Source organism: Protomyctophum parallelum, assembly GCF_964188405.1.
Source record: "Protomyctophum parallelum genome assembly, chromosome: 12".
NCBI classification, from domain to species: Eukaryota; Metazoa; Chordata; class Actinopteri; order Myctophiformes; family Myctophidae; genus Protomyctophum; species Protomyctophum parallelum.
The window spans coordinates 36666656-36810834 of NC_139712.1; the positions used below are offsets into that span (position 1 = coordinate 36666656).

Below are 144179 nucleotides of genomic sequence, written 5' to 3' on the forward strand. Positions count from 1 at the left end.
ACCCGTGAAGCTACAGGCTACGCTCTGCTGGCACTGGTCAAGGCTAAGGTGAGTTACAGACCCATAAGAGTCCATTTGGTTCCTAATTATCATTTAGCTGGGGACCCCCTGGAACTCCCTCAAGGACCCCTGGGGGTCCCACTTTGGGAACCTCTGCTCTAATGCTCCAGTGTGTCTGGCTGGCTCAGACATATTGGAAAATGTTGGAATATTTTTGAAACATTTTTAAGAACATAAATCTTGTATGAGGGAGTACCTTGCAAAAACATATTTACATAATGGCGGTCTGCGACCAAATGCATATTAATTTGGGGGTTCTTGACATGACAAAGTTTGAAAATCTGTGGTCTTTATGGCATCTTTTTGTGTAACGAAATTGGGAAAGTGGTAACTACAATCTAAGGTGTATTCACCTTGCTCTTTCTCTTTTAATGAACGAAGGCTTTTGAGGAGGCAAAGCCTATCGTCAAATGGTTGAACTTGCAGAGGCTGGTGGACCAAAGCTACGGTGCCACCCAGGTAACCTGCACTGGACTGGACACATGCACAAACACATTCTAGCATGGGTCTTGGACAGGGCGGTCTGGAGAGTCACTACTACTCTTTGTTTGTGTTATAGGATTTGTTTTTCTTTGATGGGCACTAGCCCTCACTTTTGAATACAAAAGTGAGGGCATAAAAGTGAGGACGCAAATTGTGATTGGCCCGAATGACATTTGTGATGATTTGAATGGTTGAGCCCTGAATGTGATGTATGATGATAAGAGCACCCCTCACTTCACACGGGTGTGATTTTTCTTCGACATCAACCATTTAAACCCTCGCATCCCTAGCTGGGGGGTGGAGGGGACATTTACCCAAAATAGCCTAAGGACACAAAGCGTTGCATGCCACGACACATTGTGAGTTTGTAGATCTGTTATTTTCACTATAAAAAAACATTTATAAAAAAAAATATCTTCTTCTTCTTCTCCTTCTCCTTCTCCTTCTCCTTCTCCTTCTCCTTGTTCTTCTTCTTCTTCTTCTTCTGCTAATTCTTCTTCTTCTTCTTCGTCTGCTTCTTCTTCTTATTTAATTTTTTATTTAAATATAATGTTCTAAATTTCAGTCCACATTTGCCTGCCTCCAGGTGACCATGATCGTGTACCAGGCCCTGGCAGAGTACTGGGGCAACATAGAAGAAGAGCCATTTGATATGACAGTGCAGATCAGAGTGGCCGGCAGGAAGAACATCGACAGGTGGCCCATCAACAGAGCCAATTCCTACACAACCAGATCATCCAAAGTGAGTGCACGCAGGCACGCACGCACGCATGCACACATTACTTAATGAAATCAGAAATATGTTTTCTACTCGCTCAGCTGTGTGTGTGTGTGTGTGTGTGTGTGTGTGTGTGTGTGTGTGTGTGTGTGTGTGTGTGTGTGTGTGTCTGTGTGTGCGTGCGTGCGTGCCTCTGTGCGTGCGTCTGTGCGCATGTGTGTTTTTAACAGGTGGAGGGTATAAAGGCTGTGAATGTCACCGCCACTGGATCTGGAGAAGCAACTCTCACTGTAAGCAATGTATCAGGGTGTGTGTGCGTTAGGGGGACCAGATCCAATGCATCAGGGTGCGTGCGTGTGTGCGTGTGTGCGTGTGTGCGTGCGTGCGTGCGTGCGTGCGTGCGTGCGTGCGTTCCTTAGTGTTGATTCAAATGCACTCTGTTTGGCTCACAGGTGGTGTCACTCTTTTATGCTCTACCGAAAACGAAGTCTGATGACTGCTTGAAGTACGATCTTTCCGTGACTTTCAAACTAGGTGAACCTGTCTGTCTGTCTGTCTGTCTGTCTGTCTGTCAACTTAAATCAAATACCACCAAGTGGAAAACATGGCACACCAAAATGATTGAGATTTACATTTGATTTAAATGATGTACTTACTGTAAGTAAAAGTAGCTAGCAATACTCAGACTCCTACTACAAGTAAAAGGAAGTACACTATCGTAGTCGCCTGAAGGCAGCGTGGAAGTATCTTTTTTCTTTTTTACTTATAGGTAAAAGTAGCAATAACACATTGTAAAAAATACTACTTTCAAGTAAAATGCTTGTAACCTACTCAAAATGTTTTCTTGCGTCAAAGTACAAAAGTATTGGTATAAAAATGTACTTACTGTACATTACAAACGTAAAAGTGATCAACGTTTTCAAAACGTTTTCACATCTTTAAACAGATACTGTAGCAGCAGATCTAAAAGCTCACAATGTGATGTGTTGTGAGCTTGCAGATCGGCTATTTTTGAATAGCCGGACTAGAGGGCTTCATTGTTTAACACATATATATGTTTGTAAGTTTTGTAATGTAATGAAATGTAATTTTGTAATATTGTACTGAAATAGTACAATATTCTTCCTCTTGATATGTAGCAGAGTATAAGTATAAAGTATAGAAGGAATTGACATACTGACTCAGTGATGTAAATTAGTTTTCACTGTAATGGGTCCGGGACCCAGGGGTGGTCTATTAGATGGGTCCCATGGACATTTTATAAGTCCCGCTCATATTTTGTATTTCATTTATTTTACATATTGCAGCATGTAACCCCTATTTCATCTAGTATGGTTATAAAATGGTTATATTCATGTATAAAATGTATCTGAAAGAAATAAACACAATTTTAAATCTTCTAAAGAGTTATGCAAACAACCGTATACAAAGTACATGTAAACATAAAGTAAATTAAATAGCACCAAATTACAGTACAGTGCTGAGTACAGTAGTGCATCATGGGACCCCCAGAAAGGTACAGCACTTTGGGTATTTAGAAAAGCGCTATATAAATTTGAGCTATTATTATTATTATTATTATTATTGGGTAAATGTACAGTGAGCACTGCTTTTCACCCACACAATGTTGACCTTGTTTGACTGTTTCAGCACATTCTTCTAACAGTTTGTCTCTGTTTGTCTCTGTTAGAAGAGAAAAGGGAAGTGGGTGGCGATATCTACAAGCTGGAGATTGAGATCATGTAAGTGCAGTGTGAAGGCCTTGTTTTTATCACAGGGATACTCAAATATAGCATAAAGACCCAGTGAAATGAAACTAATGTTTTTCACACTTTTAGACCACATCCGTGGTCATCATATGGGCATACCTAACAATGGATGCCAAAAAAATGGGAACATTTTCATGTTTGTGTATTTTTATATAAAAAGTCCATAAAAATCCTCACAGGTATAAGGACCATAAGGAAGATGCAAAGATGACAATTTTAGATGTCGGCTTACCAACCGGCTTCATTCCAGTCAACAGCGACCTGGATAAGGTCAGTGACTACAACTAAAGTGAACGTTTTTCTGTCAACAGTCTTGGAGTACACACTCGAGTATTCAAAATTAGACAATATTACAAAAGCACGTGTTCTTTTTTTAATATCAATGCATTGTTTCTGTATTAAAATGTAGACATTTCGGGGCGCCCGTTGGCCTTGTGCTCCAGCGCATGCCACATACAGCATAGGCTCTGGCCTGACAGCGCGTCGCATGTTCGAGTCCCGTCCATGACGACCTTTGCTGCATGTCTCTCCCCTGCTCTCTCTCACTCTTTCCTGTCAATCTTCACTTGTATTTTTCAGATTTGTCTTGTCCAAAAAATCTACAAGCTCATAACGCGCCGTCATGTTGTGAGCTTGTAGATCCCATTAGCAGAAAAGTGTTGGAGTCAAAAGTACAACATTTGTCTTTGAAACGTAGTGGAGTGAAAGTCATAAATACAAAAATACAAATACTCAAGTAAAGTAGAGATGCTGTGTGCATGTGCATGTGTGTGTGCATTTATGTGTGTGTGCGTGTGTGTGTGTGTGTGTGCGCGCGTGTGCGTGCGTGTGTGTGTGCGTTTCCCACCAAACTCAACCTTTCCCTCTGGTTTCCCTCCACCCATGCACCTCATTGCTTGCATCACACCACGGGCTTGTTACAGAAACTATGTCACACATTCTGAATGGCTGTTATGCCTATAAAGGGCTTTATATAGCACGTCACGACAGAATAGTTGATCTGCAAACGACATTAAAATTGACCACATTGGTACCTTTGAGTCATTTTAAACCTTGGTGAGCATACAAACCCCCACAATATGTAACTGTTTTTAGATAGTTTTGAAATTTGTCTTAGCTTTTTATTTGTAAACCTATGTAATTCACATTTTTCCCCTGATCTTCTATTTTATTGTGATGTTTTTTTCTCTCTATGATATTGTATTACTCGACGACACTGAAAATGAGTTTAATTACTCAGTGTCATTTTGAGAATAAATATAATAATAATATACAATAATATGAATGATTGTGTCCTTGTATTGTATCTCTTATGTTATGTGGACAATACATGATTAAAGTGTGTGTGTGTGTGTGTGTGTGTGTGTGTGTGTGTGTGTGTGTGTGTGTGTGTGTGTGTGTGTGTGTGTGTGTGTGTGTGTGTGTGTGTGTGTGTGTGTGTGTGTGTGTGTGTGTGTGTGTGTGCGCGTGCAGCTGACCAAATCGGTTGACGCTACCATCCAGAGGTATGAAATCGAGAGTCTGCTGTCAGAAACAAAGGCAGAAAAAGGTTCCATTATGATCTACCTGGATAAGGTAAGCTTTCTCTCTGGGTCTCACAATCACGCACGCACGCACGCACACACACACACACACACACACACACACACACACACACACACACACACAGTGACTGACTGTTACCTTTTGTCTGCATTTGTACAGGTGTCTCATAAGCGTCCCGACCAGATCGCCTTCCATGTCAGACAGGCGTTTAAAGTGAGTGCCCTGCAGCCTGCTGCTGTGTCTGTCTACGAGTACTACAACAGTGAGTCCTACAGGCAGTAACTGGGTCAGCTACATGTAGCTTAACTTGTCCAACACTGGTCTTAATTATTCTTTTGGTATTTTCATTTTTTTTTTCTCCAGTAAGAATTGAGGCTTGAATACCTGCACGTATAGTGGCGTAAGCAATCGGTCTAATTGATTGATGGAGTCTGAAGAGGTGGGTTTTCAGACTACGCCGGAAGGTTGGGAGTGAGGCTGATTGTAATGGGAAGTGCGTTCCATTTTGGAGCCAGAAGGAAGAATAGTTTCGGACGTGTGGAGCGCTGTCCCGGCGTTTTTAGTGACAGTACTTAAGTTCTAGCTTCCCTGCGTTGGCTGAGTGCGTGGGATGGTTTGTAGGGTTCGATCAGACTTGCAAGATATGGGGTAGCCATACCTTTGGTTACTTTGAATACCAGCATCAGAGTTTTGTATTCTGTGCGGGCAGCGACCGGTAGCCAATGGAGGGAGTGGAGAAGGGGGTTGAAGACCAAGCAAGCTGTGGCATTTTGGATCAGTTGGAGAGGCTTAAGTGTGCATGCCGGTATAGGCCAGTAAGGATGGAGTTACAATAGTCAAGTTTTGACAAGACTGTTGTCTGGATTAGGAGCTGGGCTGACTCCTGTGTGAGGAATGGTTTAATTCGTCATATGTTATAGAGTGTAAACCTTCAGGATCGATTGACAGCTGTAATGTGTGTTTTGAACGAGAGCTGACTGTCCAGGACAATACCAAGGTTCCTGGCTGTTGGGACACGCGTTACCAAGGCGGTGTCTACGGAAATTGTTAGATCACACATTTGGCAGGACTTAGCTGGGAAGAAGAGAAGCTCAGTCTTGTCTGGGTTCAGCTTGAGGGGGGGGAAGTATAGAAGCAGTTGAGTGTCATCGGTATAGCAGTGATATAGGATAGATTGTGAGCAGTGATGATAGTGCCACGAAATTTAGTGTACAGGGAGAAAAGGAGGGGACCAAGTACAGATCCCTGTGGGACCCCAGTTTGGAGGGTACGGGGGATGATAGCAAACCTTTCCAAGAAACCTGGTAGGTCTGGTCGATGAGGTATGAGGAGATCCACTTTAGCGCCGTCCCGCCGATGCCTAGATCAGCTAGGGTGTCTAGGAGCAGCTGGTGGTTCACTGTGTCAAATGCTGCCGATAGGTATACACTACAGTTACTGTAGAAGAATCAGTACTGCAGAGTGGGAAGCAGCCTGGGCAGCATGTAGCGCTTCTGTGACTGCGAGGAGTGCCGTTTCCGTGGAGTGGGCCTTTTTGAATCCTGATCCTGCAGGTTGTACTGTGAGAGATGGAGAGAGAGCTGGTTAGAGACAACACGTTCAAAAGTTTTGGAAAGAAAGGAAAGGATCAGTGATACCGGTCTGTAGTTCTTGACATCTGAGGGGTCAAGAGTTGGTTTACCCTGGCTGACTTGAAGGCAGATGGGACGCAGCCTGAGGTTACCACGGTGTTGATGATGGAGGTGATGAAGGGGAGGAGATCAGGTGCGATGGTCTGGAAGATTGGAGACGGGACAGGGTCGGGTGCCCAACTTGCCTAACACTGCAGAAATGGCAAAATTCAAAAACATGCGGAAGTAGAGCATTCTTCCGGGTACTTCAAAACGCCACTGAGCAACTTCAATCGAAATGAATAGCAGGGGGCGGGGCAGTATAGCCTCTATCGTTTATAACGCTACGTGACGTGAGAACGCTGTGAGCTTGCAGATCAGATATTTTCAGCATCTAACATGTTGTACGATAAAGATTAAATCAGGCTTCACTCACTGTGGGTCGTGTGAGAGTGTTTTGTTGGCCGAGGTGATCATGCATTGTACACACAGCACTCCTGGATGCAAATGCATCGTCGAAAGCATCTTTGTGCTGTGCTACGAGCCTATAGATCTGAGAATCATGAAAAGTTGTGCATTTCCAAATGGGGCTCGCGGGCCAAATCCATATAATTTTGGGGGTCCTTGACATGAGAACTATCACCCACTGATATAGCAACATACGTTTTACAGAAAACTGTTAGGATGTACAGTAGAAGACATTTTTAGAATCAGCCTCAGTTCTCAGGGTTATAGTGGTTCAAATGATTTTGATGCTACTGTATATTAACAAAAAAAATTGAGAACTCCATCAAGGACTCCTGGGGGTTCCCAGACCGTAGATCCACCGTCATAAATCATCAGCAACCACTCATTGTACCCTCTCTTAATTTATTATTATTATTTATTTATTTTTTCATTTTGACTTCAGTTTGTTGTTTTTGTAATTTGGGGCCAGTCGGGTGAGTCGGGTGCATATGTTTGGTCCGACGTACTAACAGTCCGACACGCATTAGTCCAACACCCTAGCCTACCCCAAACCCTAACCCTAACCGCACGCGGAAGCCATGGGTGAGTCTTAACCTGCCACACATGTCTGGAGCCACGGGGGAGTTTGTATAAGTGGATTCTTAAGTTGAACTTTAGTTTTCATTAGTTTTTGTGTAATACAATATACTTTGTTATACTCTCTCTCTCTCTCTCTCTCTCTCTCTCTCCCCCCCCTCCCCTCACAGGGCAACCATGTACGAGGTTCTACCACCCAGACAGACCGAAAGGAGAGATCCTACGGCTCTGTCAGGATGACAACACGTGTGTGTGCGCTGAAGGTGCGTGACGATAAGTGTGACTATTTGAGGAAGGAGTGCACACGGCATGCGTGTGCAGTTGTATAGGCAGACAAGCGGCAAACCTTGATGCAATATGTTTGTTAGGTACAGGACTCGAACCCACAATGTTTGTTTAGAAACATCTTCACGTTAGCACGCTGGGACAAAGTACTTCAGAAAAACAGAATATAATTAAATTGGCTGAAACTGGCTCAAGCTAGTTTCAGTTGGAGATGAAATTTCCCATTCTTGTAGCGAGGCGCCAAAGAGTGAAAAAGTGCAGCAACCACACATAGCCGCATGTCACTGATCACATAACCACACACTTTTCTCCTTTGAACTGTGCGTTTCCCAGAGAGCTGCAGTAAGCAGAAGAAAGACAAGATTACCGATCCAGTCATGGCCGCTCAACAACGAATGGATATGGCCTGCAACACCGAAGCTAACAACAAAACAGATTATGGTAAAATCAAGTGTTACTCTGCCTGTCACAATTATTACAATTATTTGATATAATCACAATTATTTCTTCATAATCATGATAATCACTTCCACGATGACGTGTTTTTTTGAGGGGCGCTAGCCCCTCCTATGTCCTACACAAACATTAAATTCCCATTGACAATGAATGGAGAATCTGGGCCAGATTCACACCGCTGTTTACTCTCATATCGTGAGTGTACTGACATTTAAGTAGTTACTGTATCGATTTTAAATCATTGAATCGTATCGGATCGCCATAATGAACCAATATCGTCCATGTATCGTATCGTAAACCATGTATCGTGACACGTACCCTATCGCTGTTAAAATTTGTTACACCCCTACTCGGCACCAAACTTCCATTATGACAAGTGCCAACTAACGCCAAATGTCTCACAAATTATTTTAATATTTTTTGACGACATCATCAAATTAATTATTAACCATTCATACTATAGCCAACTTTAATACCTCTGATGAGGAAGGATATAGTATGGTTGAAATAGCTACGTGCCCAGAACAAACCAACCATAATCCGGTCGTTTTAACGCATCCCTCACCAACCTTAATCCGGTCGAACTAACGGGAGGTCGAACCTTAGGGTGCAGCCCCCCTCATTATGCACTTCATTTACACCTGTGTGAATCTGGCCCATAGTGTCTATTTTACATCATGATGATGTACGTAACTGTTGTATGATCGCAATATTACACTCGAGTCGAGGGTGTGTGTTACCGTAATTAATAATGACACTTCTGCACTGCTTACGGAACTCGTCTATTGGCTCGTTCATGCGGCAACGCAGGCGTGCCATTATTGACGGTAAAGCACACCCTCTCGTCTAATATTGCTTAATTTGATTCCTTCATTATTTGTATGGGTACCTGGTAGTACCTAGCAATTTGGATTCGGTCCCTACTATTGATACCCTATAGCCTATACCATACATGGACAACTGGCGGCCTGCGGGCCACATGCGGCCCCCACCTTCACTTAATGTGGCCCTCAGATTAATTTCGGAATACTGATATGTTATTGATTTCAGCTGTTACAATTCCAAACACCCCACCCCTGCCCTATACCAACCCTAAAGCTGTGTGTCTGTCTTGTCTTCTATAGTGTACAAAGTGACGGTAGAACATTTTGAAAATCAGTTGTCTACGGATGTTTACCATATGCGCATAGATGAAGCTATCAAGCAAGGTACAGTACATTATTATTATGTATTTTTTTATGATTTAAAAGTGCTGTAACTAAAGTGATATTTGATCTAAATAATATTATGTTAAATGACCAATTCACCCCTTTGGCAACCAGAGCTTATTTAAATGATGTTTAGGACACAAGAAACACTTTCCTGGGGTTTTTATGTGTGTAATATGTTTTTTATATATTTTATATGTGACGCCATGTTCATGACCAAAAACCTGTCATGAAAATGTGGTCACACCTCCATGCAGCCTCCCCCTTCCAATCCAGTCAAACCCTATTCAACTCAAACACACAGATGTTTCTGGCCATAGGGTGCAAATTTCAAATTGTGCTACTATCTACTATTCTACTACAATGTCCCTTTAAGAGAACTCCCCAAGTGGCTTCACTTAAATCATGACACTGAAACTGGAACAAAGCTGATGAATTAACTTGTACTTGTTTATTATTATTTACTAAAGAGCTGCATGGATGGACCCCTGTTACTGAACAAACACTCTATAGCAATGATTTGCTGTATACTTATTATCGGAATGCTCTAACCCAGAGCCTTAGATATAGACAGAGTTATGCAAACTGCGTTCACTTCATGGGGCCAGTCCAATGGCTACATAGACTTTATTTTAAATTGTTTTGTAGTAATAGTACAACATAAACATTAAAGAGACTTTAGTTGTACAATACACATGCTTAAAATAGCTCTTGTTTGCGCCGCCGCCGTTGAAAACAATGTATTTCCAACTCCAGCTCATCTCAGGCTGCATGAACAGCGCTCGGTTTCTGCCCCCTCTATATCGTAACTCTTCTATTAGATGGCTCTGCTCGAACCAATAGAATGCCTAACTACTACAGGGGTCCATGAAGGGGATTCCCAGGGGTCCCCAAGCAAAATGAGTTAATATAGCAGTAAAATCTGGTTAACCACCCGATCTGCTATTTTAACAACACAAATCTTATGGGGGGCCCCTGGTACAAAATATTTTCAGACTGTGGCCAAATACGTATTAATTTGTCAAAACGTTTGAGAACCATTGAACTTACTATATGTTTGTCTCTCCTTTTTCATTTTTTATCTATGCATGTTACAGGAACTGACAAGGGTAAACCCCCCCATGGTATGGTGAACGCCCTGCGCTCATTTATAAGCTTCCGCCATTGCAGAGCTGCTTTGGGGCTGGTAGAAAAAAAGACCTATCTCATCATGGGCTTGTCAACCGATTTGTTCTACAATCAAAAGGAGGAAGAGTGAGTATAACAAAAATAATTATCGCTGTTCGCCAGCGAGAAACGTCCTATCTCCATATTTTTTACTTGTTTTTTGGGGGGGGAAATGAATACAACACTCATGCTATAGTGTCACACAAAAGTAGTGAGAATAGCAGATCTAAAAGCTCATCGCTATACACAGCCCTCACGTCTAGAGTCCGCGCCACTATACACTGCCCTCACATCTAGACTTCGAGCCACTACATGGCATTCACCTACATTGTATATACTCCATAGTCCATACTATCTTTATTCCTATATATGGAGATCCCTACGGTGTAATGACATGCCCAAAATAACGGGTTTGAAAGTGGTTAACTGATTTATTAGGCTAACTATTCAGTTCAATTAGAACTTCAGAGGTTGACGCTCATCATTTCAATTCAGTTTGCCATGGATATTTCCTTTCAAACTATTAGGTGAGAAATTAATATAATATTTTAGTAATATTTTAGTATGTTTAAGTAAAAGTTACACTGTTACAAGTAAAGGTCCAACAGATAGAGGAGTTTGCGCTCTCAACCCAAGGCTTAGGGCTGAAGACAGGTGTGACAGGCGAGGCCAGCATGAGGTCCATAAATAACAACTCACACACTGAAACATTTACATTGAAACTCTTTGGGTGCAAAAATATAGTCTTGTACTTACAAAAGTACATGAAGGTCAGTATAGAGTACCAAAAGCTTACACATAAATACAGTGATTGTGCACAGATCTGAGTGTGCGGAGCTTCCCATTATTTTATTATTATTATTTTAAGTGACAGAGAGTGGACGTTTCTGTCTTCAGACCTTCATAAACACTCAAGTAAAAGAAAGATGCATTAAAAAATTTACTTGAGTTAAAGTACAAAAGTATTGGCATCTAAATATAGCTAAGTACAGAAGAAATTGTACTTAGCTTTTCAAATTTGTCCAACTTAAAAGAAAAACAAAAAGAACATTGCAGATCTGGTCACAACACATCACGATGCCAAGTGGTGTGAGCGAGTAGAGTTTTCGAATAGCCTCAGTGTTAATAATAATGTACTTGTACGTGGCATGATAAATAATTAAAAACATACCCTGTGCCCTAATAGATCATTATTATTATTTAATTAATTCATTTTGGCAACATTTCACACAATTATATGGGGCGGCAATGATTGGCGGTTTGAATGGTTTCTTTTTAGCATCATAACGTCGTATAATGAAAAACATGATCAAGCACTGTGTTTTCTATCTTCTATTTTGTCCTTAAAGGTACGAGTATGCAATCGGTGAGAGGACATGGCTTGAGTATTGGCCCACAAAAACAGAATGTCAGGATCCACAAGTCAGACCTTTGTGCTTAGCCCTGACCAAGCTCCAAGAACAGCTCGAAATCTTTGGATGTCCGGATTAGTTGAAGGCGGGGCGTCATCATCAACATGTCCGCACACAGACAAATATGTCCGTGGCAAAGACTTGGTCTTGTCTGTGGCAAATTCAAAATGTTCTCTTTTACACATTTTACCATTATAATGTTCTTATTTTTATCACAACACCCACTTTAGTGAATGTCAAGTCTCCAGGTTTTCCTCAGATTATGACAATTATTTACTATGACACTATATGGCACAGTAGGAGTCCACTAGTAGTAGTGATTATGTTTTATTTGCTAAATGGACCCATAAGGGTCCATTTGGACCCATAAGGGTCCATTTGGTTCCATTTGAACACTCTCAAAGTTACAGACCTGTTATGGTCATTCAGGGCTATCTATTCATGTGTTTCTGGTAATATTATTGTCCAATCATTTTGTATGTCTGTGGCAAAAATGGAATGTTGACCAAAGAAAATGTCCACCACAAGCCAAGATGGTTTCAGCCTTCAGCCAGATGGTTGAAGGCAATAGGCCTATAGGGGGAGTTGTAGGCCTACTGTATGTAAACATCATTAAAACGGTGTCCCCCCCGTCATCACATGGTCTGTGTCTATATCACTATATGAAATGGGTCAACATGGCCTCTCCATTCTACAGTATGTATTTGGTTTATTTCTTTTCATAAATGTACCGTCCCGACAGTGAACAATATGAGCAACAATGCAACATATCCTACTCAATGTTAGTGTCTAAGGATAGGTCTTTGTCCAGTTTGAATATTATGTAACGTTTAGTTACAAATAAATGTATGTAATAAGCATTCTGTGTATTTTGGTTTGGTTATAATTTTGAAGGGGAGGTCAGTTCAGGGGTTACACCATGAACAGCGTAAAGTGGTACTTCAGTCAGAGTCGAGATAGAAACAAGGTCTCTTTTCCTTTTTTGGACACAGAGCTATATGCCAAACCTCTACATTTATAGATAGATGGCAGTTCAGAGATTCACTTCAAAAAACATATTCCATTGTCACGAATTCCACTGAGTACACATTTGATGTAGAAAACATCTACAACGAAGAATTCTGATTATCAAACAACATTGGTTGAAGATTTCCCATTTACATCAATTAATCTGAAAAACATGTGTAAACGTGTGTGTGTGTGTGTGTGTGTGTGTGTGTGTGTGTGTGTGTGTGCGCGCACGACTGTGTGTGTGTGTGCGTGTGTGTGGGGGGAGGTGTATATTTACTTTTTATACTTCAAACATGTAGGCCTACAAATTATATGCAATTTGAATTGCTCTTTTTGCCAGGTACATTTCCTGTCCTATACGATCACAAACACACACATGGACGCCATCTACTGGGCGTTTACATTAAGTATTATGGTTCAGTCTGCATGAGGTATAGGTGGGTATTGGGTAAGGTGGCAATTATTATTAGTGTCGATTGGTTTCAGCTGGTGTACCAGCCAGAAGCCAGCACAGCAGATAAAAAGTAACATATGGCTTTAGAGTGCAAACGTATCCAGCCTTGCCTTATTTGGTCAAACATATCTGTAAGTAAATGTTTTGTAGCCTTACGTTTTCATGTGTTTAGTTGAATTGTTTGTTTTCTAACATTTCACAGTTTTCTGTCAATTGCTAATGTTAAGCTAAACTGCCAGTATACAGCCAAACTTGTTATTTTTGCCTCATGGGGGGCACCTAATTTTCCCCCTAAGTGGAAAGTGACGCGCATTCTATTGAATGGGGACATTCAATAGAATGTCCCCATTCAATAGAATGTCAATAGAATGTTGATTTGACAACTTGGCTGTTGGTTTTGTCCAAGGCTTAAATGTCTTAAAATAAATACTTTTCGAAACGTCTATGGGGAAAATGAATGGGGAATCATTTACTGGTGCCCTGTTGTTCTGAAAGGGGGCGGGACTGCGACGCTCTATGGGAACCTATGACGTGTGACTCACACCCACACCACAGGGGCAGCAAAACTGACAAAGAAAAGAAAAACAAACATTAAACATTAACACAACTCCAGCGGAAAGTATATTAAGCCTAACTCTAAAAAGTACGTTTTAACCATAAACTGCTTTGACATGTAGACTATAGGTAAAGGTCCTATTACAGCTACTTGTCTATAAGTGACTGAGGTCACTAGAGGTCCCTGCTCCAATAAATAAAGTAAGAACAATGTCTTGACAATGCTTTGTGTCCTCCCCTCTCTTTCAGGTTAGAATCTACATGAAGGGACCTGTCTGAACGATCAGCATTTATATACAAGCCACTGGGAGAACACAAACACACCAGGATGGAAAAGCGTGCATATGGTGAGATCATAGACTGTAAAAAATATGGACAAAGCGTTCCCCGGGTCTAACATGAACGTAAAATGAAGCCTAAAATTCCTTGCAATGGAAGTCGCCATCTTTCTAGATCCGTTTGGGCCCAGCTGAGCCATTCGCTGGCCCAGACAACGAGGCGGGACTTCCCCCCTTCTTCTTCGTTGGTTTTTATTTTGACTCGAGTGGGTGGGGGATCCCGTTCATAGATTGTAACGGTACTACGGTAGCCACGCCCCTCAGAACATACGCGACTTTATGGTCATTTTTTTTATAAATGGGACCATAATTTTTAGAAATGAGACTTTAAACTAGTGACTGGAAGCAAAAAGTATTCATGACCATGTTTATTAAGGTAATACAGTCTAGGTGAAGTTGGGCCCAAATACATGGATCTCTATGGAGCTATGGGGTTTTTTGAGCCCAATGACAGCGCCACAACAGGCCATTATATGAATTTTCAGGAAATCCCGATTTCCTTATGGCTTCACAAAATATCTGTCTACTGCCCCCTGGGTGAGATGGACAGACGGGCAGACTATAAAGGTCCTTTCAAACCGGCAGCGATTAAAGGGCCTTTCAAACGGGAAGCGAGGAACGCAGGCGTTGTTGCCTGGATCAACGACAGGTCTCCTCCAGGTCTGCTCAAGAGGGGCGCAACAACGCAAGCGTAAAAAAAGGCTAAACAGTATCGAGGTCTATGGTGAGTCGCGGGCGTGTGCACGAAACGAGCATGCGCAACAAATTCACGGGACCGCGCTCACGTAAATACGCTTGAGTTGTCGCAGTGCTCCGCGCAAAAATGCAGGTCTCATTGAAAATGAACTATAGGCGCGTTATAGCGCTTCACATTTGAAAGGCCCTTACGCACCTAGTAATTCATTTTCAATCAGACCTGCATTTTTTTTCTGTACACGTGGAGAAGTTGAGCGGCGACAATGCAAGCGTATTTACGTGGGCATGGTCCCGTGAAATTGGCGCGCCTATACTCATTTCATGCATACGCCCGCAACTGACCAGACATGGATTCTGTTTTCTTTACGCTTGCATTGGCACACCCCTCATGAGCAGACCTGGAGCAGACCTGTCGGCTGTCGTTGATCCAGGCGACAACGTCTGCGTATCGATGCCCGTCTGAAAGTACCTTCAGACAGACAGACGCAAACAACTTTGTTCTAAAATGTATAACTCTTATCTTACATCCAAGGGCCGATTCATACTCTTATTTTACCGCTGTTTCGGCGCTGTAGTGCCGAAATGATTTCGGCTCGTCAGAAATTTTCAGTAGCACAGAAGAGCCGACTTTAGGATGGTACCCGCCCCCCCGAACCTCAAATGACGTCACATTGTAGGCTCTACAGAGCCGAACCGACTTTTATTCATAGGAGTATGAATCAGCCCTAACACTGCCTAAACAACATGCATACTCCTATTTTAGAGCCGAATAAATGTCGGTTCGGCTCTGTAGAGCCTACAATGTGACGTCATTTGAGGTTCGGGGGGGCGGGTACCGTCCTAAAGTCGGCTCTTCGGTGCTACTGAAAATTTCGGACGAGCCGAAATCATTTCGGCACTACAGCGCCGAAACAGTATGAATCGGCCCTAAAGGTGTTTGCACACTGGTGCGTTTCTTCTTCTTACGGACGAATATCGGAGCGAATTTTGGAGGACAAAAAATAAATGAAAATCGACCACACTTTTTCCACACTGCCGCCGAATATTTTGTCTGTAGAAGGTTTATTCGGACCGGGGTCGATTTTATCCGTTTTCTGTAGCTGTTTAGTGGAGTGTTGGAGGCTGACCGCTAGTGATAGCCTACTACTTTTTGGATCCTATTTTGAAACATTTCGATATATATCTAGATAGACTACTTTAAAATGATTACATATTATGCAAGTCCAAAAGCCAATCAGTATTCTTTTATTCATTTGTTCCCGTGCTCAATGCCAAAAACACAATTAAATCATTATTGGCAATTATTTGTATGACAATTAATCATCAAGTAAAATGTCATGAACGTGACAGCCCTGTCTGATGTTTGATATTAGCCTAGCAAAATGTTATACACTTATCCTAAATTGTAACGACATTTCCGTTTTCAAATCTCCTCATTTAACTGTCATTTCTGTGTGAATGAGATTCAGACAGCGATGAAGGCCTGTTTGATGGACCAGACCTTATTGCACCAGTGAGGAAGAAGATGGCGCTTATTAGCCAGGAAGTGAAAAATGGTGGTGGTGCTTAATTACTTTATTTCCTTTGTCCTTATAATCCTTCAGTGGTGTAAAGTAACTAAGTACATTTACTCAAGTACTGTACTTAAGTACAATATTTGAGCTATTTTTTACCTTTTGAGTATTTCTAGTACTTTTACTTCTACTCCACTAGGCCTACATTTCAGAGCCAAAAGATACTAATACTTTTACTCCACTACAATAATTTGAAAACTTGAGTTACTGGTTACTCTGTTTGTAGATCTTAAATTTGATTAGAAAACATACCTTATAAATAACCTCTTCAACCCTTCGGCCATTTGAAAATAGCAGATCTACAAGCTCACAATGCGTCGCATCGAAGATTCTTTACACATTTTTGATGACTTTTGTACTTGAGTACATTTTGAATATGGGACTTATACTGTCTACATTGCAGCATTTTTATTTTATTTTAGTACATTTTCCACCACTGTCATCGTTAATGTTTTGCATTTTATTTGCACGTGTTTTTTATTAATTGGATTGCTTTGCCTTGATCCTAGTGAAAGGGCAGGATCCACCTGTTGAGGACTCATTATTTTCACCTGGCACACGTTCCAATGTTGGAAACTACATGGACTATACCAAGTCCAACAATGATGATGAAATGGAGCGGCAGTTACAGGGGGAGGAACAATTCGAAATGAAACATGTAGGACAGGTGAACAGGCAATAGAGCGTCGCAGTCCCACTGTCCCGCCCCCTCGAGAGACCCGAAAAATAAATCCCCATTCATTTTCCTCATCGACTTTTCAGAAAGTATTTATTTGAAGACGTTTACGCCGCGGACAAAGCCAACTCTTGTCTTGACAAATCATGACAATAAACACAATGTTTTGGGCCAGACAAAGAATTAGAAAGTAGAAAAAAACGGTAGGTTACAACACTTTCTTTGTTGTTTTTCTTCTTTGTAATTATTTGTTTGGTCCAAAATATTGTGTTTGTTGTCATGATTTGTCACGACTCGAGTTGGCTTCGTACGACGCTTAAAAGGTCTTTAAATAAATGCTTTTTGAAATGTCTATGGGAAAAATGCATTGGGATTAATTTCCTGGGCCTGGCGTCGTCATGAAAGGGGGCAGGACTGTGGCGCTCTATAGTGGACAGTAACTAACTATATTCGTTTGCACATGACTTTGACTCCACTCGATTTAAATATAAATATTTGTAGGCTACTTTTGACTCCACTACATTTATTTCTAAAAAAATAAATTGGGGGGGAAATGTTCAAAATTTCAATGACAAAAAAGAACATGCACTTTTGAATACTTGAGTACACTTTGTCCACCACTGCGAACAGGGAACAAAAGATGAAAGAGAAGAAGAAACGGCTAAAAGGAAAGGAGAGAGTTATGAACGAGTAGAAAGAGAAGAGAAGACCACCAAGAAGGAGGCGAAGAATGAGCAAGGAGGAGAGGAGGACAGGAAGGAAGCTCCGAGCACCGCTCCTCCAAGGTCTTTATAGTTTGGGATTTTCCTTCTTTCGTTTTAGTTATATATATATTAAAAAAAAACATTAACGTATAGTTTAGTTTTTATTACTGTATATGTTAGTATCAATTTTACTTTACTGTATGTATGAGATAGTCGGGCGAGATTCAAAAACCTCATAAAGAACTTGATTTTTGTTAGTTTTAATTAGTTTTGAAAACACAATAGTTTAATTTAGTTCTCGTCTTTAGTAAAGCTTAATTTTTACGTTATATTTCAGTTAAACTTAAAGCGGCACTATGTAACTGTATTAATGAATAAAATGTAATGGTAGAGTTAGAGTACAATACAATGCAATTTAATACAATTGGGGTGGTTGTATTTTAAAGATTTTACTAGATCGGGTCAAAGGTCATGTCTCAGCTAGACACAAGATTTGACAGACTTCCACCTGATGGTCAAGATTCAATTTATCCCCTGAGCAAGCAGACTATTAGCTCAATCAATGGTATAAAAGTTCCAGCACTTGCGCAAGAAACCGAGTTCAACCGGGTTCAATTCCCGATGATGATACATACTAGTTCAGCTTTAACTAAAATATTCTAGCTTTGTGTTGTTTCAGTGAACTTTAACGAATGCTGGGGTTTAAGTGGTTAATAACCCCGCCCCTTCCTTTCAGGTGGACGGACTTCTTCACCTCAGAGACGCTGACTGACACCCAAAACAGCCAATCACAATCCTGCTGCCCCCTCACAGGCCCCTCCCCTCGTAGAATGACTGGCGGCTCTCAAACCCCGGAGCTGTTCAGCGAGGACGATGAGGAGGCGGAGCTCACTTCCTCTCAGTCCACCAATCTGTCCAATCAGGCCTTATCTGATCAGGACATGCCCATGACCGACACCCTCATCATCCATCCAGAGCAGACAGTTCATCAGTGGGAGGGGATTGGAAGCCAAAGCATCCAATCGGAGCCAGGGGAGCTGTCTGCGTCCAACAAGGTTATTTTTTATTTTTTATTTTTATTAACCCCCCCCCCCCCCTACTTTTTGTTAAGTATAAATAAGCTTTCTGTCCAATCAGGCCTCATCTGATGAGGACACGTCCATGACTGACACCCTCATCATTCAACCAGAGGAGAGGAGGCGAGAGCAAGGAGAGCTCGTCGTGAGAGTGCATCAAGTGGAGGAGTTTTGCAGCCAAATCGTCCAATCGGAGACAGGGGTGGAGCTGTCGGAGTCTCAAGCGTCATCAGACTTTGACATTCCGTGCACGCCAGAGTCACATCCTCCATCGTCGGAAGAACTGGCACAACTATACAGGAAGTTGGCATCGGGAGAGGAACTAGTCATCATTGGGAAAGGAGGTCATGGCAAAGATGCTTAATTTATAGGAAGCCACGCCATCCCACACTTTGCCACTTTGTATAGGTGTGAAAATGGTACGCAAATTGTTTCCACAAGTGCACATCGTTCTGATGTCATATAGTGTGTGTTATTACTGCTGCTAGATCACGTGAAAGTGTGTGTGTTGCTGGGACAGAAAAAGGCAGATAACAAAAGTAGATTTTCTCCAGATTTGTCTCTCTGGAAAAAGGACCCCCTCCCTGGAACTCCCTTAGGGACCCCTGGGGGGTCTCCCCCGGACCCCACTTTGGGAAGCACTGTCCTAAAGGGACAAGCACCTACCATCGTGAAATCTGCAGGAAGTCTGCAGATTCAGGCAGTAGTCATCATCAGGAAAGAAAGTCAGCCACAATTTATTAATGTTTGCCTTTTCTACTTTACTACAATGTCTGGTAATGTTTACATGTACACATTTTATGGAATATTAATCCATATGTTATGTTGGTTATTTTAAGTTATATATCATGGTGGCTACACACCTACTGTAGGATGTCTGTTATTTTATTGGGTTCATAATATTTATAAATAGTGTTTACAATATTATGAATATTATGTTACTACTATTAAGTACTTTTTGAAAAGCAAATTGCATTCAGGCTATAAATAAAGTTTTATTTTCACCTGTTGGCAATCTCATAATGGTGTTTAATTTGTACACATGTACACATCATCACATCCCCACTACGTACTGTAGCTCCCACCACATTTGACTCTTAACTAGAAATAAGGACTAAAATCACATGACATAGGATAGGAGTTCCAGCAACAACATCAGAGCTGCGGGACCATAGAGAATATATGGCCAAGAGGTGGAGCAATTTTGTTGCTCCCTACCAACAAAAATTAAAGCCTGGTACCGAGGCTAGTTGCTGCCCTGTGCCAGCCAGCCGGCATAATGGGGATAAGCAATTAAGTATACAACCCTCCCGGTAAGGCTGTGTATCGCACATCTGTCTCTTGCTGGCATGAGCGAAACATTTCTGTTATAATGACCTTGTCCACGTGAGGGCGACAAAGACGGTGCACAGTCATAGTGCACTGCACAGTGTGCAATAAAAACAAATGTGTGTTTGATTGATTGATTGAAATATTTATTAACAGTTTGTAGAATTTACAGTACATTTTAAGCACAAACTCAATACAAAGACTGTCAACTGTGAGTGGACGACCCAATTAAGCATTACACTTGTTTACAACAGGGTCCACATTGTTCAATTCATCAAAACATTTTGTGTGTTGCTCGTGGGCGAGGCTTGACCATAGACTGTATATGACGCATGTTTTCCAGACCTAGGATATCTAATGAAGGACAGGACAGATTTTAGTCAGTGCTTTTCTATTGAACTTCCGCCTATGTTTCCCAGACGTTTGACCACTCCTTCTTTACACAATAGTCATTGACTGACTGTTCCGAACACGGAAGCCCACAGCAGTGTGTTTGGGGCGTATCTCCATTCTCCATATCGTGTTCATGTTTTAGTTCTGTAAAAGTTGTTCATTAGGATATTGGTCACCATACTGGTAAGTTATACACCTCATTGATTCATATTAAAACCAGAATGTACAGGTAAAGCATTGCAGCAATGCTTTATTATGAATAATATTATGTCATTGTCATGGGAGTAGTAATTCATTTCATTGAGGTGATCATCATTCTGGCAACAAGTGTAATATATGCTAATCCTAATTGAAGTTGTTGAACAGTCGACATTTAAGGCCTAATATTTCTATAAATTGCTCTAAACATCTGGCTAGTCAGTCATTGTGGGCATAAGTACGGGTACATTTAGGCATGCTGACATCAGTGATGTGTATGTTCAAATCATGTAAACTATTTTACATAACCTTTCCATTGTCCAAATAGTTATCCTTTTTTTTCCTTCTTTTTTCCATAAATGAAAATATAATAATATAATGTTTAGTTGGGTTTAGATAGGTGTGTGTAGCCCTGAAACATGACTGCCATGATGATTATCATGACAGTCATGACGTAACTGCACCCTGTTTTTTGCGCTCGCTACATTTACAACTTTTACGTATATATAAACATTCGGATTTCAAATATAAAGTACTCACAATTTGTCCCACGGGTGTTAGTTAGTTGCTGCTCCAGCGATTAAATTGCTGCATCCCGCGTTGTTTAATAAAAAGCATTTTTGTCCGAGCGCCCCGGCTACTTTTTTCAAACGGGGTTCGTTTGGGAAATCCACAGTTGCACACCGGGAGCGCACTCGCCTATTAGTCTGTATTGGCAGGGCGGTCAGCTTACCTATATCGAACACACCGAGTGCCACCCTCCTCCCGACCGATAGGGGCGCGTAGTTGAAAGCCAATGGCAAAATAACAGCTCGGATAAAAATGCTTTTTATTAAACAACGCGGGATGCAGCAATTCTAATCGCTGGAGCAGCAACTAACTAACACCCGTGGGACAAATTGTGAGTACTTTATATTTGAATTCCGAATGTTTATATATACGTAAAAGTTGTAAATGTAGCGAGCGCAAAAAACAGGGTGCAGTTAAGCCTTGACTCTCGTATGAATATGAGAGTCAAGAACCGTGTGTGTGTGTGTGTGTGTGTGTGTGGGGGACAAATCACATTTAACTTCTATCATGCAGTTTAATTAAAGGTATATTCAGTGATTTCACTCAAAAAACCTTAGGTTTCATTTTTGGCTGTGGGACCCAGCCTTTCGTCCAATCAGGATAGAGAGTCAAAAACGAAACCTAAGGTTTTTTGACCCCCAGGGGTTAACTGGGGACAGGGAGGAACTCCTTATATGGCCAGCACACTCTATAGTAGGGAGGATTATCACAACAAAACAAAAAAATAAGTGATATTTGAATTAAAGGTATATTCAGTGATTTCACTCAAAAAACCTTAGGTTTCGTTTTTGGCTGTGGGACCCAGCCTTTCGTCCAATCAGGATAGAGAGTCAAAAACGAAACCTAAGGTTTTTTGACCCCCAGGGGTTAACTGGGGACAGGGAGGAACTCCTTATATGGCCAGCACACTCTATAGTAGGGAGGATTATCACAACAAAACAAAAAAATAAGTGATATTTGAATTAAGTGAAATCACTGAATATACCTTTAAGTGAAATCACTGAATATACCTTTAAAGGGACTTCTAACACATACAAGTTCTGGTCACTGATATTGACCTTATACTAATGCATGAGCATACCGTTATTTATTTTTATTTGTTTAAATTTAAATTTAATTTAATTTTTAAAACGCTAGGCCATTTCAAATGGAATTAAAAAAATTACACCCATGTGAACTGAGTGGTGCAACTACCCCCCCCCCCCCCTCCTCTCTGTCTCTCATTCGCAGGCAACAGTGCAGCACTATCTCACTCTCTGTTTCTACTAGTCTTTCTAATAGTCATACTGGTTCTCACAGTCACATAGGCTCATGGGTGGGTTAACGTCACATAGGTAGGTGAACACGGACATTGCTGTTCCTTGGAGTGGTTGCACCACTCAAAAAGGATACACCAGAACATATTTTTTATAAAAAATAGCCCTTAATAATGTAAAGGTTTGTGTGTGTTTTAATTTTTCTTCCCAGCCTGCAGATCACCATGCCGTCCTCCACCCCCGTGGCAGCCGCCTGCACCACCTTCTCTCTGTCTCTGTTCAAACAGTTGACGGAGAACAACAGCACGGCCAACGTCTTCTACTCCCCTATCAGCATCTCCTCTGCTCTGGCCATGGTGCTGCTGGGAGCGCGCGGAAACACTGCCGCGCAGATGGCACAGGTGGGTGGCATGCACTGTTAGACCCACCCTCTACTAAATTAAAAACCAAAGGTGATAGATCATTTCAGGCGGTAGCTGCTAATCTCTGGAATGCACTCTCACTTGCTCTAAGATTTGCATTTGACATTTTTAAGAAAAGTATTTTTCTATTTGAACAAGCTTTTGTTGATGTTATTGTTTTGTTTGAGTCGAATTGTACAGTATTCTTTCTGTTTTATCCCCTGTTTTGCTCTTTCTCACTGTATGTAATTAGTAAAGCACTTTGTGAGATCTCTCTGTGAGGGGTGCTATACTGTATAAATAAAATTTACTTACTGCACGCACATGCACACGTATCAGGGATCAGCACCTTGTGGTGGACATTTTTGTCAACGTTCCATTTTTTGCCACGGACATACAAAATGAGTGGACAATAATATTACCAGAAATGCATAAATAGATAACCCTGAATGACCATAACAGGTCTGTAGAACCACTAGCATTAGTGGACTCCTAATGTGCCATAGTGTCCTCCTTGCAACTGCCATTGGGGAAAGTTGGTTGCAAGTAGGCCTAGTTACAAGTAGTTGCATGGAGTTGCATTGGTGTGGACTTTGGTCAAAAAAACGATAAATAGCTAACATAGCTGGAATGTTACTCAGCAAATTATATGAGAGGCAGGACGAGGACATCGTTTCTGCTGAAAAGCCAAACTCATGATAATGCAGTATCATGATTGACAACCAGAAAACCCTGTTTCCTCCTCTTCACTCTATCTTAAGCCTCGATGCCCTGGCTCTTTCTCTCTCTTTTCTCTTTCTTTTGACTGAGAACCAGAAGACTCACTTTGTAGGGCGTGTGTAACTTTCCACATGGTGGAAGAATGTACTCTGGAATGTTGCTGTGACCTGAGAAGTAGCATTACTAATTGTATATGGCAAAACAAATAAATTCCAGACAAACGGATCTACTTTCACAATCACAAATGCATAATCAGCTTGTCATGGTCATTGAGCCAAATGACTAATTGACTACATTGTAGAGTAAAATATGAGTGAAATGCCATGCCGTGTCAGTGTAGAGTTTCGCTTCGCCTCGTTTCCTGATGGTGCCAGACGGGTGTGTGGGTACTGTATACGTTCACCAGCCACTGATACAACCCATTCTGTTTTGCTTTAGCATTATGTTTTGCTTTAGCTATAGAAAAATAGCAGATCTACAAGCTCATAGCGCGCCACCGAGTGGCGCGCTACGAGCTTGTAGGTCTGCTATTTTTGAAAAACCGAAGAACGACTGACATAGAAACAGCTTTTTCAGAAAACTGTCAGGATCTAGAAGACATTTTTAGAATCTGATCTCAGGTCAGAATGGCGTAAGAGCACTGGAGGGCTTTCTGACTTTAACAGAGATAATTCATTAAAATTCGGGAAATTCAAATGATTTGTAAGGAAAAGTACCTCAATGTCATATAAATAGGTTAAACAATTTATATTTATACTTTTTAGTAAACATCCTTTTTGGTATAATACATTTAAGAGTTTTTGTCCCAGTTTGTGAAAAATCGAAAAGAAAGTTAGTTGTTACTAGATCTTTTGTATTTATGTACAATATGTATACTATTATTTTATCCAGTACATTATACAATATAATGCGTACTAGTTTTTATTAAGTAAGTACCCCTCCCCCCCCCCCCCCTTTCCAAATATGGTTTATGCTTGTCAGTCTGAGATCCACGTCTTTATAACGCCTAGTTTATGCTGCGTCGCACGATGGACCATGGTGTCATGATGTGCCATAAATGGATGCTGGGGTTCAAGTGGTTAAATAATTGAGAAGCAAGGAACCACTAGTTCCTCTTCCAGATTGGATACTTAATTTTCACTTAGGCGTGTGGGGTACTATAAATACACACAGTTATAAAGTCTACAGTAAGATGTGATGAACTTGGTTTCATTTGTAAACTGTCAGAGTTATGGTCCTTGGAATTAAAATGTTTGAGAACCACCGGTATTGTAATTGTAAAAAACTAGATGTGAAGTTCAGTCCACATAACTGGTCTGACAGTGTGATTAAAAACGGTTCCAAATGTTCATGGAACTAAGTCCGGTTCCTCAACAATAAAGTACAACCTTGATCATTGAGGAGACCCATATAATTCCACAGTAGAGTTAGAGTGATACCTCCCCCTTCTACCTGCTCCCAACTTTTGACACACAACCGCTGATCACACCTCCAGGTTCTCTGCTTGTCGGAGGCAGAGGAGCCCAGTAGGGCGGCAGCAGCATCAGCAGCAGAGCAGACACTGATGCAACAGCAGGTCCAGATGACCAGACTGCCCCTTCACCTGCAGAAGGTGCTACTGTACAGCAGAGCTAACTAACTACTAAAGGGCTGTGTTACTAACTGACAGTGGCAGCTGCATACTGACTCACTGGTGATGGGAACGCTCCCTCTCTCTCCGTGTTGCATGTGGACTGTGTGAGAGCTGTATGCTTCATTTGGTGCCAGGATTAAGGGGCCGCTGACTGAGAGATGATTCCCCCCCCCCCCCCCCTGCGCACAGCATATGTTTTGAATTGTTTACAATTGGAAACGCCCAGCAACGGGATGAGGCGCCGAGTGTTTATTTGACTCCTATTGTATATGTACAATGATGTCATGCAAAGATTGTGAGATCTGCTACATGTTTTAACCCATTTAAACCTGAGGCTGATTAAAAACATGCTTGTACTATATGTCGGTGGTGCTCAACAGTTTTTCATGTCAAGGACCTCCAGAATGATCTGTATTTGGCCGTGGACCCCCATCTGAAAATATGTTCTTCCCAGGGACCCCCTGGGAAGCAAAGATTTGAGTTAAAAACGTTCGCTCTGAAAGAATATACAGTATATTCAAAGATTTGCGCCGCATTTTCACGATTTTTTTCAAAAATAGATCTACAGTACAAGCTTGTAGCTCGGCACTCGATATGAGCTTGTGGATTTAATTATTTTATTCAAAACGATTAAATCGATTAGTACGATTAACGGTTGGCAGTTGCACGCCTAGTAAAAACGAATGTACTTTTTTCCGATTTATACCAGTGTCTACAGTACATCCGTCACTAGAACAATGTCTTCCCTTTTCCCTCACTCCGTGGTCTAATGTTTTGATCTCCCACAGTCTCTGCACATCCACAATGTCCAGGGGGACGTCCATGTTGACTTCTCCAAGCTCATGACTGACCTGAACAAGCCCGGAATGTCTTACTCCCTCAGCGTGGCCAACCGGCTCTACGGAGAGCAGACCTACCAGTTTGTTGAGGTAGGGGTGTGTGTGTGCACATGCTCGTGTGTGGTAGAACTCAGTATATACTGGTAATCTTTTGAATGTGACAAAAGTAGCGAAAGATGAATAATAATGATGATAATATGTATGTAAACTAACTTCTAAAGGAAGTGTGTGTGTGTGTGTGTGTGTGTGTGTGTGTGTGTGTGTGTGTGTGTGTGTGTGTGTGTGTGTGTGTGTGTGTGTGTGTGTGTGTGTGTGTGTGTGTGTGTGTGTGTGTGTGTGTGTGTGTGTGTGTGTGTGTGTGTGTGTGTGTGTGTGTGTCAGGAGTTCTTAAGTTCCACCGAAAAGCACTACAATGCACAGCTGGAGTCTGTGGACTTCAAGACCCAGGCAGAGTTGGCCAGGGTCAACATCAACGGCTGGGTGGAGAAACAGACACAAGGTACCGGTGACATACGTAACTATGCACGGCCATAGAAATTCAAATATTGCATATTTTATCTGCCTCGTTTCTTAGTCTTATGCTTTTTTGCTATTATTCTGTTCGAATTTCAGCCTATAGGGCTCATCTATACTTTGTATAGTTGTGTCGTCACTCTGCGAAAAGATTTTAAACTGCTTGGGGATAAAGGTTAGACATTTGGGCAGCTGATTGGAAATGCGATGGTTTGAATCCAATGTACCACTGGCAGAATGAATGCCACTGAGCAAGGCACTTAACCCATTTAGATCTGAGTTCAAAACATTCACTTTGAAAGAATATATATTCAAAGATTTGCGCCACATTTTTACGATTTTTCAAAAATCGACACTCGGTTGCGCGCTATGAGCTTGTAGATCTGCTATTTTTCAATAGCTAAATTACGTTATTGTACATGCCATTGTCTATAGACGGGGAGCTGTGTTCTCGTTGGGGTCATCAGCCGTGTTCCCATGCACTGCGCTCCTCATGTGTGAAAAGTGCCAAAAACGTTGACCACAATGGACTTCCGGTTGCAGGCGAGCACGTGCGTGAATTGAAACCAGCACAACTGTCAGATTTCCCACGCCTCCATACCTGCCCGCTCGCCTCTCATTGTCTCTGCCAGGCCGGGGGGGGTGTGACTCTGTGTGTGTGAGTGTGAGTGTGAGTGTGAGTGTGAGTGTGAGTGTGAGTGTGAGTGTGAGTGTGTGCGTGTGTGTGTGTACCGCTGGACCAATCGGCATGAAGTTTTGAATGCACACCACTTTCCCAGTAGGCCTAGGAAGAACCACTGCCCCAGTTTTTCAAATTGATCTCATGGTGGCGCTATAAAAGTGCCCTTTTGCGTTTTGGCCTATAACTCTTGAACCGTAGGTAGAACAAAATAAACAAGATTTTCTGCCATTGGTGTTTTCTTCAAAACAAACTTTTTCCTACTTTGGGTCAATCGGTTCACATTAAAGTATGTTTGTGGTAAGGTGAAAGTAGTATGTGTCAGCTTTTTCAGATACTATTCAGTTGCTTCCCATCTTTAAAAAAAACTACATCTCATACATACACATTTTCCCTTTTGTAATTCTCAATTATAAGCTAACTTCGACAAAAAACATAATCATGAAGACGTTTCTATACTTGAAGAATGGTTTAACAGCCCCACACTTTAGTGTAGCTTGACTCCATTTGTTGTTGTGTGTGTTTAGATAAAATCAAGGATTTGCTGGCCGAGGGTGTGGTGGACGACAAGACCAGACTGGTGCTGGTCAATGCCATCTACTTCAAAGGCATGTGGAACAAGCCGTTCAAGGCGACCAGCACACGTGACGCTCAGTTCAGAATCAGCAAGGTAACAACATGATGATAGTACTTGGTTTACACTCAGCAAGGTAACATGACGATACTTGGTTTACACTCAGCAAGGTAACATGATGATACTTGGTTTACACTCAACAAGGTTACATCAGTGACGGGCAGCTAAGGTGTTGTTGTAGTATTTATAAGGCACGGAGAGGGATTTATGAAATGAAACTGTTGTATAGGTTTGTAGTTGGCTGTGAGAAGAGGATGAGTTGATATTCAGTGTACAGACAAAAGAACAAAGTTATTCGTATTCATTTAATATCATTGGGTCTCTTGAAAGGAGCTAGATAAATTCAAGTTATTAAGAAGTGCCGTCTCAAAAGACACAGCAGGGTGCTCTTTAGTAGGACAGCTGAATATTATTATACATGACAAAATAAACAGTCCCCAAGTGGTGCAGAAAACCGTGGAAGAGAGCATAGCATAGGCAGTTACGGTAATTAAACCAATGCATATCGATTATTATAAAGCCTCGTTCAGAGTAGAGTAGTTGAAACTTGACCACTTGCAGCAGAATTCCCCAAACTGTGGTTTGCAACAAACAGTCTAACACTACATCAAGGTGACAAGCGGAGAACATTTGCTCACTATCTTTATTCTCTCTCCTCTTTCACACACAGGAGGCTGTGTTAAAAAAAAAAAAGAAATGCATCCCTAGACTGCTTTTTGTGTGTGACAGACAGACAAAGAACCCGTATCACGTTACACTGGCAGATTGGTTTGAGTAACGTGTTTTGTGATGGTGCAAGTTGTCTGCAAGATTCTTCATCAGTTTCATCCTGTCGCAAATATTTGGCACGAACTGGGTGTGTTTAAAAGATCTTGGATCTTGGAAAAGTGATCTCCCTTCTACTGTATGTACTAGTCCGCTTACCTCTAGTACAGCAGTGGTTGAGAGAGTGTACGAACCGCTTATTTGGTTGGGATCCCCTTTTGGTGTTAGCATTATGTTATGCTTTAGCTATTGAAAAATAGCAGATCTACAAGCTATGAGCTTGTAGATCTGCTATTTTTGAAAAACCGAAGAATGACTGACATAGAAACATAGCTTTTTCAGAAAACTGTCAGGATTTAGAAGACATTTTTACAATCTGATCTCAGGTCAAAATGGGTTAAGGGTGGATAGGTATAGATAGATAGCACTGTGAACCTAATAAAGACCAAGTTTGTATTGAATGTCTGACTAACATTTACAGTATACGGACAGACCACACCCTCATACCACGGGCCGTGTTCACACAAGAGATGTGCTGAGTGGCACAACGTGCACACACAGTGGGGAAGGCACACAGACAGAGACACACCCACGTTGTGCAAACTGAGCTGTCCACACCTGTCCTTTATTTCCCCATGTAAATGATTCACCAAGCTGGAAGTCATGGGGTTCACACTGGTCTAACTTCCTCTGAGGGCTCAGAAGTGAACATGATGACTTATGACTATATACGGCGTATATACTATACAGTATATACACTGTGATATTATTCAATATACTGTATAAGAAATGGAAATCAAAGCCTGTATTCCAGTGTAGCTATTAATTCATTAATACATTTCAATTAGATAAATATGTACAACAGTTGTATTTTTATTTTTCAGTGAATTCTTTCAAAATAGCAAAAATGAGCTTTAGCATTTGTCCGTGTGTTGTTTCGGGCAGACTGAAACCAAACCGGTGAAGATGATGTACCAGAGTGCCAAGTTCCCACTTGCCTTCATCCCTGATATGAACTGTCAGGTAATCAATGAGTTATTCTTCCTTTTTTATTTTGTTCTGTATAAAAACAAAATGATACGTTGGTTGGTAGGTTTGTGCCATCATAGCACTGTAACTTAAAATTATTGGTGAGATATTGTGCTCATACGAGCGAGTGACAAGTAAACCCTCCTTGATTCTTGACATGAAGTGACACAAGCGTCAGGTCTTGTGATGCTACATATACATACGTAGGCATGATCTGCTTTATTTTGATTTGTTTGTGCTAAAAGAGTGACTTTGAGAGTCGTTTGACTGTGCAACGATGCAAGTAAATCATGAGACTATTTTGGAATATACAGTACATTTCTACTTCTAATGGCAAAACTATCAAAGATATCTCACCAATATTTGGAGTTACATCATGGCAAGGTAGCTACTCAAACTAAACCTCTACCAAAGTGACATTCTGATTTGAGAAACAAGGAAATGGCTACTCGACTCAACCAACCAACCAAGCATTTGTTTTATTTATACATTTTAACCATAGATTTGAATAAATTGTAAGCCTTGTCAAGGCCCATAGGGCAGGAGCCTAACTCCTGTTTCTGTAGAGCTGCGTGAGGCAGCTTGATGTACAAGTACACCCCCTGGACATGACGCTAGTATGTCGCAGTGACTTACCCCCAATCCAACTCTTGATTGCTGAGTGCCAAGCAGGGAAGCATTGTGTCCCATTTTTACGTCTGAGTCTTTGGTATTAGATTAGATTAGTAGATGCAAAATGTAAAAACCAACATATTGCCATCAGTTTTTGTTCATTTGTATCAAATTTCTACTACATTCTGATTCTTGTGTATTTTGTTTTAAGCGGTATGGCCCACTGTGTTTGTCAGGTCCTGGAGCTGCCCTACACAGGGAAAGACCTGAGCATGCTCATCTTTCTGCCTATAGAGATGGAGGACAGTACGACAGGCCTGGAAAAGGTAGGAGTCGTAGGACAAGGACACACAGATTTGCGGTTACTGTAGCTATAGAGCAGGGGTTCTCGACGCTTTTGGCTGGAGACCCCCGGAAATGCTTTGGCCATGTCTTGCGATTTGTGGGTCACCCAATTTGTATGTGTCCCTAAATGTTTGCCTACATTTTGTTTTTTATTATTATTTAAAAACATTTTCAAAAATTGTAAAATCCACGATAAGCTGGGGCCTCACGTGATTTATTGCTTTTCTAAAACGGTTGCAAACATATAGCAATGAATATCCACCTAAAAACTATTAAATTCACAAAAGTAGCTACACTTTGCGCACACCAGAGCGAGCCACACACTTCCTTGTTTTTAGTCAGCCGGGGAATAGGAGGTGATTGATGTCTTTACGAGGCTGCCCGGAGCTACACATTCACAGTCATATGAGCTCCTCTTCCCCACTACAGCTACAGAGCTGCGGGATCAGCTGGGAATGACATAAAGTGATTGAAGGTGTGGATTATCGGTGAGATTCATGTGACGGTAACCAGCCAATCAGAATCAAGTATTGGGACTAACCGTTTTAGAACTGCTATTTTCACTAGTTTGGGAACAACTGTATAGACCAAGTCAAGTCGGGCGGCGGTGGGTCAGTGGTAGAGTGGCCGGATGGTAACCGCAAGGTTGCCAGTTCGAACCTGGGCTCCCCCATGAGTTAGTGTCGAAGTGTCCTTGAGCAATACACTGAACCCCTAATTGCTCCTGATGTGCTGGTTGGTGCCTTGCATGGTTTCCGCCGCCATCGATGTGTGTGTGTGTGTGTGAATGGGTGAATGTAATGCACAATCTACAGTATGTAAAACGCCTTGGATAAAGGCGCTATATAAATGCACCATTTGCCAAGTAAATTTTCTATCTCGCCTCTCTAACCATTATATCCCCAGCTAGAAAAGGCGCTGACCTATGAGAACTTTGTGGACTGGACCAACCCAGACATGATGGATACGATGACAGTTCAGGTGGGTCTGCCTCGCTTCAAGATGGAGCAGACGTTTGACATGAAGCAGGTGCTGACCAAGATGGGCATGGTGGACGCCTTTGACATGGCACAGTGCGACTTCTCCGGTACGTACAGCCCAGTGTTGTTTTTGTCGACTATAACCAAGGCGAAAAATGTTCGTCGACTACCCTTTTTTCACTGACGAAAACTAAATGGAAACTAAATTAAAAAACTAAGCTATGATGACTAAAACTAAATGTATTGACAATTTCGTCAACAGATTAAAAACTAGACTAAAATGCTAGGAAGGGGACTAGTGGACAAGAGATCCAGTATAAGTCGTTTTACACTTGGTTTCATGCTGAAAATAGCAAGCTCACAACGTGTCTCAGTGCGACGTGTTGGGAGCATGTAGATCGGCTATTTTTATTAAATGTAAAATCAGTCATTATGACGGCATCAAGGCCCGCCAAAATACATTTTAGTCAACTAAATCAACTGTAGATTTAGTCGGCTAAAATCTTATGACATTTAGTCGACTATGAGCTTGTAGATATGCTATTTTTCAATAGCTAAAGCATAACATAATGCTAACACCAAAAGGGGATCCCGCCCAAATAAGCGGTTCGTACACTCTCTCAACCACTGCTGTACTAGAGGTAAGCGGACTAAAACACTAAGACATTCCAGGTGACTAAAATGTGACTAAAACTAAATGAACTATTAAAGAGACTACGACGAAAACTAAAATCAAAACTTTCTGCCAAAAACAACACTGCTGGAGTGTATGTGTTCAAGGGAGGGCAAAACTTTCTCGAGATTCCTTGCGAAGCACCGCGGAAGCATGAGCGTGCGTCACAGAGTGCATGTTCGGGTCTGATAAGTCCTGGAAAAGATGCGCTGTGATTGGCCAGTAATCACTTGAGTGGCAGTGTGACCTAATGTGCCTTCCATACTTCCGGCTACTTCCTCTCCCAGTGTAATTATTCCGCCCCTCCTTCAACACACATCACTCCAACGAACTGCAGCGGCCAATATTATTTTTATATCTATGCGTACAGTACCGTATCAAAATAGACAACCCACAGCGGAGCAATAGCTTTATTGTATTCAGAATACAGAATTCAGAATAAAATATTATTTTAAAACATTTTCCTGGCCTGGAAAACGTTTGGAAGGGTCCTGAAATGTATCAAAGGTATTATTATTTTATTTTTTTGGATATGCATTGTTTTTAAGTTATACAGTATATAAAAACATTTTCCAAAACATGGAAGACATTACATAATTATATAATATGTAACGGTCCAACGGATTTCACAAAACGGGCTGTGTGATTGCAGCCTAATGTGTACCAGATGTGACAAAATGAACAGATCTACAAGCTCACAACGTTCTGCAGCGTGATCCGACCTATGCCCTAGGGTAGGTGGTGTAGCAAAAGGTTTGGAATGGAATGATACCATTCTATGCTTTATTTGGGCATTGCACACAGTAGTAAGAGACTCAAGAGACCTTAATGCTACCTCAGGCATTTCATCAGGAGCCTTTATTCATCAGAGCATTCTATGCACGTTTTACTCTGCTCTGATGAAGGCTTACTGCCAAAACACATTAGCCCTGAGGTAGCAATAATTACATGCATCTGACTCATCACCTTTACTAAATATCTTTGCTGGAAATATTTTCTGGTTAGATATTATAATATATGTCTTTCATTATAGTCAAACCTACATATTGTCGGTGGAATATGCTGTAGGCTGACACACCCAAATCTGCAACACCACAGCTTTGATTGATTGATAATTGTATTAGACAATAAGATGCAAACAGTACAGGGTACAGTAAAGCACATTTGGTCCAAAAAGACAGCACCGAAGAAAGACCTTGCAGTCTTGTTTCCATTCGGGTCCCATCCATCCATTCACAATAACAATAATAACAATTATTGGGGGGGGGGTCACCACACCGTGAACAAAATGTTTATTTTACAGAAATTAGAACTTTGTGAGACATGTACAGTAGTACAATCTGTTGTTTGACACGTGTCGTGAAAAACATACATTTAACTAAATTGAAGGCGCATTGTGCAAAGAGATTTGGTGTAGATGGGGAAACCAAGTTCTCAAGTGCAGTTTTCTAAGTCTAGACTAGAGGATTTAAGTCAGGGGTGGGCTATAATTTTTCCCAAGGGGTCAAATGAGATGAGATTGTGGAGGGCTGGGACAAAAGACTGAACTCAATTCTGTTATCATTTTAACTTTATTCTATATAAAAAGCAGTAAATAGCATTGTTTTTACAAGCTGATAAGAGTATTGTTATGTTATTATTACCTCTGACTTCAGTAAATAAATACTTGGTAGTTCATATTTTGTTGAAACCTCTACGTGAACAAAAATGCTTCAAAATAAAAAGCAATGCAGTTTTAGTCCACGCCAGTCCATAAGGTACAATTAGTTTTATTTTTTAATTTCCAAGTAACCTTTCACGGGCCGGTCAGAGTCGGCCAAAAGGGCCGTATTTGGCCCACTGGGCCGTGTAATGCCCAGGTCTGATTGACCGATGTGTCCTCCCTCTTGTCTTGCCCTGTCGTCCTCGCCCCTAGGGGACATTTCTAGGTAGATTATTTAAGAGATGGTGGTTTATGTTTTCTGGTATGGAAAAACATTTTAGATGTTGGCAGGAAAAAACAAGGCTATAACATTTTTCTTTTAGGAGATGGAAATGTTTTGAAAGGGGAAAGATCTTTTTTTTGGAGGGGATGACAATTTTCGAGGGGGTGACAAAAATAAATCAAGGCTGTGACTTTTTTTTTTAGGAGATGAAAATGTTTTTAAAGTGGAAAGATATGTTTTTTGGAGGGGATGACAATTTTTTTTTAGGAGATGGAAATGTTTTTAAAGTGGAAAGATATGTTTTTTGGAGGGGATGACATTTTTTTTAGGAGATGAAAATGTTTTGAAAGGGGAAAGATATATTTTTTTGAGGGGATGACAAATCTTTTTTAGGAGATGAAAATGTTTTTAAAGGGGAAATATATATTTTTTGGAGGGGATGACTTTTTTTTTTTGTTAAAGTTTTTTTTTTTCACTTCCAAGTTTTCTTTTCAAACTTTGAAAAAAAAAAAAACTTTGAAAAAAAAAAATAACTTTGAAAAAAAAAAAAGTCATCCCCTCCAAAAAACATTTTCATCTCCTAAAAAAAAACACCTCTTTTTCAAAGTCGTGCGCACGACTTTGAACTCGTGCGCACGACTTTGAAGTAAACAGAAGCACATGGCTACCTGTCAACAGAAGCACATGTCTACTTGACCCCCAGCGACCCCCAAATGGTAACTCTGTCATTCCTCTACCGTTTTGGACGGGGGTGGTCTCATTTGAATCGTGTGGCCCCCCCGGGGGCGTCTATGGGGGTCTCGAGGTTCGGGGACCCCTGGGGGCCCCCAGGGACCCCCACATTGTAACTCTGTCATTTCTCTACCGTTTTGGACGGGGGTGGTCTCATTTGAATCGTGTGGGCCCCCCGGGGGCGTCTATGGGGGTCTCGAGGTTCGGGGACCCCTGGGGGCCCCCAGGGACCCCCACATTGTAACTCTGTCATTTCTCTACCGTTTTGGACGGGGGTGGTCTCATTTGAATCGTGTCGCCCCCCTGGAGGTATCTTTGGGGGTCTTAAGGTTCGGGGACCCCTGGGGACCCCCAGGGACCCCCAAATGGTAACTCTGTAATTGATGTACCATTTTGAACGTGGGTGGTCTCATTTGAATCGTGTCGCCCCCCTGGAGGTTTCTTTGGGGGTCTCAAGGTTCGGGGACCCCTGGGGACCCCCAGGGACCCCCAAATGGTAACTCTGTCATTTCTCTAGCGTTTTGGACGGGGGTGGTCTCATTTGAATCGTGTCGCCCCCCCTGGAGGTTTCTTTGGGGGTCTCAAGGTTCGGGGACCCCTGGGGACCCCCAAATTGTAACTCTGTCATTTCTCTAGCGTTTTGGACGGGGGTGGTCTCATTTGAATCGTGTCGCCCCCCTGGAGGTTTCTTTGGGGGTCTCAAGGTTCGGGGACCCCTGGGGACCCCCAGGGACCCCCAAATGGTAACTCTGTCATTTCTCTACCGTTTTGGACGGGGGTGGTCTCATTTGAATCGTGTCGCCCCCCTGGAGGTTTCTTTGGGGGTCTCGAGGTTCGGGGACCCCTGGGGGTGCGTGCGTGCGTGCGTGTGCGCGTGCGTGCATGCGTATACGGGTGCTTGTGCGTGTGCGCGCGTGCGTGCGTGTGCGCTTGCGTGCATGCGTATACGGGTGCTTGTGTGCGCGCGCGTGCGTGCGTGTGCGCGTGCGTGCATGCGTATACGGGTGCTTGTGTGCGCGCGCGTGCGTGCGTGCGTGCGTGTGCGTCATCGTATTTATTATTATTATTATTATTATTATTATTATTACTACTACTTTGTATTATTATTATTATTATTATTATTATTAGTATTATTAATATTATTATTATTATTACTACTACTTTGTATTATTATCATTATTAGTATTGTTATTATTATTATTATTATTATTATTATTATTATTATTAATATTTTTATTATTATTAATCCCCAGGGGTCCCCGAACCTTGAGACCCCCAAAGAAACCTCCAGGGGGGCGACACGATTCAAATGAGACCACCCCCGTCCAAAACGGTAGAGAAATGACAGAGTTACCATTTGGGGGTCCCTGGGGGTCCCCAGGGGTCCCCGAACCTTGAGACCCCCAAAGAAACCTCCAGGGGGGCGACACGATTCAAATGAGACCACCCCCGTCCAAAACGCTAGAGAAATGACAGAGTTACAATTTGGGGGTCCCCAGGGGTCCCCGAACCTTGAGACCCCCAAAGAAACCTCCAGGGGGGGCGACACGATTCAAATGAGACCACCCCCGTCCAAAACGCTAGAGAAATGACAGTTACCATTTGGGGGTCCCTGGGGGTCCCCAGGGGTCCCCGAACCTTGAGACCCCCAAAGAAACCTCCAGGGGGGCGACACGATTCAAATGAGACCACCCCCGTCCAAAACGCTAGAGAAATGACAGAGTTACCATTTGGGGGTCCCTGGGGGTCCCCAGGGGTCCCCGAACCTTGAGACCCCCAAAGAAACCTCCAGGGGGGCGACACGATTCAAATGAGACCACCCCCGTCCAAAACGGTAGAGAAATGACAGAGTTACAATTTGGGGGTCCCCAGGGGTCCCCGAACCTTGAGACCCCCAAAGAAACCTCCAGGGGGGCGACACGATTCAAATGAGACCACCCCCGTCCAAAACGGTAGAGAAATGACAGAGTTACAATTTGGGGGTCCCCAGGGGTCCCCGAACCTTGAGACCCCCAAAGAAACCTCCAGGGGGGGCGACACGATTCAAATGAGACCACCCCCGTCCAAAACGCTAGAGAAATGACAGAGTTACCATTTGGGGGTCCCTGGGGGTCCCTAGGGGTCCCCGAACCTCGAGACCCCCAAAGAAACCTCCAGGGGGGGCGGCACGATTCAAATGAGACCACCCCCGTCCAAAACGCTAGAGAAATGACAGAGTTACCATTTGGGGGTCCCTGGGGGTCCCCAGGGGTCCCCGAACCTTGAGACCCCCAAAGAAACCTCCAGGGGGGCGACACGATTCAAATGAGACCACCCCCGTCCAAAACGGTAGAGAAATGACAGAGTTACAATTTGGGGGTCCCCAGGGGTCCCCAGGGGTCCCCGAACCTTGAGACCCCCAAAGAAACCTCCAGGGGGGCGACACGATTCAAATGAGACCACCCACGTTCAAAATGGTACATCAATTACAGAGTTACCATTTGGGGGTCCCTGGGGGTCCCCAGGGGTCCCCGAACCTTGAGACCCCCAAAGAAACCTCCAGGGGGGCGACACGATTCAAATGAGACCACCCCCGTCCAAAACGCTAGAGAAATGACAGAGTTACCATTTGGGGGTCCCTGGGGGTCCCCAGGGGTCCCCGAACCTTGAGACCCCCAAAGAAACCTCCAGGGGGGCGACACGATTCAAATGAGACCACCCCCGTCCAAAACGGTAGAGAAATGACAGAGTTACAATTTGGGGGTCCCCAGGGGTCCCCGAACCTTGAGACCCCCAAAGAAACCTCCAGGGGGGGCGACACGATTCAAATGAGACCACCCCCGTCCAAAACGGTAGAGAAATGACAGAGTTACAATGTGGGGGTCCCTGGGGGCCCCCAGGGGTCCCCGAACCTCGAGACCCCCATAGACGCCCCCGGGGGGGCCACACGATTCAAATGAGACCACCCACGTTCAAAATGGTACATCAATTACAGAGTTACCATTTGGGGGTCCCTGGGGGTCCCCAGGGGTCCCCGAACCTTAAGACCCCCAAAGATACCTCCAGGGGGGCGACACGATTCAAATGAGACCACCCCCGTCCAAAACGGTAGAGAAATGACAGAGTTACAATGTGGGGGTCCCTGGGGGCCCCCAGGGGTCCCCGAACCTCGAGACCCCCATAGACGCCCCCGGGGGGGCCACACGATTCAAATGAGACCACCCCCGTCCAAAACGGTAGAGGAATGACAGAGTTACCATTTGGGGGTCGCTGGGGGTCAAGTAGACATGTGCTTCTGTTGACAGGTAGCCATGTGCTTCTGTTTACTTCAAAGTCGTGCCACGAGTTCAAAGTCGTGCGCACGACTTTGAAAAAGAGGTGTTTTTTTTAGGAGATGAAAATGTTTTTTGGAGGGGATGACTTTTTTTTTTTTCAAAGTTATTTTTTTTTTTCAAAGTTTTTTTTTTTTTCAAAGTTTGAAAAGAAAACTTGGAAGTGAAAAAAAAAAACTTTAACAAAAAAAAAAAGTCATCCCCTCCAAAAAATATATATTTCCCCTTTAAAAACATTTTCATCTCCTAAAAAAGATTTGTCATCCCCTCAAAAAAATATATCTTTCCCCTTTCAAAACATTTTCATCTCCTAAAAAAAAATGTCATCCCCTCCAAAAAACATATCTTTCCACTTTAAAAACATTTCCATCTCCTAAAAAAAAATTGTCATCCCCTCCAAAAAACATATCTTTCCACTTTAAAAACATTTTCATCTCCTAAAAAAAAAAGTCACAGCCTTGATTTATTTTTGTCACCCCCTCGAAAATTGTCATCCCCTCCAAAAAAAAGATCTTTCCCCTTTCAAAACATTTCCATCTCCTAAAAGAAAAATGTTATAGCCTTGTTTTTTCCTGCCAACATCTAAAATGTTTTTCCATACCAGAAAACATAAACCACCATCTCTTAAATAATCTACCTAGAAATGTCCCCTAGGGGGCTCCGTAGTATTTGGCCCACTGGGCCGTGTAATGCCCAGGTCTGATTGACCGATGTGTCCTCCCTCTTGTCTTGCCCTGTCGTCCTCGCCACCAGGCATGTCCCCAGCCAACGACCTGGTGCTTTCCAAGGTGGTTCACAAGGCGTTCGTGGAGGTGAACGAGGAGGGGACGGAGGCAGCGGCCGCCACCGCCGCCGTCATGATGATGCGTTGCGCCATGATCCCCGCTAAATTTGTGGCCGACCACCCCTTCCTCTTCTTCATCCGACACAACCCCTCCATGAGCGTCCTGTTTGCCGGACGATACTGCTCCCCTGCTTGAGTTGGTTCTCATTTTAGTCAACTGCTCTGGTACTGGTTCAGTGGGACCGTATTCTCCCACAGACATATGGCAGAGCAGATTCTGTCAGGAAAGTGCAGTTGCATTGCATTGGGCCGCCTCGACTCCACGTCCACATCCACTCATCCAATCACTGTACTCCTTTGATTCTCAGACTGCTCTATTTAATCTGGAAGTCTGCACTGCTCATTTCCTGCTTGCTTTGCTGCTGTCATGCTGCTGTCATGCTGCTGTCATGCTGCTGTCTTGCTGCTGTCTTTCTGCTGTCATGCTGCTGTCTTGCTGCTGTCTTTCTGCTGTCATGCTGCTGTCTTGCTCAAACACAGCTGCTGTCCCGCCACCACCACCCCAGCTACCACGTGTTCTTTTGGATCTGCTGTTTTATGTACGGGGGATTCGGAGTCCCTATGGTCGGGACTGATGCGCTTTATCAGAGTACACAAAAGCAGATCCAATTCATCGCCAAACCATAATAAATATATTGCTCATTTTATATTAAATAAAAAATATATTCCATCCATTCATGAGTTGTCCTGACAGAACTGTATTCCACAAGCTCTGAATTCTACATAAGAGTCTAACTATACCTCCTGTAAGCTGACAACACAAGCTGTCATCCTTTCCATTCACGAAAAAAAATAAAAAATGTTGAGCTTCTCCTTGTAACCTGAGTGAATTGTCAGTCTGTCCCAGACTTAATAAATTCTGAAGTGATTATTTTTTGCCTCGTCAGATATTCTAGGGAAGGCCTTCAAAAATGTTGCACAAATTGAAACTCTTTTAGTAAACACTTGAGTTCCTTTGAAATTCCTTTCTGAATCCCACTCCTTCGTTTCTCTCTTTTTTATATAAATTAATTATCCTTAATGTTGTTTTGCTATAATTGTATTTTCAAAGGTGTTAAAATCCATACTGTGCATATTTGTGAGATAACACACAGATACGGCTGATTATATTGTGTTCTTTTTGCTTTCTTGTTTTTATTTTATTTTTATGCACAGCGATAAAGGGAAAAAAGTAAAAGGGGTGGGTACAAATGTACTGTATTCTTTATCCCTATTAATTAAAAATATTGATTCAAACTGGGATGGCAAAAATTAAATTATTATTAAAATAAACAAAAACAATGGATAGCTGAAACAATGGATAGGTGGAAAACAATCCATTGTTGGAGTAATGCATTCACTGTTGAAACGGTAACATGTTCAGTACTGTACCTTGCTTTGTCACAAGATGGCGCACTTTCCTATCGTGTAGGCAGGGGGGTGAAATCAGCCCTCATGTCAGCTTCAAATGACACCAATTGGACAAAATTGAACAGGTGCAGGGCATGAGCCAACGACTTAATTTCAGGCTGCTATTGGCGCAGGGCTGGAAGCCAAGGCTCTCCTTAAAGGGCCACCTTTTACTGTCCTAGAAATTCTTAGATGTAAACCATTTAATAACACCCTTTATAAAAGTACAGCCATTTCCTGTGGATTTTCATTAAACAACAACTTTACAGATTAAAAGAGGATAATTCAAGCTTTCCCTACAGCTGCAATGTTGGTGATTTTGACGTTGTTTAATATAATTAGAGAGGACTTTTCTGTTTGGATGAATGGGCTCTCTATGGGAAGTGTCACCTAGGTATCACCTTGCTGGCAAGATGGCGGCAGTCTGAATATGGAGAATAGGCTCATGTCTTGACTTGAGGCTATAGAGATGTTGGGGGTTGACTGTTGTTAGAGTAAAAGCTATATAGGAAGCACCAGTACAATGGCTCTGGGAGTCAAACTGGGGTTTCTACTTTCTATTACAATGACAAGTCATGTACGTTTTGGCTCCTTCTCGGAATTCTTGTCTTGCCTCATTAATGTATTGTTCTTCTGAGCATGTACAGTTCCTGCAGATTCCCTTAACACAACCAGATCTTATTTTAATGGTGTTATCATGTTAAGGACACAAGAAACACTTTCCTGGGTTTTTTATGTGTCTATGTGTTTTTAGAAATGATACCGTGTTCATGACCAAAATTGTGTCATGGAAATGTGGTCTCACTTACTTCCTGGACTACAAGTGACACCTCCACACAGCCTCCACCGTCTCTGCACAAGGAGGGGAAGTGCACCAAAGCATTACGGTCTTTATAGGAATTCTGCAATCGGTCAAACCCTAGTCAAACACACAGACTTCATTATTTCTCTCATTCTCTAGCCATAGGGTGCAGATTTCAAATTGTGCTACTTTTATCTACTACAAATACTATTACTAGTAAGACGCCTGAGGGCGTGCACGCATCCACCTGGGTGACAGCAGAATGCTGGGCGAGCGCTGGTGCTATTGAATGGGGGGTAAGATTTTAATTTCCGGGCCTGTTAAGAACTAGTTTTCGCTGGCTGCCGTAAAATGTGGGTCAACCACGGGTTTGGGGTCGAACTAATGAGTGCCAAAACACACCGAAATGCATAGAAAACTGCATTTGGGCACAGTTATTATGAATTACCTGCATGGATTAAAGAAAATTAAGTATGTCTAAGTATGTCAAATGATTATGTTTTCATAGTATTGATCTATTATTGATCTGTTCTGCATACTGACAACCAGGTAAAGAAATCAGATTGAAGCTTTAACATTTGCTTTTATGAAATATCCCAGACTGCACATATTTATAGTTTGACCATTTCCAATACTATTCAAAATCAGGGGGCTTATTTTATATTGGCTTTGGATTTTCTACAAGCTTACAACGCGTCACATCACATACTATTTAGAAAAATGTGGAATAATTTTGAAAATGTTTATACAAACCAAAAGTTTGAGAAACAGAATAACAAAATAAATTGTTTCATTGAAATCAGTTCATATACTATTGCAACCATAGACTGTAAAAAATATGGACAAAGCGTTCTCCGGGTCTAACATGAACGTAAAATGAAGCCTGAAATCGCTTCATTGTAAATCGCCATCTTTCTAGATCCGTTTGGTACCAGCTGGCCATTGGCTGGCTCCGTTTTGGACCAGCTGGCTATTGGCTGCCCAGACAACGAGGCGGGACTTCCCCCCTTCTTCTCCGTTGGTTTTTATTTTGACTCGAGTGGGAGGGGAATCCCGATCATAGACTGTAACGGTAGCCACGCCCCTCAGAACATACGCGATGGTTTTTCATTTAGAAATGAGACTTTAAACTAGTGACTGGAAGAAGAAAGTATTCATGACCATGTTTATTTAGGTAATACAGTCTAGGTGAAGTTGGGCCAAAATACATGGGCCTCTATGGAGCTATGGGGCTTTTTGGGTCCAGCCCAGCGCCACAACAGGCCATTATATGAACTACCGATTTCAAATGAGGCTTCACGAAATATCTGGCTGACTGCCCCCCTGATTGCAACATATACTATAGTTTTTTTTTTTTACATACTCATGTACTGTAGTCGTTTATTCAGTTGATTTGTCTTGATTTCTTCTTCTTGTGTGGCACGAAGGCAGCCTTATCTTACCATCAATACACGTCTGACTTAGTTCAATGTCACTGACCTGGGTTCCCCTTACACACACAAATTCAATTACTGTATTGTGTTTCAGAAACTCGGTTCTCTCGGACCTGAATTTAATATGGTGCCGTGTCAAATCTTCAGAAGTCACAGTGCAGGGTTCTGTAATGGACAAAGGACAATAAATAGGACATGAATGCATGTGCTGCTTATAATGTGTCACAGTCATTTGGTAATTACAGAAGGAATTGGCAACTATGGTATAGGTTCATGATCCCACTCTATGGCTGACTGAAGATTCTATGATCTTTAGCATGAAGGTGCCGCCATTTTTTTGCTATACATGTGTGTGACCAAAATAGCAATGTAGGGAAAAGCGTGTCAACACGCCCATGACCACACCTCTAGGCGCAAATACCGGTGTCGGCATAATAGATAGCGGGTAACGCTGGACCAAAATACCATTAAGGGACAGAGCAAGGCTGACTTACGGGCCGCGTCGCGGTTAACGGTGGCAACAAAAATGGAGCCCAAATCTCTCCCCATATTCACTCCCAATCTAGGGTAGGGAAAGTCATCCGGTTGTCGGGAGGGACATTTCGACTTTCGAGCATTCAATAAAATATTTCAACATTATTTTTTTTAAAGAAAGAGGGAGAGAAAGAATAGCTTACTTAAGCATCTTATCTGGTGTGCTCCAACCCATTGACCATTCTTGCAGGTTCTTGAAGTCATTAAAGGAGGATCAATGACAAAGTACCAGGGGCAGGTATATTCAACCATATCACCGTTGTCATACTTGGATTCCAACACTGATATTACTCCATCAACAGGAATTTGTGGTTGTGCACAGCTCCCAGAATCCACTGTATGAGGACGACAAGTATTTGGCGCAGGGTATTGAGGCCAAAAAATACATCTAGCATGAGAACAATAGACTGCCTTTCCTGTAATTTTCATGATCTGTGTCATGGTCTGCTCCTCTTCAACATTATTATTATTATTATATTATTTTTTTAAGAGATAGAAAAGCTTACATTGTATGCATCTTTTCTCTTCACGGGGAATCCATTGACCATTATCACAGGTCCTGTACATTCCTCCTTCAGGATAGTAGGACTGGGGGCAGGTATATTCAACCCTCTCACTGTTGTTATACTGGGATTTTGATGGTGACATTTCTCCACCAACAATACTTTGTGGTCGTGCACAGCTCCCAGAATCCACTGTACGAGGATGACAAGTATACATGGAAGCAGGGTACTGAGGCCAAAAATACATCTAGCATGAGAATAATAGACTGCCTTTCCTGTAATTGTCATGGTCTGCTCCTCTTCAACATTTCTTCTTCTTTTTTTTTTTTTAAGATCAAGGAAAGCTTACATTGGCATGTTTTCTCTCCAGGAGGAATCCATTGACCATTCTTGCAGGTCCTGTACATTCCTCCTTCAGGATAGTAGGACGTCTGGGAGCAGGTATATTCAACCCTCTCACCGTTGTTATACTGGGATTTTGACGGAGACATTTCTCCACCAACAATACTTTGTGGTCGTGCACAGCTCCCAGAAGCCACTGTAGGAGGATGACAAGTATACATGCAGGGTACTGAGGCCAAAAATACATCTAGCATTGAAGGAAGCATGAGGTCAGTCCATTGCTCTCCCCAGGTTGGCAGGGGGAGTGTAGCGCCCAGGATTACATTAGACAATTGACACTGGGTGAAATATGGGTTTTTAAAGGACTTTACCAGGGACAAGACCTTGACATTTTCTTTTTTTGCTCTACCTCACACACCACTCGCGGGTTATACCAATGTCAGTCTTCTATGTGGCTGACACACACTGACTCTTTGCACCTAAATCCATGTCCTAGCACCTTGACTAATGTACATGGGTTTAATTTTTGTCTTGTCTAGACAAACATTAAAAACGCCATTGACAATGGACAGAGTTTAATGTTTGTTTTGTCACTATACAGTACCTATACACAAACATTAAATGCCAGTAACAATGAACAGTTTGTTTTGTCTGTCACGGAGCAAATTGGCACATGCATGTCATATAGGAGAACCTCGGCCAATAAGGGAGCTGACTTCACACGGGTGTGATTTTATATATCTTGTCTCAGGTATTCTTGGATCAAGGGCCACAGGTTGAGAATCGCTCCATTATAATATGCTCATCTTGTGGCCTGCATATACCTACTGTAACATGACTAGATTAGAAACATAAAATGCAGCTTGCTACAGTACTAGCCACAACTATTTCATGCCATTTGGAAAGCAAGATTAATATAATTTAATTTGATCTCATCTTAATTTGATGCTGTATTTCCATTTAACCCGATTCTACAAATGCCTTCTAAATCCTGACAGTTTTCTGAAAAACCCTATGTTTCTATGTCAGTCTCTATGTCAATCATTCTCAAAGGTTTTCATGTCAAGGACCCAAGATTATATGTATTTGGCCGCGGACCTCCATCTGAAAATATGTTGTTCCAGGGACCCCCCCCCCCCCCCCCCCCAGAAGCAAAGATATTCAAAGATTTGCACTACATTTTCACGATTTTTCAAATTGTAGATCTTGCTTGTAGATCTGTTATTTTTCAATAGCTAAAGTATAACATTACGCTTAAAACACCAAAAGGGGTGATCCCGCCCCAAAATGGGTTATGGATACAATATTGTAGGGCAATCCATAGCAGTGTTGTATTATATGACATATAAGCCCTTACCTGCAGTACAGTTCAGAATCTCACTCCATGACCCATCACTCTTACAGGTCGCCTTGTGAATGTCTTGATGGCCGTCACAGCGATAGCTGACCTTCTCGGTGACTCTGTATTCCAATTGTGGTTCAATTATTGTTGAATCTGTAATATTTGGTTTCTTACACGTAACCGCTGTTAAAAAACAAACAAAAAACATATTGAGAAAAGCTCTGGGCACTGGAACTTTCTTAACCATGTAAGCTCTGTCTACTCCAGGGGTGGGCAACTGGCCAATGTAGTTATGTTAACAGTTCATAAAGTTAACATAACTAAATGCATTTGAAATTCAATAAAAAGGTTACTTTTCAGGATTCCAATTCAAGATCAGGAATTGTTTGATATATAATTTACAATTTAGGCATTTAGCAGACACTCTTAATCCAGAGCGACTTACATTAAGCAAGAACAAAAAAAGCATGGATATATGTTCTAATATACAAGAAATGTGTGTCACGGCATAACACGGTTCACTTAGTTCTTGCAGTGGAAAAGATTACAGTACAGTTAGGCTAACTGAGTTATAGCTGTACCTTCACACAGGGTCTTCGGTATCCAGCCATCCCTTGTACAAGTGGCAGTGCTGCTGCCGTCCGTCCGTCCGTCCGTAGCTTTGTAGCCTTCGCAACATGTATATGTCACAACGTCATCCAGCTTCCACTTTTGTCCCCTGTGCACACTGTGCACACTGTGTATATGTGGGTGTGACCAAATGTCGTCACATTTTATTGCTAGACAAGGAACACAATCGTGAATGTTAGTCTGAATCATTCAATTGATTGATTGCTTGATTGATTGCTTGATGTTTTTATTAAAGGACAACTTTAGGTTTTTTTCAACCAAGGTTCATGTTTTAGGTTGTTATTAGAGAAAGTAAAATATGTTCATTGATTGATTGATTAATTTACTAACAGTTTGCAGAATTACAGTACATTTCAAGTACGTACAACACAATACAACAACTGTTAACTGTGAGTGGACGACAGTATAAAGCATTACACTTGTTTACAATTTCAATTCATCAAAACAATTAGAGAAGTACGAATATACACAACTATATAGTCAAAACAGCAAATCATCATGGAGGAGGTAAAAAGGGAAAAGAAACATATACAGTGAGGGGAAAACGGGTGGGTGGGGGATTCAGATTTTACGGAGGCCAGTTTCGAATTGCAGCCGTCCGTAGGTGCCCTTTGAGGGCGGTTTTGAAGGAGTCAAGGGATTTGCATGTCTTAATGACTGTTGGTAGGGCGTTCCACATTTTGGTGGCATAGGAGCGAAATTAATTTAGTCCCTTGTTTGTGCCGAATCTGGGTTGCACATGGTTTGTTGAACTCCCTCTGATGTTGTGGGTGTGGACATTAAGGAAGTATTTAGACAGGTACATGGGTATCTTGGTGGTGTATCGAACCCATTTGCAAAATGCTGTACCCTGTTGTCAACCCTAAGCCATTCCAGCCTATCAAAGTGGGCAGGGGTGAGGTGGGTTCGGGGAGTGAGGCCAAGTAGTAGCCTGACCAGTTTGTTTTGGGAAGTCTGGAGCCTAGTTTTAAGGGCCTTAGAGGTGCTGTGGTACCAGGAGGTGCATGCATAGTCGAAGAAACCTTGTACGAGGGCTCCTGTTAGGGTCTTCAAGGTGTTTTTGTTGAGGAGATCTTGTATAGGAATCTTGTTCTTTGGTTGACTTTTTTGATTACGTTGGTGGCCATTTTATCACCGGAAGATTTTCCTCCAGGATGTGGATGTGTATTATTTATTTTATTTTTGAGTGGTGCAACCACTCCTACAACCAGGAATGTCCGTATCATGTGTGTATCAGTCAAGAGCACGAGTGGTGTGCGCAATTGCGCATGCGTGAAATTGGAACGGCAGAAGTATGTGACATGGCTGCCACCTGCTGGACGCAAATCCAACTGCTGACTGTCTAGGTTCATTGAGGGGCGGCGGTGGCTCAGGGGTAGAGTAGAGTTCCTGGATGGTAACCGTAAGGTTGCCAGTTGTCGAAGTGTCCTTGAGCAAGACACTGAACCCCTAATTGCTCCCGATGTGCTAGTTGGTGCCTTGCATGGTTTCCGCTGCCATCGGTGTATGAATGTGTGTGTGAATGGGTGAATGTAATGCACAATCTCTGTAAAGCGCCTTGGATAAAGGCGCTATATAAATGCACCATTTACCATTTACCATTGATATCCATAATAAAGCAGAGAGAGAGAGAGAGAGAGAGAGAGGGGGGAGGGGAGTTGCACCACTCGGTTCACACAGGTGTGATTTTTTATATTCTTTTCATTTGTTGCTTTCTTTCGTTTTAGTGGTTTTCGTGTTTGTTTGTTTTTGACAGGAGGTGGGGGCATTGGAGCTTGAAGTGACTAATATGTATTATTATTATTATTATTTTACAAAATCTAACGCCAATCTTTTGTGTCCAGATGTAATTTCCTGGGCTCTAGACTATAGTAAATAATGTAGAAATTGCCTTCAAAATTTTGTACAAATTCAAAAACATGAACAATCAAAAACATGAACATTGGTTGAAAAAAAAAACTAAAGTTGTCCTTTAAGGAAAAGGGTTAGCCTATACAGTATAAACACGTATTTGTACATAGTCATCAAAAGCTGATCTGTACCGTGACATGCTGGCACAAAATCCCATTTTCCATCTTGTTTGCAGGTAATGACTCTAGTGTCGGTGCTATGGCTATCAATATAGAAGCCTCTGTCACATTTCACTGTGACGGAGTCATCAGGTGTGAATACACTTGTGTCGGGTTCATATCGGGTTCCTTGGTCCGGTGTCCGTAGTAGACAGTAGACAGCTGAATTGTTTTGGGGGGAAAAATCTAGATGTGTGATCTGTCAGTTGGTTGCAATATAAATGAGACCGTGAGATCAACATAATACCGGTATATGCTTTAACCATAATTTAACCTTTGGGTCCTCAAAGTGGGATCTGGGGACCCTCAGGGCTCATTGGGGAAGTCCCAGGGGGTCCCCAGCTAAATTAGTTAACATAGCATGAAGTTAAGTTACATCCATCTTCCATCCATTTTATGCTTTGGCTATTATAAAAAAAAGGAATCTTGGGAAATTTGTATAAACTACTAGACTGGACCTGTCTTGCTTGGGAACGAACCATAAGTTTGGTAAATTTGTATAAATTATTTGCCTTTTTAGCATCACTGGAAACTTTTGTATATATATTCTATTTTGTCTATTATTATCTAAATGCTCAGCAAAAATGTGCGACACTATCGGTTTCAAATGGTTATCAATTCAACAAGGCATGAATGAAAACATATTTCACAAATTCTAAATAAGAGATACTCACGGTCACATGCTGGCGTCGGTACCCATGAGCCCCCTCTTGTGCATCGTGGAGGTAAATGTTGAGTCCGTTTGAACTTCCTGTCACACGCAAAGCTCAGGGTTTCATCTTTCTTGTACTCTGAGATTTCGCCAAGCACTGTTCCATTTTGAATCTGTGGTTTTGTACACAGGACCTCTGTTGAAGCATACACACACACACAGACAGACAGACAGACAGACAGACAGACAGACAGACGCATGCATGCATGCAATGCAAACTATCAGTATACGCTAGTGGTTCTCAACAGTGTTTTAGTCATAGCCTTTTGAATAGTTTTCTTTTAGTTTTAGTCACATTTTGGTCACCTGGAACGTTTGTGTTTGTCTAGTTTTAGTCGACTAAATATCATAAGATTTTAGTCGACTAAATCATCTCAAGCTCACAACGTTGTGAGCTTGTAGATCGGCTATTTTCAGCATTTGTACACAGGACTTTGCAGTGTATTTTGGGGTCCCAGACATAAAAATACAAAAATAGTGTGTCAAATGGGGTCATATAATGCAGTGGTTCCCAAATGTTTATAGCCCGTGACCCAAAACAGAAATGTCATGTCTCTCCTGGAGTCCGGGACCCAAACTAGTGAAGATAGCAGATCTACAAGCCCACAAGGCGTTGCCTCGCGCCGCGTTGTGAGCCTGTAGATCGGCTATTTTCACTACTTCTTAAACATTAAAGTGTTATAATTTCATGGAATTCCTTAGATCTCCTTTGATTTCTTCATGAAATTACTGAAAAATCTCATTGCATTTAGCCTTATATTCACGAAATCTGTTGCTTTTTTGGGAATGTTTTTTTTTAAAACAATAATTAAAAACTAAATATAGGAAACCAAAAATAAAGGGACCCATAAAAATGTGTCCGTGACCCACAAATGGGTCCCGACCCAGTGTTTGGGAACCACTGCTACAATGCATGTCAAACTTTTATTTAGGTTGAGAATCAGTGCTCTAGTCCAGAGGTTCTCAACCCGTGGGTCGCGACCCCTCGGGGGGTTGCCAAATTATTTTGGGCTGTCCCCAAAATATGATATGCCAGGGACCCCCATAAGATAAGATTTTTACAGCTTTTTTTTTACAGCAGTGATTCCCAACCCGTTTAATTTCAAGGACCCCCAGTTTATTGACATTTCTATCTCTGGGACCCCCAATTTATATTGTAAAATCGATGTTAATTTAACTCAGAGAGTATACAAATGGAACGGACCTGTTAGGGTCCATTTGGTTTCATTTGTACACTCTCAGAGTTACAGACGGTACAGACCCATAAGGGTCCATTTGGTTCCAAACTATCTTTTAGCTGGGGACCCATGGAACTCCCTCAAGGCCCCCTGGGCGTCCCCGGACCCCACTTTGGGAACCACTGCCCTCGTCTATAGCAATGATGATGATGATCAGTAGCTATTTAAAAATATTTAAACAAACTTCACTTACTGCACCTGGGGAAGAAACTAAGAAAGGAAATAATAAGCATTTACTGCAGGCTACTAGTACCTGCAGTGCATCTTGGTGCTTTGCCACTCCAATGTCCATTCTTATCACAGGATATTTGTTCTGGTCCCTGCAGCATCAGATCGCGGGACACGCACCTGAAATGGACCACTGTGCCGTAAGGCGCATCGTCCTCATATAGTCCAATCACTAGAACACGGTCTTCTACATCTAGCACGGGGCAAACTATGGCTGGATAGAGAGACAAAATGACATGACGAGGGAAAAACAACAACTTGCATTATAGGCCCACCAATGAGCATCTAAAGCCTGGCGTCATTATGCTGGGGGGGAGGGGGGTCTAAAGACTAAAGTTATCTATTTCAAATGTCAGTTTGAAATATTATATCCTAAAGATTAGTTTTTCCTCAAATAAACGAAAATAAACGGGACCACATGTGGCCCCCGTGTGTGTGTGTGTGTGTGTGTCAAACTGGGCAATTGCGCTATTACGGGTGAATAATACATACCTTCACATACTGGGACTACACCATCCCACCCATTTTCATAACAGTGTCGTGTATAGATTCTGCTGACCATTCGATAACTGAAATGAACACAAATAAATGATCAAATTCAAGTCACATCTCTCACTCTTCAATATCTGAGAGATGTTTAAAGTACAACGTCGATGATTTGAAAGAGATGGAGAAACTTAAAGGAGAACACGCATTTTCAATACTGTCTTCTTTTGGTTGGTCATTATTACCAATCTGGGAACCAATCGGCAAAGAAAAAGGAAAAGAAACAGCACCCTTTGCTGTTTGTTTCCTTGATTTTGCCTTTGGAGCGCACAGCCCAATTAATAATGGCTCGCTTGCCTCAGCCCTCTTTTTGGGGCGCTTATGCTTTCATTCCACTAATCATATTTATTAATAATATTATTATTTTGAATAGTAACTAGAGAGGTGCCCGTTGGAACGATGCAGTTTGAAATGCATGCCCCACCCAGATATTATGTCTGTGTCCCTTTTATGCCCATATACAGTATGGAGTTCTGTGTCAGGCATGTCCAAATATGGAGTGTTGTGAGGTCAGAACAGTCCAGCTCCATACTGTATATGGACACTGGGCAGGTCCAGAGCCCCGGCAGAGACCTTTTTGGGGTGGTTCTGGACACCCGTGGGTCCGAACAACTCGACACCGGGAACTGCACCCCCTGTGGTGGTGTGGAACGCGTGTGTCGAAATTGCAGTCGGTGGGGCTAAAGGTTCTCGAGTTACGTGGATTACACACAGACAGACGTACTGTACAGACAGACAGAAACTTGCTGCATTTATACTTTTATAGATTATAGATAGATAAAATGGCAGGTTTTTCTGAACTGACCACAGCCCACCTCTGAGACAGTAGACTGAAAGGTGACATCGTATTATGAATTAGTGACGACCATTATGAAGATAACATTGAAAATGGGCCTTTTAAAGATACATAGTGAGAAATAAGGCAAATTAGTTTTACCCTGTTTCACATGTGTACTCAATTTCTGCCCCAAAGACAAAGGCATCTCCCTTCACAAAAGTGTATTCTGCAAATTCTGCATCACCCGGGTTACCACATGATATTGCTGAAAAGCAAAAGGCGCATGAAAAATAAGAAACTTGTGTGTTTTGTGCACTGCTAAACAATCATTACACAAATTGCAAACTACTGTACAAATTTCAAACTGTGCACATACAAATTTTGTTTTACTCATCATAGTAATTCTGTAGTTGATCTTTGTAAAACAGGATTTGTATAGTTTTGCAAGGCATAATATAAGAATTGTGCACTTCACTCCAAAAAGATGACTTGTGAATATGCATTAATGTAAGTAATATAAATATACAAGTATATTAATTATATGTACATATCCTATCATAACTGACCCTAGATAGAGGAGAAAAACATTTGGCATTGTATCCAAAATGACAGTTTAGCTGTCAGGAATAGTTTAATCCAGGTTACTGTCGTTGCTATATACGACATTCCCGCCTTTTGTTTTATGTGTTTAATCCGCCGTATAGTAATAAATAAAAAGAAACTCTGTCTTTGCCGCAGAGATAGAGACTAGATGGTTTCGTTTTGATGACGAAACCGGAAATCGTCACATGCTGTGGGCTGCTAGGGCTTCTGGGAAATTGCATTTTTCCCATAGACATTTCAAAACGTATTTATTTAAAGACCTTTTAAGCGTCGTACGAAGCCAACTCTTGTCGTGACAAATCATGACAACGCACACGATATTTTGGACCAAACAAATAATTACAAGAAGAAAAACAACAACAAAAGTGTTTGTAACCTGCCATTTTTTTTCTAACCTGACGCTGCCAGATGAGGGCGGTATTGGGTAACCATGTTCCCCAACACAGCACTCATCTGGGATCTCTCAGGCAGTTGAGCTGACAAAAATCCGTTCCGTACCGGACCAATCAGCGTGAGCTAAGGGCGGGATATGTGCGAAACCGGATGTGAAACTATATAGACACGTCAATATGATTGGTTGTGTTTGCACGCCCACACGGTGATAGACAGACCCATCCAATCATCTACCAAGTATCTTGAAAAAAAGGAACAGCCCCGTCATCGAATTTGCTTCCGCGATCCCAGATCCCAATAAGCTGTGAAACAAATTTGTGTAGCAAGCTTCTTGGATCTGGCAGCATCAGGTTAATTTTTTTCTACTTTCTAATTCTTTGTTTGGCCCGAAAAATTGTGTTTGTTGTCATGATTTTTCACGACAAGAGTTGGCTTTGTCCGCGGCGTAAACGTCTTTAAATAAATAGTTTCTGAAAAGTCTATGAGGAAAATGAACGGGGATTTCTTTTCTGGGTCTCTCGAGGGGGCGGGACTGCGATATACAGTAGGCACCTATAGCTTTATTTAAGTTTTTTTTTCATGTAAATTTACATGTAAATTTCATGTCAATCAACGTTAAGAATCCACATGAAGAAGTGAACCTTTCAAGCCTGTTTTCTGCAAGACATTTATTCTATAAGCCATATCTCCAAAACTGGTGGGTCAAACTGGACATGTCTATGTCAATTTGAAGCTCGCTTTCATATGACCTGATAAAAACGAACAAAAACTAAATCCAACTAGAACTGCACTCTGTCGAGTGCATACTTGCTTGTTGCGCACTAGTAGGCCATTTATGGCCTACTAGTGTGCAACAAGCAACAAGCTTGTGTGCAACAAGCAGAGCGCGCAAGTACTTTCGACCGCTACAAACTGTCAAATCTCAGTAAGACTGCCTGATACGGCAGTGGTGCCAGAATAAAACAATGGTAATTGTTTTTATACACTTCAGAAACATAATGTTGTAATGAATACGTAAGTGACGACTTTGGATGGTGACGTATATGTCAATCAGTGCCTCCCAAGACTAAAACATATCGTCATTACGTCACCATCGAAAACCAATTACACTCTGGCATTGGGTCCTTTAATCCACATATTTCTTACGTCATCATTGAGAGCTAGTTATACATATACACACCACGTAATCTGGTCCCAGCAAATCAGGCACAATTTGCTGGGACGGTGCATACCTTAAAAGTGGCGGGTTGCTGGGACGGTGCATACGAGCCGGGCGAAACTATTACTTGCGCGCTCTGCTTGCGCAAGTAATGATTAACATTACTTTAACATTATCCGGTATATTTTCCTGAATGGTAAAGTTACGGTATAACTTACGTTTACATTTGGGGCCATGGATGATCCAGCCATTGTCCCCCATACACATTAACTCGATATATCCCGAGGTGCCGACGTTACACCCCACTTTGACCTGCGATCCTGTAGGGTAGGTCTCCTTCATTCCAATTATGTCATAATTGGAGTCATAATCAGAACTGCTTGTAAAGTCTGCACGTGTACAGTCTGAACAATAAAGAGGGAAATAAAACACATGTGTACCAATTTAACACAATTTTGTAAAAAATATAGTAATCAAAACAAACATTGAAAACTGATACAAAAAAAGAGGAAGAGGAAGGTTATATTTGTCACTATATGCTCATACATGCTGTAGTACTGTACAGTGTAATACTGTACATAGTAAAATAAGCAGGTGGAGCGAAATGCCTTCACGACGGACGACGTACGTCGCGACGTATATTTTTCCGTCGCAACGTATATTCGAGTACGTCCTGGCGTAAATATCAATTCGTCCCGGCAGAACGGACTCGTCGCGGCTATATCTACCCGTTTGCGACGTAATATGTTGGCTATTATTTTCCGTCGCGCCAGAACGGGACTCGTCGCAGCTATATCTACCCGTTGTGGCGTGAGCTGGACTCGCCGCGGCAGAACGTGACTCGTCGCGACTATATCTACCCGTTTGCGACGTGCGCCTCGCCGGTCCGGTCTCCAGGCGAGCCTGCGTCCTTCATATATTTTTTTTTCTGCTCTCGTTGGACTTAACTTTAAAAGTCCAATGGAACACCTCTTTGTAACGGGTCGCTGTAGTATAGTGGTCTAATTCCTCGCCTCTCTATTCTTTTTTGCTGAGGACGCTGGTTCAATTCCCGCTCGCGGCAAACCAAAATTATTATATTTTAGACAGACAGACAGACAGACAGACAGACAGACTGCCTGTCTGCCTGCCTGTCTGCCTGCCTAATGTATTGTAAATAATGTATTCATTCCATACGGCTATTTTTTTTTAATATAAAAACTTTTGTCTTTCGCGCGATTCGAACCAGCGTCGTCAGCACCAAAACATTGAGAGGCGAGTGATTAAACCGCTGGACTACAGCGGCCATACGTTACAAAGAAGTGTTTCATTGGACTTATAAAGACAATAGCACCCAGCTGCAGTCTCGCAAGGGGAGGGACCGGAAGTGCTTTTATTTCCGGCTTCCACGTGCACAAGCGCACATACACGCACGCGAAATATAATGCGCGTGCACGACACGCACTTGCTGGTGCGCGCTTAAATGCCGGGTGTATATAGTACCATCTGTGCTTAAACATAATTACGTGGTCGGTTTGGAAAAGTTTGAAGTAGTTTGTTGTAGGTAATATTTTAATTGAAAGCTTATTAGTTGGTGGTATAAGTGTGCATATTTGAAGAAATGCAAATATAACAATAATAAAATGATATGCAATAATAGGCTAGGCCTATATGGTCGATTATAACATAATGATATCAAGGCATTTAAGTAATGTAATAAGTTGCTATAACCCCGTACCCCTGTCCCACACACACCATGTCCAGACCATAGATCACAGACACACGACCATATGCATTTAATTTACTATGAAAACCTGCATTTCCCGTCAGTCAGTCAGTAAGTGTGTCATGTCACGCCTCGTGTCATGCCTCCATATATGGTCACGCCTCATGACACGTCACACCGCCATATATGGCCGTTTCCATATGATATAAGATCCCGACACTGACCTCATCAAACCCTGGATAGCCATACATTGAAAAGACTGGATCATCACCTAGATCTCCATATATGGAGCTGAGGCGGCCAGCAACTCTAATCAGCTCATAATGTAATTAAAAGACGAGCACATAACTTAATAGATTTTTCTATAATGTAATAATGTGTTACATTAAGAACCTCCACATAGGCGACTCATACTGTAATAAAACTTCATAATGCAATAATGTCTTTATAATGTATGAGCTGATTATTACATATTGCATTATATTTCGCGTGCGTGTATGTGCGCTTGTGCACGTGGAAGCCGGAAATAAAAGCACTTCCGGTCCCTCCCCTTGCGAGACTGCAGCTGGGTGCTATTGTCTTTATAAGTCCAATGAAACACTTCTTTGTAACGTATGGCCGCTGTAGTCCAGCGGTTTAATCACTCGCCTCTCAATGTTTTGGTGCTGACGACGCTGGTTCGAATCGCGCGAAAGACAAAAGTTTTTATATTAAAAAAAAATAGCCGTATGGAATGAATACATTATTTACAATACATTAGGCAGACAGGCAGGCAGACAGGCAGTCTGTCTGTCTGTCTGTCTGTCTGTCTGTCTGTCTGTCTGTCTAAAATATAATAATTTTGGTTTGCCGCGAGCGGGAATTGAACCAGCGTCCTCAGCAAAAAAGAATAGAGAGGCGAGGAATTAGACCACTATACTACAGCGACCCGTTACAAAGAGGTGTTCCATTGGACTTTTAAAGTTAAGTCCAACGAGAGCAGAAAAAAAAATATATGAAGGACGCAGGCTCGCCTGGAGACCGGACCGGCGAGGCGCACGTCGCAAACGGGTAGATATAGTCGCGACGAGTCACGTTCTGCCGCGGCGAGTCCAGCTCACGCCACAACGGGTAGATATAGCTGCGACGAGTCCCGTTCTGGCGCGACGGAAAATAATAGCCAACATATTACGTCGCAAACGGGTAGATATAGCCGCGACGAGTCCGTTCTGCCGGGACGAATTGATATTTACGCCAGGACGTACTCGAATATACGTTGCGACGGAAAAATATACGTCGCGACGTACGTCGTCCGTCGTGAAGGCATTTCGCTGTCTCTCAAAATAAGCTAAATACAATTGTGTGCAGTCCACAAAGTACTGCGATACAACAACAATGGTAAAAAAGAAAAACTAATAATAATATCATAATAATAATAATAATAATACGTTTTCAGTAGTATCCACATCAGCATAAGAACAGGGAGGGGGGAAAAGCTAAATATGCAATAAGGCATATCGCCATGTTGCCGGTTGAAGAACACATGTGCTAATACACCTTATACTAAAGCAGCTATTGTCATGCCCCTCGACGGAAAAGAGTATTTAGCATCATCTAGTGGTTGCTTTGAAGACTGCTGTCAGCTAATGTGTTCTAGTTTCCCTGTGTTGTTATTGGTAGCTGTGATCACATGTCACAAGCCTTTACTTCCTGGTCAGCAGTATTTTCTACAGATGTGACAGAATTATTGCATCTCTTGCCATCCACCTGTTTTGAGCCTTGGAGAAGCTTTGTCTGTGAGTTTATGTTATATGTTTCATCTTTGAGATGAAGTAATGATGCATATTTTGCTGTTCTATCTTACATTTGTGAGATTTATGGTCAATTGTCTACCATGCCATTTGATATTACTTGTTTGTCATTTGTAATGCAGTGTTCTTGTCTAGCTGATTTAGGCATTACATTTATGTTTTATTGAGAGCTTTTTTGTGCATTTGTTTTCAGTTTCACAAATTGCTGGAAAAGCATTGTAAAGTTTATGAAGAAGGGTGAAGTAAACAACCAACAATTCTACGTCTCGTCAAGTCTTTCAATGCCTAGTACAAGTTCTGTTTAGCTATCTGTTACTCCGTGGAGCCACACACGGAGGAGACAGAATAGCTATAGTTTTATGTTCAATGTTTTCAATTCAATTCAATTCAATTTTACTTTACTTTACTTTAGATTCAGGGGAATCCATATCACAATAATATAATAATAGTAGCAGTAGTATTTATACTAAAACATTATAGTAATCACACAGTAGCAGCACTAGTATACATATTTATGTAGTGTATCAGTGATACTACATGTGTATATATACTTCTACTAATTCAATGTCATCTATGAATGAGAATGCGGTCTTACCTACCTTGTATTACGAAGGAACTCACTGAATTCAGCATGTGGATCCATATCAATAGGAGGCAGCTTTGCGTTATGATGACATGCATTTCTGCTGTCTGCGATGCTGTATAAATAAATAATTTACGTCTGGCCTTCCTGTCTAGGAAGGGATAGGATAGTAGCGGGTAGTGACCGCACAGTGGCTATATATATATACTTAAGTTTGAGCAGATCTATAAGCTCTTGGCGTATTGCATTGTGGCGTGCTGAGAGCTTGTAAATCTGCTATATCTGGCACAAGACACGTCATTCAGTAATGCGCTTCGCCGCTTACTGGTCTGATAATGTCATCAGAGGTTGTGAACCATGATTACAATTTTGATGTTTACTTTTGATTGACTAAACAGAGTTTTCCGGTAAAGGTTTCTTCCAGTAATCATTTTCAGAAATCAATCCATTCAGCAAACAAAACAAACTTTAGCTTACTTTGCTTTGTGCTTATCCAAATAAGAGCACCATTTCCGAAAAACAAATGTGAGGTAATTTGAAATAGACTAAATAAATAAAAATGCATCAGGAAAAGTGGTTATTTGCCATGTTGGGAATATTACAGCATACTGTACATAGTTGTGATTATAATGTTTTCAGGGGGTTTCACATATTCAGACCTCCATCCACCTGAAATTACTGTACATCAAATGGTAAATGGTGCATTTATATAGCGCTTTTATCCAAGGCGCTTTACATAGATTGTGCATTACATTCACCCATTCACACACACATTCATACACCGATTGTGGCGGAAGGCATGCAAGGTACCAACCAGCACATCGGGAGCAATTTGGGGGTCAGTGTCTTGCCCAAGGACACTTCGACATGTAGACAGGAGGAGCCGGGATTCGAACCGCCGACCCATGGATCATTGGACGACCTGCTCTACCTCTTGAGCCACAGTCGCCCCATCACACTCACTCCTATTCCACAAGGGAATTATAGTTATAACTTTGTTTGACCCTTTCAGGCATCCCCTTTCTCTAAAACACCCTGGACAACACAAGTCCTAGACTCGTCTCCCTTCTCTAAAACACACTCTGGACAACGCTCCACACGTCCTAGACTCTTCTCCCTTCCCTAAAACACCCTGGACAACGCTCCACACGTCCTAGACTCTTCTCCCTTCCCTAAAACACCCTGGACAATGCTCCACTGTGTGTGTGTGTGTGTGTGTGTGTGTGTGTCTGTGTGTCTGTGTGTCTGTGTGCGTACGTGTTTGTGCAGCAGAAGACAGAATGGCGATAGAAATTAATGTAATGTTTAAAAACAGATGTGACAATCTTAATGTGTTTAGTGTGGTATTATTTCCATGACCAGCTATACAGTTTACTGACAAAAACAAATCAACAGTACTACATTTTAAGATGTATTTGTTGCCAATGCACACATATCATATATCACTCTTGATGGTTTTTCTTTTACTTGTTTGGATTGTTTGGATTGTTTATTATATTGACGATTTTAAAGGTACAGACATGCTAAAACATGCCAAATGGGTGACACAAAAAAGCCACAAAAGCTTAATTGTTTCCATTGTGGGCCATTAAACATTCAAGAATTAATCCTTGAAACAGTTAATTTCAAGGACCCCCATAACACTGAGAGTGTACAAGGCTGCACAACAGTGACACAAACGCTATTTTCTTGTTCAGACACAGCCAGCCAGGGACACAGCCAGAGACACACAAAGCTCTGTATAGGAGTAGTGGTTGCACGACAAAAGAAATGTAGGATGGAATTTCTTCCTTTACAAAGTGGGAATGTGCCTGCGGAAAGTTTTGCGGCAATCAGACAATATACTAGATAATGACTTGAGGTGTTTTGTTCAAAACGGACCACTCCTGCAAACCTGATCACATGACTATAGAGATACTGCATGTGTTCCAATTTGCGTGAGGTTTGGACATATACTGTAATTTCCGGACTATAAGCCGCAGCTTTTTACCCATGATTTGAACCCTGCGGCTTATACGGCTTATAACGGTGCGTATAATCTATGGATTTGTACAGCTAACGCAGAGCCATCTAAGGCTCTGAGCTAACGTAACGGCCACTAGGGGGCCACCTGCAGCTTATAGTCTGGTGCGGCTTGTATACGTGCATATTTGGGATTTTCCCTAAATTTGGCTGGTGCGGTTTATATTCAGGTGCGGCTTATAGTCCGGAAATTACGGTAATCTGTAGGAGTAATATCCAAAAATGTGTTTCCCAAAATTCTGCCTCCTCATGCATGCGTGGGGACACACAAGGACGGACGGACGGACGGACGGACGGTGAAAACAGTCTCTCGGCTTTTGGCCTGGCAGAGACAAAAGGTTAGACAAAATAGTATAGCTTAAAAGGTACGTTTGCTAATTCTTTATGCATAAACCAGAGAATGAAGAGGTGCTACATTTTTATCTACATATAGGTCAAAAAGCATCAAACTTAGCGTTAAGACAAGGTACTCAACATTCTGACCAATTATTCGCTAGAATACATCGGCCTAATAGAAGTTTGGAGCTGTCATTTTGGCGTATGTGTTATAAAATACACATTTATTATCATAGAATGTCTGCTTCTACGTCTTGGCTGCACCTCCTCGGCCCATGATGGACTTCTTTGTATTTCTCTCAGGTTTCAGAAGGATTATATAACACTTTGGTCCAAACAGTGCCACCAAAATGCCAAAACTAGATGCTAAAATAGCAAAAACCTCCACTACATCTGCATATTTTCCCGGAGAGCTAATATATGCTGGGATGAAGGCTATCCACACGGCACAGAAGATCAACATGCTGAAGGTGATTAACTTGGCTTCATTGAAGTTGTCTGGAAGATTGCGTGCCATGAATGCTAGGAGGAAGCTGAGGAGTGCCAGTAAACCTATATAACCTAACAACACTGCAAAACCAACTGTAGATCCCACATCACACTCATAGACTATCTTATCGCTGTGGTATTGTGTGTTTTTATAAGGAGTTGGTGAGGAAGACACAAGCCAGGCTATGCAGATTGTTGCCTGGATGGAAGTAAGAGCCAGAACTGTTCCTCTCTGCTGCATAGTACCAAACCACTTCAGAATGTCTGTAGTCCCAGGCTTGGATGTCTTGAATATAGCCAAAACCACCATAGTCTTTACCAGGATACACGAGACACACAGCACAAAGCTGATCCCAAATGCTGCATGCCTCAGCTGACAAGTCCATAGTCTGGGACGGCCAATGAACAGAAGTGAACACAAGAAACATAGTTTGAGTGACAGCAAAAGTTGGAAGCTGAGTTCTGAGTTGTTTGCGCGCACCATGGGTGTACTTCGATGATAGATGAAGATTCCCAGGACAATGGCACAGATAAATGTGCCCAGCAATGAGATGCTTGTCAAGGAGATACCCAGGGGCTCATGGTAGGAGAGGAACTCCAGGCTCTTAGGAACACAGTGGTCACGTTGCAGACTGGACCAGAAGTCCTCTGGACAACTGGTGCACTCTGTAGAGTCTAACAAAGATGGCAAGGTTAAGACAAGTAGGCTACAATATTGTCCTAAAGATAAACAACTGTAGGCCTACATTGCTGCAGTACTTGATGTAAACCTACCAGTCTCATTGCTGATCTCTCCCCCAGAACAAGCAATGCAGTCAAAGCAGCAGACGGGTTCCCCTTTCCTTCTGGCCACACGGGTTCCAGGGGAACAGCTCTCACTGCACACAGACCGAGGCGGCTACAGAGGAAATGAACAATGACCAATTCATGTCTAAACTAAATGACATTCACACATCATCTTCAGAGTATCTTCATAGGGCATGGGATAGGAGGCGAAGTGTGACATAACTAAATTGTATTTATAGATTAACTGTATTATAATTGGTTATATATTTCATGTACAGGTCTGTGTGGGTCTACTGTTTGAAATCTGGTTGAGTTGCTGCATGGCTGGCTAGCTGTATATCTGAATGTTTTTTTTTTCCCACGGAAATACAATATTCATTCACATCATGAGCTCAGCATTATCTATTATTTTGAAACTTGAAGTGACCTTTTTGGTTTCAAAGTTCCAGAAGATTTTGTCTTCATCCAGGTTTAGTTCTTCAACTCCCGAGGCTGACTTCTTGTACACACCTACATTGTTAACTGTAGTACTTCCATCAGGGAGACTCACCAAGTTAACAACATCATAGATTGGTAAAGGATCACCATTCTCATCAAATGATACAGGATCACCAAAGGATGTGGTGAAGTTGACCTTTTCCAGATAATGGACAAGCTAAAAATGGTGATGAAGAGCAGCAGACTGTAGACAGTAGTGCAATATACACAATAGATGTTCTGTCCCTCCCTACTCAAGTTGTTGTAAGTCTATGTAAGGGGCATTAAAATATATGAACAATAGAGAGAGAGAAAAAACCTTGACACAGTAAATATCCCCGGCCTAAAGACTTCTGTTTACTGTGTTACTGTTCCAAACACTGATAAACATTAACTGCTTGGCAATTAGTAATCATATTCATCACTATAATAATAATAACACCGTTATAATGTACATTTTCATCCTATGTCAATTTTCATACCTTTTCTATTATTCTAAATTTGAATTCAACTTAACAGGTAAACTGTGAATGTACTGTATATTACACCTGCCATGGCTGTATTGTCTGCAAACTGGCACATGTGTTCTTACTGAAAGGCCCTCTTCCTGGCACACATTGCAACATGTCGTGGAGGGCATGGGCCAGAGCATACACAGCCTTGTACACAGTATAATCTTGCCTGAGATCAGACACATCCAAAAGGGCAGTTTCTGCTGTTCCAAGGTCCTCTCGTCCAGTACAAACCCCTCCACCAGCATTCACCCACTCCGACGGAAGCGGAGCAAATTTACAACGAAACGTGTGCTCCCAAAACTGCCTCACCTGAAGGAACACGATGAAATCTTCAGAATTTATCTAATAGCTTGGGAATATAAAAACAAACAAAATTGCAGTTTAACCCATTAATGGAAAGCATCTGTGTTATTTTAGATGTTGGCATTAAAAAATAACAGATATATGTCCTGGGCCGTGGTTCAGCGGTCCAGGCACCTTGGCTGGTAATCCAGTCTGGCAGTGTGCTACGGGTTTGACTCCCGATCCCGACAGCCTTTACTGCATGTCACCCCCCCCCCCCCCCATCTGTCATTCCTGTCAGCCTACTGTGACTATTCCTTTACAAAAAAATAAAGGCGAAAGCCACAAAAAATAAATCGTATAAAAAAATAGCAGATATACAAGCCCACAGCACGCCATGCAGTTTGTGCCACGCTGCAAGCTTGTACCGGACATAATGCAATTGTTTTGTGTTTGAAACGCTTAATAATTTTGAGTTACGAAATAGTTTGAGAACTATTGCTTTAGAATGCATTTCTGTAGTCTTAGACCGACGCTACATGAAACCACCAAAGACTCACTATGGTATTGTCATGGCTGTTGTCAGGGTCATTGTCAGGGTGGACTTTTAACAAGAAGTCCTTTAGACCTGGTATCTCCCCACGGCGGATGGCAACACACAGGGTGCCTCTCAGGTAGGGCATGAAGTCATGATTCTGGAGTATAGTGTCTGTCGTCCAGCCCTCACTGCCCATCCACTGCAGACCCGTGGCATTCTGCTTTACCACCTGTTGGTTGTAGTGAACAGAATAGTATACGGACGTACATTTTTCCCATTAAGACAGGCTGAGACCAGATTCTACAGTGTCTTCTAAATCCTGAGTTTTCTAAAAAACGTATCAGTGGTGCACTGGTGCTCAATCATTTTCATGTTTTTCACAAATAATTATCTGTACTTGGCCGCGGACCCCCCTCTCAAAATAATTCCCAGGGACCCCTCCCAGAAGTAAAGATTTGAGTTAAAAATGTTCACTGTGAAAGAATAATATACCAAATGTTGCACACATTTTCACGATTTTCCAAAAAATCAGATCTACAAGTTCAATAGGTCTGCTATTTTTCAACAGTTAAAGTAAAAACTAATGGTTAAAGTGTTTGTAATCGAAAGCGTGTGTCGCTTTTGATGCGTTCCTGTCCTTAATGGGTTAAAGGCAAATGAGCACAGCTATAATCCATTGTTCAATGAAGCCAAATGCAATGTACTATTGTTATAACAATATGACAGTTACAGTAGCAGAGATATCAGTGAATGGTGTGATTTTGATATTTGCTTCAGAGAAGTGCAGAGATCAAAAATAAAACAAAATACACAGTTGCTGAGCATTTAAGTGAGATAGTGGTAAAATGGATATTTCACTTTCAAATAAAATATATGTTATAAGAAAAAAAATGAAAAGGTCATAATGGAAATATCACAGCCCCCTCACGCAAGTACAACAAGTACAAACATGTTTGAAAGTGAAATATCCCTATAATTTGCATTGCTGTTACAAAACTTTAATTCTTGCAATTGAAGTGCAGCTTATTTTTCTTATACGGATGTATTCACTTCAATATAACTCATTTCAGATTCCTTATGAATTGGCGTATCGTTACACCAACCTCTGACAAGAGATCAACCATATAGGTCCCATATACAAATGCAATGACTACACGAGCTGTGGATTTCTTCACCAGAGTGACAATCCTCTGAAGTTCAGCTGGGTCGTGGTCCCAGGGCAGAACCTCCACGTAGGCCAGACAACCCAAACCAGACTGGGCCAGGGAAGACTGGAATGACTGGGCAGCATTGCGGCCATAGGCATCCGCCATAAACAGTAGTCCTACCCAGGTCCACCCATACTTCCTCATAATCTGGAGCATAACACGCACCTGGTGAATATAGGTTAAGGACCTTTATTGATCCCGCAAGGGAAATTCAGTCACAAAAAGAGAGAGTACAGATTGGATAAAGAATAAAGAGATTGAATAGTGCGTAGTTTAGATTATTCACATAGTGATTAACGGAAAAGGTCAAATTGTTGACTTTAACAAAAATATATAATACACACAAGGAAAAGAAAGGCGATATGCAACATCGATTACATTCACTAGAGAGACGTGTGGAGCAAGTAGGCTACTACTAATTTGAACTTTTGTCTGTATACAAATTCACCTGGAAAGCATCACTTGAGATTGTTCTAAAGAAAGATGGGAACCTATTCCGGTCACTCAGACAGGAGCACGTGGAATAGTAACTCACCTGGAAAAAACACAAAATACATATTCTGTAATCTACGTTTACATTATTTGTGACAATCTTCCCTGCAAACAGAGTATGTGAGCAGAGCAGGGAGAAATAGAGTATCAATAGAGTAGAGTATCAATAGAGTAACAAACAGAGTATGTGAGCAGAGCAGGGGGAAATAGAGTATCAATAGAGTAGAGTATCAATAGAGTAACAAACAGAGTATGTGAGCAGAGCAGGGAGAAATAGAACAAACAGAGTATGTGAGCAGAGCAGGGAGAAATAGCGGACCATGATCACGAGGCTGTTGCTGTTCACTGCTCCACTGCTCAAAAACATTTCCTGCCGCTCATAATCGCTCACCGCTCATGTAGATTTACCCCTGCTTAGCTCACTGCTCAAAAAAAGAAAAGAAAAAAAAACTAAAATTATAATATGTTGTACAGTAGCAGCGGTGTTGTATTTCGCTGCACACATGTGTTAAAATAGGAGACTTACCATGGGAACTCTGTACAAACCTAATATACTAGAGATGGCAATAGAATGTGCTGACGTATCGCCACCTACAATTCCGAGCATTGGAGGGGAGCCAACACAGCTCTCATCCAATTGAAACTGTTCCTCTCCCCCACTGGCCAATGACAATGCTGCACGGAATGCACCTCCAAGACTGAGACAAGTATCATAGAGACTGTATCCCAGAGTCACGTTGGGTAGCAGGCTGGGGTTCCTGTTGATCTCTGTGATTGCGAAAGCCATAGTCTGGGCCCATCTGAACCTTTGAATGTCAAAACTATAACGCAAAACAAAACATCACTGTAACTTTGATTATTTGTAGAAACATACGCCATCACATTATCCAGTATGCTATCACCATATGTCATACTCACCCATAGCAAGTGGGATCCAGCTGCTTGGAGGTGAAAGACAGCTCAGGGAAGACGGCTGAGGAGTGGATATAAAATAAACCACCCAGAATAAAGTCGCCGGCCTTGAAGATTCTGTTGAGATTAAACTGTGCTTGTAACTCACACGAAGACGAGGAGGGTGAGGAAGACAGAGGAGAAAAGAGAGAGAACATTATCAAGAACAAGTATGCATATGGAAACGTGTGTACGTCTGTAGTAGCCCTCATGACTTTCCTCCTTCAAATCGTTTGTCCAGCTAGTTTCTCCATTTTATACACAACGCTATGCCATCCCCAGTAGTCACCTTAATTATGCCCTTACGTAATCTGTCGCAACACCTCATCTGGGCAGAGATAGAAGTAGGGGCACGCACGCACGCACGCACGCACACACACACACACACACACACACACACGCACACAAAGATTGCATCAGTGTTTATTGTATAGGGGACCATTTGTTATTCATAGGGGTGTTGGAAAAATGTATGCCCCCCCCCCCCCTGCTGATTTTTGCCTGGAGCCACAGGTTCTTCTTCTTTTCCTTTTGGCTTTTCCCTTCAGGGGTCACAGCGAATCATCTGCCTCTACCTCACCCTGTCCTCTGTCGCCACAGCGAATCATCTGCCTCCACCTCACCCAGTCTTCTTTTTTTTTTTTTATATATATTATATTATTATTTTTTATCCCACGATTTTGTAACCCATTTTTCACCCCTGTGTCAATCATCTAATGTGATCCTGGGCTCTACACACCCTCCGCCAACCTGGGGAGAGCAACGGACTTAACTCATGCTTCCTTCATGCTTGAGTGTCCAAGTTGCTCCTTTACACCTGACAGAGTTTCCCTTGTTGGACATAGCGCGTGGAAGGAACACGTTATTCCAACCAGTTCCTTTCCCCTCCATCAGGCGCCCCGGCTGGCCAGGGGGAGGCAGTTTAGAGACCAGGATTACTGCATGTTTTTGTGAGGGTACCTACACTAGGGGACACGGGGAGAACATGCAAACTCCACACAGAAAGGCCCTTTCGCCAACCCCGCCTTCGGGTATGGGCACTGATGACGCGGAGGAGGAAACACGCCGCCAGCACCCACAGCGCCCGAGCGGGAATCGAACCCAGGACCTTCTAGCTGTGAGGCGACAGCACTACTACTGCCACCGTGCCCCCCTCACCCTGTCTTCTGTCGCCACAGCGAATCATCTGCCTCCACCTCACCCTGTCGTCTGTCGCCACAGCGAATCATCTGCCTCCACCTCACCCTGTCCTCTGTCGCCACAGCGAATCATCTGCCTCCACCTCACCCTGTCCTCTGTCGCCACAGCGAATCATCTGCCTCCACCTCACCCTGTCCTCTGTCGCCACAGCGAATCATCTGCCTCCACCTCACCCTGTCCTCTGTCGCCACAGCGAATCATCTGCCTCCACCTCACCCTGTCCTCTGTCGCCACAGCGATTCATCTGCCTCCACCTCACCCTGTCCTCTGTCGCTACAGCGAATCATCTGCCTCCATCTCATCCTGTCCTCTGTCACCACAGCGAATCATCTTCCTCCATCTCATCCTGTCCTCTGCCTCATCTTCTCTCACACCAACTAACTTGTCCTCTTTCACTACGTCCATAAATCTTCTCTTTGGTCTTCCTCTCTAGACCTCCTGCCTGGCAGTTCCAACCTCAACATCCTTCTACCGATATACTCACTATCCCTCCTCTGTACATGTCCAGACCATCTCAGTCTGGCCTCTCTGGCTTTATCTCCAAAACATCTGACATGCGCTGTCCCTCTGATGTACTCGTTCCTGATCCTTTCCATCCTTCTGTCCCTCTGATTTACTCGTTCCTGATCCTATCCATCCTTGTTACTCCCAGAGAGAACCTCAACAATGTAGTCTCTGCTGGAGCCGCTGAGAAAGTACACAGGTTCCCCCCGGGGGGAACCTGTGTACTCTCTACTGCCCCATCTGGCGGAGTCAGGTTAGCCGCAGAGTAGTAAAATATTTTTCAAATAACTCCCAGAATGCAGCTTTAAAGGGGCCCTTCACTGATTTTGCACACAAATCCTCCTCTGATGAATATAAAAGCGAGGAAGCGCACCTGTTTGGCTAGACTAGTAAACATATCCATGGTGCTCTTTGGTAGGCCTACAACTGGTAGAAAGAATTGATGCAAAAAAGGATGAGACCAATAAGGCACTCTTGTAGGGAAACGGAAATGGTGGGCACGGAAGTTTCAGACGGTTTCAACTTGAAACACCGCTCTGAAGTTTCTGAACCAATCAGAGTGTCGCATCCCTTCAGGCGATGGGACGGTAGCTAGGGACGGTAGCTATGCTATACGCAGGAGCATGGTGTGTGTTTGTTTACAAGTCAGATAGTCGGCCAGCTGTACCAGTTTACTGTTATGTGGCTTATTTCTACCCTATAATGTTTTCAGATACATATTTTAGCGTGATGATTAAGTTGAAAACGAGTAATACACTGTCTGGATGTCATCTTGAATGGGATTACATTTCTGTAATCAGTAGCAGCTGTGGACGGATGCGCAGATATGGGGAATTAAACGGGTGAGCTTCATTGTTATTGGCTTTTATCGATTTTACACGTTTTCGTTTTCAGTAATTAAATAAATATTTGTATGGACTTTTGATATAAAAACACAGAAATGTCTGTGTTTTTTGGCATCCATTGTTAGGTATGCCCATATGATGACCACGGATATGGTCTAAAAGTGTGAAAAACGTATTTTTCATTTCACTACGCCTTTAAGAGTTTGGCTAATGCATTGCAAGAATAAAAACTGCACTGTGCATTGCGGTACAACTGCCTTCATCAGGGTGATTGGTCCGGGTGACAGTCATTTTTGGTGTAGAACTCTTCAGATATTACAGTATTTATTGAAACAATGTACCAAGAGTACTTAGCGCTAAGAATTCTCTGAGAAACCTGGCCATTCTATGATATCATGTTGGTTTGTAATTATATATTTAGCTACTGTTGATTCCTACAGTAGCTAAATCAAAAATATACCAAATGAAATGTTTGAGTAAAGCACCATTTATTTTATCACAGTTTTATTTAAGTTACATTTTTTGTATAATTAATGTATGGTTGAAACGAAATGTATCAGTTCAAGAAATGCAAAAAGTTGACTTAAAACAGGATGTTCATTTTGTTCAAAAGGTCATACTGTCTAGATTCAGAGGAATAGTCTCTAAAATGTATCTTGTTTTGAAATCATCCACTCAGCCTTTCAGAGCCTATAGCTGCACTAGCTGTAACAGCAAACTTTAGTCTGAAGTCTGAATAAACTGTATACACACAGAGAAAATGTATTGTTGTTGAATTTATGTATCTACTTATCAGTGCTACCTCGACCCATGATGGACTTCTTAGTGTTTCTCTCAGGTCTAAAAAGGATTATATAACACTTTGGTCCAAACAGTGCCACCAAAATGCCAAAACTAGATGATAAAATAGCAAAAACCTCCACTACATCTGCATATTTGCCTGGAGAGCTGATATATGCTGGGATGAAGGCTATCCACACGGCACAGAAGATCAACATGCTGAAGGTGATTAACTTGGCTTCATTGAAGTTGTCTGGAAGATTCCTTGCCATGAATGCTAGGAGGAAGCTGAGGAGTGCCAGTAAACCAATATATCCTAATAACACTGCAAATCCAACTGTTGATCCCACATCACACTCATAGACTATCTTATCACTGTGGTATTGTATGTTTTTATGAGGAGCTGGTGAGGAAGACACAAGCCAGGCTATGCAGATTGCTGCCTGAACGAAAGTCAGAGACAGAACTGTTCCTCTCTGTTGCATAGTACCAAACCACTTCAAAATGTCTGTAGCCCCAGGCTTGGAGGCATTGAATACAGCCAACACCACCATAGTCTTTACCAGGATACACGAGACACACAGCACAAAGCTGATCCCAAATGCTGCATGCCTCAGCTGACAAGTCCAGATCCTGGGACGGCCAATGAACAGAAGTGAACACAAGAAACATAGTTTGAGTGACAACAAGAGAAGGAAGCTGAGTTCTGAGTTGTTGGCGCGCACCATGGGTGTGCTGCGATGATAGATGAAGATTCCCAGGACAATGGCAGAGATAAATGTGCCCAGCAATGAGATGCTTGTCAAGGAGATACCAAGAGCCTCATGGTAGGAGAGGAACTCCAGGCTCTTAGGGACACAGTGGTCACGCTGGAGACTGGACCAGAAGTCCTCTGGACAATTGCTGCACTCTGTAGAGTCTAACAAAGACATAAAGGTTAAAGGGATAGACAGTATCAGCTTAAAGATAGCCTATACTACCATTAAGAGTCAAGACGCCTGAGGGCGAGAAGCGACATCCCCCTGGATGACAGCAGACTGCTGGGCGAGCACTGGCGCTTTGGCATTGGGGGGTCAGATCAACATATGGAATGAATTCTGTACTGGCCATATATGGAGCGTGTCTTGAGTGTACAGGGTTTGATGAGGTCAGATCAATTATGGAATGTCAGAACAGGTCAGCTCCATATATGGAGATCTAAGGGTGGCAGCAGGGACAGTGTCTTTAGTGTACAGGGTTTGATGAGGGCCCAGGTAGGGCCCGCCTTAATTTGTGGACCTCATGTTGAGAACTCTAGTTTTTGCCGGGTGCCGTGCGTGGCTGCATTCATAACTTTGGGGCAGGCCCGTCTAGAGTTTAAAGGGACAGGTGTCAGTCAAAAGGGAGACATTGAAGAGGAAGGATGGATGGGGAAGGATAAACATATGGAATGTCACGACAGGTTCTGACATATATCCATATATGGAGATCTAAGGGTTTGAGGTCAGATGTAGAGTTGCTGGCCAATATTGATGACATCAGCGAGCTCCATATATGGGCTCAATTGTGACAGCATTTACTATGACATCAGGGATGATCCCTGATGATGTCACGTGATGTCACAAGATCTGCAGGACACCATATATGTGGGCTTTTCCATGTATGGGGATTTTGAGTGATACACTCACTGACTGACGGACAAAAAATTACAAATTTACATATTTACAATTACAAAATTTACAAATTTACAATTACATATTGTAAGTACCAGTCTCATTGCTGATCTCTCCCTCAGAACAAGCAATGCAGTCAAAGCAGCAGACAGGTTCCCCTTTCCTTCTGGACACACGGGTTCCAGGGGAACAGCTCTCACTGCACACTGACCGAGGTGGCTATAGAGGAACGTAGCAATGATCAATTTAAGTTGAAACTAAATTGCATTGTGCTCAACATGACGTTACCCTCATAGCACGGTCAAATAGAGATTTCTGCACAACTCTAGTTACTCTACACTCCTAACACTGCTGCTTCATTATGCCTTATTGACCATTATGTCTTCAGTCTATCAGAAAGAAGATAGACTAGAAGATAGACTAGACCAGAGGTGCCCGCACTTTTTTGACTTAAGAGCTACTTTCAAAATGACCAGCCCAAAAAAACATTATCCCATTTCTGAGAATAGTTAGAAAATGTACCTGAAGGGGCTTTGGAATAGAGTTGTTGGTGTTACGTATAAGACAAACACACTCGGAATGGGAAATAGAGGGAGGGAAAATGGAATTGGTAGCCTACTGTCAGTGTTTTGTTTTGTATACCTTTGTAATGCTACAGCACAGCAACACTCTTGAAAACAAAGTATTGCATTGTGGGTATGAGCTGACAGGCCCTATTTGATGTAATTCATTGCAGACACCTTAATTCAATGGCAAATGCTTTTTTTAATTACATTTCTTACGGCCATGTGGTGATCTACCTGCACAGCCTTTGTGATCTACTGGTAGATCACGATCTACAGTACCTTTTGAGCACCCCTTGACTAGACAGAAAGAAGATTAACACCTGTTACATTCCAAAATGACTTTTTGTTTGTATGTATCAAGCATTCTGATACGACATAGGCAATAAGGCAGGATGAATCAGCAATGTTAGGAGAGTTAAGGCTCATACATAGTCTGGATTTTCGGTAGTGGGGTGACCACCGAGCTACAACATGACGTCACGAGCCGCGGTGAAGAGCAAACCACCGCCACAGCTCCAGCCCTTCTCTCTGTTTTTACTCATATAACGAACGTTATTTCAGCTCCGGTGTTCAGCTCACCACCGGAGTGGTGGTCACCTCACCACCGAAAATCCAGACTATGAATAGTCCTTTAGGCAGATAAACATGACTTGGGAAAAAAAAAAAATACTTATTATGCTATGAGGCTAACGATGAGCTGTTTTAGAAAATAAGTTAAGTGACCTTTTTGGATTCAAAGTTCCAGAAGATTCTGTCTTCATCAAGAACCAGTTCTTCAACTCCGGAGGCTGACTTCTTGTACACGCCTACATTGAGAACCTTTGCGCTTCCATCAGGGAACTGCACCCAGTTGATGACATCATAGAATGGTAAAGCATCACCATTCTCATCAAATGATACATGCTCACCAATTGATGTGGTGAAGTTGATCTTTTCCAGATAATAGACAAGCTAGAATTTTTTTTAAACAAATACAAAAATAACTAAACTATTGTATGCAATTTACATTGGACTGCTGTATTAACTACACACATCTGACAGAAAACAATATGGCTTTTTGACGATGTCATACACAATACATTAATTACAAATTTCAGGTAATCTGTGAATTAGTATTACACCTGCCATGGCTGTATTGTTTGCAAACTGGCACAGCTGTGACCAGAGAAAGGCCCTCTTCCTGGCACACATTGCAACATGTCGTGGAAGGCATGGGCCAGAGCATACACAGCCTTGTACACATTATACTCTGGCCTGAAGACTGACAAATCCAAAAGTATTGTTTCTGCTGTTCCTAGATCCTCTTGTCCTGTACACATCCTTCCACCTGCATCCACCCACTCAGACGGAAGGGGTGCAAATTTACATCCAAATGTGTACTCCCAAAATTGCCTCACCTGAAGGAATACAAGGAAGGCAGGCTAAGTGACATATCTTTATATTGTATTATAGATTGCTATATAGACTGTTTGTTCAGTGACAGGATACTGTGGAAATTCCACAGAAAAAGGGAGTTTGAATCTCAAGAAGAGGAAGTGTACCAGATTTCGCCTTTGTTTCTTTTTGAGTCATCCTTATTAGGAAATATGTATCGCATGTGTGTGCTCGACGCTCGTACAATCAGTATATCAGTTCATTTAATATTGAAGGTTGAATAAAGTAAGAGAATGGAATTAGGGTAACCGTCAGATAAGAATTGATCAGTGGTTCTCTACTAGCATATTTCAGTTGAATAATGACCGATAATGGTTTGATATAATTAGTTGCATGTACTACCGTGTACTATTGTGTAGTATTGTGCAATGAATTATTAATTTTCAAGCTTTCCCCCACACCACACCTATTAATTCAAATATGTTTTTATGGACTTATGAACAATTGTTAAACAGACTTTTAATACATTTAACAAAGGTATTTTATTTATTTCCATTTTAAAACATTTTCCCATGGACCACCTGCAGACCTAATTATACCATAGAACACTAGTAGTCCATGGACTATTGGTTGAGAAATAATGGGATGTATATAGACATGGGATGCATACCAAGTGTTAGAAAAAAAAGTAGTCATTGCCTGCCCTATATACTCGATTGATCTTGATTAATAATCAAAATCTACAAGGTTAGCCTAACCAGTAAATGTTTTCATATACTTGTAGTGTAGTAAAAGTGCAATATTTTCCTCTTGATCTTCATTCTTAGTCAGGGTGGTGGACGGTCCCTGGTTCACAATCAGTTGAAAACCCCTGCTTTATCGCAATGATTCAGAAATATAGAGTGTCAACTCTTTAACAAAACACACTTAACCAAAAGAATACCACACACTTCCCTACCTTTAATAATACACTAGACAGGTGCCCGGCTGTAAAGCGCAGAGTCTGTAGGAGAGTTGGAGAGCCTCGCCCCACCCAGCTATATGCAATACCCGTTGTACCCGTGTCAGAGTACCCGTTCCACCCATCTGTCTGTGTCCCTTTAATGCCCATATGGAGATTTCTGTATCTGTCTCTCTGTGTTCCTTTATTTCTATATATGGAGTTCTGTGTCAGGCATGTGAAGTCAGAACAGGCCAGCTCCATATATGGAGCATGGGCAGGGGCCCTGCATGTCCAGAGCCCGGACAAAGGCCTTTTGTGGCGGTTCTGGACAACCGTGGGTCCGACCGACTCGACACTGGTCACTTCACTTTCTGTGGGGGTGTGAAACGCGTGTGACGAACAAACGGTTCTCGAGTTACGTGCGTTACAGCCGTACGTACACACGTACGTATACGTACAGCCAGACGTACAGAGACATGGTGCATTTATAGATAGATACCGTAAGTCATTGAAAGCAGACATGGCAGGTTACACACCAAACTCCTGGACTCACTATGTTATTTTCGTGGCTGTTGTCGGCGTCATTGTCAGGATGTATATTCAACAGGAAGTCCTTGAGACCGGGTATCCGTCCGCGATGGATAGCAATGCCCAGGACGCCGGTCAGGTACGGCAGGAAACGAGAAGACTCCAGTATGGTGTAGGATGTCCAGTCTTCACTGGCTATCCACTGCAGGCCCCTCACGTCCTGCTTGATCACCTGTATATTCCGTGATGAAAGAAGTACTCACTCATGTTTTGCTTAACCCATTTTTAGGATGGGAACGCATCCGCGTCGCTTTAGCGTTTAGCAACTTTAACCATTATTTTTAGCTGTTGAAAAATAAAAGATCTACAAGCTCATAGTGCGGCACCGAGTGCCACGCTATAAGCTTGTAGATCTGCTATTTTTGAAAAATCGTGAAAATGTGTGCGAATCTTTCAATATATATTCTTTCACAGCAAACGTTTTTAACTCAAATGATTTGCTTCTGGTGGGGTCCCTGGAACAATACATTTTCAGATTGGTTGGTCGGTGGGCAAGTATATCATTTTGGGGCTCCTTGACATGAAAAGGTTTGAGCACCACTGATATATAGAAACATAGGTTTTAGAAGACATTTGTAGAATCAGGTCCTCAGGTCTTAATGGGTTAAGTAATACAATGCAGATATACTCTGTTACAAGTAAAGAACCCGTATTAAAATGTAGGCCTATATGCTTAAGGTAGCAAAAGTACAATATCATTGTGCAGTCCCATTTCGCAAGTTCAAAATGTATTCATTTTTTTTAAACGACAACAAAAAAATAAATAGCTGATCTAGATCTGCTAGTTTCAAATGTCAGTGAGTTTTTTTCATAATAATAATGAAAATCTACAAAGTAGCTAGTAACTAAAGTTTTCACATTGTAGTGGAGTAAAGGTACGATATTTTACTCTGAGATGTAGTGGGGTAGAAGTAAACACACACAAGCAATTTGATTAAACTTGGTATAAGATAAAATTGCATTGCAGTTACATTTAAAAAATCACACAAGTGAAGTGAGGGACGCTCTTATCATCGTACATCAACATGATGTAAAATAGACACTGTCTATTTGCTCAGACACTATGACGTAAAAAAGAATTCCATTCATTGTCAATGGGAATTACATTTTTGTGTAGGTAGAAGTTTGTGAACATACACTATAAAGCTGGATATAGGAGGGGCTAGCGCCCCTCAACAATACATTTAATTGAAATATATGAAAGGATGTATCAACGCCAATAAAAACTAATTTGAGATTACTTGTAATTCTTATTATGAATGACTAAATAAGCATCTATAGCCCTGACCTCTTCCATGAGATCCACTAGATAGCTCCCGTATGGAAATACAATGACCACGCGAGCTGTCGATTTCTTCATCACAGTGACAATTCTCTGAATTTCAGCCGGGTCGTGGTCCCAGGGCAGAACCTCCACGTACGCCAGACAACCCAAACCAGACTGGGCCAGGTCAGACTGGAAGGATCGGGCAGCATTGCGGCCATAGTCATCGTCAGTGAAAAGCATTCCTGCCCAGGTCCAACCATACCGCCTCATAATCTGGAGCATAGCTCGGACCTAATTATAGATAAAGAATGGAGGAAGGCCATATTCACATAGGGGTAAAAACAGCTAATCTATCTATGAAATAGATATCTATGAAACATCAATTACACTTGGACAAAAAAACAAAAAATCTTCTTCCAAGGTGGTATACTGCTTAATTTCCAAAATGCAGACTAGCAAAGAAAAAAGGATTCGTCTTTGGTGAGAAATGCTCATCACATAAATCATATTTATATTAGAAATGCTCATCACATAAATCATATTTATATTTTTTCACCAAAGACGGAGTGCCTTGGAATCCTTTTTTCTTTGCAAGTCTGCATTTTACACCTTTTGGAAATGAAGCAGTACCACCTTGGAGGGGAAAAAAACCATTGTGTCTATAATCCTACCTAGTATCACTAATAAAGAGCACCCTATATCTTTAAGAGCCACTGACTGCAGCGCTTCTATTTCTATTATCAATTATACTCACTTTAGAGGCAGGTCCAAAGTCCTGCCCAGGGGGCAATTGATGCAGCTAGGAAGGCAGATTTTGTATGGCTTCCTTCCTAAAAATGTATTATTTATTGCCCGCCAGAAGGCTATTCCTACATTTAAATCAATGACTGTTCTGAAATCAACCTCGGCAGACAGGTCTATTTCTCAGTAGAATTGCTTGTTCCTTGTGTTGTTTAATTCTCAATATGTCAAAGAAATACTTTATTTTATATCATAAAAGGTTTTATAGAGGCCTTTTCGCATCAGGTTACGTTTGGCTGCAGCCATTTGAGCAAATCACAATTTATCGTGTCTGTTGTACTAGTCCAAAGGTACAGTTGGCCCAAAGGCCTTTTTTCATAATATTCAAGTAATTCCCCCTTTGAAAAGAACTTGTGGACACCCCTGCACTAGATGGATATTTTTGTCAAGTGTGGAAAATGTACTAACTAGTGGTCTACTTGATACCGACAGATCTTTAGTGTGTAGAAGCTAGTTCACCTGGAAGGCATCACTTGGGATTGTTCTAAAGAAGGATGGGAAGTGTATCTGGTCACTCAGACAGGAGCAGGCAGCGTAGTAACTCACCTGGAACAGACACACAACATCTGTTCTGCTATACGCTACAATTTCTACATTTTCCCTGTAAGCAGAGAGCATGTGAGTGGGGAGAAAATATTTAGGGAAAAAAGGGAATATGTACTTGCAACCCATACAAATGGGTCTGCGCAATTTAAAGTTGTGGGCAAACACTGCCCTTTGTTCACTTCAGCACCATTGATTATTATTATATTATACTGTTTAGACTGATGATACGTTCTTGGTTTAGCTACGATCCTAGATTATATTTTTATATTTAATGTATTGTATTATTATCTTGTGTTTTCGTTGCTTACTGTAAATTGCAAACAATAATAAATCACACAGTCCCCTCTCTCGGTCTCTCTGTCTCTGTCTGTCTCTGAGAGACTTTCTTTGCCCTTCAGAAATTGTCATATTATAGATTTGTAAATAATAATGGGATATTACTACATTTAAACATGAATCAAATTGAAACTTGAAAAGGGTGGTTCAAGTATAGGAAACTTACCATGGGCACCCTGTACAAACCTAATATACTAGAGATGGCAATAGAATTTGTTGAGGAATCAGCGCCCACAATTCCGAGCATTGGAGGGGAGCCAACGCAGCTCTCGTCCAGTTGAAACTGCTCCTCTCTGCCACTGACCAGTGACAATGCCGTACGGAACGCAACTCCAAGCGTGTGACAGGTATCATAAATCCTGTATCCCAGAGTCACGTTGGGTAGCAGGCTGGGGTTCCTGTTGATCTCAGTTATTGCAAAAGCCATAGTCTGAGCCCACCTGAACCTTTGAATGTCAAAACTATATAACAGACAGAATGCCCATGTAACCTTGAACATGTATCTTTCTAGAAACATACAACATCAAATCATCCTGTGGTAGTATTTTTTTTTCAAAAACAAATAACTTGTTCTTGTTTTGCTTTTGTATTTTTGTGTGATACTCACCCATAGCAAGTGGGGTCCTGTGGTTTGGAGGTGAAAGACAGCCCAGGGACGATAGAAGAGAGGTGGACATGAAACAAGCCACCCAGAATGAAGTCGCCAGCCTTGTAAATTTGGTTGAGATTAAACTGTGCCTGTAACTCGCATGAGGAAGAGGAAGGGGAGGAAGACAAAGGAGAGGAGTGATGGAACACAATCAAGTACAAGTACAGGTATGGAAGCATGTGTATGTCTAGAGAAACCCTCATGACTGTCCTCCTCTGTCTGACCCCCCCCTTTCCAAGTCCTTTGTCCAGTTTCTTCATTTTATACACAGTACTAAGTAACTATAGGCTGTCCCCTGTGCCAAATGTATGTCATTACATAATGAGTATAGGGGCAGGGCTTAAAGGGAAAGACCACCTTGGTAGAGGTTTGGGTTGTGTAGTTACCTTGACATGATGTAACTCCATAGATTGGCGAGAAATCGAAAATAATTTCTCCATTGACTTTCATAATTTAAAAAATGCTCCTCAGCTGCTTCCTACTTTTTTTCCCTTTTTTGATACCATGTATGTTTGTGTGTATACCACGTTTGTGATGATTTTACAGAGCGTGATGTATGATGAGGTATGATGATGATGTATGACAATAAGAACGCCCCTCACTTCACATGGGTGTGATTTTTTTAAATAGAAATGTCAACTTCCAGTGGGTTTGCTGATATTCTAATCCTGTGGTTTTCAACCCTTTTCATATCAAGACCCATTATTTTCTCCACCAGCCCGAAGGCATGGGGAAGCCGATGTCTACATACAAGGGCCAATCTGTCAAGCAGACGGGTTGGGTTAATTGGTCAATCAGGAGGCCGGTGCATACACCGTTGGTCCGAATTGTCACTAGTCGGCAGTGTTGGGGAGTATTAAGCTACATGTAGCTGAGCTACGTAGCTGAGCTACATTTTGCTGTAGCTTGTGGTATTTTAGCTACATTCATATTTGTGTACCTCGTCAAGTAGCTCAGCTACCTTTTGGGTCATTTTTGTAGCTTAGCTACTCAAGTTACAAGCTACAATTTTGGGCAATAACATGAAAGAAATATATTAATTTTGACCATTGGTTGCTGTGTTAATTCTTGTACTAGAACCCCCTTTGAAAAATCAAGGACTGTTCCTTTTTCTGATTGCTTTGAGGGCATATCAGCACTTGACAGCTGCCTCTAATTGGCCTCTGATTGGCCCTGGTATCACAGGGTGGGAGGGGTCTCCCAGGGGGGAGCAGGGGTCTCCTAGAGGGGAGGAGGGGTCTCCCAGAGGGGAGCAGGGTGGGGGGGTCTCCCAGAGGGGAGCAGGGTGAGGAGGGGTCTCCCAGAGGGGAGCAGGGTGGGGGGGTCTCCCAGAGGGGAGCAGGGTGAGGAGGGGTCTCCCAGAGGGGAGCAGGGTGGGGGGGTCTCCCAGAGGGGAGCAGGGTGAGGAGGGGTCTCCCAGAGGGGAGCAGGGTGGGGGGGTCTCCCAGAGGGGAGCAGGGTGGGAGGGGTCTCCCAGAGGGGAGCAGGGTGGGAGGAGGGGTCTCCCAGAGGGGAGCAGGGTGGGAGGGGTCTCCCAGAGGGGAGCAGGCTGGGAGGGGTCTCCCAGAGGGGAGCAGGCTGGGAGGGGTCTCCCAGAGGGGAGCAGGGGGAGAAGGGGTCTCCCAGAGGGGAGCAGGGGGAGGAGGAGTCTCCCCGAGGGGAGCAGGGGGAGGAGGGGTCTCCCAGAGGGGAGCAGGGGGAGGAGGAGTCTCCCAGAGGGGAGCAGGGGGAGGAGGGGTCTCCCAGAGGGGAGCAGGGGGAGGAGGGGTCTCCCAGAGGGGAGCAGGGGGAGGAGGGGTCTCCCAGAGGGGAGCAGGGGGAGGAGGGGTCTCCCAGAGGGGAGCAGGGGGAGGAGGAGTCTCCCCGAGGGGAGCAGGGTGGGAGGGGTCTCCCAGAGGGGAGGAGGGGTCTCCCAGAAGGGAGGGGTCTCCCAGAGGGGAGGAGGGGTCTCCCGCATGTACATTCTCAATTTAACGCTGAAAAATAAAAAGTAGCTGAGCTACTTTGAGCTACTTTTTCCATGTAGCTGTAGCTTTACAAGCTACATCTCTCCAGGGGTAGCTATGTAGCTTGATCAAGCTACTGCCATGGTGAGCTACTTGTAGCTTTACAAGCTACGCTTTCAAAGTAACTTGCCCAACACTGCTAGTCGGTGCCCGAGTTATGCCCAGGACAGACGGACAGACAGACAGAGAAGCGTCCATTGGGCCCCTCGGGCACCGGCCCAATCAATTGAGATCGTGCCTGTCCAGTCTAGCTTCTGAAAGACGTGGGTGAAAAATAAATAAAAAAGATACATTGGCAGTCCCTCACCCCTAATTGTAGACAACCACAGCAAGCTGCCTTTGTTTTAAATGCCCCCCCGTTAGCAAGTCGGCAAAACCGGTTTAACCTGTCGGTCAGAGTTACGCGTCCACCACCCGGACCCCCTCCCACACCCACAACACCCCCCACTTCCCCAATTCTAATTGGCCCAGTCAATTTAATCCACGCTACGTGCCTGACAGACAGACAGACAGACAGGCAGGCAGGCAGGCAGGCAGGCAGGCAGGCAGGCAGGCAGACAGACAGACAGACAGACAGACAGACAGGCAGGCAGGCAGGCAGGCAGGCAGTCAGGCAGGCAGGCAGGCAGGCAGACAGACAGACAGACAGACAGACAGACAGACAGACAGACAGACAGACAGACAGACAGACAGACAGACAGACAGACAGACAGACAGACAGACAGACAGACAGACAGACAGACAGACAGACAGACAGACAGCTGAGACTGTAACTACTACAATAAATATCAGGGTCAACTAGAAAAAGTGCCATTCTGGGCACAGGTCTCCACCAGGATAGCAATGTAGGACATTGCAGCTTGCCTTCATCTGGTGGTTGGATAAAAGGGCAACAAAAGTAAAAAGCGGCCTCCTGGTGGCGCTATAACAGGCCGTTCTGGAAAGTTTGGGGCAGAGGTTCATCGTTGGCATCCAGGGAGTGTGTGTGCAAAATTTGGCATCGACCGGGTTAACGGTGGCCGAGATTAGCTGCTCACGGACACACACACACACACACACACGGACGGACGGAGTGCAAAACATACTCTCCCCCCATGCCTTCGGCCTGGTGGAGACAATGACAGTAGAGGTGATCTGACTATAGGTGACAGCCTGTGGCACGTATACAGGCCCAAGTTCCCTGCATGTACAGTATAGGGCCATGATGCAACAGACTTGAAAGACACTGTTCCAGGGGGAAGTGAGTGGAGGATTGGGGATGTTATTATAGCTATGGTTTCAGTGGCTGAGGTGTGAGGGAGGGAAATCAAGGTTGAAGCCTAAGGCATTAAGGCGTCTTCAACTCACAGAGGTGTTCCCGCAATGAGCTCTGCTCCAAAATGACAGTCCCTTAGCGGAGTGATGTAATCTGACAAAAACATGTTGTTTTTTTTATTAACCCAGAACTAAGAGACACATCAACAGGCCATTGGGAAGACACAAGGTTTAAGAAGAACGCTAATTCAATATCACACGGGTCAACGCCTTTTATACAAATGCCTATTTCTCCTATACAATGATGACTTATAATAAAAAATAATAAGTCACTCGATAAGAATGTCTGATGAAGGTCTACATTTTTATCATAATTGAATAGTTCCATTGCATCGCTCTACTGAGAACTGTCCACTTCATGTGACACATGACCCAGACTGGCCAGAACCGCTCCTATGTGGGCCCAAATGGTTTAAACTTTATATAAGAAAATTGAGGTAAAAACTACTGATCTACAAGCTCACAATTTTTGCGCATTTACTATGAAAACCTTGTGTCACGTCACACCTCCATATGTGGTCACGCCGTGTGACATCACGCCTCCATATGGTCACGCCGCGTGTCATCACGCCTCCATCTCTATATATGGAGCTGACCTGTTCTGACATTCCATATGTTAACTTGATCCTCCCCACCCGTCCTTCCTCTTTGATGTCTCCCACTGATTGATACCTGTCCATTCAAACTCTAGACGGGCCTGCCCCAAAGTTATTAGTGCAGCCGGTCAGGGCGACCGTTCTTCGCAGTTTGGGGTGAGTTGGAATTGGGGCGAGCAGTTTTGTATTCTTCTTTTGTAGCTATGTTCTCAACCCTCTTGAATATGTCATCATTATTACCACGTCAACCCTATCATGTTACTATGTCAGACAAAAACAGCATTTAGTGTAGGGAACTGGTTATGTCATCATCACACCACGTCATCAGTTTTGCAGTTTTGCAATATTGGCCCTTTATAACGTCCGAAAAGAAAGGTTGTACCATCTCAAGTCGTCTCAACAGGACAGTATGCATGATGATGGGACTACTGCTAGACCCAAACAGAAGGCGTGCTTTGACACAGGTGCTCGTCCGCCGGAATGCCCTGATCTCTGTTATATGTTACATGGCAGGCGTGGCATGGTTCATGGGCCTCGCCTTTGAGCCATTTATTCCTCATACAAAGATGACGGAGACGGCCTTGCATCACACTGTGGTTCAGGAGGGTTTCACAGCGGGAGAGATGGCTATGGCCACTGGCAGGGAGTTCGCGGCTAACAAAAAGAAGGCACATGGGATGCCAGTGGATTGGCTGGTGAAAACCATGGAGTCTCGAGGGCTGGAGGCGTTTACCCAGAGCTTCAACCGGACACTCCCCTTCCCTGACGACAACAAAGAGAGAGTTATTGTGAACGGTACTAATGTGTATGGGATCCTGCGGGCTCCTAGAGCCCATAGCGCCGAAGCCCTGGTGCTGAGTGTCCCCTCTAGCCCAGGGAATAGCAACAACCAGGCCGTGGGACTTCTGCTTGGCTTGGCACAGTACCTTCGGAGTCAGATTTACTGGGCCAAGGATATCATCTTCCTGGTGAATGATCATGATCTGATTGGTATGCAGGCCTGGCTGGAGGGCTACCACCACCCCAATGCTACGGGTATGGGCTGGTCTCCACTCCTAGGCCGCGGTGGCTCCATCCAGGCAGCACTTTCCTTGGAGCTCAGCAGTGATGTCATTACCAGCTTAGACCTGGTTCTAGAGGGGCTTAATGGTCAGCTGCCCAACCTGAATCTGGTCAACCTCTTCAGTGCCTTCTGCCAGAAGATAATGGTTCCCTGCACCATCCAGGGCAAACATCAGAGGAAAGACTGGCACACAGTGTCGGGTTACAGCCATGCCGTCCAGACCATGTTACTGATGGTATTGAAGCAGGCCAGTGGACGGCCCTGGGGTAACCACGGACTGTTCTTGAGCTACCACATAGATGCTGCCTCCATCAAGGGGATCAACAGTTTCCACCAGTACAAGGCTGATGCCACCAAAGTCGGCAGGCTCATGGAAGGAATGTATCGGAAGCTCAATAATCTCTCGGCTCACCTGCACCAGTCCTGCTTCTTCTATCTCATGCCATCGCTCTCTCACTTCGTCTCCATCGCTTACTATATGCCAGCCTTTGGCTTACTCGCTGTCGTACTGCTGCTTCGTGCCTTAGACTTGTGGGTTCAACTCGTACCTCCACCGTCAACGGCATCAAACGGCGTCACTGCCATCGAGTCAACATCCAGCCCTTCGGGGATACTGTTGTCTGTGTTGACTCCGATTGCGATCAGCCACCTGACAGGTGTGGCTCTTTACACACTGCCCATCCGTTCTCAGGCGGCGGCCGTGGGACACTTCCCTCTGTCTGAGACAGAGGCTGTTGTCCTGACGGCCGTTGTCATCTACACAGCGGGCCTCGCTCTTCCACACAGGCTGCTGTCAGGACAGCTTACGGAGCAGGGCTTGAGAGTTCTGAAGCTGGTGGCTGTCGTGTACTTGACTCTGCTGCTGGGTTGCACCGCCTTCGTCAACTTCTCCCTTGGCTTCGTCTTGGCTCTCACCTTGGTGCCCCTGGCAGCCTTCGTCACACCCCACGTACCAAAGTTTCCGTCTGCTTTCATCATGATCGTCCTCAGCCCTGCCGGCACGCTACTTTGCAGCGTGTTATTCTCCCGGGAGCTGCAGGGGAGGCCTGTCGGCTTCCTGGACGGCTGGAGGCTCCTCCTGTCTGCCATCTCACAGGGCATCCTGGACAACTCCCTGTATGGCTCTCTGGTCTACCCTCTTGTGGCCTTAACAATCTACCCCTGCTGGCTGCTGTTCTGGAATATTCTTTTCTGGAGGTAGTAGATACAGTCGGCAATCACCTTTTGGCATTAGGAAACCGCAGTGGTTGTATTGGTTCTTTATTTCAACAGGTAGATCGCACAGGGGCCCCTTTTCCACCACGGTTAAACCGTTCCGGTTCTTAATCCATGAGCCAGGGCTTCACTGTCTGGGTTTCCGAGGCTAGGGCTCCACAATTAGCCCTTCACTAAATCCCACCCCAAAAAGAGGGGGAGGCGACTTATAGTGAAGGGCTAATTGGAACGTTAATTATGAATTGAGTTAATTATGAATTGAGTGCGGGCAAAACCACACCTATATTAAATAGTTTATGGTCAGTATAACAAATTAACATATATGATAACCCTTCCACAGCAGTAGCTTTTTCATATTTTCTATTTTTGCACATTCTCCTATATAATGCCTAATTTGTATATTAAAATGTACAATTTCAGAAAACTTAATAGGCCTACAAAAAATCATTGTCTTCGTGTAAGTAATCAACTGGGGAAGTTTTATGGTGATAACAATTAGGCTAATTCAATTTAGGTTTCCGGGTTTGTGTGATCACAAACATTGGCTTGTGATTGGCTGATCACCCCATATAGCGATGATTTGTTTCGCTGAGCAGAATACATGTTTTTGTGTTCATGTTTTGTAAGTTGTAACAGCTTCCATTCATTGTTGTAAATATTGTATTTGAAACTGAAGGATGATCAAATAAACTAAACTAAACTAAACTAAAAGAAGATAAAAGTGAGGGAAGAAAAGTGATTGGCCGGAATGACATTTGTGATGATTTGATTGGTTGAGCTCGGAATGTTGATGTATGAGAGCCCCGGCCTCACTTCACACAGGTGTGATTTTTACTTATTCACCTGTTTTTGATTGATTTAAATATTTATTAACAGTTTGCAGAATTACAGTGTATACATTTAAAGCACAACTCAATACAAAAGACTGTGAGTGGATGACCCAATAAAGCATTACACTTGTTTACAAGAGGGTCCACCTTGTTCAATTCATCAAAACATTTAGAGACGTACAAATAGACACTTCTATATATAGCCAAAGAACAGAACAGAACAGGAATTCATCATAAAGGAGGTAAAAAGGGAAAAGAAACATATACAGTGAGGGGGAAAACAAGGGGGGGGGGGGGGATTCCGATTTTACAGGGGCCAGTTTTGAATTGCAGCCGTCCGTAGGTGCCCTTAGAGAGCAGTTTTGAAGGAGTCAAGGGATTCACATGTCTTAATGACTGTTGGTAGGGCGTTCCACATTTTGGTGGCATAGGAGCCGAATCTGGGTTGTACATGTTTTGTTGCTCTCCCTCTTGTGTTGTGCGTGTGGACATTAAGGAAGTATTTAGACAGGTACATGGGTATCTTGGTGGTGTATCGAATCTTGTGGACCAGACCCATGCATTGCAAGATGTCGTCGACCCTAAGCCATTCCAGCCTGTCAAAGTGGGCAGGGGTGAGGTGGGTTTGGGGGGTGAGGCCAAGTAGGAGCCTGACCAGTTTGTTTTGACAGTGTTCCGTTCACCTCCACCATCTGTTCTCTCCCCTCCAGGTAGGATTACATCCAGCTCACTGATGATCATGTGCTATCAAAACCAATAGCTTTTAGCTTGTTAACCAGTATGGAGTGGTTCACGGTGTCAAAAGCCTTTTGGAGGTCCAGCATGACCATGCCGCAGTATTTGCCAGCATCCACCTCGTGTTTGATGTGGTCGCTCAAATAGAGGAGGCATGTGTCAGTGAAGTGGGATGTTCTGAAACCAGATTGGAACTCGTACATTAATTACTTGCGCAAGCAGAGCGCGCAAGTAATAATTTTGCCCGGTCCGTATGCACCGTCCCAGCAAACCCGCCACTTGATGCGTATGCAAATAAAACAGCAAATTTGTGCCTGGTTTGCTGGGACCAGATTACATAAATGACCATATTTCTTACGTCATCATTTAGAGCTAGTCATACGTATAGCCTACTATATATAATCAGTAAAATAAAATAGCAAATTGTGCCTGATTTGCTGGGACCAGAGTACATGGTGTGTATATGTATGACTAGCTCTCAATGATGACGTAAGAAATATGGTCATTTATGTAATCTGGTCCCAGCAAACCAGGCACAAATTTGCTGTTTTATTTGCATACGCATCAAGTGGCGGGTTGACTGGGACGGTTTTTGGCGCAAAGTAACCACAGTATACCGCTAATCAACTTACAAAGTATATATATATTATATGTATGACTAGCTCTCAATGATGACGTAAGAAATATGGTAATTTATGTAATCTGGTCCCAGCAAATCAGGCACAAATTTGCTGTTTTATTTGCATACGCATCAAAAGTGGCGGGTTGGCTGGGACGGTTTTTGCCGCAAAGTAACCACAGTATACCGCTAATCAACTTACAAATATAGTATATGTATGACTAGCTCTCAATGATGACGTAAGAAATATGGTCATTTATATAATCTGGTCCCAGCAAATCAGGCACAAATTTGCTGTTTTTATTTTCATACGCATCAAAAGTGTATCCTTCACAGAGATACTGAGATTCCACAGTTTACAGCGGTCAAAAGTACTTGCGCGCTCTGCTTGCGCACTAGTTGGCCATTTATGGCCTACTAGTGTGCAACAAGCAAGTATGCACTCGACAGAGTGCAGTTCTAGTTTATTACTATTATTAGTGGCAAGATACTTTTCAACCCTGTTCAACTTCAACCTATGTACTGTAGGTGAAAATAACAAAATGTGAAATGAAAAAAATAATGAAAAAGCTACTCCTGTGGAAGGGATATCATATATTAATTTACGTACATTGATCATATAAAAACAATTTAATATGGTTTTTCCCACTCAATTCGTAATTTACTCTGGTTCATGGACTGGGCCGGTGAATCGCTAGTCACTTAAATGCAAGTCCAAACTAGCCAAGTGCAAGCGCTTCGACAGTGATCTCCAAACCAAACTGCACAACCTAAAAGCCCAGTGTAACAAGCTAAGAAACGGTGTAATTGCCATGACCAAATCAGCCAAATGTAACTTTATCAATGATAAAGCCGAGGAAATCAAAAACAATCCTCGGGAGCTATGGAAGTTACTAAACAACCAACTAGGCTGTGGTCGGAAACTAAAAACCAGGTTTACTAACATAAACATCAAATCGAATAACACCCTCATCACTGACAAACTCGATGTAGCCAACCACTTGAACATCTTCTTTACAAACATTGCAACAAAGCTGGTTAGCAAACTGCCCTCCCACTCTGGGCGTTTTGGTGTAGAGCACATCAAAGCCTTCTACAAAAACCTTGGTGTTTGTAAAGATGATTTTAAAATGGCAATGGTAACAACCGAGGAGGTACTTAAAAAAACTGAGTGCCCTCCAACCCCACAAGGCCACTGGCCATGACAATATTCCCTCCAAATTTCTCAGAGACTCAGCCTTTTCCATAGCTCCAGTCATCACCCACATAGTTAACCTCTCCATCAAACAGGGACAGGTCCCCCAAGATTTTAAACTGGCCAAAGTAACCCCCTTGTACAAAAAAGGGAGTAAATTAGAACCCGGCAACTACCGCCCTATTTCTATTCTAAGCTCCATCTCGAAAGTGATGGAAAAAATAGTCTATGAACAGGTTGAAAAGTATCTTGCCACTAATAAATTGCTGTACGAGTTCCAATCTGGTTTCAGAACATCCCACTCCACTGACACATGCCTCCTCTATTTGAGCGATCACATCAAACACGAGGTGGATGCTGGAAAATACTGCGGCATGGTCATGCTGGACCTCCAAAAGGCTTTTGACACCGTGAACCACTCCATACTGGTTAACAAGCTTAAAGCTATTGGTTTTGATAGCACATCAGTGAGCTGGATGCAATCCTACCTGGAGGGGAGAGAACAGATGGTGGAGGTGAACGGAACACTGTCCCCTCCCCTCCCAGTGAGCTGTGGTGTCCCACAAGGAAGCATACTAGGGCCTTTACTGTTCCTAATTTATGTTAACGACATGACTTCAGCTTGTGACTGCAACTTGTTCCTGTTCGCAGATGACTCAGCACTGCTGGTCTCGGACAGGAACAAACTGCAGGTTGAAAAGACCCTCAGCTCTGAACTCGGTAGAATCTGCACCTGGCTCGCTGATAACAAACTATCCTTACACCTGGGAAAAACTGAATCCATCCTCTTCGGATCAAATAGTAAACTCAGCAAGGCAGATGGCTTCTTGGTTAGAGTGGGTGACAATATTATCACACGAAAAGATCAAATTACCTACCTAGGTTCCATCCTGGAGGCTAATCTTTCCGGTGATAAAATGGCCACCAACGTAATCAAAAAAGTCAATCAAAGAACAAGATTCCTTTACAGGATCTCCTCACTGGTCAGCAAAAACACCTTGAAGACCTTAACAGGAGCCCTCGTACAAGGTTTCTTTGACTATGCATCCACCTCTTGGTACCACAGCACCTCAAAGGCCCTTAAAACAAGGCTCCAGACCTCCCAAAACAAACTGGTCAGGCTCCTACTTGGCCTCACCCCCCAAACCCACCTCACCCCTGCCCACTTTGACAGGCTGGGATGGCTTAGGGTCGTCGACAGAGTACAGCATCTTGCAATGGGTCTGGTCCACAAGATTCGATACACCACCAAGATACCCATGTACCTGTCTAAATACTTCCTTAATGTAAACGAAGTCCACACCCACAACACCAGAGGGAGTGCAACAAACCATGTACAACCCAGATTCGGCACAAACAAGGGACTAAATTATTTTCGCTCCTATGCCACCAAAATGTGGAACGCCCTACCAACAGTCATTAAGACATGTGAATCCCTTGACTCCTTCAAAACCGCTCTCAAAGGGCACCTACGGATGGCTGCACTTCGAAACTGGCCTCTGTAAAATCTGAATCCCCCCCACCCCCCCACCCCATTTCCCTCACTGTATATTGTATATTTTCCCAGTGCTTGTATATTTTCCCTTTTTTGCTTCCCATATGATGAATTCCTGTTGTTCTTTAACTACATAGAAATGTCTATTTGTATGTCTCTAAATGGTTGTATGTCTTTAAATGTTTTGATGAATTGAACAATGTGGACCCTGTTGTAAACAAGTGTAATGCTTAATTGGGTCGTCCACTCACAGTTGACAGTCTTTGTATTGAGTTTGTGCTTAAAATGTACTGTAAATTCTACAAACTGTTAATAAATATTTCAATCAATCAATCAATCAAAACGTTGAAGACCCGAGCACCGGCCCCGAGGCCCGAGCCCTGGGAACCGAGTTCAATAATACATCCCATGGTAGGAACTACAATATAGGCTGCAACACCGCCCGAGTCGAACACGGAATGAATTAATGGCCGTACCAACATCCTGTGTTCTCTGTCCGTCAGTTTTTATTTTCTCGACATGTCTCTTCTCCGAGGATTACAAACACTAAAACGTGTTTTTACGCCCAGAATCTCAAGTAAGATTACATTCCCGCAAAATATACAAATACATAAATAGCGCGTGGGGGTGATGTATTGCTATTGTATATGGAATTCATGAAATGTAATGTATTATGTTACGTAGTTACGTAGTACTGTCTATTTGTATGTCTCTAAATGTTTTGATGAATTGAACAATGTGGACCCTGTTGTAAACAAGTGTAATGCTTAATTGGGTCGTCCACTCACAGTTAACAGTCTTTGTATTGAGTTTGTGCTTAAAATGTACTGTAAATTCTACAAACTGTTAATAAATATTTCAATCAATCAATCAATCAATACTAGTAGCTCTGGTCCATATATAGTGTGTGTGTGTGTGTGTGTGTGTGTGTGTGTGTGTGTGTGTGTGTGTGTGTGTGCGCGCGCGTGCGCCCCCCCCCCCCCCCCCCCCCCCCTTTCGGGAATTTTGGACTGTACCGCGTCCAAAAATCTGAAAAGGTAACCGAGGGTGCCAATTTTGCCAAAAGGGGCTTGTGTATTTATGTATGTATGTATGCATTGGATTACAATGGGTGAGGTTTAAAAAAAGGCAAAAGCATGCTCTATTGCACTGGCCTAAAAATTGTTCCTTAAAACGGCTTTGATTGATTGATTGAAATATTTATTAACAGTTTGTAGAATTACAGTACATTTCAAGCACAAACTCAATACAAAGACTGTTAACTGTGAGTGGACGACCCAATTAAGCATTACACTTGTTTACAACAGGGTCCACATTGTTCAATTCATCAAAACATTTAGAGACATACAAATAGATGTATGTAGCTAAAGAACAGAACAGGAATTCATCATATGGGAAGCAAAAGGGGAAAAGATACATATACAGTGAGGGGAAATGGGGGGGGCGGTTTTGTTGACCAGTGAGGAGATCCTGTAAAGGCTTAAACATTCTGAGATTTGTATTCGGTTTATTGGCCACCAGATGGCATACCGTGTAAAATCCAAGCGTATGTATTTGGTTAAAATGGGTAGGGTTTAAAAAAGGCAAAAGCATGCTCTGTTGCACTGGCCTAAAAGTGGGTCCTTAAAAACTGCTTCAACTTCTGAGATGTATGTATTTAAAAGGGGGACTTTTTTGTAAAATCCCAGCCCACAATACCTTCATATATTTTTTTAAAGAATACCAAAATAGGGTTACCAGTGAAGGGCAACATGCCTATTCACTGGGGATGATAGCACATCAGTGAGCTGGATGCAATCCTACCTGGAGGGGAGAGAACAGATGGTGGAGGTGAACGGAACACTGTCCCCTCCCCTCCCAGTGAGCTGTGGCGTCCCACAAGGAAGCATACTAGGGCCTTTACTGTTCCTAATATATGTTAACGACATGACTTCAGCTTGTGACTGCAACTTGTTCCTGTTCGCAGATGACTCAGCACTGCTGGTCTCGGACAGGAACAAACTGCAGGTTGAAAAGACCCTCAGCTCTGAACTCGGTAGAATCTGCACCTGGCTCGCTGATAACAAACTATCCTTACACCTGGGAAAAACTGAATCCATCCTCTTCGGATCAAATAGTAATCTCAGCAAGACAGATGGCTTCTTGGTTAGAGTGGGTGACAATATTATCACACGAAAAGATCAAATTACCTACCTAGGTTCCATCCTGGAGGCCAATCTTTCCGGTGATAAAATGGCAACCAACGTAATCAAAAAAGTCAATCAAAGAACAAGATTCCTTTACAGGATCTCCTCACTGGTCAGCAAACTCCCCCCCCCCCATTTCCCATCACTGTTTATTGTATCTTTTCCCTTTTTTGCTTTGATGAATTCCTGTTCTGTTCTTTAGCTACATAGAAATGTCTATTTGTATGTCTCTAAATGTTCGTATGTCTCTAAATGTTTTAATGAATTGAACAATGTGGACCCTGTTGTAAACAAGTGTAATGCTTAATCGGGTCGTCCACTCACAGTTAACAGTCTTTGTATTGAGTTTGTGCTTAAAATGTACTGTAAATTCTACAAACCGTTAATAAATATTTCAATCAATCAAAAAAAGGACTATGCAAGGCAGAGGCGTCCACCCCAGAGTCCAAGTTAGACTAGACCGCATACCTAAAATCCAAGCGTATGTATGTATGTATGTATGTATGCATGTACATATATACAACTTACATTATACATACATGTGTATATATATATATATATATATATATGTGTGTATATATGTATCTGAAACCTATCTTTATTACGTTACCATTGCGAGCCAGTTGCCTGGCATTGGTACATATCTTGGTACATATCGTCATGTAATGATTCATTTGTGCTTGCTATGGCATTGGTTTCTGATTACATACATGTATACATAGGGGCATTACCTTTAATCCACCCGACACTGTAACATATTACGTCACCATCGAGAGCCAGCATAAAACGACCCAAGTAACCACGTCATTAGAAGGTAGGTTTCAGATTACATACATATATACATAAAGGCATTACCTTCAATCAACCCGACACTGAAACATATCTTTATTACGTCACCATCGAGAGCCAGTTATACCCTGGCAAGGCTGGCATTGGTACATATCTTCATTACGTTACTCTCAAATCATGCAGCCACGACATACACATAAAATAACCCAAGTAACCACAGTATACTACTCCTCAACTTACAAATTACATATACAACTTACATACATGTATCTATGTAAGTTGTACTGTTTATATGAAGATATGTACAAATGCCAGGGTATAACTGGCTCTCGATGGTGACGTAATAAAGTTTCAGTGTCAGTTGGATTAAAGGTAATGCCTCTATGTATACATGTACGTAATCTGAAACCTACCTTTATTACCTTTATTCAATTTACAATTTACATATAAATACATACATTACCTGTTAGCTAACCAATATTGAAACTAATTAAGTCACCATTGACGGCCAGTTATAACCCGACTTTAGTATTTAATTCCAATGTTGTACAGAGAGGCTAAGATTTTAAAGTTCGTAGCGTTTGACAGTACTTGCACGCTCTGCTTGCGCACTAGTATGTCATTTATGGCCTACTTGTGTGCAAAGCGCAAGTAGGCACTCGGCAGAGTACAGTTCTGCGCAAAGTAACCACAGTATACCGCTAATCAATTTACAAATTACATATACATAGAGGCATTTCCTTTAATCCACCCGACACTGATCGACATATACATCACCATCAAAAGCTTGTGCTTGATATGTATTTTAACAAATGTGAAAATATTATTACAGAAAGTTGGAGACACCTATTACTCTGACCATGATTTAGTATTAATATCACTATAGTCCAAGATTAAGTAAATTTAAAGCAATGTTATTGTCTATTTAAAATAAATAATTATACTGTATACGTGATAACATATTTTCTTTCAGTTTATATACCTTTTTTTTCATCGGATATCGATGATTTATTTTTCTTTGAGAAACTAAAATCACACACGTGTGAACTGAGTGGTGCAACTACCCTCTCTCCCCCCTCCTCCACTCTGCGCCCTCTCCCCTCTCTCTCTCTCTCTCTCTCTCTCTCTCTCTCATTAGGAGGCAACAGTGCAGCTCTAATACTATCTCTCTCTCTCTGTTTCTGGCAACAGCGCCCCTACTGGTACTCATTTTACTGGCTCATTAACGTCACATAGGTTAACCACACATAGGTTAACCACACGGACATTGCTGTTCCTTGGAGTGGTTGCACCACTCAAAGGGATCCAGGACCGTTCTAAATCGATAGAACTGTATTTCTTTTATAGATAGAAACTTCTACCATACTTCACAATACTACTTTTTTACATTTAGGTACGTAGCAAATAGCTAAACCTAAAAATGCAATATTTCAAACGTTCTTTCACAGAGAAGCTGAGATTTGACAGTTTGTAGCGGTCGACAGTACTTGCGCGCTCTGCTTGCGCACTAGTAGGCCGCAACAAGCAAGTAGGCACTCGACAGAGTGCAGTTCTAGTTATTATTATTATTACTATTATTTTCTACTTTACACTGCCCACAATGTTTAGTTGCCCAGTCCGTGTTACTGTATTAACAAGTGACTGTATTGTCTGTTCCAGATGTAAAGAGTCTGTCCATCGCCAGTGTGACTCAACACAACGATGCTCTGGTATGAATAAAACTATAAAACTATATAACACCATGTGCTTATTATAGTGCTGCACGATTCTTGCTCAAATGTGAATCCCGATTTCCCTCCACAAGAATTGAGATTGCGATTCTCACACCGTCACACGATTCTAATGTTTTCCATGGAAATGTTTTTTTAGTGTAGTTGCTGAACATTACTACTGTACATTAAAAATGTAGCACCCCATGGAGCCCTGTGGCTTTAATTAAACCTCCCTTTTTGGACAGCCAACTAGTGCTGCACGATTCTAACTCGATTCTAACTAAATTTAGAATCTAGATCTCAACATTTGTTTTGATTAATTACGGTGGACAGTACTTGAGTCAAAGTAAAGTATATATACTCCTGGTCAAATATTATTCAACTACAAGTGAAAGTCAAATTTATACTTGAGTTAAAGTAGTGGAGTAAAAATATTCCTTTTATTTAAAATAAATCAATAGAAACAAAGACAAATTGGTGAAATGTACGATTTTCCAGAAATGTGGAAAGTAGCAGATCTCTGTGAGCTCCTTGAGTCGTAGCTTGTTAGATTGGCTATCTTTATTATTTTTGTAATTGTTTACACATTTTTCACCTTTCGAATATCGGTCCTTATGGATTCTAATATTTCTTCCATTAACTGTTGCACCCCTACTCATGTTATACTTTGAAGTTACAGCACATTGTCTCAGCAAATCTTTTATGACTCATTCACTCATTAGCCTGTGAAGATGGACAATCCATTCAAGAAACCACCCAAAGTCTGTATTCTTCACAATATCACAGTGGATTATAAGAATATCCAGGTTAGTATTGAAAACATGTATTTTATTTTTTATTTTTTTGCTATTTGATTAAACTTTGTAACGAGAACAATGCGAAGGTTTAACTGAGACATAAACAATAATGTGTTATATGTGCTCATATAATGGATACCTTTATGATATTTACAAACTAGTAGTCCATTATATATGAACAACAATCAGTTGATTTATTTTGTTTAGTTTTCTTCTTTTTAAAGGTTATATTGTAATAATTCGGGAAACGTTCTCAAATGGTGACTGCATGGTAGCAGAACTGCAAGTGTTGTGAGCTTGTACAATACATTAGCTATTTTTGTACGCCACATTGTACAATGAATTATGATAAGGGTAATATGACAGTGATTTTAGCTCTATGATGGTACTCGTTGCTAATGAGTGTTTGTTCAGTATCAGGGGTCTCCCTGTCTCTAGTCCATCTCTTTAGTAAACTGAAAATGCTTTTTCTAAACAGCCTCCCCCTGGCCAGCCGGGGCGCCTGATGGAGGGGAAAGGAACTGGTTGGAATAACGTGTTCCTTCCACGCGCTACGTCCAACCAGGGAAACTCCCCCCTGTCAGGTGTAAAGGAGCAACTTGGACACTCGGGCATGAAGGAAGCATGAGTTCAAGTCCGTTGCTCTCCCCTTGTCCCTCATATATGGGGACTAGGTTGGTGGAGGGTGTGTAGAGCCCAGGATCACATTAGATGATTGACACAGGGGTGACAAATGGGTTACAAAATCATGGGATAAAAAAATATATTAAAAAAAAAGAAAATGCATTTTCTGTTGGAAGTGATAATACAAAGAAATGAGCAGACAAAATTGGAACTGGAACACTATTAAATTAAAGCTGATAAGTGGGTACTCTCTCTCTCCGCCCATTTACCAACTCACCCGGGGCGTACAGCCGGCGGAACTGCGTGCCCTGGTATTCCTAAAGTAACCTAAGTCAATTATGCCTAAACGGTTAAACCTAACCTTAATCTCAATAAAACTATGCCTAAACCTAACCCTATACCTAAACTTAACCCCAGCAAAACTATGCCTAACCCTAAATTTATTTCTAACCTTATTCTCAGTCAAACTAAATAAAGAATATAGCACAGAGCGGTCGGTGTGAAGTCGGTGGAAAAAATCGTGGGCGAGATGTATTATGGGCGATCGTAACCTGATACCCTCACTATTGACTGAAACTGAACCAAATATATCACTTACCATATCCTTAGTGGTTAATCATACAAATGATTTAATCGATTATATTTATTTATTTTTAATCTATTCAAATTTTGATTCATTGAAATAAGAAAGGAAAAACACTGCTTCTCGATTAATCTATTCATCTACATGAGCCAGATTAAGTCAGTTATTAGTTCTGAATATTGGTTTTGAATCTTTTGATATATTTTCAGTCAATTGTTCAGCCCTTCTTAGTCACCTGTTTACTCACAACAACGGCACCATAGGTTGGTTCACTTGGTTGGCTTCATCTTGCAGCTTGATATATTGCTTTGGCTAATATGAGGAAGAGGTAAAAAAAAAAGAAAAGGTCACATAATACCTTTTTGTTTTCTCTTTTTTTTTTACCTCTTTCAACCTGATGCCCCTATTTTCCGTATATAATAATACTGTTAATGAATATTTAAAAGAGTAAGTTTCAAGTTATGCTATTCCAAATTACACAATTCAAATTCTGGTGGCACTATCTTGCTTTTATATTATCTTGCTTTATATTGAAGTTTCATTGATCAAATTAATTTTCAGTACTGTGCTCTTTTCCTTGCAGCTTTTGTCCCAGTTCATATCTCCTCATACCGGTAGAATTTATGGCCGACACATAACAGGTGAAGAAGTATTTAAATGATATATAACACTTAAGTTCAATGTACTGTAGTTCAATGCTATAGTCTCAAGTACAGACCTTTTAGACAACATATTGCAGTGTAAAAGATGGAAGTAGGTTGTCCGGTTAAGAATTAAAATTTTTGATTTTATTTTACAGGCCTATGTGCAAAAAAACAACGGGATGTCACTAAAGCTGTTAAAAAGGCCAGAATAATGGGTAAGTCTACCCTGCATAATGTTCTAAAAACACTTAAGTTGTTTTCCAAATAGAGGGTATGCGCATGACATCATACCTGGAAGTTCTGCGGGAATGCCTACTGAGTGACAAAGTCCTACGTTCTGGCCTTGACAGACAGCCCATACATCCAAAGTTTCCAAACAGAAAAGTCCTATCTGATTGCATTAAACGACAGATTCATCATTCAAGTTAAATTCACATTGCCACTCGATTTTCCACTCACTTCATGCATGCGCATACCCTGAAATCGTGCCAGCGTTTTACATTTTTTTCCTGGCATCAATCTTAAATTTTACATTCTTAAAGCTTGATTTGGACAGCAGACAAAATCACATTGTGAATTTGTTACCAAAATGTCCATGCTGATCATGTTACTTACAGTATCTAATTAAAGCACATTTTTGTTTTGCAAGAGTCATGCCAATACTTTCAAGAGGTTTTAGCTTGGCACGCATGCTGGTATGATATGAAGTTGTCATTCTTGTTTTTCACTACGCAGGTTTCATGTCGGTGACCCACAAACATCCGCAGTTTATGAAAGACCCGAACATCTGTGATATCAGACTCTTGGAATAGTTTTGTTTTGTTTTTTCCAACCTGGACCCCATTTTCCGGTTACAGGCTGATTCAGTTACAATAATTGAGTGAGGTTCTTTTTGTCTGTAGCTTCAGATAACTTCTTAAGCACCACAACTCCTCACGGCTGTCTGCTGGCTTCTTCATTTTCCTTCCCGCCCTTAAAGACTTGCTGGACCTCCCGAGGGAATGACTCCTCTGTGTCTCCCCCCTAACTCTGTGGTGAGCGGCTTGCCACGGCACTACCCTCCATAGCTGAAGCAGCAGATGCTGTAGCTGTTCACACGGAGTCAAGTTCTCAGTTGCCACTGCTGATTTCAGTCATTTTGGATTCCACAGAGTCCGTCATTCTCTTGTCTATGTCTCGGCTTTATGTCTAAATGTCATAATACTTAGTTGTCCATAAAATGTTAATTGTCTAACACATTTCTTAAGAGGTTTCCTCTTGTCTACGATTTCTTCAAGTGGTTGCCTATAATTATGTAGAACAGCAAGCAGGAACCTAGGTTTAAAACCATAATAGCAAAGCATAACTTTACAATAGTAAACTGGGGGACTATTTCTTTCACGCTTAAAGGGCCTTGCAAACGTGAAGCGAGGAACGCAGGCGTTGTTGCCTGGATCAACACAGGTCTCCTCCAGGTCTGTTGAAGAGGGACACAACAACGCAAGCGTAAAAAAAAAAGCTAAACCGAATCCTGGTCTGGTGAGTCGCGGGCGTGTGCACGTAACGAGCACGCACGCAACAAATTCACGGGACCGCGCTCGCAATCTGCTATTTTCAGCATGCAACCAAAGTGTAAAATCTGCCATTACAACGATATCAAGGCCTGTCAAAACACAGTTTAGTCTATTAAATCAACTGTAGATTTAGTCGACTAAAATCTTATGACATTTAGTTGACTAAAACTGGACTAACTAGAACATTTCAGGTGACTAAAATTTCAGGTGACTAAAACGAAATGAAAATTGGACTGAAAAAGGACTATGACTAAAACTAAAATCTAAATTTTCTGTAAAAAAACAACACTTGTGGCCACTCATTCCTTCGTCCACCAGAGGGCAAGCTACTCTAGTACCCTCACCATGTACCTATGGTTGCTGAAGAGTGGAGGCATCAACATTCTCTCTCCACTGAGTGGAGCTCTTCATTGTTCAACCTGTTTAGTCCTCTTTCAGTCACGTCTCCTCTACTTTTAATTTCTCCCCCCTGTTCTCAGTCTCCTGACATTCCATAGCCAGCCACCGCACAACCTTTTAACCCATTTAGACCTGAGGACGATTCTACAAATGTCTTCTAAATCATGACGGGTTTTCTGAAAAACCTATCTTTCTATATCAGTGGTTCATGTCAAGGACCCCCAAAGACTATTATGTATTTGGCCGCCGACCCCCATCTGAAAATATGTTGTTCTAGGGATCCCCCATAAGCAAAGATTTGAGTTAAAAACATTCGCTCTAAAATAATATATATCATTTTCAATGATTTGTGCCACATTTTCACTATTAAAAACAAATAGCAGACCAAACTTAAAACCCTATTCAAATATTTCCAGCAAAAGGTGAATAATTATCCTGAATGTTTTTTTTTTTTTTTTTTTTTAATCAATTTACTATTTATTTTTGTTGTGGTGCTACAGGTTTACCAACTTGTGTGCTGATGTATAGACCGATTCCGTAGCGGGTCTCATGGTCGCAGCCTACGTATTTCCTGTAGGCGGACTCGACGTAGCTGCGGGGGTAAAACCCTCACCAGGCGCACCTCTTCCACTACAGTGAAAGGCAGAGTGACTGATGTTAGTTTGCCTCAAACTTTACTCTTTTACCTGCTTTTTTACTAACACTAACATTACAAAGATGCCCAGAACATCGAGATTAACCTCTGTAGTTTATGGCTGCTCCAACAGTAGTGGCAACATACAAAATAAATAAATACGGAATGTCAAAATATCCACCGTGGTGGCTGAGACCAGAGCCATTGAGTAATGGTTGAGACAAAGCAGTGAAAGGTCCTGAAAGATACATAATTTCAGTCTTACCCAATACCCAATCTTTCTGTTTTATGAACACAAGGCTGCTGTATTTTATACCTCATACTAAGCATTTAAAGTATGAGGTATAAAGTAGAGCAGCCTTGTGTTAATAAAACAGAAATATTTGGTATTGGGTAAGACTGGCGTTATGTATCTTTCACTGCTTCGTCTCAACCATTACTCAATGGCTCTGGTCCCCGCCACCGCGGTGGATATTAGACATTCCGTTTTTATTTATTTTTTATGTTGCCACTACTGTTGGAGCAGCCATAAACTACACAGGTTCATCTCGATGTTCTGGGCATCTTTGTAATGTTAGTGTTAGTAAAAAAGCAGGTAAAAGAGTAAAGTTTGAGGCAAACTAACATCAGTCACTCTGCCGTTCACTGTAGTGGAAGAGATGCGCCTGGTGAGGGTTTTACCCCCGCAGCTACGTCGAGTCCGCCTACAGGAAATACGTAGGCTGCGAGCATGAGACCCGCTACGGAATCGGTCTATAGGCTACCTTAAAGTTTTCAAAACAGAATGGAGGACGTGCACTGACTGTTGTTGTTTTATTGAAACAGAATCGCTTTCATTACAAATACAAATTTTACCTAACATGTAACTTGTGTTGAAAGGATATGATGGATCTGCCTGTTATTGGCAGACATAACTGAATGGGGGCCCAAGCCATATTGTAGAAAAATAACCTACATTAATGCCACTTTAAAGTAATATTTAGAGAAGCTCTCGCCATTTTCACTTCCCAATGTATGAATGAATGAACCATTGTAAAGCACTTTGAGCACTTGGAAAAGCGCTATAAGAATGCAATTCATGGTTTCCACAGAGACCTTTCGTTTAGGGCAGGCTGGAGGCCATAGGGGCCATACTTATAAATCACTCTTTGGTCAAATATTACTCCACTACAAGTCAAAGTTGTTCTGTCATATTTGTTGTCAAATTACAAAGTACATTTTATTGCTGTAATAAAATGTACTTACTTAATTAATTGTCTTAATATTGTTTAAATAATAAACAAATAAATAAGACTATTTGCAAAAGGGAAAACTGTTATTATATTATTATCGATAAGTGAATACATTATCTGTTCAAGTTTAAGCTTTTAACATTAAAATATCATGAGGTTCAACTTACCCCTCGACTTGGGGCAAATTGAGCCACATGACCACTTAAAAAAAAAAGGTCATATTTTCATGGCCCTTTGTCATAGATGCTTACTCATCATTTAAATTGATAGACATCCTGAAATATGGGTAGATCATTAGATTTTACTCCCATCTCATTTTGCCTTGCTTCCAGGACAACTTAAGCAAAAAGTGGCTCATTTTACCCCGTTCTCCCCCTATCTATGAATATTTTTAATCTGCAACACAATTATATATAATATGTAGGGCAGGCCCTGCTTCATCTCTGCCTCAGAAGACCCCGGATCTATATGACTTCTCATTTTGACTTTGAAGGGAACAACAACAACCATGTGTTTTATTTTACTTTTATTCCTTACTCCTTTTATTCCTCCTCAGGTGGCATTATGGTCTGAAAATAAATTGGAAAGGGTCAAATTCAGACATTCAGACTGATAATAGTGGTATTCTTTTCTTCTTTTTGTTTAACAAATGAGAAATTAGCAAGTTTAAAACATTATAGTATTTACTAGTATTTACAGTGGTAGTACCTAGTATAATCCAACCATATTAGACTATAATCACAATAGGCCTCATAGAATAACCGATTAATCAGAATGAATGAATTATTTACTGGAAAGTTATGAGCGCATCTTTTGTAATCTCTAGATACCGAATATTGTTGCTGTCATTTGTCCAATACTGAGTTAAATTAAATTGTCTACACATGCCTTGCATCGTGGCAAAAGTAGGCTATGGCATTTATTTACAAAAACAACTTTACAAAAAGTTGAAATACGGAGTCCTGCCCGACAGCAATAATGCAATTGAAATGTTGAGTTCCCAACCTCACTGACTTGAAAAAGCTGGTTTATGCATGTTTGCATGCAGCAAACACTATTTAACAGGTATTTATTTAAAATGAACATTCTTATTATTCCATTGTTTTAGGGTGGGGTATTTATGTGTGGTTGTATGGTCTTCTTCTGTCGTGCTGTATGTCCTTAGACCTTCAGCTCTGTTGCAGCAAGCCGGTCCAGTGTGTCATTGTCTAGGACGGTCAATTAAGCCACGATCCCCATTCGATGGCCGGTATTTGGGGCAGCAGGTCATCACGTGTTCCACAGTCTGTAGTGGATCCCCACATGCGCAGTGGACACTGTCTGTGAGACCCCACAGTGGACACTGTCTGTGAGACCCCACAAATGTGAGACCTCACAAATTATGATGTTGTATTACTGTTGTATGGTAGACAATAAAGTGGGTTTCAGGTGTGGTAATCTGAACACAGCGTCTTTACACTCTAGTTAAATAGTGCATTTCATACTTAATGTAAACATAGGACTAAGGCAAAAGCTTGGATAGTACTTATTACTACCAGTGCTTTTTTTGCTTTTCAACACCATGCCTTTACTTGAAATATGAATCTTATTAACCAGTGTGGTTGCAGTGTAATGCTAAAGGTTTAATCACAGGGCTGTCTGCTTCATGTAATATAATTAAAAGTGTATTGTGAATCAATTAATTGAGCGCTATCCTTACTTTCAGCACCAACTTCAGTGTTTAAGGACTGACCTATAATACCAATAGGCCTATAGCCTACAATACGCCCTCTATACGAAAATTAAGTCTAAAAGAAAATAATAATAAATGACTGGGTTTACTATATTTACTACAAACTGTAGTCATACTCAATGGGTTATAGAATGAGGCAAAACTGTAAACTACGACAAGACATTTCATATATGCAAAGCACTTAAACACACTTAAACTCCCTTTTCTCTATAAAATACTAGCCTCTATTACGTGTACACAATATACAACAGTGTTTGGTTGTGCAATTAACTCGCCCTGGCGGCGTGACCATGCCGAGGGGTTTGGTGGAGGGGTTCTCTTCTCACCCTTTTTACTTTGTCGGGTGACTTGTCATAGAGGTTTTTAATCTAGTCTTGACTGTGCAGTGCGTGTCACCCCCAAGGACAGATGCCGGGAGACCCTGTGAGCACATCTAAGCGTCAGGAGCGTGAAGTTGAAGCTGAAGTTTTCTTCTTCGTGGGGTTTTTAGACAGCTGGTGGATGGAAAATAAGCTCCACCGGACAGGACAGACTCAAATGGAAGCCGCGCACAAGCGTGAAAATGAAGCGCGTCACCCGGCAGTGATAGACACTAGCCAATGGAACAGATGCAGCCTGCAGCCCATCCACTGGGCGGGGTTTTACTTGTAGTTTTCTTCTTTCACGCTGTCAAACGCCCCCTGGGAGGGAATTGTGAAGCCATGTCAAGGGATACAGGAAGACATCTGGGCAGTGGGCAGCTCGAACTGCTCTGCAAGTAACATTATGTCCAAATTGTTAACAAAACATTGAAAAATCGTCTGAAGAAATAAAGTAAAGCATTGGTTCTCATGTTTGCTTCAGATCACCCCTGTAATCTTTTCTAAATATATATATATATATTTATAAAATAGCCCGTTCTCTTCAGCCTCCACAGCCCTTCTCATCAACATCATCATCATCTCCGTGGTGGTCTAGTGGTTAGGGTGCGGCGCTCTCACCGCTGCGGCCCTGGTTCGATTCCCGGTCAGGGAACACTGTTTTATGATGAATTCCTGTTCTGTTTTTTAACTATATAATGCTCGTGTAATGCTTAATTGGGTCGTCCACTCACAGTTAACAGTCTTTGTGTTGTGTCCTACTGTTATCCAGTATTTAATACATGTAGTTACTCCTTTACACCACTTGGTGTCACTGTAGGTAGCCTGGCTACAGAGGTCATATGAAGAAGTGTGGACAGGAAGTGAGATGTACATTGTATGCGATGTTGTGAAGCTATGCTGAGCACTAACAAAGAATAGTCAATGTGAAATGAATCCAAGCTCTCCAGTGTCTTATTACTTGCCATCCACCTCTACAAATTGGCGACGAGGTAACCCACCTACTACACTTCAACTACAGAGGACCATTTTTTGGAAAAGATGGCTGTAAATGTGCCTTGTCCTGCTCCGTTTTTGCCATGCCCTGGGAAGCCTACAATTCCTTTCAAGTCATGGATGCAAATGTTTGACAACTACCTACTGGTCATAAATGCAACAGGGAATGCATGGCCTGCTGCAAGAAAAAGGGCCCTACTCCTTCACTGCCTTGGAACGGAAGGACAGAGGACATTTAACTCACTACCAAATACAGGTGATGATTATGTTACTGCTGTTACTGCACTCAGAGCACATTTCACCCCAGCGACTAATGTGGTAGTGGAACGCCATACATTCAGAAAACGAGCTCAAGGCCCACATGAGACTGTTACCCAATATGTGGCTGCTCTCAGAGAGCTTGCATCTTCATGTGATTTTGGTGATAAAACTGATGAGATGCTGCGTGATCAGATTATCCAATATGTCACGAATGCCCATATTAGGGAGAAACTCCTACTGGAGCCTAACCTCAATCTGGATGGGGCTATCACGCTTGCTACACAGATCGAGTCTGCAGCTGAACAAGCTAAATGCATGGTTGGAGATAAACCTAGCTTTCAAGTACAAGCAGTGCAAAAGAGAGCACATCGACCATGGTCTCAGAATAAACAATCCACACAGAAACCTGCACCTACTGCTGCCACTGGGAAGTCCTCCCGTACATGTTTCAGATGTGGATCTGACAGTCACCTAGCAAATGCTCCCTCATGTCCTGCTGCTAAAGCTACTTGCAAATCCTGCCACAAGAAGGGACATTTCGCCAGAGTGTGTCGCTCTGCTCCTACCCATCAAGTGCGAGAAGTGGAGGTCCCTGAAGTGACTGTCCTGTGCATTCAAGAGACTGCCTGCAAATCTGATAAAATAAAATGCAATGTCAAGATCCAGCCTTCAGACTCACCAGCCCATGCCATGGACCTGGTTGTTGATTCTGCGTCCCCAGTGTCCATATTGCCCAGCACCGTGTTTGAAGAACATTTTGGTGAGTCACACTTAACACCACCTGCTATTCGTTTAACTACATATACCAAGTCACCCATACCTGTGCTGGGATGCCTTTCAGCACTGGTGACTAAAGGTGATGTCACTGCTGCAGCAACCTTCTTCGTTGTGGAGAAGGGGACCCCATTGCTGGGCCTGGATTTAATGATTGCATTGAACATTCACATTGTAGGAGGTGCTGTAGTTCCTCCTCTTGCCCCTGCTCCGAATGCCCCTGTGATGCACCTATCTACCTCTCTCCCACTGATTGGCTGTGCTAACAAATTTGTGCACCGGGTCAAATTCTCTGCCTCTGTTCCCCCGGTGAGACAAAAATTGCGCCGTTTGCCCCTGTCTGTGAGAGATGCAGTCACAGAAGAGGTGAATAGGCTCCTGGCCGCTGGTGTGATAGAGAGAATTGATGCTTCACCCTGGGTGTCTCCTATCGTTGTCACACGAAAGAAGAAAGGAGGCATTCGAATGTGTGTGGATCTCCGAGAGCCAAACAAGGCTGTCATTACAGACTGCTATCCAATCCCACACATAGATGAGCTGCTGTCCACTCTGCGTGGAGCCGCAGTGTTTTCGACCATTGATCTGGCAAGTGCCTACCACCAGGTGCCTCTACATGAGGAAAGTAGGGACCTGACTGCTTTCATTACCCATGAAGGACTCTTCCGCTACTGCCGTGTGCCCTATGGCCTCTCCTCTGCACCATCTGCATTCCAAAAGATGATGGCTACCATCCTCAAAGGCCTGCCAGGTGTGCAGAATTATCTAGATGATATAATTATCTATGGAGCCAACAGCACAGTACATGATGCTCGCCTGAAGCAAGTTCTTCACCGCCTGCAAGAAGCAGGTCTACTCCTGAATGAGGAAAAGTGCTGCTTTAATCAGTCAAGTCTACGCTTCCTGGGTCACGTGGTGTCAGCCGAAGGCATCGCGCCTGACAAAGAGCACATTGAAGCTGTTCTGAATGCCCCAGCTCCGACAGATCCTGCTGCCCTTCGCTCTTTTCTAGGCCTAGTGTCCTGGTATTCAAAGTTCATCCCTAACTATGCAACAGAATCTGAGCCTATGCGGGCATGCATTAGAAAAGACACTGACTTTCACTGGACGAGTGAGGCACAGAAAAGTTTTCAGAAAATTAAACTGCTGCTGGTGAACAGTGCTGCCCTTACACTTTTCGATCCTTCCCTGCATACAGTGGTGTCTACTGACGCCTCAGATTACGGCTTGGGAGCTGTGTTCACCCAGTTTCATCCTGACGGCGTGGAACGTACAGTGGCTTTTGCCTCCCGGACTCTCAACACAGTGGAACGTAAATACTCCACTGTAGAAAAGGAAGCGCTGGGATGCGTTTGGGCAGTTGAAAAGTGGCGCACATACTTGTGGGGGCGAAAATTCACCCTACGTACTGACCATCAGGCCCTCACTACACTGCTTACCACTAAGGGCATAGGTCGTGCTGGAATGCGTATTGCACGCTGGTCTGCCAGGCTCTTGGCCTATGATTATGATGTGATCTACCGTCCAGGATCGGAAAATTACACTGCTGACTGCCTTTCCCGTCTTCCTATTCCTGGAGCTGCTGACCCTGCCCTGGATGCTGAGCCAGAAATGGTAGCATACATCACTGATGCTCTTGCTGCTTTGCCCATTACTGACTTTGAGGCTGCTGTTGCCCCTTGTCCGGAGGTTTCTGCACTCCGTGAACAGATTGCTCGTGGCTGGCCACAAAAGGTGAAACTGCTGAGTCCAGAAGTTGCCCCATACTTTCCCATACGTCATGAACTGTCAGTGGATAACTCCCTGGTGCTTCGGGGAACACGTCTGGTCGTGCCAATCGCACTGCGTGCTACTCTTGTGGCTCTTGCACATGAGACACATCAAGGAGTGGTGCGAACAAAGCAACGCCTGAGAGAGTACTACTGGTGGCCAAAAATGGATGACCTTGTCCACTCTACAATTCAGTCATGTCAGCCATGCCAGTCCAATGACAAGACTGCAATGCCACGTCCTGCCCCTCTACAACCAGTTACATTCCCAGACAGGCCCTGGCAAAAGCTTGCCATGGACATTGTCGGTCCTTTTGAAACAGCTACATGGGACTGTCGATATGCCATCACTCTGATCGACTATTACAGCAAGTGGCCAGAGGTCGCTTTCACTGCTAATATCACTACAAAGGATGTTACATCCTTCCTCTCCTCCGTCTTCAGCAGAAAAGGCAACGCTGAATCCATTGTGACAGATAATGGCAAACAGTTTACTTCAGCTGACTTTGCTACTTTCCTAGCTGAACGGGACATTGTACACCACAGAGTCTCCGTGTACTACCCTGCTGCAAATGGCGCCATAGAGCGTTTCAATCGTGTCCTGAAACAGAGTGTGCAGATGGCTATCACACAGTCTGTACCATGGAAACCTGCCATTACTGCTTTCCTGATGGCTTACCGTGCCACACCGCATGCAGCTACTGGTGTGTCTCCCTTTCAACTACTGCATGGCCGGAGGATGCGCACAAAGTTGACTGTCCTGCCGCCCTCTCATGCTGACCCTGTCTCAGATGGACAGGTACGAGAGAAAGTCACACGCCATCAACTCAAGATGAAGTCCTACACTGATGGAAAACGAGGCGCATGCACTCCGTCTTTTCAAAGAGGGGATAGTGTGCGAGTGAAAACACCTCTCCATGTGCCCAAAGGTCACCCAAAGTTTGGAGCTCCACTGAGAGTCACAAAGAAGGTAGCCCAAAGCACATACTTGCTGGAGGATGGGCGAAGATGGAACGCCTCTCACCTAGCTCCTGATCGCTGTGCAGCTGCAAAGCTACATAACATTCCTGCTTCACCTGCCTCTCCATCCTCTCCAAAGCAGTCACGAGTTAGAAAGAAGCCTAACTGGATGCAAGAATATGTGACTAGTGATTAGCTATTTGTCCTCCTATAGTAGCTTGTCAACAGTTCTTTTATTTTGTTATTTTGTGATGCAATATATGTAGAGTGTTTGAAAAAAAAAATCCTACAGTTGTATCTTATTCAGATCTGTGAAACACTTGAGTATTTTGCGTTCATGTCTCATGTTCACCATGTTTACATTTTGTGGTTTAATAACCTTATTTACAGTACTGAGTAGAGACAGAGAAAATGTTTGTGTTTATGTCTGAGTGCAGGTTCTGATATTCTCTAATTTAGTCTCAGAGGAAATATTCTTTTACAAAGAAGGGAAATGTTGTGTCCTACTGTTATCCAGTATTTAATACATGTAGTTACTCCTTTACACCACTTGGTGTCACTGTAGGTAGCCTGGCTACAGAGGTCATATGAAGAAGTGTGGACAGGAAGTGAGATGTACATTGTATGCGATGTTGTGAAGCTATGCTGAGCACTAACAAAGAATAGTCAATGTGAAATGAATCCAAGCTCTCCAGTGTCTTATTACTTGCCATCCACCTCTACACTTTGTATTGAGTTTGTGCTTGAAATGTATTGTAATTCTGCAAACTGTTAATAAATATTTAAATCAATCAATCAAAAATCTCCTTCTCACCGCCGGGTGACACAAGCTTGTCGGCAGCTTACATCTGACGCGGAGGAGAGCGTCAGATGTAAGTTGGCCGTCGCGCAAGTCGTCGGCGAAAACAAAACTAGTTTTAAAACTCCTCGGCTGGGAGGCGAACCGGGGTTGCCCATTCCAAAGGCACGTACGTTAACCAGTCGACTAGACAGTCATGACTCCATAGCCAAGTAGCAAGGGAGCAACATATAGCCTACACTAGAATTCGCCTTTGTCTGTGTCAACATCTTGTCACTCAATTGTCCCTCTCACGCCCACTAAGAAATAGAGGACTACAGGCGTTTAAATAGGCTTCCGTGTGCGTCTCCTCTAGGAACCGCCCAAAGCCCCGGAAGGATTTAAAGTGAGACCTGACGCGACGTCCAACTGACGCCTTCACGCCTGACAGTGTATTCACAGGGAGAAGGTGCCCGGGACTTAAACACCCTGCCTCCTATTGTAACTTTGGATATTCAGTACTAAACATTTTTTAAACTATGAACACGCTGTTCTGTTAAGATTGTAGGGATCGATGAGTTCTTTGAGATATTGTGGTGCCTGACCATTGTGAGCTTTATAGGTGAGGAGGATTTTGAACTCTATTCTGTATTTAACCGAGAGGCCAGTGATTGTTCTGATCACATGGTTCTCCCTAGTATAGGGGTTCCTCGTTACTACAGAGGAGTTCCAAATCTTTGATTGCAACTTTTTTCATTTAATATTCATTATTTCGTTCATATCGTTAATGTAATAAATCAATCATTTATGTATTTACTACATTAATTACATTAACCCTAGAATCACTATTCTGAGGGGAACATTAGCAAAACAATATGATCTACAAGCTCATGATTTAAGAGGATTTGAAAAAAATTACAGTCCATGGTCTCGGACGGCATACTATAGAGCGTCGCAGTCCCGCCCCTTTCATGACGATGCCAGGCCCAGGAAATGAATCCCAATGCATTTTCCCAAGTATTTATTTAAAGACCTAAGTGTCGTACGAGTCGTGACAAATCATGACAACAAACACTATCTTGGACCAAACAAAAAATTACAAAGAAGACAGTGTTGTACCTGCCGTTTTTTTTCTAATTCTTTGTTTGGCCAAAACATTGTGTTTATTGTCATGATTTGTCACAAGAGTTGGCTTTGTCCACGGCGTAAACGTCTTTATATAAATACTTTCTGAAAAGTCTGAGGAAAATGAACAGGGATTTATTTTCCGGGTCTCTCGAGGGGGCGGGACTGCGACGCTCTATGCCGTGGTGCAACCCAACAGAGTTGCAGCACTTACTTCACACGTGTGTTATTTTCAAGATTTTGGAGGATTTGAAAAAAAGATGAATCACAAAGAAAGGTATAGGCTACTATAGTCCATGATTTCGGACTGCATGACGTTTTTCATGATTTAGCAGGATTTGAGAACAAGATGAAAATAATGGACCTGTAAATTACAACAAAACAAACTAAGGCACTGGTGTGGTACTCCTGGTTTACCAGAACGGGGTTCAAGTCCCTGCAGTGCTCTGCTCAATTTGTTGTATTTACATTTATTTTTCTTAATTTTCTGCTCATTGTGTTGCCTTTTCAGAGATGATAACCCCAAGGTTCTCTACTGTGTTTGTAAATTTGAAAGCACTATATTTCTAAAACTATGAAACATTTCAAAGATTCCTTTTCAGGCAAACATGTCCACCGTAAGATGAACCTAAGTAGGCTAGAATTGGGTTGGTAGGTTTAAGGATGTAGGACTAGTAGCATGCCAAAGTTTGTGCTATTGCCATAGAGAATGCATTGGGCGTTTAAGTTAAATAACTCAGAAACTATAAAACATTTCAAAGTAAAACTTTCCAGCATGTGTCTCCACAGTAAGCTGAATAATAAAAAGTGTGAATGGAGTTTCTAGGTGAAAGTATTTTTTGACGTGCCAATGTCTGCCATTGAGCCCCATTGTAAATTTGAAAGCACTATATTTCTAAAACTATGAAACATTTCAAAGATTCCTTTTCAGGCAAACATGTCCAATTTTTCAAATCCTCAAAAATGATGAAAAATGGCGTGCTATAGTATGCCGTACGATATGGGCTATAGCCCATGGTCCAAAATAATGAAAAACGAGGATGAAAAGAAATTCAAAAATTCAAAAAAACGATGGGCTATAACCCATCGTTTTTTTTCAAATCCTCAGAAATGATGAAAAACGGCGTGCTATAGTATGCCGTACGATATGGGCTAAAAATGGTCCAAAATGATGACGTTCTCTCTACCGCAACATACTTAAAAGTATAGCGGTGTATGAGAATGGGTGTTGCGGAGGATGAGAAACATTAGCATGTTTTGCTAACAACAGAGAAGCCTACATACTTACACCTAGCAACCTCATTCTAGCCTACTTAGGTTCATCTTACGGTGGACATGTTTGCCTGAAAAGGAATATTTGAAATGTTTCATAGTTTTAGAAATATAGTGCTTTCAAATTTACAATGGGGCTCAATGGCAGACATTAGCACGTAAAAAATCACTTTCACCTAGAAACTCCATTCAAACTTTTTATTATTCAGCTTACTGTGGAGACACAAGCTGGAACTTTTTTACTTTGAAATGTTTCATAGTTTCTGAGTTATTTAACTTAAACGCCCAATGCATTCTCTATGGCAATAACACAAACTTTGGCATGCTACTAGTCCTACATACTTACACCTAGCAACCCCATTCTAGCCTACTTAGGTTCATCTTACGGTGGACGTGTTTGCCTGAAAAGGAATATTTGATTCAAAAATTAAAAAAACGATGGGCTATAACCCATGTTATGTTGTTTTTCATTTTTTTCAAATCCTCAAAAATGATGAAAAACGGCGTACTATATGGGCTATTAGACGAGCGTCTAAAAATGGGATAAAAAACGTCTAAAAATACGACGTGTAATAAGACGTGTTTTAGACACCTATTTTTTGACGTTTTTTATCGTTTTTTATCCCATTTTTAGACGCAAGTCTAATAGCCGGCTATTGCTCAGTGGGATGGTCAAAAATGATGAAAAACGAGGATTCAAAAAAAATTCAAAAAATCAAAAAACGATGGGCTATAACCCATGTTTTTTTTGTTTTTTTATTAAATCCTCAAAAATGATGAAAAACAGCGTGCTATATGCCGTACGGTAAGGGCTGTAGCCCATGGTCAAAAATTATGAAAAACGAGGTTAAAAAAAATAAAAAATAAAAATAACGATGGGCTATAACCCATGTTTCTTTTTTTTCTTTTTTTTTTTCAAATCCTCAAAAATGATGAAAAACGGCGTGCTATAGTATGCCGTACGGTATGGGCTATAGCCCATGGTCAAAAATGATGAAAAACAAGGATTGAAAAAAAATAAAAAATAAAAAAAACGATGGGCTATAACCCATGTTTTTGAATTTTGATTTTTTTTTCAAATCCTCAAAAAAGATGAAAAACGGCGTGCTATAGTATGCCGTACGGTAGGTGCTATAGCCCATGTTCAAAAATGATGAAAAACTAGGTTCATTAATTTTTTTTTTAATTCAAAAAACGATGGGCTATAACCCATGTTTTTTTTTTTTTAAATTTTTTTCAAATCCTCAAAAATGATGAAAAACGGCGTGCTACAGTATGCCGTACGATATGGGCTATTAGACGAGCGTCTAAAAATGGGATAAAAAACGTCTAAAAATAGACGTCTAAAACACGTCTAAGAATAGACGTGTTTTAGACGTCTATTTTTAGACGTTTTTTAGACGTTTTTTAGACATCTATTTTTAGACGCACGTCTAATAGCCGGCTATTGCTCAGTGGGATGGTCAAAAATGATGAAAAACGAGGTGTTTTTTTTTTTCTTCAAAAATTCAAAAAACGATGGGCTATAAACCATGTTTTTTTTTTTTTTTTTTTTTTTTTAAATCCTCAAAAAAGATGAAAAACGGCGTGCTATAGTATGCCGTACGGTAGGTGCTATAGCCCATGTTCAAAAATGATGAAAAACTAGGTTAATTTCTTTTTTCAAAAATTCAAAAAACGATGGGCTATAACCCATGTTTTTTTTTTTTTTCATTTTTTTTCAAATCCTCAACAATGATGAAAAACGGCGTGCTACAGTATGCCGTACGATATGGGCTATTAGACGAGCGTCTAAAAATGGGATAAAAAACGTCAAAAAATAGACGTCTAAAACACGTCTAAGAATAGACGTGTTTTAGACATCTATTTTTAGACGTTTTTTATCCCATTTTTAGACGCACGTCTAATAGCCGGCTATTGCTCAGTGGGATGGTCAAAAATGATGAAAAACGAGGTGTTTTTTTTTTCTTCAAACATTCAAAAAACGATGGGCTATAACCCATGTTTTTTGATTTTTTTGATTTTTTTCAAATCCTCAAAAATGATGAAAAACGGCGTGCTATAGTATGCCGTACGGTATGGGCTATAGCCCATGGTCAAAAATGATGAAAAACAAGGATTCAAAAAAAATAAAAAATAAAAAAAACGATGGGCTATAACCCATGTTTTTGAATTTTGATTTTTTTTTTCAAATCCTCAAAAAAGATGAAAAACGGCGTGCTATAGTATGCCGTACGATATGGGCTATTAGACGAGCGTCTAAAAATGGGATAAAAAACGTCTAAAAATAGACGTCTAAAACACGTCTAAGAATAGACGTGTTTTAGACGTCTATTTTTAGACGTTTTTTAGACATCTATTTTTAGACGTTTTTTATCCCATTTTTAGACGCACGTCTAATAGCCGGCTATTGCTCAGTGGGATGGTCAAAAATGATGAAAAACGAGGTGTTTTTTTTTTCTTCAAAAATTCAAAAAACGATGGGCTATAAACCATGTTTTTTGAAATTTTTTATTTTTTTCAAATCCTCAAAAATGATGAAAAACGGCGTGCTATAGTATGCCGTACGGTATGGGCTATAGCCCATGGTCAAAAATAATGAAAAACAAGGATAAAAAAAAAAAATAAATAAAAAAACGATGGGCTATAACCCATGTTTTTGAATTTTGATTTTTTTTTTCAAATCCTCAAAAAAGATGAAAAACGGCGTGCTATAGTATGCCGTACGGTAGGTGCTATAGCCCATGTTCAAAAATGATGAAAAACTAGGTTAATTTCTTTTTTCAAAAATTCAAAAAACGATGGGCTATAACCCATGTTTTTTTTTTTTCATTTTTTTTTCAAATCCTCAACAATGATGAAAAACGGCGTGCTACAGTATGCCGTACGATATGGGCTATTAGACTAGCGTCTAAAAATGGGATAAAAAACGTCTAAAAATAGACGTCTAAAACACGTCTAAGAATAGACGTGTTTTAGACGTCTATTTTTAGACGTTTTTTATCCCATTTTTAGACGCACGTCTAATAGCCGGCTATTGCTCAGTCGGATGGTCAAAAATGATGAAAAACGAGGTGTTTTTTTTTTCTTCAAACATTCAAAAAACGATGGGCTATAACCCATGTTTTTTGTTTTTTTTTCAAATCCTCAAAAATGATGAAAAACGGCGTGCTATAGTATGCCGTACGGTATGGGCTATAGCCCATGGTCAAAAATGATGAAAAACAAGGATTAAAAAAAAATCTAAAATTAAAAAAACGATGGGCTATAACCCATGTTTTTGAATTTTGATTTTTTTTTCAAATCCTCAAAAAAGATGAAAAACGGCGTGCTATAGTATGCCGTACGGTAGGTGCTATAGCCCATGTTCAAAAATGATGAAAAACTAGGTAATTTTTTTTTTTCAAAAATTCAAAAAACTATGGGCTATAACCCATGTTTTTTTTCCGTATGAAATACTATAGCACGCCGTTTTTCATCGTTTTTGAGGAATTGAAAAAAAATCAAAATTTCTAAAAGTTGGGTTATAGCCCATCGTTTTTTGAATTTTTGAATTTTTTTTTTCAAATCCTCAAAAAAGATGAAAAACGGCGTGCTATAGTTATAGCCCATCGTTTTTTGAATTTTTGAAAAAAAAATTATCCTCGTTTTTCATCATTTTTGACCATGGGCTATAGCCCATATCGTATGGCATACTATAGCACGCCGTTTTTCATCGTTTTTGAGGAATTGAAAAAAAATCAAAATTTCCAAAAGTTGGGTTATAGCCCATCGTTTTTTGAATTTTTGAAAAAAGAAATTATCCTTGTTTTTCATCATTTTTGACCATGGGCTATAGCCCATATCGTATGGCATACTATAGCACGCCGTTTTTCATCGTTTTTCATCGTTTTTGAGGAATTGAAAAAAATTCAAAATTTCAAAAAGTTGGGTTATAGCCCATAGTTTTTTGAATTTTTGAAAAAAAAAAAATCCTCGTTTTTCATCATTTTTGACCATGGGCTATAGCCCATACAATTTACAATTTAGGCATTTAGCATTAGGCATTTAGCAGAAGCCCATATCGTATGGCATACTATAGCACGCCGTTTTTCATCGTTTTTGAGGAATTGAAAAAAAATAAAAATTTCAAAAAGTTGGGCCCATCGTTTTTTGAATTTTTGAAAAAAAAAATTATCCTCGTTTTTCATCATTTTTGACCATGGGCTATAGCCCATATCGTATGGCATACTATAGCACGCCGTTTCTCATCGTTTTTGAGGAATTTAAAAAAATTCAAAATTTCAAAAAGTTGGGTTATAGCCCATCGTTTTTTGAATTTTTGAAAAAAAAGAAAATCCTCGTTTTTCATCATTTTTGACCATGGGCTATAGCCCATATCGTATGGCATACTATAGCACGCCGTTTCTCATCGTTTTTGAGGAATTGAAAAAAATTCAAAAATTCAAAAAGTTGGGTTATAGCCCATCGTTTTTTGAATTTTTGAAAAAAAAAAATATCCTCGTTTTTCATCATTTTTGACCATGGGCTATAGCCCATATCGTATGGCATACTATAGCACGCCGTTTTTCATCGTTTTTCATCGTTTTTGAGGAATTGAAAAAAATTCAAAATTTCAAAAAGTTGGGTTATAGCCCATAGTTTTTTGAATTTTTGAAAAAAGAAAAAAATCCTCGTTTTTCATCATTTTTGACCATGGGCTATAGCCCATACAATTTACAATTTAGGCATTTAGCATTAGGCATTTAGCAGAAGCCCATATCGTATGGCATACTATAGCACGCCGTTTTTCATCGTTTTTGAGGAATTTAAAAAAAATCAAAATTTCAAAAAGTTGGGTTATAGCCCATCGTTTTTTGAATTTTTGAAAAAAAAGAAAATCCTCGTTTTTCATCATTTTTGACCATGGGCTATAGCCCATATCGTATGGCATACTATAGCACGCCGTTTCTCATCGTTTTTGAGGAATTGAAAAAAATTCAAAATTTCAAAAAGTTGGGTTATAGCCCATCGTTTTTTGAATTTTTGAAAAAAAAGAAAATCCTCGTTTTTCATCATTTTTGACCATGGGCTATAGCCCATATCGTATGGCATACTATAGCACGCCGTTTCTCATCGTTTTTGAGGAATTGAAAAAAATTCAAAAATTCAAAAAGTTGGGTTATAGCCCATCGTTTTTTGAATTTTTGAAAAAAAAAAAAATCCTCGTTTTTCATCATTTTTGACCATGGGCTATAGCCCATATCGTATGGCAAACTATAGCACGCCGTTTTCATCGTTTTTGAGGAATTGAAAAAAAATCAAAATTTCAAAAAGTTGGGTTATAGCCCATCGTTTTTTGAATTTTTGAAAAAAAATAATATCCTTGTTTTTCATCATTTTTGACCATGGGCTATAGCCCATATCGTATGGCATACTATAGCACGCCGTTTTTCATCGTTTTTGAGGAATTGAAAAAAAATCAAAATTTCCAAAAGTTGGGTTATAGCCCATCGTTTTTTGAATTTTTGAAAAAAGAAATTATCCTTGTTTTTCATCATTTTTGACCATGGGCTATAGCCCATATCGTATGGCATACTATAGCACGCCGTTTTTCATCGTTTTTCATCGTTTTTGAGGAATTGAAAAAAATTCAAAATTTCAAAAAGTTGGGTTATAGCCCATAGTTTTTTGAATTTTGAAAAAAAAAAAATCCTCGTTTTTCATCATTTTTGACCATGGGCTATAGCCCATACAATTTACAATTTAGGCATTTAGCATTAGGCATTTAGCAGAAGCCCATATCGTATGGCATACTATAGCACGCCGTTTTTCATCGTTTTTGAGGAATTGAAAAAAAATAAAAATTTCAAAAAGTTGGGCCCATCGTTTTTTGAATTTTTGAAAAAAGAAATTATCCTCGTTTTTCATCATTTTTGACCATGGGCTATAGCCCATATCGTATGGCATACTATAGCACGCCGTTTCTCATCGTTTTTGAGGAATTTAAAAAAATTCAAAATTTCAAAAAGTTGGGTTATAGCCCATCGTTTTTTGAATTTTTGAAAAAAAAGAAAATCCTCGTTTTTCATCATTTTTGACCATGGGCTATAGCCCATATCGTATGGCATACTATAGCACGCCGTTTCTCATCGTTTTTGAGGAATTTAAAAAAATTCAAAATTTCAAAAAGTTGGGTTATAGCCCATCGTTTTTTGAATTTTTGAAAAAAAAGAAAATCCTCGTTTTTCATCATTTTTGACCATGGGCTATAGCCCATATCGTATGGCATACTATAGCACGCCGTTTCTCATCGTTTTTGAGGAATTTAAAAAAATTCAAAATTTCAAAAAGTTGGGTTATAGCCCATCGTTTTTTGAATTTTTGAAAAAAAAAAATATCCTCGTTTTTCATCATTTTTGACCATGGGCTATAGCCCATATCGTATGGCATACTATAGCACGCCGTTTTTCATCGTTTTTCATCGTTTTTGAGGAATTGAAAAAAATTCAAAATTTCAAAAAGTTGGGTTATAGCCCATAGTTTTTTGAATTTTTGAAAAAAGAAAAAAATCCTCGTTTTTCATCATTTTTGACCATGGGCTATAGCCCATACAATTTACAATTTAGGCATTTAGCATTAGGCATTTAGCAGAAGCCCATATCGTATGGCATACTATAGCACGCCGTTTTTCATCGTTTTTGAGGAATTTAAAAAAAATCAAAATTTCAAAAAGTTGGGCCCATCGTTTTTTGAATTTTTGAAAAAAAAAAAAATCCTCGTTTTTCATCATTTTTGACCATGGGCTATAGCCCATATCGTATGGCATACTATAGCACGCCGTTTCTCATCGTTTTTGAGGAATTGAAAAAAATTCAAAATTTCAAAAAGTTGGGTTATAGCCCATCGTTTTTTGAATTTTTGAAAAAAAAGAAAATCCTCGTTTTTCATCATTTTTGACCATGGGCTATAGCCCATATCGTATGGCATACTATAGCACGCCGTTTCTCATAGTTTTTGAGGAATTGAAAAAAATTCAAAAATTCAAAAAGTTGGGTTATAGCCCATCGTTTTTTGAATTTTTGAAAAAAAAAAAAATCCTCGTTTTTCATCATTTTTGACCATGGGCTATAGCCCATATCGTATGGCAAACTATAGCACGCCGTTTTCATCGTTTTTGAGGAATTGAAAAAAAATCAAAATTTCAAAAAGTTGGGTTATAGCCCATCGTTTTTTGAATTTTTGAAAAAAAATAATATCCTCGTTTTTCATCATTTTTGACCATGGGCTATAGCCCATATCGTATGGCATACTATAGCACGCCGTTTTTCATCGTTTTTGAGGAATTGAAAAAAAATCAAAATTTCAAAAAGTTGGGTTATAGCCCATCGTTTTTTGAATTTTTGAAAAAAAAAAATATCCTCGTTTTTCATCATTTTTGACCATGGGCTATAGCCCATATCGTATGGCATACTATAGCACGCCGTTTCTCATCGTTTTTGAGGAATTGAAAAAATTTAAACATTTCAAAAAGTTGGGTTATAGCCCATCGTTTTTTGAATTTTTGAAAAAAATGAAAATCCTCGTTTTTCATCATTTTTGACCATGGGCTATAGCCCATATCGTATGGCATACTATAGCACGCCGTTTCTCATCGTTTTTGAGGAATTGAAAAAAATTCAAAAATTCAAAAAGTTGGGTTATAGCCCATCGTTTTTTGAATTTTTGAAAAAAAAAAGAATCCTCGTTTTTCATCATTTTTGACCATGGGCTATAGCCCATATCGTATGGCAAACTATAGCACGCCGTTTTCATCGTTTTTGAGGAATTGAAAAAATTTAAACATTTCAAAAAGTTGTGTTATAGCCCATCGTTTTTTGAATTTTTGAAAAAAAAGAAAATCCTCGTTTTTCATCATTTTTGACCATGGGCTATAGCCCATATCGTATGGCATACTATAGCACGCCGTTTCTCATCGTTTTTGAGGAATTGAAAAAAATTCAAAAATTCAAAAAGTTGGGTTATAGCCCATCGTTTTTTGAATTTTTGAAAAAAAAAAGAATCCTCGTTTTTCATAATTTTTGACCATGGGCTATAGCCCATATCGTATGGCAAACTATAGCACGCCGTTTTCATCGTTTTTGAGGAATTGAAAAAAAATCAAAAATTCAAAAAGTTGGGTTATAGCCCATCGTTTTTAGAATTTTTGAAAAAAAAAAGAATCCTCGTTTTTCATCATTTTTGACCATGGGCTATAGCCCATATCGTATGGCATACTATAGCACGCCGTTTCTCATCGTTTTTGAGGAATTGAAAAAAATTCAAAATTTCAAAAAGTTGGGTTATAGCCCATCGTTTTTTGAATTTTTGAAAAAAAAGAAAATCCTCGTTTTTCATCATTTTTGACCATGGGCTATAGCCCATATCGTATGGCATACTATAGCATGCCGTTTCTCATCGTTTTTGAGGAATTGAAAAAAATTCAAAAATTCAAAAAGTTGGGTTATAGCCCATCGTTTTTTGAATTTTTGAAAAAAAAAAATATCCTCGTTTTTCATCATTTTTGACCATGGGCTATAGCCCATATCGTATGGCAAACTATAGCACGCCGTTTTCATCGTTTTTGAGGAATTGAAAAAAAATCAAAATTTCAAAAAGTTGGGTTATAGCCCATCGTTTTTTGAATTTTTGAAAAAAGAAATTATCCTCGTTTTTCATCATTTTTGACCATGGGCTATAGCCCATATCGTATGGCATACTATAGCACGCCGTTTTTCATCGTTTTTGAGGAATTGAAAAAAAATCAAAATTTCAAAAAGTTGGGTTATAGCCCATCGTTTTTTGAATTTTTGAAAAAAAATAATATCCTCGTTTTTCATCATTTTTGACCATGGGCTATAGCCCATATCGTATGGCATACTATAGCACGCCGTTTTTCATCGTTTTTGAGGAATTGAAAAAAAATCAAAATTTCAAAAAGTTGGGTTATAGCCCATCGTTTTTTGAATTTTTGAAAAAAGAAATTATCCTCGTTTTTCATCATTTTTGACCATGGGCTATAGCCCATATCGTATGGCATACTATAGCACGCCGTTTCTCATCGTTTTTGAGGAATTGAAAAAATTTAAACATTTCAAAAAGTTGGGTTATAGCCCATCGTTTTTTGAATTTTTGAAAAAAAAGAAAATCCTCGTTTTTCATCATTTTTGACCATGGGCTATAGCCCATATCGTATGGCATACTATAGCACGCCGTTTCTCATCGTTTTTGAGGAATTGAAAAAAATTCAAAAATTCAAAAAGTTGGGTTATAGCCCATTGTTTTTTGAATTTTTGAAAAAAAAAAAAATCCTTGTTTTTCATCATTTTTGACCATGGGCTATAGCCCATATCGTATGGCATACTATAGCACGCCGTTTCTCATCGTTTTTGAGGAATTGAAAAAAATTCAAAAATTCAAAAAGTTGGGTTATAGCCCATCGTTTTTTGAATTTTTGAAAAAAAAAAATATCCTCGTTTTTCATCATTTTTGACCATGGGCTATAGCCCATATCGTATGGCATACTATAGCACGCCGTTTTTCATCGTTTTTGAGGAATTGAAAAAAAATCAAAATTTCAAAAAGTTGGGTTATAGCCCATCGTTTTTTGAATTTTTGAAAAAAAAAAAAATCCTCTTTTTTCATCATTTTTGACCATGGGCTATAGCCCATATCGTATGGCATACTATAGCACGCCGTTTTTCATCGTTTTTGAGGAATTGAAAAAAAATCAAAATTTCAAAAAGTTGGGTTATAGCCCATCGTTTTTTGAATTTTTGAAAAAAGAAATTATCCTCGTTTTTCATCATTTTTGACCATGGGCTATAGCCCATATCGTATGGCATACTATAGCATGCCGTTTTTCATAGTTTTTGAGGAATTGGAAAAAATTCAAAATTTCAAAAAGTTGGGTTATAGCCCATCGTTTTTTGAATTTTTGAAAAAAAAAATTATCCTCGTTTTTCATCATTTTTGATAATGGGCTATAGCCCATATCGTATGGCATACTATAGCACGCCGTTTCTCATCGTTTTTGAGGAATTGAAAAAAATTCAAAATTTCAAAAAGTTGGGTTATAGCCCATCGTTTTTTGAATTTTTGAAAAAAAAAATATCCTCGTTTTTCATCATTTTTGACCATGGGCTATAGCCCATATCGTATGGCAAACTATAGCACGCCGTTTTCATCGTTTTTGAGGAATTGAAAAAAAAATCAAAATTTCAAAAAGTTGGGTTATAGCCCATCGTTTTTTGAATTTTTGAAAAAAGAAATTACCCTCGTTTTTCATCATTTTTGACCATGGGCTATAGCCCATATCGTATGGCAAACTATAGCACGCCGTTTTCATCGTTTTTGAGGAATTGAAAAAAAAATCAAAATTTCAAAAAGTTGGGTTATAGCCCATCGTTTTTTGAATTTTTGAAAAAAGAAATTACCCTAGTTTTTCATAATTTTTGACCATGGGCTATAGCCCATATCGTATGGCAAACTATAGCACACCGTTTTCATCGTTTTTGAGGAATTGAAAAAAAATCAAAATTTCAAAAAGTTGGGTTATAGCCCATCGTTTTTTGAATTTTTGAAAAAAAAATAATATCCTCGTTTTTCATCATTTTTGACCATGGGCTATAGCCCATATCGTATGGCATACTATAGCACGCCGTTTTTCATCGTTTTTGAGGAATTGAAAAAAAATCAAAATTTCAAAAAGTTGGGTTATAGCCAATCGTTTTTTGAATTTTTGAAAAAATAAAATATCCTCGTTTTTCATCATTTTTGACCATGGGCTATAGCCCATATCGTATGGCATACTATAGCACGCCGTTTTTCATCGTTTTTGAGGAATTGAAAAAAAATCTAAATTTCAAAAAGTTGGGTTATAGCCCATCGTTTTTTGAATTTTTGAAAAAAGAAATTATCCTCGTTTTTCATCATTTTTGACCATGGGCTATAGCCCATATCGTATGGCATACTATAGCACGCCGTTTCTCATCGTTTTTGAGGAATTGAAAAAAATTAAAAATTTCAAAAAGTTGGGTTATAGCCCATCGTTTTTTGAATTTTTGAAAAAAAAGAAAATCCTCGTTTTTCATCATTTTTGACCATGGGCTATAGCCCATATCGTATGGCATACTATAGCACGCCGTTTCTCATCGTTTTTGAGGAATTGAAAAAAATTCAAAAATTAAAAAAGTTGGGTTATAGCCCATCGTTTTTTGAATTTTTGAAAAAAAAAAATATCCTCGTTTTTCATCATTTTTGACCATGGGCTATAGCCCATATCGTATGGCAAACTATAGCACGCCGTTTTCATCGTTTTTGAGGAATTGAAAAAAAATCAAAATTTCAAAAAGTTGGGTTATAGCCCATCGTTTTTTGAATTTTTGAAAAAAAAAAAATCCTCGTTTTTCATCATTTTTGACCATGGGCTATAGCCCATATCGTATGGCATACTATAGCACGCCGTTTTTCATCGTTTTTGAGGAATTGAAAAAAAATCTAAATTTCAAAAAGTTGGGTTATAGCCCATCGTTTTTTGAATTTTTGAAAAAAAAAAATATCCTCGTTTTTCATCATTTTTGACCATGGGCTATAGCCCATATCGTATGGCATACTATAGCACGCCGTTTTTCATCGTTTTTGAGGAATTGAAAAAAAATCAAAATTTCAAAAAGTTGGGTTATAGCCCATCGTTTTTTGAATTTTTTGAAAAAAAAAATATCCTCGTTTTTCATCATTTTTGACCATGGGCTATAGCCCATATCGTATGGCATACTATAGCACGCCGTTTTTCATCGTTTTTGAGGAATTGAAAAAATTTAAAAATTTCAAAAAGTTGGGTTATAGCCCATCGTTTTTTGAATTTTTGAAAAAAATGAAAATCCTCGTTTTTCATCATTTTTGACCATGGGCTATAGCCCATATCGTATGGCATACTATAGCACGCCGTTTCTCATCGTTTTTGAGGAATTGAAAAAAATTCAAAAATTCAAAAAGTTGGGTTATAGCCCATCGTTTTTTGAATTTTTGAAAAAAAAATATATCCTCGTTTTTCATCATTTTTGACCATGGGCTATAGCCCATATCGTATGGCATACTATAGCACGCCGTTTTTCATCGTTTTTGAGGAATTGAAAAAAAATCAAAATTTCAAAAAGTTGGGTTATAGCCCATCGTTTTTTGAATTTTTGAAAAAAGAAATTATCCTCGTTTTTCATCATTTTTGACCATGGGCTATAGCCCATATCGTATGGCATACTATAGCACGCCGTTTCTCATCGTTTTTGAGGATTTGAAAAAATTTCAAAATTTCAAAAAGTTGGGTTATAGCCCATCGTTTTTTGAATTTTTGAAAAAAAAGAAAATCCTCTTTTTTCATCATTTTTGACCATGGGCTATAGCCCATATCGTATGGCATACTATAGCACGCCGTTTCTCATCGTTTTTGAGGAATTGAAAAAAATTCAAAAATTCAAAAAGTTGGGTTATAGCCCATCGTTTTTTGAATTTTTGAAAAAAAAAAATATCCTCGTTTTTCATCATTTTTGACCATGGGCTATAGCCCATATCGTATGGCAAACTATAGCACGCCGTTTTCATTGTTTTTGAGGAATTGAAAAAAAATCAAAATTTCAAAAAGTTGGGTTATAGCCCATCGTCTTTTGAATTTTTGAAAAAAAAAATATCCTCGTTTTTCATCATTTTTGACCATGGGCTATAGCCCATATCGTATGGCATACTATAGCACGCCGTTTTTCATCGTTTTTGAGGAATTGAAAAAAAATCAAAATTTAAAAAAGTTGGGTTATAGCCCATCGTTTTTTGAATTTTTGAAAAAAGAAATTACCCTCGTTTTTCATAATTTTTGACCATGGGCTATAGCCCATATCGTATGGCAAACTATAGCACACCGTTTTCATCGTTTTTGAGGAATTGAAAAAAAATCAAAATTTCAAAAAGTTGGGTTATAGCCCATCGTTTTTTGAATTTTTGAAAAAAAAAAAATATCCTCGTTTTTCATCATTTTTGACCATGGGCTATAGCCCATATCGTATGGCATACTATAGCACGCCGTTTTTCATCGTTTTTGAGGAATTGAAAAAATTTAAAAATTTCAAAAAGTTGGGTTATAGCCCATCGTTTTTTGAATTTTTGAAAAAAATGAAAATCCTCGTTTTTCATCATTTTTGACCATGGGCTATAGCCCATATCGTATGGCATACTATAGCACGCCGTTTCTCATCGTTTTTGAGGAATTGAAAAAAATTCAAAAATTCAAAAAGTTGGGTTATAGCCCATCGTTTTTTGAATTTTTGAAAAAAAAATATATCCTCGTTTTTCATCATTTTTGACCATGGGCTATAGCCCATATCGTATGGCATACTATAGCACGCCGTTTTTCATCGTTTTTGAGGAATTGAAAAAAAATCAAAATTTCAAAAAGTTGGGTTATAGCCCATCGTTTTTTGAATTTTTGAAAAAAGAAATTATCCTCGTTTTTCATCATTTTTGACCATGGGCTATAGCCCATATCGTATGGCATACTATAGCACGCCGTTTCTCATCGTTTTTGAGGATTTGAAAAAATTTCAAAATTTCAAAAAGTTGGGTTATAGCCCATCGTTTTTTGAATTTTTGAAAAAAAAGAAAATCCTCTTTTTTCATCATTTTTGACCATGGGCTATAGCCCATATCGTATGGCATACTATAGCACGCCGTTTCTCATCGTTTTTGAGGAATTGAAAAAAATTCAAAAATTCAAAAAGTTGGGTTATAGCCCATCGTTTTTTGAATTTTTGAAAAAAAAAAATATCCTCGTTTTTCATCATTTTTGACCATGGGCTATAGCCCATATCGTATGGCAAACTATAGCACGCCGTTTTCATTGTTTTTGAGGAATTGAAAAAAAATCAAAATTTCAAAAAGTTGGGTTATAGCCCATCGTCTTTTGAATTTTTGAAAAAAAAAAATATCCTCGTTTTTCATCATTTTTGACCATGGGCTATAGCCCATATCGTATGGCATACTATAGCACGCCGTTTTTCATCGTTTTTGAGGAATTGAAAAAATTTCAAAATTTCAAAAAGTTGGGTTATAGCCCATCGTTTTTTGAATTTTTGAAAAAAAAGAAAATCCTCTTTTTTCATCATTTTTGACCATGGGCTATAGCCCATATCGTATGGCATACTATAGCACGCCGTTTCTCATCGTTTTTGAGGAATTGAAAAAAATTCAAAAATTCAAAAAGTTGGGTTATAGCCCATCGTTTTTTGAATTTTTGAAAAAAAAAAATATCCTCGTTTTTCATCATTTTTGACCATGGGCTATAGCCCATATCGTATGGCAAACTATAGCACGCCGTTTTCATTGTTTTTGAGGAATTGAAAAAAAATCAAAATTTCAAAAAGTTGGGTTATAGCCCATCGTCTTTTGAATTTTTGAAAAAAAAAAATATCCTCGTTTTTCATCATTTTTGACCATGGGCTATAGCCCATATCGTATGGCATACTATAGCACGCCGTTTTTCATCGTTTTTGAGGAATTGAAAAAAAATCAAAATTTAAAAAAGTTGGGTTATAGCCCATCGTTTTTTGAATTTTTGAAAAAAGAAATTACCCTCGTTTTTCATAATTTTTGACCATGGGCTATAGCCCATATCGTATGGCAAACTATAGCACACCGTTTTCATCGTTTTTGAGGAATTGAAAAAAAATCAAAATTTCAAAAAGTTGGGTTATAGCCCATCGTTTTTTGAATTTTTGAAAAAAAAATAATATCCTCGTTTTTCATCATTTTTGACCATGGGCTATAGCCCATATCGTATGGCATACTATAGCACGCCGTTTTTCATCGTTTTTGAGGAATTGAAAAAAAATCAAAATTTCAAAAAGTTGGGTTATAGCCAATCGTTTTTTGAATTTTTGAAAAAATAAAATATCCTCGTTTTTCATCATTTTTGACCATGGGCTATAGCCCATATCGTATGGCATACTATAGCACGCCGTTTTTCATCGTTTTTGAGGAATTGAAAAAAAATCTAAATTTCAAAAAGTTGGGTTATAGCCCATCGTTTTTTGAATTTTTGAAAAAAGAAATTATCCTCGTTTTTCATCATTTTTGACCATGGGCTATAGCCCATATCGTATGGCATACTATAGCACGCCGTTTCTCATCGTTTTTGAGGAATTGAAAAAAAATTAAAATTTCAAAAAGTTGGGTTATAGCCCATCGTTTTTTGAATTTTTGAAAAAAAAGAAAATCCTCGTTTTTCATCATTTTTGACCATGGGCTATAGCCCATATCGTATGGCATACTATAGCACGCCGTTTCTCATCGTTTTTGAGGAATTGAAAAAAATTCAAAAATTAAAAAAGTTGGGTTATAGCCCATCGTTTTTTGAATTTTTGAAAAAAAAAAATATCCTCGTTTTTCATCATTTTTGACCATGGGCTATAGCCCATATCGTATGGCAAACTATAGCACGCCGTTTTCATCGTTTTTGAGGAATTGAAAAAAAATCAAAATTTCAAAAAGTTGGGTTATAGCCCATCGTTTTTTGAATTTTTGAAGAAAAAAAAAATCCTCGTTTTTCATCATTTTTGACCATGGGCTATAGCCCATATCGTATGGCATACTATAGCACGCCGTTTTTCATCGTTTTTGAGGAATTGAAAAAAAATCTAAATTTCAAAAAGTTGGGTTATAGCCCATCGTTTTTTGAATTTTTGAAAAAAAAAAATATCCTCGTTTTTCATCATTTTTGACCATGGGCTATAGCCCATATCGTATGGCATACTATAGCACGCCGTTTTTCATCGTTTTTGAGGAATTGAAAAAAAATCAAAATTTCAAAAAGTTGGGTTATAGCCCATCGTTTTTTGAATTTTTTGAAAAAAAAAATATCCTCGTTTTTCATCATTTTTGACCATGGGCTATAGCCCATATCGTATGGCATACTATAGCACGCCGTTTCTCATCGTTTTTGAGGAATTGAAAAAAATTCAAAAATTCAAAAAGTTGGGTTATAGCCCATCGTTTTTTGAATTTTTGAAAAAAAAAAGAATCCTCGTTTTTCATAATTTTTGACCATGGGCTATAGCCCATATCGTATGGCAAACTATAGCACGCCGTTTTCATCGTTTTTGAGGAATTGAAAAAAAATCAAAAATTCAAAAAGTTGGGTTATAGCCCATCGTTTTTAGAATTTTTGAAAAAAAAAAGAATCCTCGTTTTTCATCATTTTTGACCATGGGCTATAGCCCATATCGTATGGCATACTATAGCACGCCGTTTCTCATCGTTTTTGAGGAATTGAAAAAAATTCAAAATTTCAAAAAGTTGGGTTATAGCCCATCGTTTTTTGAATTTTTGAAAAAAAAGAAAATCCTCGTTTTTCATCATTTTTGACCATGGGCTATAGCCCATATCGTATGGCATACTATAGCATGCCGTTTCTCATCGTTTTTGAGGAATTGAAAAAAATTCAAAAATTCAAAAAGTTGGGTTATAGCCCATCGTTTTTTGAATTTTTGAAAAAAAAAAATATCCTCGTTTTTCATCATTTTTGACCATGGGCTATAGCCCATATCGTATGGCAAACTATAGCACGCCGTTTTCATCGTTTTTGAGGAATTGAAAAAAAATCAAAATTTCAAAAAGTTGGGTTATAGCCCATCGTTTTTTGAATTTTTGAAAAAAGAAATTATCCTCGTTTTTCATCATTTTTGACCATGGGCTATAGCCCATATCGTATGGCATACTATAGCACGCCGTTTTTCATCGTTTTTGAGGAATTGAAAAAAAATCAAAATTTCAAAAAGTTGGGTTATAGCCCATCGTTTTTTGAATTTTTGAAAAAAAATAATATCCTCGTTTTTCATCATTTTTGACCATGGGCTATAGCCCATATCGTATGGCATACTATAGCACGCCGTTTTTCATCGTTTTTGAGGAATTGAAAAAAAATCAAAATTTCAAAAAGTTGGGTTATAGCCCATCGTTTTTTGAATTTTTGAAAAAAGAAATTATCCTCGTTTTTCATCATTTTTGACCATGGGCTATAGCCCATATCGTATGGCATACTATAGCACGCCGTTTCTCATCGTTTTTGAGGAATTGAAAAAATTTAAACATTTCAAAAAGTTGGGTTATAGCCCATCGTTTTTTGAATTTTTGAAAAAAAAGAAAATCCTCGTTTTTCATCATTTTTGACCATGGGCTATAGCCCATATCGTATGGCATACTATAGCACGCCGTTTCTCATCGTTTTTGAGGAATTGAAAAAAATTCAAAAATTCAAAAAGTTGGGTTATAGCCCATTGTTTTTTGAATTTTTGAAAAAAAAAAAAATCCTTGTTTTTCATCATTTTTGACCATGGGCTATAGCCCATATCGTATGGCATACTATAGCACGCCGTTTCTCATCGTTTTTGAGGAATTGAAAAAAATTCAAAAATTCAAAAAGTTGGGTTATAGCCCATCGTTTTTTGAATTTTTGAAAAAAAAAAATATCCTCGTTTTTCATCATTTTTGACCATGGGCTATAGCCCATATCGTATGGCATACTATAGCACGCCGTTTTTCATCGTTTTTGACCATGGGCTATAGCCCATATCGTATGGCATACTATAGCACGCCGTTTTTCATCGTTTTTGAGGAATTGAAAAAAAATCAAAATTTCAAAAAGTTGGGTTATAGCCCATCGTTTTTTGAATTTTTGAAAAAAGAAATTATCCTCGTTTTTCATCATTTTTGACCATGGGCTATAGCCCATATCGTATGGCATACTATAGCACGCCGTTTTTCATCGTTTTTGAGGAATTGAAAAAAAATCAAAATTTCAAAAAGTTGGGTTATAGCCCATCGTTTTTTGAATTTTTGAAAAAAAATAATATCCTCGTTTTTCATCATTTTTGACCATGGGCTATAGCCCATATCGTATGGCATACTATAGCACGCCGTTTTTCATCGTTTTTGAGGAATTGAAAAAAAATCAAAATTTCAAAAAGTTGGGTTATAGCCCATCGTTTTTTGAATTTTTGAAAAAAGAAATTATCCTCGTTTTTCATCATTTTTGACCATGGGCTATAGCCCATATCGTATGGCATACTATAGCACGCCGTTTCTCATCGTTTTTGAGGAATTGAAAAAATTTAAACATTTCAAAAAGTTGGGTTATAGCCCATCGTTTTTTGAATTTTTGAAAAAAAAGAAAATCCTCGTTTTTCATCATTTTTGACCATGGGCTATAGCCCATATCGTATGGCATACTATAGCACGCCGTTTCTCATCGTTTTTGAGGAATTGAAAAAAATTCAAAAATTCAAAAAGTTGGGTTATAGCCCATTGTTTTTTGAATTTTTGAAAAAAAAAAAAATCCTTGTTTTTCATCATTTTTGACCATGGGCTATAGCCCATATCGTATGGCATACTATAGCACGCCGTTTCTCATCGTTTTTGAGGAATTGAAAAAAATTCAAAAATTCAAAAAGTTGGGTTATAGCCCATCGTTTTTTGAATTTTTGAAAAAAAAAAATATCCTCGTTTTTCATCATTTTTGACCATGGGCTATAGCCCATATCGTATGGCATACTATAGCACGCCGTTTTTCATCGTTTTTGAGGAATTGAAAAAAAATCAAAATTTCAAAAAGTTGGGTTATAGCCCATCGTTTTTTGAATTTTTGAAAAAAAAAAAAATCCTCTTTTTTCATCATTTTTGACCATGGGCTATAGCCCATATCGTATGGCATACTATAGCACGCCGTTTTTCATCGTTTTTGAGGAATTGAAAAAAAATCAAAATTTCAAAAAGTTGGGTTATAGCCCATCGTTTTTTGAATTTTTGAAAAAAAATAATATCCTCGTTTTTCATCATTTTTGACCATGGGCTATAGCCCATATCGTATGGCATACTATAGCACGCCGTTTTTCATCGTTTTTGAGGAATTGAAAAAAAATCAAAATTTCAAAAAGTTGGGTTATAGCCCATCGTTTTTTGAATTTTTGAAAAAAGAAATTATCCTCGTTTTTCATCATTTTTGACCATGGGCTATAGCCCATATCGTATGGCATACTATAGCACGCCGTTTCTCATCGTTTTTGAGGAATTGAAAAAATTTAAACATTTCAAAAAGTTGGGTTATAGCCCATCGTTTTTTGAATTTTTGAAAAAAAAGAAAATCCTCGTTTTTCATCATTTTTGACCATGGGCTATAGCCCATATCGTATGGCATACTATAGCACGCCGTTTCTCATCGTTTTTGAGGAATTGAAAAAAATTCAAAAATTCAAAAAGTTGGGTTATAGCCCATTGTTTTTTGAATTTTTGAAAAAAAAAAAAATCCTTGTTTTTCATCATTTTTGACCATGGGCTATAGCCCATATCGTATGGCATACTATAGCACGCCGTTTCTCATCGTTTTTGAGGAATTGAAAAAAATTCAAAAATTCAAAAAGTTGGGTTATAGCCCATCGTTTTTTGAATTTTTGAAAAAAAAAAAATATCCTCGTTTTTCATCATTTTTGACCATGGGCTATAGCCCATATCGTATGGCATACTATAGCACGCCGTTTTTCATCGTTTTTGAGGAATTGAAAAAAAATCAAAATTTCAAAAAGTTGGGTTATAGCCCATCGTTTTTTGAATTTTTGAAAAAAAAAAAAATCCTCTTTTTTCATCATTTTTGACCATGGGCTATAGCCCATATCGTATGGCATACTATAGCACGCCGTTTTTCATCGTTTTTGAGGAATTGAAAAAAAATCAAAATTTCAAAAAGTTGGGTTATAGCCCATCGTTTTTTGAATTTTTGAAAAAAGAAATTATCCTCGTTTTTCATCATTTTTGACCATGGGCTATAGCCCATATCGTATGGCATACTATAGCATGCCGTTTTTCATAGTTTTTGAGGAATTGGAAAAAATTCAAAATTTCAAAAAGTTGGGTTATAGCCCATCGTTTTTTGAATTTTTGAATTTTTTTTTTATCCTCGTTTTTCATCATTTTTGATAATGGGCTATAGCCCATATCGTATGGCATACTATAGCACGCCGTTTCTCATCGTTTTTGAGGAATTGAAAAAAATTCAAAATTTCAAAAAGTTGGGTTATAGCCCATCGTTTTTTGAATTTTTGAAAAAAAAAATATCCTCGTTTTTCATCATTTTTGACCATGGGCTATAGCCCATATCGTATGGCAAACTATAGCACGCCGTTTTCATCGTTTTTGAGGAATTGAAAAAAAAATCAAAATTTCAAAAAGTTGGGTTATAGCCCATCGTTTTTTGAATTTTTGAAAAAAGAAATTACCCTCGTTTTTCATCATTTTTGACCATGGGCTATAGCCCATATCGTATGGCAAACTATAGCACGCCGTTTTCATCGTTTTTGAGGAATTGAAAAAAAAATCAAAATTTCAAAAAGTTGGGTTATAGCCCATCGTTTTTTGAATTTTTGAAAAAAGAAATTACCCTCGTTTTTCATAATTTTTGACCATGGGCTATAGCCCATATCGTATGGCAAACTATAGCACACCGTTTTCATCGTTTTTGAGGAATTGAAAAAAAATCAAAATTTCAAAAAGTTGGGTTATAGCCCATCGTTTTTTGAATTTTTGAAAAAAAAATAATATCCTCGTTTTTCATCATTTTTGACCATGGGCTATAGCCCATATCGTATGGCATACTATAGCACGCCGTTTTTCATCGTTTTTGAGGAATTGAAAAAAAATCAAAATTTCAAAAAGTTGGGTTATAGCCAATCGTTTTTTGAATTTTTGAAAAAATAAAATATCCTCGTTTTTCATCATTTTTGACCATGGGCTATAGCCCATATCGTATGGCATACTATAGCACGCCGTTTTTCATCGTTTTTGAGGAATTGAAAAAAAATCTAAATTTCAAAAAGTTGGGTTATAGCCCATCGTTTTTTGAATTTTTGAAAAAAGAAATTATCCTCGTTTTTCATCATTTTTGACCATGGGCTATAGCCCATATCGTATGGCATACTATAGCACGCCGTTTCTCATCGTTTTTGAGGAATTGAAAAAAATTAAAAATTTCAAAAAGTTGGGTTATAGCCCATCGTTTTTTGAATTTTTGAAAAAAAAGAAAATCCTCGTTTTTCATCATTTTTGACCATGGGCTATAGCCCATATCGTATGGCATACTATAGCACGCCGTTTCTCATCGTTTTTGAGGAATTGAAAAAAATTCAAAAATTAAAAAAGTTGGGTTATAGCCCATTGTTTTTTGAATTTTTGAAAAAAAAAAAAATCCTTGTTTTTCATCATTTTTGACCATGGGCTATAGCCCATATCGTATGGCATACTATAGCACGCCGTTTCTCATCGTTTTTGAGGAATTGAAAAAAATTCAAAAATTCAAAAAGTTGGGTTATAGCCCATCGTTTTTTGAATTTTTGAAAAAAAAAAATATCCTCGTTTTTCATCATTTTTGACCATGGGCTATAGCCCATATCGTATGGCATACTATAGCACGCCGTTTTTCATCGTTTTTGAGGAATTGAAAAAAAATCAAAATTTCAAAAAGTTGGGTTATAGCCCATCGTTTTTTGAATTTTTGAAAAAAAAAAAAATCCTCTTTTTTCATCATTTTTGACCATGGGCTATAGCCCATATCGTATGGCATACTATAGCACGCCGTTTTTCATCGTTTTTGAGGAATTGAAAAAAAATCAAAATTTCAAAAAGTTGGGTTATAGCCCATCGTTTTTTGAATTTTTGAAAAAAAATAATATCCTCGTTTTTCATCATTTTTGACCATGGGCTATAGCCCATATCGTATGGCATACTATAGCACGCCGTTTTTCATCGTTTTTGAGGAATTGAAAAAAAATCAAAATTTCAAAAAGTTGGGTTATAGCCCATCGTTTTTTGAATTTTTGAAAAAAGAAATTATCCTCGTTTTTCATCATTTTTGACCATGGGCTATAGCCCATATCGTATGGCATACTATAGCACGCCGTTTCTCATCGTTTTTGAGGAATTGAAAAAATTTAAACATTTCAAAAAGTTGGGTTATAGCCCATCGTTTTTTGAATTTTTGAAAAAAAAGAAAATCCTCGTTTTTCATCATTTTTGACCATGGGCTATAGCCCATATCGTATGGCATACTATAGCACGCCGTTTCTCATCGTTTTTGAGGAATTGAAAAAAATTCAAAAATTCAAAAAGTTGGGTTATAGCCCATTGTTTTTTGAATTTTTGAAAAAAAAAAAAATCCTTGTTTTTCATCATTTTTGACCATGGGCTATAGCCCATATCGTATGGCATACTATAGCACGCCGTTTCTCATCGTTTTTGAGGAATTGAAAAAAATTCAAAAATTCAAAAAGTTGGGTTATAGCCCATCGTTTTTTGAATTTTTGAAAAAAAAAAATATCCTCGTTTTTCATCATTTTTGACCATGGGCTATAGCCCATATCGTATGGCATACTATAGCACGCCGTTTTTCATCGTTTTTGAGGAATTGAAAAAAAATCAAAATTTCAAAAAGTTGGGTTATAGCCCATCGTTTTTTGAATTTTTGAAAAAAAAAAAATCCTCTTTTTTCATCATTTTTGACCATGGGCTATAGCCCATATCGTATGGCATACTATAGCACGCCGTTTTTCATCGTTTTTGAGGAATTGAAAAAAAATCAAAATTTCAAAAAGTTGGGTTATAGCCCATCGTTTTTTGAATTTTTGAAAAAAGAAATTATCCTCGTTTTTCATCATTTTTGACCATGGGCTATAGCCCATATCGTATGGCATACTATAGCATGCCGTTTTTCATAGTTTTTGAGGAATTGGAAAAAATTCAAAATTTCAAAAAGTTGGGTTATAGCCCATCGTTTTTTGAATTTTTGAATTTTTTTTTTATCCTCGTTTTTCATCATTTTTGATAATGGGCTATAGCCCATATCGTATGGCATACTATAGCACGCCGTTTCTCATCGTTTTTGAGGAATTGAAAAAAATTCAAAATTTCAAAAAGTTGGGTTATAGCCCATCGTTTTTTGAATTTTTGAAAAAAAAAATATCCTCGTTTTTCATCATTTTTGACCATGGGCTATAGCCCATATCGTATGGCAAACTATAGCACGCCGTTTTCATCGTTTTTGAGGAATTGAAAAAAAAATCAAAATTTCAAAAAGTTGGGTTATAGCCCATCGTTTTTTGAATTTTTGAAAAAAGAAATTACCCTCGTTTTTCATCATTTTTGACCATGGGCTATAGCCCATATCGTATGGCAAACTATAGCACGCCGTTTTCATCGTTTTTGAGGAATTGAAAAAAAAATCAAAATTTCAAAAAGTTGGGTTATAGCCCATCGTTTTTTGAATTTTTGAAAAAAGAAATTACCCTCGTTTTTCATAATTTTTGACCATGGGCTATAGCCCATATCGTATGGCAAACTATAGCACACCGTTTTCATCGTTTTTGAGGAATTGAAAAAAAATCAAAATTTCAAAAAGTTGGGTTATAGCCCATCGTTTTTTGAATTTTTGAAAAAAAAATAATATCCTCGTTTTTCATCATTTTTGACCATGGGCTATAGCCCATATCGTATGGCATACTATAGCACGCCGTTTTTCATCGTTTTTGAGGAATTGAAAAAAAATCAAAATTTCAAAAAGTTGGGTTATAGCCAATCGTTTTTTGAATTTTTGAAAAAATAAAATATCCTCGTTTTTCATCATTTTTGACCATGGGCTATAGCCCATATCGTATGGCATACTATAGCACGCCGTTTTTCATCGTTTTTGAGGAATTGAAAAAAAATCTAAATTTCAAAAAGTTGGGTTATAGCCCATCGTTTTTTGAATTTTTGAAAAAAGAAATTATCCTCGTTTTTCATCATTTTTGACCATGGGCTATAGCCCATATCGTATGGCATACTATAGCACGCCGTTTCTCATCGTTTTTGAGGAATTGAAAAAAATTAAAAATTTCAAAAAGTTGGGTTATAGCCCATCGTTTTTTGAATTTTTGAAAAAAAAGAAAATCCTCGTTTTTCATCATTTTTGACCATGGGCTATAGCCCATATCGTATGGCATACTATAGCACGCCGTTTCTCATCGTTTTTGAGGAATTGAAAAAAATTCAAAAATTAAAAAAGTTGGGTTATAGCCCATCGTTTTTTGAATTTTTGAAAAAAAAAAATATCCTCGTTTTTCATCATTTTTGACCATGGGCTATAGCCCATATCGTATGGCAAACTATAGCACGCCGTTTTCATCGTTTTTGAGGAATTGAAAAAAAATCAAAATTTCAAAAAGTTGGGTTATAGCCCATCGTTTTTTGAATTTTTGAAAAAAAAAAAATCCTCGTTTTTCATCATTTTTGACCATGGGCTATAGCCCATATCGTATGGCATACTATAGCACGCCGTTTTTCATCGTTTTTGAGGAATTGAAAAAAAATCTAAATTTCAAAAAGTTGGGTTATAGCCCATCATTTTTTGAATTTTTGAAAAAAAAAAATATCCTCGTTTTTCATCATTTTTGACCATGGGCTATAGCCCATATCGTATGGCATACTATAGCACGCCGTTTTTCATCGTTTTTGAGGAATTGAAAAAAAATCAAAATTTCAAAAAGTTGGGTTATAGCCCATCGTTTTTTGAATTTTTTGAAAAAAAAAATATCCTCGTTTTTCATCATTTTTGACCATGGGCTATAGCCCATATCGTATGGCATACTATAGCACGCCGTTTTTCATCGTTTTTGAGGAATTGAAAAAATGTAAAAATTTCAAAAAGTTGGGTTATAGCCCATCGTTTTTTGAATTTTTGAAAAAAATGAAAATCCTCGTTTTTCATCATTTTTGACCATGGGCTATAGCCCATATCGTATGGCATACTATAGCACGCCGTTTCTCATCGTTTTTGAGGAATTGAAAAAAATTCAAAAATTCAAAAAGTTGGGTTATAGCCCATCGTTTTTTGAATTTTTGAAAAAAAAATATATCCTCGTTTTTCATCATTTTTGACCATGGGCTATAGCCCATATCGTATGGCATACTATAGCACGCCGTTTTTCATCGTTTTTGAGGAATTGAAAAAAAATCAAAATTTCAAAAAGTTGGGTTATAGCCCATGGTTTTTTGAATTTTTGAAAAAAAAAAATATCCTCGTTTTTCATCATTTTTGACCATGGGCTATAGCCCATATCGTATGGCAAACTATAGCACGCCGTTTTCATTGTTTTTGAGGAATTGAAAAAAAATCAAAATTTCAAAAAGTTGGGTTATAGCCCATCGTCTTTTGAATTTTTGAAAAAAAAAAAAATCCTCGTTTTTCATCATTTTTGACCATGGGCTATAGCCCATATCGTATGGCATACTATAGCACACCGTTTTTCATCGTTTTTGAGGAATTGAAAAAAAATCAAAATTTAAAAAAGTTGGGTTATAGCCCATCGTTTTTTGAATTTTTGCAAAAAAGAAATTACCCTCGTTTTTCATAATTTTTGACCATGGGCTATAGCCCATATCGTATGGCAAACTATAGCACACCGTTTTCATCGTTTTTGAGGAATTGAAAAAAAACAAAATTTCAAAAAGTTGGGTTATAGCCCATCGTTTTTTGAATTTTTGAAAAAAAAATAATATCCTCGTTTTTCATCATTTTTGACCATGGGCTATAGCCCATATCGTATGGCATACTATAGCACGCCGTTTTTCATCGTTTTTGAGGAATTGAAAAAAAATCAAAATTTCAAAAAGTTGGGTTATAGCCAATCGTTTTTTGAATTTTTGAAAAAATAAAATATCCTCGTTTTTCATCATTTTTGACCATGGGCTATAGCCCATATCGTATGGCATACTATAGCACGCCGTTTTTCATCGTTTTTGAGGAATTGAAAAAAAATCTAAATTTCAAAAAGTTGGGTTATAGCCCATCGTTTTTTGAATTTTTGAAAAAAGAAATTATCCTCGTTTTTCATCATTTTTGACCATGGGCTATAGCCCATATCGTATGGCATACTATAGCACGCCGTTTCTCATCGTTTTTGAGGAATTGAAAAAAATTTAAAATTTCAAAAAGTTGGGTTATAGCCCATCGTTTTTTGAATTTTTGAAAAAAAAGAAAATCCTCGTTTTTCATCATTTTTGACCATGGGCTATAGCCCATATCGTATGGCATACTATAGCACGCCGTTTCTCATCGTTTTTGAGGAATTGAAAAAAAATCAAAAATTAAAAAAGTTGGGTTATAGCCCATCGTTTTTTGAATTTTTGAAAAAAAAAAATATCCTCGTTTTTCATCATTTTTGACCATGGGCTATAGCCCATATCGTATGGCAAACTATAGCACGCCGTTTTCATCGTTTTTGAGGAATTGAAAAAAAATCAAAATTTCAAAAAGTTGGGTTATAGCCCATCGTTTTTTGAATTTTTGAAGAAAAAAAAAATCCTCGTTTTTCATCATTTTTGACCATGGGCTATAGCCCATATCGTATGGCATACTATAGCACGCCGTTTTTCATCGTTTTTGAGGAATTGAAAAAAAATCTAAATTTCAAAAAGTTGGGTTATAGCCCATCGTTTTTTGAATTTTTGAAAAAAAAAAATATCCTCGTTTTTCATCATTTTTGACCATGGGCTATAGCCCATATCGTATGGCATACTATAGCACGCCGTTTTTCATCGTTTTTGAGGAATTGAAAAAAAATCAAAATTTCAAAAAGTTGGGTTATAGCCCATCGTTTTTTGAATTTTTTGAAAAAAAAAATATCCTCGTTTTTCATCATTTTTGACCATGGGCTATAGCCCATATCGTATGGCATACTATAGCACGCCGTTTTTCATCGTTTTTGAGGAATTGAAAAAATTTCAAAATTTCAAAAAGTTGGGTTATAGCCCATCGTTTTTTGAATTTTTGAAAAAAATGAAAATCCTCGTTTTTCATCATTTTTGACCATGGGCTATAGCCCATATCGTATGGCATACTATAGCACGCCGTTTCTCATCGTTTTTGAGGAATTGAAAAAAATTCAAAAATTCAAAAAGTTGGGTTATAGCCCATCGTTTTTTGAATTTTTGAAAAAAAAATATATCCTCGTTTTTCATCATTTTTGACCATGGGCTATAGCCCATATCGTATGGCATACTATAGCACGCCGTTTTTCATCGTTTTTGAGGAATTGAAAAAAAAATCAAAATTTCAAAAAGTTGGGTTATAGCCCATCGTTTTTTGAATTTTTGAAAAAAGAAATTATCCTCGTTTTTCATCATTTTTGACCATGGGCTATAGCCCATATCGTATGGCATACTATAGCACGCCGTTTCTCATCGTTTTTGAGGAATTGAAAAAATTTCAAAATTTCAAAAAGTTGGGTTATAGCCCATCGTTTTTTGAATTTTTGAAAAAAAAGAAAATCCTCGTTTTTCATCATTTTTGACCATGGGCTATAGCCCATATCGTATGGCATACTATAGCACGCCGTTTCTCATCGTTTTTGAGGAATTGAAAAAAATTCAAAAATTCAAAAAGTTGGGTTATAGCCCATCGTTTTTTGAATTTTTGAAAAAAAAAAATATCCTCGTTTTTCATCATTTTTGACCATGGGCTATAGCCCATATCGTATGGCATACTATAGCATGCCGTTTTTCATCGTTTTTGAGGAATTGGAAAAAATTCAAAAATTCAAAAAGTTGGGTTATAGCCCATCTTTTTTGAATTTTTGATTTTTTTTTTCATCCTCGTTTTTCATCATTTTTGACCATGGGCTATAGCCCATATCGTATGGCATACTATAGCACGCCGTTTCTCATCGTTTTTGAGGAATTGAAAAAAATTAAAAAATTCAAAAAGTTGGGTTATAGCCCATCGTTTTTTGAATTTTTGAAAAAAAAAAAAATCCTCGTTTTTCATCATTTTTGACCATGGGCTATAGCCCATATCGTATGGCAAACTATAGCACGCCGTTTTCATCGTTTTTGAGGAATTGAAAAAAAATCAAAATTTCAAAAAGTTGGGTTATAGCCCATCGTTTTTTGAATTTTTGAAAAAAAGAATTATCCTCGTTTTTCATCATTTTTGACCATGGGCTATAGCCCATATCGTATGGCATACTATAGCACGCCGTTTTTCATCGTTTTTGAGGAATTGAAAAAAATTAAAATTTTCAAAAAGTTGGGTTATAGCCCATCGTTTTTTGAATTTTTGAAAAAAAAAATATCCTCGTTTTTCATCATTTTTGACCATGGGCTATAGCCCATATCGTATGGCATACTATAGCACGCCGTTTTTCATCGTTTTTCATCGTTTTTGAGGAATTGAAAAAAATTCAAAATTTCAAAAAGTTGGGTTATAGCCCATCGTTTTTTTAATTTTTGAAAAAAAAAATATCCTCGTTTTTCATCATTTTTGACCATGGGCTATAGCCCATATCGTATGGCATACTATAGCACGCCGTTTTTCATCGTTTTTGAGGAATTGAAAAAAAAATCTAAATTTCAAAAAGTTGGGTTATAGCCCATCGTTTTTTGAATTTTTGAAAAAAAAAAATATCCTCGTTTTTCATCATTTTTGACCATGGGCTATAGCCCATATCGTATGGCATACTATAGCATGCCGTTTTTCATCGTTTTTGAGGAATTGGAAAAAATTCAAAATTTCAAAAAGTTGGGTTATAGCCCATCGTTTTTTGAATTTTTGAAAAAAAAAAAATCCTCGTTTTTCATCATTTTTGACCATGGGCTATAGCCCATATCGTATGGCATACTATAGCACGCCGTTTTTCATCGTTTTTGAGGAATTGAAAAAAAAATCTAAATTTCAAAAAGTTGGGTTATAGCCCATCGTTTTTTGAATTTTTGGAAAAAAAATTATCCTCGTTTTTCATCATTTTTGACCATGGGCTATAGCCCATATCGTATGGCATACTATAGCATGCAGTTTTTCATCGTTTTTGAGGAATTGGAAAAAAATCAAAATTTCAAAAAGTTGGGTTATAGCCCATCGTTTTTTGAATTTTTGAAAAAAAAAATTATCCTCGTTTTTCATCATATTTGACCATGGGCTATAGCCCATATCGTATGGCATACTATAGCACGCCGTTTTTCATCGTTTTTGAGGAATTGAAAAAAAATCTAAATTTCAAAAAGTTGGGTTATAGCCCATCGTTTTTTGAATTTTTGAAGAAAAAAAAATATCCTCGTTTTTCATCATTTTTGACCATGGGCTATAGCCCATATCGTATGGCATACTATAGCACGCCGTTTCTCATCGTTTTTGAGGAATTGAAAAAAATTAAAAAATTCAAAAAGTTGGGTTATAGCCCATCGTTTTTTGAATTTTTGAAAAAAAAAAAAAACCTCGTTTTTCATCATTTTTGACCATGGGCTATAGCCCATATCGTATGGCAAACTATAGCACGCCGTTTTCATCGTTTTTGAGGAATTGAAAAAAAATCAAAATTTCAAAAAGTTGGGTTATAGCCCATCGTTTTTTGAATTTTTGAAAAAAAGAATTATCCTCGTTTTTCATCATTTTTGACCATGGGCTATAGCCCATATCGTATGGCATACTATAGCACGCCGTTTTTCATCGTTTTTGAGGAATTGAAAAAAATTAAAATTTTCAAAAAGTTGGGTTATAGCCCATCGTTTTTTGAATTTTTGAAAAAAAAAATATCCTCGTTTTTCATCATTTTTGACCATGGGCTATAGCCCATATCGTATGGCATACTATAGCACGCCGTTTTTCATCGTTTTTCATCGTTTTTGAGGAATTGAAAAAAATTCAAAATTTCAAAAAGTTGGGTTATAGCCCATCGTTTTTTTAATTTTTGAAAAAAAAAATATCCTCGTTTTTCATCATTTTTGACCATGGGCTATAGCCCATATCGTATGGCATACTATAGCACGCCGTTTTTCATCGTTTTTGAGGAATTGAAAAAAAAATCTAAATTTCAAAAAGTTGGGTTATAGCCCATCGTTTTTTGAATTTTTGAAAAAAAAAAATATCCTCGTTTTTCATCATTTTTGACCATGGGCTATAGCCCATATCGTATGGCATACTATAGCATGCCGTTTTTCATCGTTTTTGAGGAATTGGAAAAAATTCAAAATTTCAAAAAGTTGGGTTATAGCCCATCGTTTTTTGAATTTTTGAAAAAAAAAAAATCCTCGTTTTTCATCATTTTTGACCATGGGCTATAGCCCATATCGTATGGCATACTATAGCACGCCGTTTTTCATCGTTTTTGAGGAATTGAAAAAAAAATCTAAATTTCAAAAAGTTGGGTTATAGCCCATCGTTTTTTGAATTTTTGGAAAAAAAATTATCCTCGTTTTTCATCATTTTTGACCATGGGCTATAGCCCATATCGTATGGCATACTATAGCATGCAGTTTTTCATCGTTTTTGAGGAATTGGAAAAAAATCAAAATTTCAAAAAGTTGGGTTATAGCCCATCGTTTTTTGAATTTTTGAAAAAAAAAATTATCCTCGTTTTTCATCATATTTGACCATGGGCTATAGCCCATATCGTATGGCATACTATAGCACGCCGTTTTTCATCGTTTTTGAGGAATTGAAAAAAAATCTAAATTTCAAAAAGTTGGGTTATAGCCCATCGTTTTTTGAATTTTTGAAGAAAAAAAAATATCCTCGTTTTTCATCATTTTTGACCATGGGCTATAGCCCATATCGTATGGCATACTATAGCATGCCGTTTTTCATCGTTTTTGAGGAATTGGAAAAATTTCAAAATTTCAAAAAGTTGGGTTATAGCCAATCGTTTTTTTAATTTTTGAAAAAAAAAATTATCCTCGTTTTTCATCATTTTTGACCATGGGCTATAGCCCATATCGTATGGCATACTATAGCATGCAGTTTTTCATCGTTTTTGAGGAATTGGAAAAAAATCAAAATTTCAAAAAGTTGGGTTATAGCCCATCGTTTTTTGAATTTTTGAAAAAAAAAATTATCCTCGTTTTTCATCATTTTTGACCATGGGCTATAGCCCATATCGTATGGCATACTATAGCACGCCGTTTTTCATCGTTTTTGAGGAATTGAAAAAAAATCTAAATTTCAAAAAGTTGGGTTATAGCCCATCGTTTTTTGAATTTTTGAAAAAAAAAAAATCCTCGTTTTTCATCATTTTTGACCATGGGCTATAGCCCATATCGTATGGCATACTATAGCATGCCGTTTTTCATCGTTTTTGAGGAATTGGAAAAAATTCAAAATTTCAAAAAGTTGGGTTATAGCCCATCGTTTTTTGAATTTTTGAAAAAAAGAAATATCCTCGTTTTTCATCATTTTTGACCATGGGCTATAGCCCATATCGTATGGCATACTATAGCACGCCGTTTTTCATCGTTTTTGAGGAATTGAAAAAAAATCTAAATTTCAAAAAGTTGGGTTATAGCCCATCGTTTTTTGAATTTTTGAAAAAAAAAAAAATCCTCGTTTTTCATCATTTTTGACCATGGGCTATAGCCCATATCGTATGGCATACTATAGCATGCCGTTTTTCATCGTTTTTGAGGAATTGGAAAAAATTCAAAAATTCAAAAAGTTGGGTTATAGCCCATCGTTTTTTGAATTTTAGATTTTCTTTTTATCCTCGTTTTTCATCATTTTTGACCATGGGCTATAGCCCATATCGTATGGCATACTATAGCACGCCGTTTCTCATCGTTTTTGAGGAATTGAAAAAAATTAAAAAATTCAAAAAGTTGGGTTATAGCCCATCGTTCTTTGAATTTTTGAAAAAAAAAAAAATCCTCGTTTTTCATCATTTTTGACCATGGGCTATAGCCCATATCGTATGGCATACTATAGCACGCCGTTTTTCATCGTTTTTGAGGAATTGAAAAAAATTAAAATTTTCAAAAAGTTGGGTTATAGCCCATCGTTTTTTGAATTTTTGAAAAAAAAAATATCCTCGTTTTTCATCATTTTTGACCATGGGCTATAGCCCATATCGTATGGCATACTATAGCACGCCGTTTTTCATCGTTTTTCATCGTTTTTGAGGAATTGAAAAAAATTCAAAATTTCAAAAAGTTGGGTTATAGCCCATCGTTTTTTTAATTTTTGAAAAAAAAAATATCCTCGTTTTTCATCATTTTTGACCATGGGCTATAGCCCATATCGTATGGCATACTATAGCACGCCGTTTTTCATCGTTTTTGAGGAATTGAAAAAAAAATCTAAATTTCAAAAAGTTGGGTTATAGCCCATCGTTTTTTGAATTTTTGAAAAAAAAAAATATCCTCGTTTTTCATCATTTTTGACCATGGGCTATAGCCCATATCGTATGGCATACTATAGCATGCCGTTTTTCATCGTTTTTGAGGAATTGGAAAAAATTCAAAATTTCAAAAAGTTGGGTTATAGCCCATCGTTTTTTGAATTTTTGAAAAAAAAAAAATCCTCGTTTTTCATCATTTTTGACCATGGGCTATAGCCCATATCGTATGGCATACTATAGCACGCCGTTTTTCATCGTTTTTGAGGAATTGAAAAAAAATCAAAATTTCCAAAAGTTGGGTTATAGCCCATCGTTTTTTGAATTTTTGAAAAAAAAAATATTCTTGTTTTTCATCATTTTTGACCATGGGCTATAGCCCATATCGTATGGCATACTATAGCACGCCGTTTTTCATCGTTTTTCATCGTTTTTGAGGAATTGAAAAAAAGTTCAAAATTTCAAAAAGTTGGGTTATAGCCCATCGTTTTTTGAATTTTTGGAAAAAAAATTATCCTCGTTTTTCATCATTTTTGACCATGGGCTATAGCCCATATCGTATGGCATACTATAGCATGCAGTTTTTCATCGTTTTTGAGGAATTGGAAAAAAATCAAAATTTCAAAAAGTTGGGTTATAGCCCATCGTTTTTTGAATTTTTGAAAAAAAAAATTATCCTCGTTTTTCATCATATTTGACCATGGGCTATAGCCCATATCGTATGGCATACTATAGCACGCCGTTTTTCATCGTTTTTGAGGAATTGAAAAAAAATCTAAATTTCAAAAAGTTGGGTTATAGCCCATCGTTTTTTGAATTTTTGAAGAAAAAAAAATATCCTCGTTTTTCATCATTTTTGACCATGGGCTATAGCCCATATCGTATGGCATACTATAGCATGCCGTTTTTCATCGTTTTTGAGGAATTGGAAAAATTTCAAAATTTCAAAAAGTTGGGTTATAGCCAATCGTTTTTTTAATTTTTGAAAAAAAAAATTATCCTCGTTTTTCATCATTTTTGACCATGGGCTATAGCCCATATCGTATGGCATACTATAGCATGCAGTTTTTCATCGTTTTTGAGGAATTGGAAAAAAATCAAAATTTCAAAAAGTTGGGTTATAGCCCATCGTTTTTTGAATTTTTGAAAAAAAAAATTATCCTCGTTTTTCATCATTTTTGACCATGGGCTATAGCCCATATCGTATGGCATACTATAGCACGCCGTTTTTCATCGTTTTTGAGGATTTGAAAAAAAATCTAAATTTCAAAAAGTTGGGTTATAGCCCATCGTTTTTTGAATTTAAAAAAAAAAAAAATCCTCGTTTTTCATCATTTTTGACCATGGGCTATAGCCCATATCGTATGGCATACTATAGCATGCCGTTTTTCATCGTTTTTGAGGAATTGGAAAAAATTCAAAATTTCAAAAAGTTGGGTTATAGCCCATCGTTTTTTTAATTTTTGAAAAAAAAAAATATCCTCGTTTTTCATCATTTTTGACCATGGGCTATAGCCCATATCGTATGGCATACTATAGCACGCCGTTTTTCA

The 144179-nt window shown here is 40.0% G+C and overlaps 7 protein-coding genes across 9 annotated transcripts in view; 4 read left to right on the forward strand and 3 right to left on the reverse strand.

Annotated features, from left to right (window-relative positions):
- Positions 1-12272, forward strand: part of LOC310867652 (complement C3-like) — a gene marked incomplete at its 5' end in the record, with an annotated part of 44587 nt that extends 32315 nt beyond the window's left edge. Inside the window, 12 exons of the mRNA XM_083777770.1 lie at positions 1-48; positions 442-519; positions 1130-1285; positions 1492-1498; positions 2952-3003; positions 3210-3300; positions 4735-4837; positions 7400-7492; positions 7848-7955; positions 9095-9178; positions 10276-10432; positions 11695-12272. The exon at positions 1-48 is cut by the window's left edge and continues 38 nt beyond it. Coding sequence (XP_083633896.1) covers positions 1-48; positions 442-519; positions 1130-1285; positions 1492-1498; positions 2952-3003; positions 3210-3300; positions 4735-4837; positions 7400-7492; positions 7848-7955; positions 9095-9178; positions 10276-10432; positions 11695-11836 — 1119 coding nt within the window. The 3' untranslated portion in view covers positions 11837-12272. The remainder of the gene's footprint in view (positions 49-441; positions 520-1129; positions 1286-1491; positions 1499-2951; positions 3004-3209; positions 3301-4734; positions 4838-7399; positions 7493-7847; positions 7956-9094; positions 9179-10275; positions 10433-11694) is intronic.
- Positions 12273-20633: 8361 nt separating this feature from the next.
- LOC310868029 (leukocyte elastase inhibitor-like) lies at positions 20634-39991 on the forward strand. 2 transcript variants are annotated; one of them, XM_083778234.1, is made up of 10 exons: positions 20634-20746; positions 22799-22988; positions 25204-25320; positions 26130-26270; positions 26562-26679; positions 27900-28042; positions 29717-29794; positions 30649-30738; positions 31664-31844; positions 39132-39991. In XM_083778234.1, the coding sequence occupies exons 2-10, from the start codon at positions 22812-22814 to the stop codon at positions 39356-39358; spliced, it is 1272 nt and encodes a 423-aa protein (XP_083634360.1). In that variant the 5' UTR covers positions 20634-20746; positions 22799-22811; the 3' UTR covers positions 39359-39991. The 2 variants fall into 2 exon arrangements, with proteins under 2 accessions (XP_083634360.1, XP_083634361.1); XM_083778235.1 differs by lacking the exon at positions 25204-25320.
- Positions 39992-42989: 2998 nt separating this feature from the next.
- On the reverse strand, positions 42990-54265 carry LOC310867653 (complement factor H-like; the record flags this gene model as incomplete). Its single annotated transcript, XM_083777771.1, has 9 exons — positions 42990-43011; positions 43946-44075; positions 44233-44421; positions 45583-45750; positions 46149-46346; positions 50470-50658; positions 50937-51013; positions 51928-52033; positions 54142-54265. 9 exons carry the CDS (start codon positions 54263-54265, stop codon positions 42990-42992), a joined length of 1203 nt encoding a protein of 400 aa, XP_083633897.1.
- A 6341-nt stretch (positions 54266-60606) lies between these two features.
- Positions 60607-67326, reverse strand: LOC310867654 (extracellular calcium-sensing receptor-like; the record flags this gene model as incomplete). The annotated part of the gene is made up of 10 exons (XM_083777772.1): positions 60607-61523; positions 61623-61746; positions 62062-62289; positions 62660-62935; positions 63469-63675; positions 64550-64819; positions 65103-65189; positions 65673-65967; positions 66065-66175; positions 67256-67326. The coding sequence occupies 10 exons, from the start codon at positions 67324-67326 to the stop codon at positions 60607-60609; spliced, it is 2586 nt and encodes an 861-aa protein (XP_083633898.1).
- Positions 67327-69431: 2105 nt separating this feature from the next.
- Positions 69432-77926, reverse strand: LOC310867655 (extracellular calcium-sensing receptor-like; the record flags this gene model as incomplete). Its single annotated transcript, XM_083777773.1, has 7 exons — positions 69432-70345; positions 71174-71297; positions 72368-72574; positions 74515-74721; positions 75838-76107; positions 77077-77163; positions 77666-77926. 7 exons carry the CDS (start codon positions 77924-77926, stop codon positions 69432-69434), a joined length of 2070 nt encoding a protein of 689 aa, XP_083633899.1.
- Positions 77927-78123: 197 nt separating this feature from the next.
- mrps18c (mitochondrial ribosomal protein S18C) lies at positions 78124-97783 on the forward strand. Of its 2 annotated transcripts, none has more exons than XM_083778236.1 (6): positions 78124-78315; positions 93851-93900; positions 94626-94709; positions 96491-96548; positions 96707-96766; positions 97287-97783. In XM_083778236.1, the coding sequence occupies exons 1-6, from the start codon at positions 78249-78251 to the stop codon at positions 97361-97363; spliced, it is 396 nt and encodes a 131-aa protein (XP_083634362.1). In that variant the 5' UTR covers positions 78124-78248; the 3' UTR covers positions 97364-97783. The 2 variants fall into 2 exon arrangements, with proteins under 2 accessions (XP_083634362.1, XP_083634363.1); XM_083778237.1 differs by lacking the exon at positions 78124-78315 and adding an exon at positions 89686-89793.
- On the forward strand, positions 82484-84328 carry LOC310868124 (glycosylphosphatidylinositol anchor attachment 1 protein-like; the record flags this gene model as incomplete). The annotated part of the gene is made up of 1 exon (XM_083778386.1): positions 82484-84328. One exon carries the CDS (start codon positions 82484-82486, stop codon positions 84326-84328), a length of 1845 nt encoding a protein of 614 aa, XP_083634512.1.
- Positions 97784-144179: the final 46396 nt, after the last annotated feature.

Bases quoted from the DNA above. Each gene is read 5' to 3' on its own strand.
- LOC310868029 (XM_083778234.1), top strand. From the start codon at position 22,812: ATGCCGTCCTCCACCCCCGTGGCAGCCGCCTGCACCACCTTCTCTCTG. The intron at 26,271-26,561 runs GTAGGGGTGTGT...TGTGTGTGTCAG, and splicing joins AGACCTACCAGTTTGTTGAG to GAGTTCTTAAGTTCCACCGA. The intron at 30,739-31,663 runs GTAGGAGTCGTA...TTATATCCCCAG, and splicing joins GTACGACAGGCCTGGAAAAG to CTAGAAAAGGCGCTGACCTA.
- mrps18c (XM_083778236.1), top strand. From the start codon at position 78,249: ATGAGGAAGAGGAAGGGGAGGAAGACAAAGGAGAGGAGTGATGGAACA. The intron at 78,316-93,850 runs GTATGGAAGCAT...TGTCTGTTCCAG, and splicing joins ACAATCAAGTACAAGTACAG to ATGTAAAGAGTCTGTCCATC. The intron at 94,710-96,490 runs GTTAGTATTGAA...TTTTCCTTGCAG, and splicing joins TGGATTATAAGAATATCCAG to CTTTTGTCCCAGTTCATATC.